This window comes from Haematobia irritans, chromosome 5, assembly GCF_050003625.1.
Source record: "Haematobia irritans isolate KBUSLIRL chromosome 5, ASM5000362v1, whole genome shotgun sequence".
NCBI classification, from domain to species: domain Eukaryota; kingdom Metazoa; phylum Arthropoda; class Insecta; order Diptera; family Muscidae; genus Haematobia; species Haematobia irritans.
The window spans coordinates 173,063,041-173,200,950 of record NC_134401.1 but is presented as its reverse complement, the minus strand read 5'-3'; the positions used below and the strand labels follow the sequence as shown (position 1 = coordinate 173,200,950).

General features: G+C 32.7%; 15 protein-coding genes and 5 long non-coding RNA genes across 23 annotated transcripts; 10 read left to right on the top strand and 10 right to left on the bottom strand.

The window, feature by feature from the left end:
- Positions 1-6,239: 6,239 nt before the first annotated feature.
- Positions 6,240-16,071, bottom strand: LOC142237892 (neuroligin-4, Y-linked). Its single transcript, XM_075309346.1, has 2 exons — positions 15,622-16,071; positions 6,240-7,753 (listed from the first exon to the last, which is right to left on the bottom strand). The coding sequence occupies exons 1-2, from the start codon at positions 16,022-16,024 to the stop codon at positions 6,321-6,323; spliced, it is 1,836 nt and encodes a 611-aa protein (XP_075165461.1). The 5' UTR covers positions 16,025-16,071; the 3' UTR covers positions 6,240-6,320.
- Positions 16,072-22,536: 6,465 nt separating this feature from the next.
- On the top strand, positions 22,537-23,782 carry LOC142240171 (uncharacterized). The gene is made up of 2 exons (XM_075311873.1): positions 22,537-22,569; positions 23,408-23,782. Exons 1-2 carry the CDS (start codon positions 22,537-22,539, stop codon positions 23,780-23,782), a joined length of 408 nt encoding a protein of 135 aa, XP_075167988.1.
- Positions 23,783-27,630: 3,848 nt separating this feature from the next.
- On the top strand, positions 27,631-30,397 carry LOC142237890 (uncharacterized). The gene is made up of 4 exons (XM_075309345.1): positions 27,631-27,721; positions 27,899-27,948; positions 28,019-28,272; positions 28,338-30,397. Exons 1-4 carry the CDS (start codon positions 27,685-27,687, stop codon positions 30,319-30,321), a joined length of 2,325 nt encoding a protein of 774 aa, XP_075165460.1. The 5' UTR covers positions 27,631-27,684; the 3' UTR covers positions 30,322-30,397.
- Positions 30,375-31,003, bottom strand: LOC142237893 (bolA-like protein 3). Its single transcript, XM_075309347.1, has 3 exons — positions 30,913-31,003; positions 30,790-30,855; positions 30,375-30,736 (listed from the first exon to the last, which is right to left on the bottom strand). Exons 1-3 carry the CDS (start codon positions 30,928-30,930, stop codon positions 30,470-30,472), a joined length of 351 nt encoding a protein of 116 aa, XP_075165462.1. The 5' UTR covers positions 30,931-31,003; the 3' UTR covers positions 30,375-30,469.
- Positions 31,004-35,584: 4,581 nt separating this feature from the next.
- gammaSnap1 (gamma Soluble NSF attachment protein 1) lies at positions 35,585-39,541 on the bottom strand. Its single transcript, XM_075310908.1, has 7 exons — positions 39,428-39,541; positions 36,871-36,938; positions 36,690-36,805; positions 36,421-36,615; positions 36,297-36,367; positions 35,848-36,235; positions 35,585-35,790 (listed from the first exon to the last, which is right to left on the bottom strand). Exons 1-7 carry the CDS (start codon positions 39,478-39,480, stop codon positions 35,710-35,712), a joined length of 972 nt encoding a protein of 323 aa, XP_075167023.1. The 5' UTR covers positions 39,481-39,541; the 3' UTR covers positions 35,585-35,709.
- LOC142239133 (uncharacterized) lies at positions 37,914-39,421 on the bottom strand. Its single transcript, XR_012722923.1, has 2 exons — positions 38,620-39,421; positions 37,914-38,094 (listed from the first exon to the last, which is right to left on the bottom strand). It is a non-coding gene; the product is annotated as an uncharacterized LOC142239133 (long non-coding RNA).
- A 703-nt stretch (positions 39,542-40,244) lies between the features above and the next one.
- LOC142240208 (uncharacterized) lies at positions 40,245-40,765 on the bottom strand. Its single transcript, XR_012723191.1, has 2 exons — positions 40,514-40,765; positions 40,245-40,447 (listed from the first exon to the last, which is right to left on the bottom strand). It is a non-coding gene; the product is annotated as an uncharacterized LOC142240208 (long non-coding RNA).
- Positions 40,766-41,026: 261 nt separating this feature from the next.
- Positions 41,027-41,634, top strand: RpL39 (ribosomal protein L39). The gene is made up of 3 exons (XM_075311906.1): positions 41,027-41,174; positions 41,286-41,389; positions 41,449-41,634. The coding sequence occupies exons 1-3, from the start codon at positions 41,172-41,174 to the stop codon at positions 41,495-41,497; spliced, it is 156 nt and encodes a 51-aa protein (XP_075168021.1). The 5' UTR covers positions 41,027-41,171; the 3' UTR covers positions 41,498-41,634.
- Positions 41,635-43,446: 1,812 nt separating this feature from the next.
- On the bottom strand, positions 43,447-45,853 carry Chi (LIM domain-binding protein 2 Chi). Its single transcript, XM_075310030.1, has 2 exons — positions 45,759-45,853; positions 43,447-45,405 (listed from the first exon to the last, which is right to left on the bottom strand). The coding sequence occupies exon 2, from the start codon at positions 45,381-45,383 to the stop codon at positions 43,650-43,652; it is 1,734 nt and encodes a 577-aa protein (XP_075166145.1). The 5' UTR covers positions 45,384-45,405; positions 45,759-45,853; the 3' UTR covers positions 43,447-43,649.
- A 5,879-nt stretch (positions 45,854-51,732) lies between these two features.
- LOC142240666 (mitochondrial inner membrane protease subunit 2) lies at positions 51,733-53,803 on the top strand. Its single transcript, XM_075312372.1, has 3 exons — positions 51,733-51,906; positions 52,193-52,435; positions 53,473-53,803. The coding sequence occupies exons 1-3, from the start codon at positions 51,819-51,821 to the stop codon at positions 53,646-53,648; spliced, it is 507 nt and encodes a 168-aa protein (XP_075168487.1). The 5' UTR covers positions 51,733-51,818; the 3' UTR covers positions 53,649-53,803.
- Tcs1 (Threonyl-carbamoyl synthesis 1) lies at positions 53,750-54,557 on the bottom strand. Its single transcript, XM_075312371.1, has one exon. The coding sequence runs from the start codon at positions 54,555-54,557 to the stop codon at positions 53,805-53,807; it is 753 nt and encodes a 250-aa protein (XP_075168486.1). The 3' UTR covers positions 53,750-53,804.
- A 41-nt stretch (positions 54,558-54,598) lies between these two features.
- Positions 54,599-55,048, bottom strand: Polr3K (RNA polymerase III subunit K). The gene is made up of 2 exons (XM_075312373.1): positions 54,840-55,048; positions 54,599-54,784 (listed from the first exon to the last, which is right to left on the bottom strand). The coding sequence occupies exons 1-2, from the start codon at positions 54,978-54,980 to the stop codon at positions 54,599-54,601; spliced, it is 327 nt and encodes a 108-aa protein (XP_075168488.1). The 5' UTR covers positions 54,981-55,048.
- Positions 55,049-55,889: 841 nt separating this feature from the next.
- Positions 55,890-56,747, top strand: LOC142240668 (uncharacterized). The gene is made up of 2 exons (XR_012723349.1): positions 55,890-56,487; positions 56,545-56,747. It is a non-coding gene; the product is annotated as an uncharacterized LOC142240668 (long non-coding RNA).
- A 1,912-nt stretch (positions 56,748-58,659) lies between these two features.
- Positions 58,660-60,940, top strand: Nap1 (Nucleosome assembly protein 1). Of its 2 annotated transcripts, none has more exons than XM_075312367.1 (4): positions 58,660-58,817; positions 59,363-59,524; positions 59,645-60,440; positions 60,504-60,940. In XM_075312367.1, the coding sequence occupies exons 2-4, from the start codon at positions 59,376-59,378 to the stop codon at positions 60,729-60,731; spliced, it is 1,173 nt and encodes a 390-aa protein (XP_075168482.1). In that variant the 5' UTR covers positions 58,660-58,817; positions 59,363-59,375; the 3' UTR covers positions 60,732-60,940. The 2 variants fall into 2 exon arrangements, with proteins under 2 accessions (XP_075168482.1, XP_075168483.1); XM_075312368.1 differs by having other exon boundaries at positions 58,772-58,839.
- Positions 60,941-62,482: 1,542 nt separating this feature from the next.
- Positions 62,483-64,146, bottom strand: LOC142240664 (uncharacterized). 2 transcript variants are annotated; one of them, XM_075312370.1, is made up of 2 exons: positions 63,845-63,978; positions 62,483-63,776 (listed from the first exon to the last, which is right to left on the bottom strand). In XM_075312370.1, the coding sequence occupies exons 1-2, from the start codon at positions 63,845-63,847 to the stop codon at positions 62,841-62,843; spliced, it is 939 nt and encodes a 312-aa protein (XP_075168485.1). In that variant the 5' UTR covers positions 63,848-63,978; the 3' UTR covers positions 62,483-62,840. The 2 variants fall into 2 exon arrangements, with proteins under 2 accessions (XP_075168485.1, XP_075168484.1); XM_075312369.1 differs by having other exon boundaries at positions 62,483-64,146.
- Positions 64,147-64,993: 847 nt separating this feature from the next.
- LOC142241453 (uncharacterized) lies at positions 64,994-66,966 on the top strand. Its single transcript, XM_075313221.1, has 4 exons — positions 64,994-65,957; positions 66,023-66,211; positions 66,268-66,462; positions 66,536-66,966. The coding sequence occupies exons 1-4, from the start codon at positions 65,934-65,936 to the stop codon at positions 66,797-66,799; spliced, it is 672 nt and encodes a 223-aa protein (XP_075169336.1). The 5' UTR covers positions 64,994-65,933; the 3' UTR covers positions 66,800-66,966.
- Positions 66,967-72,134: 5,168 nt separating this feature from the next.
- Positions 72,135-72,512, top strand: LOC142237663 (uncharacterized). Its single transcript, XR_012722540.1, has 2 exons — positions 72,135-72,241; positions 72,299-72,512. It is a non-coding gene; the product is annotated as an uncharacterized LOC142237663 (long non-coding RNA).
- A 2,480-nt stretch (positions 72,513-74,992) lies between these two features.
- On the bottom strand, positions 74,993-76,097 carry LOC142239125 (uncharacterized). Its single transcript, XR_012722921.1, has 4 exons — positions 76,047-76,097; positions 75,760-75,926; positions 75,590-75,695; positions 74,993-75,524 (listed from the first exon to the last, which is right to left on the bottom strand). It is a non-coding gene; the product is annotated as an uncharacterized LOC142239125 (long non-coding RNA).
- An 11-nt stretch (positions 76,098-76,108) lies between these two features.
- Stoml2 (stomatin like 2) lies at positions 76,109-78,748 on the top strand. The gene is made up of 7 exons (XM_075310902.1): positions 76,109-76,268; positions 76,349-76,453; positions 76,580-76,787; positions 77,353-77,552; positions 77,609-77,753; positions 77,809-77,924; positions 77,988-78,748. The coding sequence occupies exons 1-7, from the start codon at positions 76,230-76,232 to the stop codon at positions 78,288-78,290; spliced, it is 1,116 nt and encodes a 371-aa protein (XP_075167017.1). The 5' UTR covers positions 76,109-76,229; the 3' UTR covers positions 78,291-78,748.
- Positions 78,749-80,374: 1,626 nt separating this feature from the next.
- On the top strand, positions 80,375-115,298 carry sei (potassium voltage-gated channel seizure). Of its 2 annotated transcripts, XM_075308766.1 has the most exons (15): positions 80,375-80,632; positions 80,701-81,758; positions 84,494-84,737; positions 87,382-87,563; positions 95,924-95,944; positions 99,384-99,538; positions 102,055-102,175; positions 102,486-102,606; positions 102,689-102,807; positions 102,917-103,107; positions 103,195-103,337; positions 110,360-110,553; positions 110,661-110,755; positions 114,395-114,525; positions 114,726-115,298. In XM_075308766.1, exons 2-15 carry the CDS (start codon positions 80,739-80,741, stop codon positions 114,734-114,736), a joined length of 2,748 nt encoding a protein of 915 aa, XP_075164881.1. In that variant the 5' UTR covers positions 80,375-80,632; positions 80,701-80,738; the 3' UTR covers positions 114,737-115,298. The 2 variants fall into 2 exon arrangements, with proteins under 2 accessions (XP_075164881.1, XP_075164882.1); XM_075308767.1 differs by lacking the exon at positions 95,924-95,944 and having other exon boundaries at positions 80,376-80,632.
- Positions 115,299-137,910: the final 22,612 nt, after the last annotated feature.

Here is a 137,910-nt window from a genome sequence, read left to right as displayed (position 1 = left end):
AATACAAACATTGCACAGTGGGCCAAATGACAGGTTTTTGACGCATTAAATCAACGGAAACACCCAGAGCTCTGAAATTTTGTACATGTACCACTGGGGATGGGAATAAATTATGATAAAAAATTTGGACCGACCCGCCCATTGCCACGCCCACTTTAAAATGAAGGGCGTATTTCAACCCAAAGGAAGCGCTTAGAGCTCTAAATTTTTGTACATGTACCACTGGGGATGAGAATAAAGTATAATCAACATTTCGGACCGATCCGGCCACTGCCACGCCCACTTTCTAGTGTAGGATGTATCTCAACCACATTTATCATACACCAAATCAAATATTTCAATATGTAGTAACATTGGAAACTGAAAATCTAGATTAGAACTGATGCTCACTGTTACTCCATCTTGATCACTGCCTTAAAGTGTATATGATTTCAGCAATTTTAGTTTAATTCAATCGCTCATTTTAGCTAAAAGTTTCAAATACCATCATTTCTGCAACACTATGTTGAAATGGGAACATATTCGTTAAAAAATAACATTTTGTTCTTGAAACATGTTTGCAGTGATCATATTACTTCTGTACGTGTCACTACCTTGACACTCTGCTATATGTAAGTCTATATGTAAATATTAGCTTTATGATTAAGCATATTTTGTAACTGAACTTGTATCGACGAATCAGTTGCAGTAAGACACCCAGGACGACATTTTATTTTATATACCTATTATTAATGATATGGTAGATATTGCAGATTTACCTAAATTTCTCATTCGTTACCATTGGTTTGTCCAGATGTTTCTACTAAACAAAGTAACGCTACTTCATTCTATTTCCCTGCACAATTATTTTACTTTTTTCTTGATGGTAGACTTATCACTTTTTAATGTTTTTGCATTATTATTACAGCACTGGGAGTTGTTTTCTATCCAATATTTAACAATTTCTGCGTTTTGATTGTAACACCATAATTATAACAGGGTAGCTTTATTAGCACTTATAAGCAGACAAATTTATGTTTGCAAGAAAGACAACATCTCAACCTTTCTAACGCAGTATAAAACTCAACCAATACGTTCCAATATAGTAAGTTCTACTCCAGAAAACATGGGACATACATTATATTTAGCAAAGAAAAAATATGCTTTTTGTCACACATTTTTCTTAAACAACCAAACAATATTTACCATCGCTGTTAATTTTTACTAAAAGTACATACTTTGACTTAAATTTTACATTTTAAATTAAGTTTATAACTTTAAACACTTTTTTTACCAGCAAAATCTCTAAAGCACCTTGCTAAACTATGAATTCAAGAAAAAAATCAATGGCAAAGAGTTGCCACTTCGTCGGCCTGAGACGGCCAAACGGGTTGCCATATTGTTTTACCATTTTGGATTTGTTTTTCGTAATGTGTTGTCAACTTTTTCGTACCACCAAATATTTAATTTTCACAAGTTCAATAATTGATTTTATGCGTGAGAGTACGGTCATTTGGCCCAATGTGCATTGTAGAAGAAATTATTCAATTGTATGATTTTTTTTATTTTAATTTTACCTTTTGCCGGACGGGGATTCGAACAGCGGACCACACAGTTTGTAAGGATCAAAGAAGTAGCTGATCAATTGCCCAAGGAAAAATAAAATGTTAATTTTGTAATAACAAGCAACAACCACCAACTTAATTCAATATCGCTCCCTGTTAAATAGCGCTCCAAGCTACTAAACACATATATGTTTATAGGCTATTTCTAAATTAATATATGTTTGCATCCAAGCATATTATATTTACAAACATTTTATGTCCCAAACATAATATGTTCTAACATATTAACATATATGTCCCAAACATGTTATGCTAGTTTATGAACATTATATGCTTGCACTCAAAAATATTGTGTTTAAAAATTTGTGTTCCAAACATATAATGTTTATAGCCAAACATATGAAAAACAGTCTTTTTCATCCGTGTATATGCAATGTAGAATCATTAAATCGTAGCTCAAATCCAAAGAAAAATAAAAAATAGTTAAAAACCGCTAAATCGTATGAAAGAAAATTACTTAATCTAAAAATAAAATAATTATTAGTAAAAATATATTGATGATCTCATTTAAAAATTTATTGATTTTGTGGTAAAAAACATTAAAATTTTAATTACACCATTTAAAAACTAATTGAATTTGTCGAAAAAATCAATTAATTTTTTGTATGTATAGCTCAGTCCTCAACCACTTACATCTCCAAACCGAATGTAAATGATCAAGAGACAGTCGCTAATTGTCAACCCCAACCTACCTATCACGGCCTCAACTCCCACTGTGATATATAATCACATGACCCAAATAATGGGAGGCCCTATATCCAGTCATTGTACATGTCCAGTAGTAAATAATAGATAGATAAATAAATAAATACGATATAAATAAAATTGTAAATATATAAATAATGCCCTATGACCCTATCCAACACTCCCACCCTACCCAGCAAAAAATTTTAAGAAATCTAGAAGCAGTAAAAAATTTCCTTAAATACTGTATGCGCTAATATTAAGCGCATACTTTTTTGCTTACAAAAGAAGGAAGAAAAAATCGTCGATATTTAATTCATGCTGATTCGGAAACAAGAAAGTAAAGGACATACGATTTAATGCATACTATGTCGTTTACAAAAGTATGTACCATTGGAAAGTCAAAAATTGTTCACCAATATACCTTCCACAATTTTAAGCGAAATAACTATGTTTTCAGCACTTCATTTTTATTTAAATAAATTATTTAAATAAATTATAAGAATTAAATTTCATTACTTAAATAAATTATAAGAAGCTAGTTGCGCTTAGTGTTTCACAAAATATAAAATGGCTCTTGTAACAATAGTGATTGCAAAATACTATCACAGTTGGCGATTGTTGCAGTGTCACTTACGAGTCTGTGGTAGCGATGAGGATGAAATGGAACTTTGAAATGCTGACAGGGATTTTATGCCTTTTTTTTACTGATTTAGTTTTCACTTTAGCGATTTTAGAGGCTAAACTCGAACTTAATACCCACCTTTACTTTTTAAATCAATTAATTAAGAAATATAACGGGTGCCGCAATTAGGGCTGTCATTTAGGATTCATTTTTAAAAATCCCGGGATTTGGGATTTCAAAATATTGGGTCACGGTATTCTACGGGATTTTTTCGGAAGCTTTCTTAAACTCTTAATATCCACTAAAACTGTGAATGAATTCAAGTCCTAAGATTTTTATATTCGTGAGCGTATTTTTCCGAAATTCGATACTCACGCACATTCACGAAACTATTATTTCCGTGACTCACGCTCACGTACGACATTTTTTGGTTAATCACGTACACTCAAGCCGTACAAAGGATTTTGGGTTCAATTCCAGTTTCGACCAAACACCAACATTTTTTCAGAGGTGGATCATCGCTTCTCAGTAATGCTGATGACATTTCTGAGTGTTCCAAAGCTTCTCTAAGTAATTTCACCACAATGTGGAACGCGTTCGGGCTCGACTATAAAAATTAGGTCCCTTGTCAATGAGCTAAACATAGAAACGGGCAGCACCCATTGATACACAGAAAAAATATCACCAAACTATTTCCAATTAAAAAGTTGATTTAAGTTGATTGCCTTACCCCCATTTTCATGTAGCTCCGTTAGGCTTTAACTGGCAGTTAACAGAAAGAAAAATGGAAATATCTTTTCTCCGGTTAACTTTAACTGAAAATTTTTCAGCAGTTAAGTTTATAACTGGCATATGGAATATATACGCAAGATGACAAATATGTAGATATCACGGTTTAAAAGTTCGTTAGCTAACGTAGCACTAACGGAGCTTCATGAAAATGGGGGTAAATCAATTAAAAAATAGAATTGTATGTAATTGAAAATTTTGTTTTTTTGTAATTTGCTTCTATATGCAATGTAGAATCATTAAATCTTAGCTCAAATCCAAAGAAAAATAAAAAATATTTAAAAACCGCTAAATCGTATGAAAATCACAAGAAAATTACTTAATCTAAAAATAAAATAATTATTAGTAAATATATATTGATGATCTCATTTAAAAATTTATTGATTTTGTGGTAAAAAGCATTAAAATTTTAATTACACCATTTAAAAACTAATTGAATTTGTCGAAAAAATCAATTAATTTTTTAATCAAAAATATATTATTTTCGTGACTGAATATTTGTTTTAACGTTTTTTTTATACCAACCACCATAGAATGGTGACGGGGGTATAATAAGTTTGTCATTCCGTTTGTAACACATCGAAATATCGATTTCCGACTATATAAAGTATATATATTCTTGATCAGGGAGAAATTCTAAGACGATATAACGATGTCCGTCTGTCTGTCTGTCTGTTGTAATCAAGCTACAGTCTTCAATAATGAAGCAATCGTGCTGAAATTTTACACAAACTCGTCTTTTGTCTGCAGGCAGGTCAAGTTCGAACATGGGCTATATCGGTCCAGGTTTTGATATAGTCCCCATATAAACCAACCTCCCGATTTGGGGTCTTGGGATTATAGAAATCGTAGTTTTTATCAAATTTGCCTGAAATTTGAAATCTAGAGGTATTTTATGACCATAAAGAGGTGTGCCAAAAATGGTGAGTATCGCTCCATGTTTTGGTATAGCCCCCATATAGACCGAGGTATAGAGGTATTTTATGACCATAAAGAGGTGTGCCAAAAATGGTGAGTATCGCTCCATGTTTTGGTATAGCCCCCATATAGACCGATCTCCCGATTTTACTTCTTGGGCTTATAGCAACCGCAGCTTTTATTCAATTTACCTGAAATTGGAAATCTAGAGGTATTGTAGGACCACAAATACGTGAGCCAAAAATTGTGAGTATCGGTCCATATTTTGGTATAGCCCCCATATAAACCGATCTCCCGATTTTATTTCTTGGGCTTATAGAAACCGCAGTTTTTATTCAATTTACCTGAAACTGGAAATCTAGAGGTATTGTAGGACAACAAATATGTGTGCCAAAAATTGTGAGTATCGGTCCATGTTTTGGTATGGACCCCATATAAAACGACCTCCCGATTTGGGGTCTTGGGCTTATAGAAACCGTAGTTTTTATCCAATTTGTCTGAAATTGGAAATCTAGAGGTATTTTAGGACCATCAAAAAGTGTACCGCAAATGGTGCCAATCTGTCCATGTTTTGTTATAGCCCCCATATGGACCGATTTTGCTTCTTGGTCGTCTAGAAAGTGTATTTTCTATCCGATTTACCTAAAATTGGAAATCTAGAGGTATTCTAGGACCATAAAGAGGTGTGCCGAAAATGGTGAGTATCGGTCCATATTTTGGTATAGCCCCCATATAGACCGATTTCCTGATTTTACTTCTTGGGCTTCTAGAATCCGAAGTTTTTATGCTATTTGCCCGAAATTGGAAATCTAGAGGTATTTTCGGGTCATAAAGAGGTGTGCCGAAAACTGTGAGTATCGGTCCATATTTTAGTATAGCCCCCATAAGAACGATCTCCCGATTTAACTCCTTGGGTTTCTAGAAACCGTAGTTTTTATCTGATTTGCCTGAAATTGTAAATATTCTGGCATTTTAGGCTCACAAAAACGTGTATCGGATTAAGTTTTTATCGGTCCATTTGGTAATGCCTCCATATAGACCGACTTCACTTCTTGAGGGTGTAGAAGGCGCACTGATTATGAAAATTGCTTGAATCTCAATGTAAAATTTCCAGATTTTACTTCTACAGATTTAAGATTTCAAATCAAGACGTTATTTTATAATTTTCTTGCACACTTACAAGAGATGTTAATGATTCCTCTAAAACTCAAACAAAAACGGTTCTTATAAATCCAGAATCTCATATAGACTTCAATTTATCTTCGGGAAGTGTCCTCAAACCCTCCTGAAATTTCAAAGGAAACCCTAATATTTGGTTCATGGTGGTGGGTATTTAAGATTCGGCCCGGCCGAACTTAGTGCTGTGTATGCTTGTTTTTAATTAAGAAACTATTTGCTCCCTAAAAAATGTCTTTATTGTAAAGAAGCAGCATCTTTGGTTCGGAATTAATGCCAATTTCCAGTGTCAAAATCTTTGAATTCAAATAAAATGTTTTATTGCAGGCTACCTCCTCAACACTTAAATCCTATAATTTCCACCCAACCAGGTAATATATTACTAATTTGAAGTAACAACATTCGACTACGGACTCCAAATATGTAAACTATTATTAAAAATGTATAGTTAATTTATTTTATTTCTCAATTATATATAAATATATACATATATATTTGTTGTATATAAATATGTAACAACAACATTACAATAAAACCGTTTCTAAAATAAGTATTATCATTATAAAGAGTGTATTGAAACCTGTGGAAGAAAGAATTGATTTACTTGTATTTCTGGAAGCACAACATTCTATAGCAAAATCAATTAACTTTGGATAATAGTCATTCCAAAAATTAATTTTATGATTTTCGGCCACAGCTCTCACATTGAAGTCCTCATTGATAACTAAATATGACTGATTGTTAACATTGTAAGAGTTCCATTTTATGTATACGTTTGAAGTGGTTGGGTTTGATGACTTAGCGAAGTTAGCCCACAATGTCATAACTATTTCAGAAATTTTCTTATCTGTCCCGTTCCAGCGGTTTATAAACATGTTATTATTCATAGAATACGGAACACCCCATATGAAAATTTGATCAAAATATTTTGGGACGCTAATCCAACTTGGTATTGTATAGAATTCGGTTTTTGGCCTAACATTAAAATAATACACATAGACATCTTCCTCAGCGCTTAGTAAATTTGCCAAAAGAAATAGTGGAGCCAAATGCATTCTATCAGTATGGAAGCCAATAAAATTGTTTAAAACAGTTTCTTGATTAAAGTTTTCTTCATTTTTATACATCAAATTGATCGAGTCCAAAACTATGGGATAATCGGTACACCATAACTCGCTTTGATTCGCCTTTTGTATGTCATTCATGGCCACCTTGGAAGCAAATGTTTCGAAATCCTCACTTGACATTTGAGTACCATCGCGCTCTTCATCGTCCAAAATTTGCAAGACATCTTCCATATCGGTCATTCCCATCATGACAGGCACTTTATTATAATTTCCACTTTTCAGAAGTATCATTGGAAAGTCCTCTATAAATCCTTTGGATGTATTGCTAAATCCTTTGTCAATTATTGGACCGAATTCAACATCTGGTAAATTATCCATTAGTCTTTTTGCATCTACTCTTTTCAAACATTGTATAAGGTTTGCAGTAGGCTTACGGTTACATCCAAAAATGTTTGCTATTAAATCTAATTCCGGGCTGAAAGCTTCGAATGTTCGCACGGTATCTTCTGTCAACGGATTTCCTGACATTAAAATTGCTTTGTGAAATCCATTTCTTGACCATTCCCCGGATGTTAAATGAAGCCCAGCACTTATAGCCCCAGAGGATATACCGATTATAGTAACTTTTTTCGCATCACCCCCAAAATGAGCAATATTCTTGCGAATCCATAGCAAAGCAGCCGATTGGTCCATAAGGCCAAAATTTCCAGGAGCCTCAGCATCACCAGTTGATAAGAATCCCATTATGCTTAATCTGTAGGCTACAGTTACTACAATGACTTTTTGTTTGAAAACCATTTGAAATGGATCGATGTCAGTGGGACTGCCAGTTGAAAAATCGCCTCCATGAAACCATACCATAACCGCATAGCCGGATAAACCCGGAGAACCTGATGAGAAAAAAAAAACACTTAATTTATTATTACTAAATGAAAAATATAAAATAATGGTGGAAATTAGGCATACACAGAAATAAAGGAAACTGGCGAAAATGAACTACCTCGTGTAAAAATTTAACTAAATCATACACCTGTTTTTGAGATTACTCCTCATCATAAAAAATGAACTAAAAATAAAGAAAAAATCATTGGAGTTAAGGCATGATCAGTTTTACACCTGCTAGAATTCCAAAGTTCGATTTTATCGATACTATGGGCTCTTAAGTGGCACTATAACAATCGCCAACTGTCATAGGAAAATGGACAAAAAAAGTAAAGTATTTTGCCATCAATAGTAAATAGCTCATAAATTTTTGGAATAAAACCAAGAAATTAGTTCTGAAAACATTGGTATATTGGTGAAAAATTGTCGACATTCCAAATGGGCTAACGTGCTATTTTTCAAATATGCTCCTCGATCAAGTTTAAACACACTGACTGATAGACGCTGGCACATCAACAGGATTGCAACTATTAACTCAACATCATTCCCTTATTAAGCTGAGTACTATGTTCAGCTTTCAAGCTGAAAACCAGCTTGTTTACACGGCTACTTTTTTTTTAATTAATTAATTTAGAAATATAAAATAATTTGCAATGAATTCCTTGGATCTTTTCCATCCATTATTTGGGAAGACTTGATCAAAATATAATCGTCTTCATAAATATATTTGTATTTTTAAGTTAGTGTTTTGGTGAAAAAAAACATTGTTAGAAAAATATGTTTTTCATATGTTCCTATATAAACAAAATGTGTTTCGGGCACAATATAATTAAGTGCAAAAATGTAATGTTCCTTAATTAGCATTAAATGTTTGGGGCACATATGTTAATATGTTAGAATATATTATGTTTAGGGCAAGAATGTTTGATAAAAATAATATGTGCGAATGTAAACATATATAAATTTAACATACAAATTTCGAGTAAACATATATATGTTGTGATACTTATTATTTTTCATTTTAGCAGCAAAACTCGATCCAAAGCAACAATTGAAAAAGTTTATTTGCTTTAAAATGAATTATTAAAGAAAAGGACACGTGAAAACATGGCCATTTTAGAGCGATAATGCCAACTTAAAACCGGCACTAAAGGTAAAAATGAAATTAAGTACAAAATTATTCGTTAATAACTACTCATATTTATTTGTATTTCAAAATACGAGAAATTTTAAATGCATTTAAAATGGTGTTAAATGCTAATAAAAAATATTTCACGCCTAAATAAATTTATGTGTATATTGTAAAATTATTTGTTTTTATACACGACTTCACGTTGTTCTTTTGGTAGAGTTTTTGAATTTCTTCGAAAATTTCAAACTTTTATACCAAAACCATTTTTTGTTACAAAATTTTTATTTTTGCAATTAAAAAAACTATATTTTATCCAAGCTCAGTCCATTTCGTTTATATCAAGCACTGTTCTTTTCTGACTGTAAATCTTTAATAACACACATTTCGAAGATTCCTTGTAAAAATTTAATTCAATAATATATAAATATAAATATAACAAAAATGAAAAAAAAATTGGTGTTCGGGCGTAGTAGGGATTGAACCCAGGACCCTTTGCACGCAAGACGGACATGCTAACCACTGCTCCACGTGGCCAACAAATATATGTTTCTGTTGAATAATGTTTTGTTTACATCGGCTCGTTGGCGCTGCAAACTATGCTATATAAATGTAACTTATAACGATAATTGGTGACTATAACAGCTACGTAGCGCAGTGGTAGTGTACAAATTGCATGGTTCCCGGTCTCCGTCCAGGCGAAAGGTGCAATTAAAAAAAAAAAATATATATATATATATATATATATATATATGTATATATATATATATATATATATATATATATATATATATATATATATATATATATATATATATATATATATATATATATATATATATATATATATATATATATATATATATATATATATATATATATATATATATATATATATATATATATATATATATATATATATATGTGTGTGTGTATTTTGGGCTCAAAATGCTTCCAAACATATAATATGTTCACATAAAACAAACATAATTATGTTTCGGCAATATCCAATAATATATGTACTTCCTGCAAAATATGTTTGGAACATATGTTAGAGAAGCGATTTTAGGCCGGAACATGAAAACAAACATATCCCTTTAAATCTTAACGAAATCTCGACGACAAAGAAAGTGTTTATCAATGGAGTTAAATTTTCTACTTTGAATTAAGCTATTTTAATAAAGTAACCGCCAAAATTTCAACGCGAAAAGGGAACATAGTACCGGCCTTTTAATGTTAAAAATTATGTTCAATGCGATTTTATTCGTATAAATGTTATACATGGGACAATTTATATATTTTTATTCAAATTCAAATAAATAATCAATATAGTAACATGGCGTGGTACAACTTCTCAAATATTACCAAATATTTTTTAATACAAATATGTTAAATTTGGGCATTTTTCTGCGTAGTTAAAGTAATAGCATTAAATTACACCACCATGATTTGATGTACTAATTTGTAAATCCAAATTGTTTACGAGTGACACGCGAGAAATTCAAACTAAATCTCGTGAATGTGCGTGAATGGGACTATACAAAAATATCAATTTTTGTTCGTGGGTACACGGATGAAAAAGACTGTTTTTCATATGTTTGGCTATAAACATTATATGTTTGGAACACAAATTTTTAAATACAATTTTTTTGAGTGCAAGCACATAATGTTCATAAACTAGCATAACGTGTTTGGGACATATATGTTAATATGTTAGAACATATTATGTTTGGGACATAAAATGTTTGTAAATATAATATGCTTGGATGCAAACATATATTAATTTAGAAATAGCCTATAAACATATATGTGTTTAGTAGCATGGAGCGCTATTTAACAGGGAGCGATATTGAATTAAGTTGGTGGTTGTTGCTTGTTATTACAAAATTAACATTTTATTTTTCCTTGGGCAATTGATCAGCTACTTCTTTGATCCTTACAAACTGTGTGGTCCGCTGTTCGAATCCCCGTCCGGCAAAAGGTAAAATTAAAATAAAAAAAATCATAAAATTGAATAATTTCTTCTACAATGTTTGTATTACAGAAAAAGGTGCTAAGAACTAAAAAATCTCGTGGAAGTGAGAAAGATGTCGGGGAATATACACACGCTCACAAAAAATCGCTTCTGTAACATATACTCCCAAACATATTTTGCTTCAAGCATATATATTTTTGGGTATTGCCCAAACATTTATATGTTTGATCTCTTCCAATATATAATATGTTTGAAAGCATATTGGTCTAAACAATATATGTTTGGGTAGTTTAAGTTCCAAACATTTTGTATTTTTGCATCCAAATTCAATAATGTTGTCTTCCAAAAAACAATATGTTATTATGTGAACATATAATATGTTTGGAAGCATTTTGCACCCAAAAATATTATATGCTTAAAAAAAATTCTCCCAAACAATATTGTGCTCAAAATTTTATTTATTTATTTATATATTTACAATCACAATGAATTATGAAAATAAACAGGTAATATAGATGCTAACAACATAGGTTTTCGACCTGAATGCTCAAAATTTTGTTTCTGCCCAATTGCACGGATGAAAAAGACTGTTTTTCATATTTTAGCCAAAACCGATTAATTTATCTTCATTTGTTCTCATAAATTGCAAGTGAAGTTCATAATAACATAACTACACCCTCACAAAAAATCGCTTCTGTAACATATACTCCCAAACATATTTTGCTTCAAGCATATACATTTTTGGGTATTGCCCAAACATTTATATGTTTGATCTCTACCAATATATAATATGTTTGAAAGCATATTGGTCTAAACAATATATGTTTGGGTAGTCTAAGTTCCAAACATTTTGTATTTTTGCATCCAAATTCAATAATGTTGTCTTCCAAAAAGCAATATGTTATTATGTGACCATATAATATGTTTGGAAGCATTTTGCACCCAAAAATATTATATGCTTAAAAAAATTCTCCCAAGCAATATTGTGCTCAAAATTTTATTTATTTATTTATATATTTACAATCATAATGAATTATAAAAATAAACATGTAATATGGGTGCTAACAACATAGGTTTTCGACCTGAATGCTCAAAATTTTGTTTCTGCCCAATTGTATATTCCCCGACATCTTTCTCACTTCCACGAGATTTTTTAGTTCTTAGCACCTTTTTCTGTAATACAAACATTGTAGAAGAAATTATTCAATTTTATGATTTTTTTTTATTTTAATTTTACCTTTTGCCGGACGGGGATTCGAACAGCGGACCACACAGTTTGTAAGGATCAAAGAAGTAGCTGATCAATTGCCCAAGGAAAAATAAAATGTTAATTTTGTAATAACAAGCAACAACCACCAACTTAATTCAATATCGCTCCCTGTTAAATAGCGCTCCAAGCTACTAAACACATATATGTTTATAGGCTATTTCAAAATTAATACATGTTTGCATCCAAGCATATTATATTTACAAACATTTTATGTCCCAAACATAATATGTTCTAACATATTAACATATATGTTCCAAACATGTTATGCTAGTTTATGAACATTATATGCTTGCACTCAAAAATATTGTTTAAAAATTTGTGTTCCAAACATATAATGTTTATAGCCAAACATATGAAAAACAGTCTTTTTCATCCGTGTAAGCTGCGAAAATGTAGGTTTATTTTAGTAAATTTTAACTATTTTACTAATTGCAATATGACACAAAACATTTAATACATTTTCCTCTTATTTAAGAAAATTTCATAATTTGGAGCAAAAAATTGTTAAATTAATTGTCTATAATGCTATACAAAGTTACAGACTAAGTAAAATTTACCCATTTTAGAAAAAAAACTCTTTTGTGAGAATTTCGAATTTATAAAATTGTGTATAAAACAATTAAAAGAAGGTATGAAAAATAATAATAATGTAAACAACTGTAAACAAAAAATAGGAATAATAATGACATCCATAATTTCCTTGGACATAGACACATGTGATTTATACATCTGGTCCAATAACCCAGAATAATCCCAATCTTAAAATTTGACTTTTTATGCGTTTTTGAAATCTCCGTTGAAATTTCCAATAATTTTGATATATGAGCCTAAATATAAACTGGAATACGGATTTTATATCTTCAGGTGTGTTCCTTTACTTTACTCGTAGTAAAAAGTAGTAGTACAAGAGAGAAATGTTGAAACTCCTCTCAGATTTCTATATTTGTTACATGTACAGGAACGAAAATATAGTAAAAATTGTAAAAATGTCAAATAAAAAACAAAAGAAGCATTGTGATTTGAATAAATATTTTCAAAACATGTAGGTAAATTAAATACTTTTATATATAGTTTTTTTTTTTTTTGCATATGGCAGATTTTTTGCAGGAAACTTTGAAATCCTTATTACGATAGAAAGAAGCTATGGTTTTTACTTTGTTATAAAAAGTACTCCTTTTGCAAAAATTTTAATCAAAGTAAAACTCTGGCTTCTGGGCCATAAAGTAGAGTAATAGCGCATATTATCAGTATCTTATAAGGTGGGGTTTTTCATTCCGTTTGTAACACATACAAATAACGAATTCTGACTATAGAAAGTATATATAGTCTTGATCAGGGAGAAATTATAAGTCGATGTCTCTCTGTCTGGCTATCTGTTGTAATCAGGCTACTTCCTTCAATAATGAACCTATAGTGCTGAAATTTTAACAGACACGTTTTTCTTCTACATGCAGGTCAATTTTGAAGATGGGACTACTTCGGCCTAAGTTTCGATTTTGCTTACATATGAACCGACCCCCGAATTGGGGTCTTCATGACATAGACATTAAAACTTTTATCCGATTTGCATGAAATTCAAAACGTAGAGGTACTTTTGGTCCATTAAAGGGTGTGCCGAATTTGGTGTGAGTCGGTCAATGTTTTGGTACTTTTTTTGAAACAAGTGGTATTGGTTCGGCATTGTTTTGAAATTCCAAATTGTGGACTCTACACGTTAAATCTAAAGCACAAACGTGCACAAAATTTTCCTCCAGAATACGTAGAATTTTATAAGGAATGTAGTCCTTCTAGACTCAAAATACAGACCCCACTTTGTTCAAATTTTGCAAAAAAATAAATTGTAAGGCCCTATCTCGCAAATATTAGATATATTCGCACACATACACAATCTTTTTATGGTAGTTTATAAGTTCTATTTAGCAAAGCAAAAATCATGAAAATCGGTGCATAATTGCGCGTTTGCCAAGTAACACTAAATTGCATACATCCGAGGTGTCCAACTTCCAACGTCTATAGACCAGCCCGTGAATCCACTAGGGACCTACAAATCTCTAAATATAGAGAAAAACATTTCAGCTTTGGCACAAAGAAAAAATTATGATGATATCTTAATCCATTAAAAAGTTACAGATTTATTTCCAAAAAAAAGCGATTTGGAACTACTTTAGTTTGGAAAATTTGAAAACAAATAATTATTTTTGTCATGACATATCTACAACTTTTACTCGAAAGAATTTGTCGAGTAAGAAGGGTTTTAGACGATGCAATAATTGCATGCAATAATTGCACGCAATTCTTGTTTGTAGGCAAACGGGGTAGAGAAGCAAAGGGGGTAGAAAAAATTTCATGTTTTCCGTTCCTCTTGCAATTTTTTGACATTTCTGAAACTTGAAATTTCAAGCGATTGCATGAAAAATTTCAACGTATAAATGCTGAAGTTTTTAAGAAGCAACTTTAAAAGAGAATACAAAAAATTGCACGCAACCAATTGCATCGTCTAAAACCCCTCTAACTTGTAGTAAAAAAATTTTAAAAGAGACATGCATTTTGACATTGTTCTCTTAAAATTGTTTACTACTTTTACTATTTTTTGGGGTTGAGGAACGGTTTCTAGTAAAAACTAGTAAAAGTAGTAACTAGTAGTACGTAAAGGAACACAACTTTCATATCCCATTAACATCAGGCTCACAATTTACTACGTGGATTTGAAATCCCTCTTTTATAAGGAAAATGACAGCTGAAATCCAGTTGAAGTGAATGAGGTATAAGCGTCTATAGATCAAAGTTTTCCTTAAGCTTTGCACCGCGGTGATTCCGAAGCATCTATTGCAAAATCCCCTTGCGAATTCCTTTAACATATTAAGTTTATATGTGATCTACAATTGTCAGCAAACTGCAGGTTCAGCAATCTTAATTGCTGAATGATTATATATAAATATTCAACTATTTTTGAACTTTGCAATTTTTTTTAGAAAAATATATCGTTCTAACCAAATATTTTTATCGAAACAATAAATTGGACATTTAATTTGTTAACACATTTTTAACAACTAAATGTGCGATATCATCGGATAAGCCTTAATTATACTTCAGATGATAAATAACCTTTAAAATTCCGAGCAAACTAAGATAAAACATGACTTATTTTGTTAACACTCGCCAAAAGTTTGAATGAATTTTGTTAAGTTATTAAATCAGCATATATTTTGCTTTCAAACTATTTCGTTAACAAAAAATTCGAATAAAGGTAAATGTTCATATTTCACCATTCATTTTCATTAAATTAATGTCTTTTTATCAGTTTTTTTGTGCCAACCAAGTTTTAGTGTATATTTTAATTTGAAAGATTGAACAATTCTATCATTTTGTCCCTCAATTAACATATTTTATAAATGCTGTCACTCTATTATACGAAAAGTTTAAACGGCACAGTGCTTTTCAAAAGCATTTAAAGCACTAAGAAAAATTTAGTTAGTTTAGGCCAATACATAATTTTACTGACCGTCAGGTATGAATATATTCAAATATAAACACTCTTCATCGTATCCTTCGCGAAAACTGCTGCCGCCAGCATTGGAAGTCATCAGCAATTCTTGTATTATCGCTGTTTGTTTGTCCATTTGTTTATTGTCTTTCAACCTTTGCCAGCATTTTGGTCCATACGAAGTTGCGTTGTATATCATATTCCACTTGTTCACTTTTATTTCGACAGGAGGAGCAAATCTAGGAGCTCTCGCATATTTTATTCCAAGATAGGCTTTAATATTTTGCGTTCGAAACATTTTCATATACATTCCCACTATTACACCCTGATTTGGCAAATGTACTGTGGGGGCTTCCAAGCAACATATCACATCTATATGTTGAGCCACTAAGTGGACGAACAATAAAAGAAAATATTTCATTGAGATGATTTTTCGATTGTGACAAAGTTTCGAATCTGATGTTGACATGTTCGGACTTAAATAATAACTAAAGGAATTCCATATTGGCAAAAGTAGTTTGGTAAAGAAAGCATTGTTCTCGATTCATACGAGGGTGAATATAAAATTACTACTATTTCGTTGTCATGGCGTTAATTGTCGTCGTTGCCAGGATATTCATTTCGTGACACAAAACCGATGATTATTTTTGGGTATGGGGGTGAATTTATTACTGGTTTCTCAATTGCGAATTATTATATTTCGATGTCCTTGATTTGCTGTGAATTTGGAGTAAACATGAACTGAAATCATGATGACTAAGACTGACGCTCTCAAGGCATACTTTTTATGAATTGAGGCTGTGTACACTCAAAAAAAAAAACGTATTCTAAGAATACAATTGACATTGTCCATTTACAAAAAAAAATAATACATTTTGCCTTTACGGGTTTAAATCGAAATTTCTGATGGTTATCATTCTTTTATGACCATTTGGATAATTTCTTTCTATTTATAATTTTCATTTACAAAAAAAATTATAACCACAGACAATGTTTTTGTAATGTTTGGTCTAGCAAAGTTTGTAAAATGTTTATGTTTCAAAATATTTTCACTTACAAAATTTTGTTATTCATAACAGGAAAAAGGTTTGCAAAAACATCAGTTTTTGTCCACTGAAAAAGGGAAAGCTATCAATGCAAAAGCAAACATTTTTCTCTGCAGAAATAGCAAATAAATACTGCCGAATTAGGAAATGTGTTTGCTAAGGGTTTTTCACAAACATCAGTGCTGAAAATTACTTCATTGTGCATTGGTACAGGAAGACGTTTCTGATTCAATGACAAATGACAGAGGAAGCTTCTGCTAGCCAAATTTTCACGCAGATCAATGTTATTGTACATGATCACATAGAAGTTTAGTGTATAAGAAACCCATGTCCGTTTAATTAAAAAAAAAATATGTTAACTAACGCTACATTGAGGATTTTTAATCAATTTAAATCCGTTTTTACTAACCAAAAATTGCTACCTGTCTAATTCAGATAGTTCACCGTCGTTTTCCATATGATATTCTCATGTAAATCGGAGTAAAATTTGGCCTCTGTGGTCATATGTGTATAAACCGGACTAAAGATATACATGGGAGCTATATCTAAATCTGAACCGAAATTTGGCATGCATAGTAAGAATGATAGGTCTACACCCTGTGCAAAATTTCACGTAAATCGGAGTAAAATTTAAGCTTCTGTGGCCATATCTGTGTAAATCGGGCGAAAGATATATATGTGGGAGCTATATCTAAATCTGAACCGATTTCATGCATAGACCGATTGGCATGCATAGAAAGAATATTCACCCTTATTCCTGAAGTCGCCCTCGCCGTCGATTTTCGTCAGTCGCCACCAATTGGTATTCCGTTCGTCGATATGTTCTGCTATCGAAGAAACTTAGGTAACAATTCTGTCGAACTTTGAATGATCCTTGGACACATAATGTCAACGTCGTTTCAATTGTATATGCCGGATGTTGTTATTGTCCTAATGTAGTTATCTAAATCATTTCCCGAGTCAAATTTATCATTTATTTTGATTTTCCAAGTCAACATTGGATTACAAACAAACAGCATTTTAAACGCAAATAATTAAAATTCAGTTTTGCACATCAGCTGATTGTTTTCTTTCACGATGATCCTTGTGCTATTGATCTCAGCGTCGTCGCCATTTTTGTAGTTTTGGAAGCTTTAATTGTCCTCTAATATATATCCACATTTTTTCCACGTCAAATTAAATATTTTTTCTTGATTTTCCGACTTAGAATTGCGTCAGAAATAAAAATATTTTAAACCGAATCTGAATCAATAATGTCGAACAGATAATGTTCTAAAACAACAATATTTTTTCTGTAGCGAATATCAGAATGCAAAACAAACATAAAAAAGCGGTTATGAAGTTAAAAATAACAAAGGAAACAAAATATTTACATATGTAAATAGTGCCAGATAATGTAGAATCACATTGGTGCCTAAGCTAGGGTAATAGTTATATTGTTGTTCAGGGAATCGATTCTAAAAAATAGCATCAAAACATTGGATGTAGGGAGCCACCGTGTTGCACTGGTTAGCATTCCCGCCTTGCATACACAAGGTCGTGGGTTCGATTCCTGCTTCGACCAAACACCAAAAAGTTTTTCAGCGGTGGATTATCCCACCTCAGTAATGCTGGTGACATTTCTGAGGGTTTCAAAGCTTCTCTAAGTGGTTTCACTGTAATGTGGAATGTCGTTCGGGCTCGGCTATAAAAAGGAGGTCCCTTGTCATTGAGCTTAACATGGAATCGGGCAGCACTCAGTGATAAGAGAAAAGTTCACCAATGTGGTATCATAATGGACTGAATGAGCCTGATACATCGGACTAAGAGAGCCTGATACATCGGGCTGCCACCTAACCTAACCTTGGCTGTTTTGTATCATAAATATTCAAGAAAATTTATTCAATCAGTCCAAAATTGCAAAAATGTCTTTAGTGACATACGAAGTTCAAGATGGGCGCACTATTGGTAAAATTTACTAATTTTAAGGAATTCTTAACTAATTTGTGGGAGACAAGAATTTAGTAAATCTATATGCTTCATTTGTGTATAACGGTACGGTCACACTAGGCAAATATTTGACAGAAATCAAAAAAGAATTCGTCGCCATAGTAAAACCGTCAAATATTTTTAGCTCATATTGGGTATATAACATCATGATAGAAGTCTTTTCCAAAAACGGCATCCGGATATTTCGAAAATTGTCCTGGAAAAAAGTTTGACACTCATTTTCGTCAAATATTTGCCTAATGTGACCATACCCTAAGTCTTATACTTTATTAGTTAAGCGTAGCCAAAAAATTCTTAAAGTCTCAAAACAAAATAATTCCATGAACTAAAATAGAATTAAGTGGGCTTTAGTGACATATATGGTTAACTTTTTTTGAGTGCAGTGATTCACTTTAAGACGAAAAATAATAAACACACGAATTCAAAGCAAGAACTCTCAATGTTTTTACTTGAGTGTATTGAAATGTGTAATTTCGATTTTTATGCATTTGCACACGTACACTTGTTTACATATCCGTCACTTGAAAAAGCTAAACACATTTTAATTCAACATACGGGGAAAATTGTTTTTATCGATTTTGTTGTCAAATTCAAGGATTCTTAGACTTTGAAGTAATAATCCTTTGGGCCTATTCTTTGAGAATAAGCTCTTATTTCTCTGGTAGATTACCATAATACATTGGAATTATTTCCACAGAAGAACGTACACTCAAAAAAGTGAACTCCTAGGGCACTAAAGTCAATTTAACTCGTTTATTAGTTTATGGAAATTATTATGTTTTAGTTGAAATTTCTTCAACATGAGAAAGTTTCCTTGACACTAATAATTGTTGGTGAACGTTAGTTAAACGGCATAAAGTTATGTTAACATTTTCTAGAATTAACCTACCTTTTCCTTTCTGGTGGGTTCTCTTTGTGCATTGCAGTAATTACAGAGACGGCTAAAAGATCACAAAACCTGAGAGAGGTGTTATAGGATGCACTTAATTTTTCCCTAAGAAAAAAGTCAACGGAAATTTCTGTAGCCGATCTAATTTTATTTCATGACAGTTAGTAAAATTATGCCAAATCCGAGAAAATTGCCCTTATTTTAATTATTTTAGTTTATTTTAATTTTAACTATAAATGATAAATAACACCTTGTACAAATGAAGAACACAATATATTTAAATACTTAAATCCATTATTTTTTTCGTTCAAAATACGATTTTTTGTAACCAACAGAAAGAAATTATTATTTTTAATAAATAATGTTGCAATTAGTAAAATATTTTAGTTAAAATATAGTAGTACTTTATCTATATTCGCTTGGACGTGTCACGGACTATGTCCGATGCTTCTTCCTTCAGAAGATTTATTATTTTACAATATTTTTAAAACACAAAATCCTCTTTTTCTCGACAACTTGTTTGCTTTTGGACGCTCTCGTCCCAATCAATTAATTATTCCAATTGCTAGTCGATACATGAATAAATCATTTAATGTGAGAATTGGTAGTCTGTCGAATAACTTACATTGAAGCATGTTGATATATTCTTCAACAGCTACCTTCTTCAATATTTTACATCAGCTGGATGATTAAAGATAAAGATAATTGATTCAAAGATAATAAAAACATTGTTTAATGAGTAGTCTCTTGACTCACTCAATGGGATCCAAGAATATGATCAAATTTCGAACCTGCGAACATATCATATCTTACAATTTGCTAGTTTTCATACAAGATAGTCATTTTTAATTTAATTTAATTTATTTATTTTCATATGTAACTAAGCCTTACAAAGGCTTTCTACAGTTACTTAAAACAACATTTTAAATACTACTCAAAACAATTCTCTTATTTCTAACATTAATATACTAACAATAATACAACAACAGGATACTACTTTATATTTTTATATAAAATTGTAATATCCGGGGCTGAGCTCAGGCTACCATTGGCGACAGCAGGTGGTGGATAGCTGAACGACATATAGGTCAGCTGTGAAAAATAAGCAGCCCCCAACCAAGAGCGGCAAAGTGGCTGGGAGTGACATCCAGTGAAATGGCAGCTGCCTCCGTCCCGTTAAACCCCTAGCAAGACTTGGAGAACGCTCTGCGCCGGGTCACCATTAAGTTGGCTATGTAGGTTCTGTTGATACGATATCCAGATCAATTCCCGACCTGGTTCTGAACGCAAGTACTAATAAGGTCTTGTGTCGAACGTCGCAAAGGGACGAATTAGCTACTACATCTACAGGTACAGATAAAGGTTTCTGTGGCAAACCAGAGAAACACAGCGGATGAACATTTCTTCACCCCTGGAGATAACTGAGCTGAATCGCTTCACAAAGGAAGTAAATACAAGGGAAGCTCTCCCCGTCAAGAGTTCATAATAATGATACGACAATCAGAAAAAGCGATTGGAAAATATGGAGACGTCCTCAAAAAGATGCGAAATGGCATCAGCAGAATATAAGCAAGGAAGTCCAAAATAGAGTTTCCGAACTGGATGAACTCTTAGATGTTATGAGCAAATATCGCAGAAACTGGCAGATGGTCACAAAAGATAGAGACGAATCAAAGACTAAACAAGTGAATTCAGATGACAGCTCAAAACCACGACCAGCGACGGAAAGGAAACGAGTCACGTCAAACCGAACAGATGAAAATCCTGGTAAGAAGGTAAAGGGCAAAATGCCAGCAGGAAAACTAGGCAGCTTCTAATGAAACCTATAGTGGCGAGAAATACTGAATCTAAAACGTCAGTAGCACCGCACTCCAATAGGAAACAAAAAGAGGCTTACACTGCCTAGGAAACTGTCCAAGGCGGTAATAATCAAGCCGAGAGAGTGACACAGCTACGGAAAAGGGCGGAGAAAAAGATGGATTTTGTGAATCCATCAGAAGCACTCGTAAAGACGCCACCGTGGTAGATGACCTAAGACCAAAAACCATAATAAAATGTAAAACCTGATGAAATAGAAGTGGCAATTCACTCCATCAGCAAGACAAAGTCAGGTGTGCAACTCTACTACTAATGGGAAAAGGGCGGAGAAAAAGATGGATTTTGTGAATCCATCAGAAGCACTCGTAAAGACGCCACCGTGGTAGATGACCTAAGACCAAAAACCACAATAATGGTATAGGACGTGGACGTGGACTCCCTGTCCACATCCGAAGAAGTTGCAGCTGCAGTAAAAAAGCTAGCAATACTTCGGCATTAAACAAACGATTTCAGAAGAGAGCGTTTCTCTCCTTACCCGTCCAGGGAGCAGAAAAGATAATGGATACGATCCGAATCAAGATCGGCATGACGAACTGCAGGTTGAGGTACTGTCAGGAGTCCAAACAGTGCTACCAATATGACTGCAAAAGCCCTGGGAAAGGCACGGGTCTTTGTATATGATGCGGCGAAAAAGGCCACAAGTAGAAGCAATGTATAAACGCGCCCTGGTGCTGTGTCTGTTCCGAAGCTGGTAAAACGCGTATGCTATTTTGCCACAAATAGTTCTTGAACAAAAAGCAGACATTGCGATTATCAGCGAACAGTATACCCGGAAGTCAAGCGGATTATGGTTCGAAATCATCACTGCTATCTCGCGCGAAGTCACTGCATGGACGACTTCAAGTCAAAACATGAAAGAATTGAGGACGAGATCAGAGGAATGAAAGATTAGAGAAGCTTTGAAACACTCAGAAATGTCGCCAGCATTACTGAGGGGGGATAATCCACCGCTTAAAAACTTGTTGATGTTCGATCGAAGCAGGAACCGACCCCCCGACCCTTTGTATGCAAGGCGGACATGCACCATAGTGGCTCCCTGATATGGAAGGGTACATTGTGCTCACAGGAGAGGCTTGCCCCTTTGAATGGTGAAAGGGTTACACTGACACAAGAGGGTGGCGAATAATGAAGATGGTTGCAAGGACAAGACTAATCGTAGCGAATGTAAGCAACATCCCAAATTTTAGACGATCCGGTTGCGAAGGGATGATCCCAGACGTAACGTTGGTTTCGGAAAGATACGCAAACAGAATTATGAACTAGAAATATACACAGCGAGCTACCTCCAACACATAAGTTTTTTTTCATACGAACCGACGTAGACAGCCACGAGTAGACAAAAGTGGAACGTGAAGAAAATAGACAAACGGCTCTGATAACGGAGATTGACCGACGACTCTGCCCGGAAATACAAGGCGACGCGCGTCAAATTGTGAGACAAAAAATGGACACCACAATCGAAGGAAGCAACAAGGAACAGTGAAAAAGTAGCGGTCCACTGGTGAAACGATGTAGTCGCAGAACTGAGACGAAACTGCTAAGGGCGAAGACGAATATACACAAGAGCACGACGCAGAGGCTTGGCTGAACAAGAACGGGACAAATATAAGGAAGCCAAAATAGCGCTCAAATTCTATAAATGACAGCAAAAGGTATCATTGGGAGGACCTCCGAAACGACATTAACCTAGACCCCTGGGGTATGGATCATAAAATCGTAATGAAGAAGTTAGGTGCAAGGAACTCGATACAAGATATGGATGACGAGACCATATACAACATAGTCAACTTCCTCTTTTCGCAACACACAGTGTTAGAGTCAATGACCATACAGAAGAAAATACTACAACCTTCAACTTATTGACGAAGGAAGGGCTTAAGCTAGCTGCTTTCCAGCTAAAGAAATACAAGGCTCCTTAGTCTGATGGGATATCGTCAGAAATACTAAAGAACATCGCAGATGTTATAAATAGCAAAATTAGTACTTATAAATAAAGTAAAAGGAGACCCATGAGAACCATCCTCATACAGCCCTCTATGGTAAACAGCTGGAAAGTCTTATCAAGCCAAAGCTAAGACAAGCGATCTATATAAGAGGAGAACCCTCTGACAGACGACACGGGTTCCGCTCAGGAAAATCCATGATGGGAGCACCTAGAGATGTAATGGACGTGGCTCTAGATACCCGTAGGGTCAGCCATCATAGCAGACCTGTCGTTCTACTTACAGCCCTAGACGTGAAAAATTATTTTAATAGTCTCAAATGGATGGACGTCTTACAAGCATTGGCGCATAATCTTGAAAACCCGGTGTACTTCATGCGGATAATAAGAAGTTATCTGAAAGGCAGAATTTTGATATATAACACCGACGGCTGAACTAGTAGGGTTGAAATCACATTAGACGCTGCCCAGGAATGAATACTGGGCCCAATCTATGGAATATTAGCTACAACGAGATCCTAAGAATTGATGCCAGTGGATACTTTTTTGGTCGGATACACTTTGGAGTGACCACGGAAAGTGGTGGAACATAGGAAACCTACGGTCTGGACGCAGAAACGGTAGATGAAAAGGTCAAGCACCTACGTGGAAGTAAAGTGGAAACGGTACCGAGGTAGTGCAAAACTCCAAGAGCGAGAAGGTTCGGGTTTTGTAGCCGGCATTATGGATATATATCCGGCATACGACGGGATCCGGAATACGACGGGAAACGTTCTTGTCCGATGCGTATAGGAATTTTTTACCCACCCTCCCCCTCCTCAAAAAAAAAATTGTAATATCCGTTAGATTAGTACATTGCTAAATCTTCGAATTGGTCAAATAAATGGAAATAGAAATAAATAAAATTTTCTATAATAAACCTACATTTAAATACAACAGCATTTTTATACCAACCACCATAGAATGGTGACGGGGGTATAATAAGTTTGTCATTCCGTTTGTAACACATCGAAATATCGATTTCCGACTATATAAAGTATATATATTCTTGATCAGGGAGAAATTCTAAGACGATATAAGCATGTCCGTATGTCTGTCTGTTGTAATCACGCTACAGCCTTCAATAATGGCACTATCGTCCTGAAATTTGGCACAGATTCGTCTTTTGTTTGCAGGCAGGTCAAGTTCGAAGATGGGCTATATCGGTCCAAGTTTTGATATAGTCCCCATATAAACCGACCTCCCGATTTTATTTCTTGGGCTTATAGAAACCGCAGTTTTTATTCAATTTACCTGAAACTGGAAATCTAGAGGTATTGTAGGACCATCAAAAAGTGTACTGCAAATGGTGCCAATCGGTCCATGTTTTGATATAGCCCCCATATGGACCGATTTTGCTTCTTGGTCGTCTAGAAAGTGTATTTTCTATCCGATTTACCTAAAATTGGAAATCTAGGGGTATTCTAGGACCATAAAGAGGTGTGCCGAAAATGGGGTGTATCGGTCCATGTTTTGATATAGCCCCCATATAGACCGATCTCCCGATTTTACTTCTTGGGCTTCTAGAATCCGTAGTTTTTATCCAATTTGCCTGAAATTGGAAATCTAGAGGTATTCTAGGAAAATAAAGAGATGTGCCGAAAATAGTAAGTACCGGTCCATGTTTTGTATAGCCCCCACCCCCGATTTTATTTCTTGGGCTTCTAGAATACGTAGTTTTTACCCAATTTGCCTGAAATTGGAAATCTAGAGGTATTCTAGAAAAATATAGATATGTGCCGAAAATGGTGATTATCGGTCCATGTTTTGATATAGCTCCCACCCCCGATTTTATTTCTTGGGCTTCTAGAATACGTAGTTTTTACCCAATTTGCATGAAATTGGAAATCTAGAGGTATTCTAGAAAAATGTAGATATGTGCCGAAAATCGGTCCATGTTTTGATATAGCCCCCATATAGACCGATCTCCCGATTTAACTTCTTGGGCTTCTAGAATCCGTAGTTTTTACCCAATTTGCCTGAAATTGTAAATCTAGAGGTATTCTAGGACCATAAAGGGGTGTGCCGAATATATTGAGTATCGGTACAGTTTTTGATATAGCCCCCTTATAAACCGGCCCTCCGATTTGGGGTCTAGATTCTAGAACTTCAATTAAATGTGCTGAATACTGTGTGTATCCTTCCATGTTTTGGTATAGCCCCCATTACACCGAACTCCCGATTTAACTCCTGGGGTTTGTAGAAATTGTAGTTTTTATCAGATTTGCCACAAATTGAAAATATACTGACATTTTACACCCATAACAAAGTGTATATGATTTAGTTTTATCGATCCATTTGGTAAGGCCTCCATATAGGCCGATTTCACTTATTGAGGGTATAGAAGGCGCACTGATCATGAAAATTGCTTGAAACTGAATGCAAAATTTCCAGATTTTACTTCTCGTAGTCATTTAAATATTTGGGATGAAAATGCACAGATTTTAGATTTCAAATCAAGGCGTTATTTCATCATTTTCTTGCACTTACAAGAGATGTTTATGATTCCTCTAAAACTCAAACAAAAAATGGTTCTTATAAATTCAGAATCTGATCTAGTCTTCATAGGTAAAATCTTTACATTTATCTGTGGGAAGCGAACTGGTTGAACTGATCTGCTTGGGAAAATATCTGTCATCAAACCCCCCTGAAATTTTCAAAGGAAACTATTATATTTGATTCATGGTGGTGGGTATTCAAGATTCGGCCCGGCCGAACTACTACTGTATATACTTGTTTCTTATAGGACAGGCTCTTCGTATAGTATTCCTTATTACGTTTGTTCAACAATCTTTCATTTGGACGTTAAAACTGCTTGGTGATATAAGGCAAACATAAATAATAGAACTTTATAATATAAATATATTATATTTATAGATAAAAGGAATCCTTCGATAATATTTGATTAATCTATGCATGGTTAGCATGTCCGCCTTGCATCCAAAGGGAATGAGTTCAATCGCAGTATCGTCCTGTTTTCACGGTGGAATACCCCCTTAGATAATGCGATTGTCGTTTCTGAGAGTGTCGAAGCTTCTCTAAGTAGTTTCACAGGAATGTGGAACGCCGGACTCTGTTATAAAAAAGGTCCCGTTTCTTCGAGCTTAACGTGGAATCGGGCAGTACTCCATTGATAAGAGAGAGGTTCACCAGTGTGGTATTACAATGGATTGAATAGTCCAAAGTGAGCCTGAAATATCAGGTTGTCACTATACCTAACCTTACCTACACCCACAGATTTGCTGAGACAGCAAAAAGTCTTCTGAAAAGTCTCTGTTTACTGAAATACCAAACATCTGTCATTTTTAAAACATAAAAATTTAACAATTTGTTGTTCGCTAGACGCTGGAGTACACTTTTGAATTTTCATATCCAGCTACTTAGATTTAATATTTACATGTCTATTAGAGTTTAAAAAACTCATATTTCCAATGCATACGTATCTAATATATATTTCTCAATGTGAATCACTCTCACTTTCTTTTGAAAACACCTATCGCGTTTTTTGAGTGAATCATTTTTTTTAATATATGTTTTAGCAGTACACTAATCAACAAGGCCAATGTTGTATAAATGGAATAACTTTTTTTTAAACTAAACAAATCAATCAAGAAAAAAATTCTTGAAATTTTTAATATCAATGGAAAATGCGTATAATTATAAATACACCCAAAGAAATTTGTTAGTAAACACCACAGAAAAATCTGCTAAAACAGCAGACTTTCTGCTGATAAAGGGAAAACAGTCACTGATTGCTGAAATAGCAAACATTGTATGCTATTTTTCTTTTTGACTCGCTACATTTCATAAAATGTATGTTGCGAAAACCACGAGATTAAATCGACGAAGGTCGACTTCATGGGATTAAACCTATGACCTTTATTATGGACCTATCTTCATTTTGCCCAAAAATTCTTTACAAGAGAATATTCTGATTTTTACGGAATATTTACATAGTCACAAATCGTAAATTAAATTTACAAAGTTTAAAATCTTTCTTGGGTAATATGTTGTTATATTGTGTAGTTCAACTAAACCATGAATGAACCTTAATAATGAGTCTCAACGAAAATCTAAATAGTAACGATGTTATAGATACTAATATTTTCTATGTGGGGAAAATTTATGCTTGCTTCACGCTTCAAAAGTATCGAGCCTTTCTGTGTGCATTCGAACACATGACTTATTCTTTTAATCAGTTTAGTCTTAACGTTGCATTCAACATAGGCAAGTTGAAACGAGAAACATCATAACATCACAAATTAACTGGAGAAAACAAGAAAGTACTTTCATAAAAGATGTTCGGTCTTGCATTGTTGTTGTTAATAAGTTGTGGTAAATATTTTTTTCTAGGGATGTTGTACAATTGCCTTTTTAGATCTATATTCAAATTATTCGTTATTGTCTGTTTTAGTATTGCAAATGTTAATCTCTCAAAGAAAGATACAACATAATTTTTGTAAAAAAAAAACGACAAGACACATTGAATAATTATAATTTTACCCGTTTCAGAGTCCCTTTTACTACCCGGAATAAAAGGCATTCATTTTAAACAGGAAAAGGTTTGTATACTAATTTTTATGCTACAAAGAGATAAACAAGTAAATATATACCTATATAAATATACAATAGCAATGGCGCCCAAACAGCCGCCAAGACCTATATACAACTCCTCGGTTTTATGTATGGAAATCATTATTCCCTCAACAAATGTACATAGGTCAAAAAACTCCAATAATACCAGCGCAATTTCCAATGAATTTTTACCGCTATGGATTTCCCCATATATCTCAGTCAATGCATAAACCTAACTATATCTTACCATTGCCTGCGAACATACAAAGGAATTATCCATATGGGATTGTTAAGGATAGTATGGACAAAAGGTTTGTAGTTTCTTTGTCTATATGAGAACTGCTTGTACTAAAAAGGTCACATTTATTCCAAACAGAAAACCTGCCGGTTATCACCATATTACTATCATAAACGCACTTATACCAAAGCCACACATACCACCGCCCCCAACTCATCAAACCCCACAGCATTTGTCAACTTTTCAAAACTACAGAAGTAACCGCCAACTTTATAATCCATATCCAAATATAGAATCGACCGCTACTGCATGGTCGAATATAACAAGAATCCCTATTATTTATCGATCCCCGCAGATAACTCTACAAACGCAACAGAACAGATTTTGGAACCGGAATGAATCATATGGGCAACAACAGGACAATGAATTGCCATGCGGTAGAAAATCTATGAATGAAGATTTAATTCCTTTAGGTGCTACTTATTGCAACGTATATCCAAAGATTGAAAATATATCCTTTCCACTCGAAAATACTAAGAATGCTCCAACATCGAGCATAACTGAAAAATCTGAAATAATTACAACTGGATCCATACAAATACCACTCTTACCCAAACCTTTATATCGAATTAGTACAACCCTTCCACCGACAACGGCTCATACAACTACAAATTATTCAACTTTCTTTCCGATAAAACAAAGTGGAGAGAGTATATTCAGTATAAAACCTACACTTTCTCATATACGTAATGGAGCACAACATAGTTTTTTTACCATCGAAGATGCCATAACGAAAATGGCACCTCTAAATAAAGTTTTTAATAGTCCTATGGATGCCTATGAACATGCGAAACAGCAAAAATTCCGCTCCGAAAAAATACAACAGTTCAAAAGGATTAACTTAAAATCAACAGCTAAAAGCTTTTTTCACAACTTTTTTGATGATAACAACAGCTTCGAATCCATTGAGGCTATGGACGAATATTCTCCAGTTGGTAGTGAGAAAAAAGAAGCAATTAAACCCAATTTTTCATACAAGAATGAAAATATTGAAGATGAAATATTTTATGAAGGCCAGCCCAATTTAAAAAGCAAGTTTTTTGAAAATTGGAATGTAGAAGAGTCAACAGAAAGTGAACAATACAAACATTATAGTACAACTCCAAGTACTTTTGCAGGAAAAGGAATAAATGGAACAACTTCTAACTCTTTAGAAAATGGGGAAACATTCCCAACTCTTTCAACGATGTTAATAGCAACTACTACTGATTTTCCCAATCGCAGTGATGAGATGCCAATCGAATCCACAACCACAATAGCACCGCCAAAATTGCTGTCATCTACATTGTCATCAAAAATTAAATTTAACAAAGTGAACTTGAAACGACCATTCTTTCAGGTTCTGGCATCGGCTCAAAAATATCCCAAGACTCTGAGAAGTCAAACCAATGCATTTAAAACTATAAACGTAACATCTACATCACAACCATCTTCTGCAATTACAAAAAAACCGAACAAGTATCGTCGATATAAATCGAAAAAGAATAAACACCTTAAATATGCAATGTCTTTTACTACCTCGACCACACAAACTCCTTCCGCAGATGCAAACAATATTCCAACAACTACACCATCGTCAATAGTTTCTTCCACATCCCCGAATCCAAAGAAGGAAAAGCCACAAAGAACACAAAGCACAAATCGCAGAAATTCTAAACGTGTGCAAAGCACAAGTTCGACGGAAAAACCACTTGAAACTGCTTTAAATAAAAGAAGGGGAACTAAAAGTCGAAAACGGCAGATAATAACAGCCAAAACTACTCCCCTCTCTGTTCAAAACCTTAAAACGTCTTCTACGACCACAACATCCCAAAGACCAGCTTTAGTATCTTCTCAGATTTCAACGAACAACTCCAAGTCTACCATAAGACCACATCATCAGTTAGAACCTAGGACGAAATATAGCAATACTATTCGGAATGAGACACATGATATCGAAAACAACCAAACAGATAATTCAAACGTGTCCCAACATAAAGACAGTAGCAACAATGTACCACCTTTGCCAATAGAAATATATTTTAAGAAAAGTCAATATGGGAAAAATGTGAACGGATTGTAAAATCTCTGTAGGATAAATGCACTATATCAAAACAAGCTTTTAATAAAACCCCATTTTTATATAGATTTTCTACATATATTACAGGGTTACTTACTATAATTTACAAGTGGATTATCTCGACTACAAGTTTTATATTAAGTAGATACGTCTACTTTGATGTCGGAGGAACAGCGGTATGAATCCGTACTCCATGCATTTCCCTGATTTGATCCTTGAGAGTGTTTGTTACAAGTTTATGCTGTTTTAACGTGTTTAGTCCTTTGAATTCATCTGCTTCCACAAAAACCTCAAACATTGCTCCACATCCTCCCGATACATCCCTTACTTCGATGGTAGCGGCTTTAGGGAATCGAGAGGCTAGTGCCTGCTGAATGATTTGCTCTGCATTTGTATTTGTACTGCTACTCCGCCTTATCTACAATTATTTTCATATTAATATTATTTCGTACTTTCAATTCAATATCTTACCGTTTGCAAAATACTCGACTGTATGGTACGATTTCCGGAAATGTAGCTACTAAATCCTTTTGCCAACTGCACGAAAAATATCCTTGAATAAACAATAAATTGTATCTCAACAAATAAACTTACAAAATTTCTTCCTGACATGTTGTTACTTAACACCAACCACTGTAGGTATGTGATTGGTAAACAAAACTGTCAGCTGATTATTGAATTTTTCGTGATAGAACAAGTGTTGCCAACTACTGAGAAACAAAAATGTATAGCTAGGTTTTTTAAAAACTTTCCAAAAAAAAAAAAAAAATAGCTAAAAAAGTAACTTTCGTATTAAAACTGATTAACATTTTCTAGTTTAAAGTCAAGAAGTCAAATCTGGAAACCCGATATGTATCAATTTTTGCATGATAGCTAGAGAAAGCACCACATGTGGAATTTTTAATCGGGTGAAAATGCGGCACAGGAAGCTCAATTAATTAAATATAAGAGAATATACCTAAATTTGGCTCGATGCACGCTTGCAATGTCATCAATAACAACTTGTGCAAAGCTCAAACCCACATCTCGTTTCGTTAATGCGCTTTACAGACTATCGGACGGAATGTCGGTGTTTGTAAAGAATCTTATAGTAGTATCGATTATGACTTCGGACTTAACTTATAATGTGCACAATATACGACACGAGCACTGTCATCCGGAATAACTGATAGTCTGTAATAAAGCGCATAAGATGAGTATTAAGTTAGAGTTTAAGGTGAGTACTAAGTTCGAGTTCAGCCGCTAAAGTGAAAACTAAATCAGTAAAAAGGCATAAAATTATACATATTTGTTGCAAATTTTATTATAACCTGATGGGGAGAAGCCCAAAGCAAATTTTTACAAATTTGCGGCTAAACTCGAACTTAATACCCACCTTTAACCTATAAATTAATATTTCGCAATAGCTGTAGATGTTCATTCCAAAGAAAAACTTACCTGCCCATAGGCATTCAGAAAATCTGCTTGTAGTGAGTGTAGCCGCTAAAATAAATCTGTAAAAGCAGAGTAAAATTATGATTGTTTTGACAAGTTTTATCATAACCGGGAATTTATTTAAAAATAGTAACAGTGAAAAAAGGTTATTTTAGAGAGATAATGAGAACTTAATACCAGTCTTAAGGTGGGTATTAAGTTCGAGTTTAGCCGCCAAAAGCAAACATAAATCTCTATTTTTATTATTATTAGTTCTTGTATTATTTTATTATTAGTTCTTGTGGATTCATATCTAGAAATTGTAGGTGCTGTTACTTGTTTGTTGTTGTTATTTTATATTACTTTGGTATATAGTTGCTTTCTAATACGTTATTGGCCAATAGGCTTTTGTATTATAATGAATAAATAAATAAATAAGCAGAATAATATTTATTTATTTATTCATTTAATCAACTAACGCCTCTATGGACTAAATGTTGATATTTAATATAATTCAAAGCAAATTGCTTAACACTAACTCTTAACCTAACCTAGCGCACAATCTTTTAATAATATGTAAATTTGAATTAAAATTAGTAAAAAGCAGTAGGAGATAAATTGTCAGTATCGGAGCCCAACAAAGTACTACATCAAACGTTCGAGAAATGTAATAAGAGTTTACGCTTAAATGAAGAAGGGCTAGCTGAGAATTTTTTTAGATTGTGAGGCAGCGAATTCCATAACCTTGCCGCACGCACTGAGAAAGAACGTTCAAGCACTACATGGGAGAAATGTTCAATAAGAACCTGACTGTTTCTACTAGAATTCAAGAAAGTAATAGAATTAAAAAGATACAAATAAAGACCATACTTGACCACACAGAAGAAAAAATAAATACACCTAAATCGCAAGAAGTTGTTAAACGAACAACCTAAAAGACGAGAAGCATACATTTCATAATTATCACGAGCATTCCTGCCATATACAAATCTCAAGATGCTATGAAAGCAAATATCAAGTTTACGTAAATTAATACAGTTAGTGCCTGTGTATACTTCAAGACCATAAAGTAAGATTGACATAAGCAGTGCATGAGCCAGTCTAAATCTGACTGTTTCAGGCATAACAACGTTGAGACTGTAAAGACGCCTGAGAGTAAAGTTCACTTTAGAACACACATGAAATTGTTCGAAATTTTATTATAACTTGAAGGAGAATGATACAAATTAACAATTGATACAAAAATAACCGTAAAATTTGCAATTTTAGCGCAATAATGAGAACTTAATAACGGCTTTTATTATAAAAATTGTCCACACTAAGAGCATAATATCAAAACAAATCCCGCAAACTTTTGTTTTGTTTCAGTTTTACTAAATAAACAAGTAAGTAAAGTAGAAAGTCGGGCGGGGCCAACTATATCATACCCTAAACCACCCCTACTGAATTAGTAAACATAAGCATTTGTGGGGTAACATTGGTATTGGTTTGAGCGATAAACCGCATTTCCATATTTAAGAACATTAAGGGGCAATTTTTATGGGAGTTTTGGCACAATCTGAGCAGAAATGTCTGATATTATATATAGTTGTAGCTGTAGTTGATTTTGCACCTACAGAGTTAGTATATAAATAATATTGAGTCCATTATTAAAAAAGAGGAAATCTCTCAATTAATGTGGGTAATGAATCAAAATTGGGAAAATCGGGCAATTTTGTTATGTAAGAGTTACATGTAAGTGTAAATACGATCGGATAGTACATAAAAATTTGAAACTTGAGTAGCATTGGTTAATAAATAAGAGATTTATGGCCAAATTTGGGAAAAATCGAGCGATGTATGATATGGGAGCTCTGAACTAAATCTGAACCGATTTAGATGATATTTTCCAGGTTTAATTGAGATCACAGAAGGTAACCTTGTGCTAAATTTGAGTAAGATCAGTAAAGAAATGGGGCCAATTTTTCAAAATCTACATCTGAACCGATTTCGATGAAATTTTGCACATACAGTTAGTACTATAGAGGACTGGATCTAGCCAACTTTGAGTAAGGTTAGCTAATAAATAAGGATTCTATGGCCAAATTTGGGAAAAATCGGGCTATACATATATATGGGGGCTATATCTAAACCTGAACCGATTTTGATTAAATTTTCCACATATATTTAGTGCTACAGAAGATTACATTTAGTCATCTTTGTTGATAAATAAGGGTTATATAGCCAAATTTAGAAAAAAATGTATATGGGAGCTATAGCCAAATCTGAACCGATCTCGATGATTGTTTGCACATATTGTTAGTGCTATAGAAGATTATAGTAAGCCAAATTTGAGTAAGATCGGTTGATAAACAAGGCCCAATTTGGTAAAATCGGGCGATACATATATATGAGAGCTATATCTAAATTTGAACCGAAATTTTTGAATGAAATTTTGCAGACTTGAAGGGTCAAATTTGGTGATGATCCGTTTGTAAAAAAGCGCAATGTGACCCCATTTGTCGAAATCGGGCGATACATATATATGGGAGCTATATCTAAATTTGATCCGATTTCTTCCAAATTCAATAGCTTTTGTCCTTGTGCCCAAAAAACACCCTGTACCAAAATCGGTTAATAATTTCGACCGGAATCCTGTGAACAACAAATACATGGACAGACGGACCGACGAACAACAAGCGCTAGATTGACTCAGGAGGTGATTCTGAGTCGATCAGTATAAAATTTATGGGGTCTAAAATCAATATTTCTGGTAGGTACATTTTTTGGCAGGTCAAAGATATTATACCACTATTGTGGTTTAGGGTATAAGAACAAGTAATGATGAATTTATGTGCAGTATTTAGCATTCTGCTAAATGAGGAACTAATTTTTTTTAATATGGACATACAAATTTATTCTGGCACTGATCGCAAAAACAAAATGGTATTTGGTTATAATATTTATTTTATTTTTTATTTCAAACATCAATACATAGGAAGCCTAATAAGGCCTATAATACATGTATTGTAAGATTAACTACTACGACTAAGTTGTAGTATAACTAATTTAATGGTAAATTTCTTATCAATGATAAATACATTACAATTAAAACTTGGTCCCCCAACCAAAATTAAATAATATAAAACCCAATAACCAGCACATTTATTAAGAAAATGGTAACTCATTAAGAATGTGTGTCATTTACATGATCCAAAATATTACTCTTGTATGATTGGTAAGAAAAGGAAAAATTTCTTAGTGAATTAGGCAAATGATTCCAAAAGCGAAGAACTCGAATCAAAAAAGACTTTTCATATATTGAGGAATGTATCATAGGGACATCAATTTGAACATTACGCGTTGAATTTATAAATGAAAATTTATTTACAAGAACTTCTGGTTTTCTTGATTGCATAATCTTAAAAAAATGAAGAACAGTACGCAGATTCAAGTAACCAAGTGCAACCAAGAAAATCAGAAGTACATGCATGAATACGATCATGATCATACCATTTAACATCATGTATATAGCGGACAATTCTGTGGACAATTCTCTCTAACCTATCTAAATTGTAAGACCATGTTCCAGAAAATATTTCAATGCCATAGTTTACAAGAGACATAAGACATTCTAATCCAAACATTTTTGTAATATATTGGCAATCGTCGTATATAGGAAATATTGCCATTAATTTCCCTTGATTGAGATTCTCACACTATTAGTCTGCTGAGAAGGAATCATTACAACACATACGTTAACTGCTCAACTCACCTCTATATGATACTAAATATTTAGTATAAAATCTTTATTACAGCACTAAAATTTGGATAACCCTCTTTCTCTCATCTAATAAAAAGATATTGTAGGGAATACTTGTAACGGTATTGGACTATATTTGGAATGAAGTAGTTTAATAGCAATATTATTAATTATACATCAATATTATGTAATAAATAGCATTTAACATTCAAGCTTATCTTAAACAAATAGTGAGATTAACAGAGACCTCCTTCTTCGTCGTCTTCGTCATTTTGTACTCCAGCATAAGCTCCTGCATCACCACCTGATTTTGATGCCTGTATGTGATATTATAATTTATATTTTGTAGCTCTAAAAAACATGTTGTTACAAACCTCCATATTAGCAGGAGTGTATGAAGCAGTAGCATTTTTAATAACAGCAGGTTTGGAAGCATTCGGTAGTCCATGAGGTAATGGTACAATTAGCGCTAGTTTCGAGTACTCGACGTCCATATGTCTTATGAAAGGTGAGGCTAATGCACGCTTAGCCGTATCGGGATCTTCATCATCATAGGCTTGTAAGAGCATTTCCAATGTTTGTACTTCCTGGGGATCACAACAATTTCCCCATTCTTTGAATGCTTTCTCGGCAGCCACTTGATCTCCCCTGGCTAATTGAACAAGAACCAAAGCAACTGCTAATCTTCCAATTTGACCATAGGATTCTGTTTGTTGGTTGATTCCTATTTCACGTCTTAGTGCATCTGTCGCTTGATCATACCTTCATAATTTCCCATTACAAGTAATATCAAATGCTAAAATATTGTAAACAAAATACTTACATTTGCAATTTCACTAATATGCGAGAAACTTTGCCGGCGTATTCAGCTGCAGTACGTGACGAGTCTTCAATCTGTTAAAGAAATGTTAGGAACAACTCAAAAATTGGAAATGCATTTTTATCACCATGCTAATTTCCAGTGCCTTCTGATAAAAACGGAGAGCTATTTCTGGATGTTTCTGCTCTACAACTTTCGATGCTTTGTCTAATGCGGAGGCGGCAGATTCTGGCGATCCGTGTTGTTGATACAAGTGACAAGCTCTACCCGCATATTCTTCCACACTAAGCAAGTTGTTGGTTTCTTTGCATAACAAAATGATCTGTATGATAGTATAAATATGAAATCGCAACAAATAGTCAACAGAACAATTGTTAAATAGTTGCATAAATTCACCTGCTCATAGCATTTGGCAGCATGGAACCAAGAATTGTTGTTCTTATGACAATCAGCAGCTTTCAGAAAACAGTCTTTACTTTGATCGTAAGACTTGGCTATTCGAAATGCAGTTGCTAAATCATGCAATGCAAATTTTGGGTAAAATATTTTATTTAAACAGTTTTATAAATAAAGCTACCTGCTTTAGTGTAACAATCGGCAGCAGTATCGTATTCAGGACGCCACTTTAATAGCCCTGTCTTGAGGCTGGAAATTATGAGGTAATCATTAGTATGCAAATATTTTCCCAATATGTAGCCACAAGTCATGTCATTTTATATATAATTTACAGACACACAAAATAAAAAAAAAAGGTAAAGTTAAAATAAAATGATGACACATCTTGTCTATTTTGTCAATTATGATACAAGTGGCAAAATTCTTAATTCACGTACTTAACAATAGAAACATAAGTCCTTAGATTGTTTTTACTCTTTCTCAACTGTTTAATCCTAATTAGGATAATTTTGTTCATTGCACAAAGTACTACACAATGAATTTGGCCAATTTTTCATATTTGCTTGGAAACAACACCATCAGAAAGTATGATGGTATGATAAGTATTTCTTTGCGCAACATTGTTTATTACAATTAACATTGTTTATATTTATTTTAATGCTATAGGTCACGATGGATTCAATTTACGTTTTTTGGGCATTGTTTTTCCCCTAGTTGGTAAACACATTCTACACCTTGTTAACACATTACTGACAACGTCGAAGTATCCCCGGGAATGGAAGATAGGCAAGGTAATTCCTATACCAAAGGGCAAATATGTGAATGAATTTAGGCCGATCTCTATTATGCCGATTTTATCAAAAATGGTTGAGCATGTAATGAAAGTGCAAATTCTTGAACATGTGGAGAAATTGTCTTTGTTACATGACAGCCAATGTGGGTTCCGCCGTGGTCGTAGCACAACAGCTCTCCTTGTCGGGTTGACTGATAATGTAAAAGAGAGGGTTAGCAATGGGGGCTGTTGTGTTCTACTATCACTTGATTTGGAAAAGGCATTTGATAAAATCAATTATGGTATAATGATCGAGAAGCTACACGGTGAGTTTGGCTTTTCTACGCCTGCTTGTAGACTGATGCTTTCTTATTTAAGTGATCGGACACAGTATGTAAGTTGTAGTGGTTCTGTGTCTAGCGTTTGTCCCGTCTATAGTGGTGTGCCGCAAGTTTCTGTTCTGGGGCCTTTATTGTTCATAATGTACATAAATGATTTGTTTAGTTGTATTAGTTCCAGGAATTGCTTAACCTTTGCGTTTGCTGATGATGTCCAGATTTTGTTCAAGGGTGACCCAGTCTTTGTGGATGTTTTACAAAGCATCATTGACTTTGCAGTAAATGTTTTAGTTACCTGGTTGGGGAAAAATAAGCTTTCTATTAATGTCAACAAGACAAAGGCAATGTTCTTTGGTAAGATACCGTCCGATGCTATTGTTTCCATTTATAGTGTACCTATAGATGTTGTAAGCAAAATTAAGTGTCTTGGGGTTTTACTTGATGGTGAACTGAGTTTTGAGGCGCATGTAAACTCGTTAATTTCAAGTGTCAACTTTACTTTGAGGAAGTTGTACAATTTGGATTTTTGTTTGCCACGCAGTATAAAGACCTGTGTGGTACATGCCATTGTAATGCCTAGATTTTTGTATGGTCTTGAAGTGTTTTCCGGAAGTCGTGGTTATGTTATTCGTAAGTTACGTCTTCTATTTCATCGTGTTTTGCGTTATGTGTTTGATGTTAAGTGGTATCAGCATATATCGCATTATGTTCTTGATTTTCTGGGTTGTACTTTTGAAGAGTATATTTGTATGAGAAGTTTGTTGTTGTTTTATAAGGTCACTAAATCTGGTTCACCAAGATTTTTAGCAGATTTATTTACCTTCTCCAAATCGTCGAGGAATCCGCAGATTATGATTCCGAAACTAACATCTGTATTAGAAAGATCATTCCAAGTGAGAATCGCCCGTACATACAACCGCCTACCCCTCTTTTTGAAACTATTTAATTGCAACTCGAAAACATATAAAAGTAAACTCCAAGAATACCTTATTCTTAATGATTTGTAATTGATATCTCATGTTTTTTTTTAGTAGTTGTTATCTGGGATTAATAATAAATAAAATCAATTCATTTCATTACATCGGTAAAAGTATTAGTACAAATATAATTAAATTCATTATCTTCAAAAGTAATTGCCATAATTCTTTAATTAATGTACACAATTGTTATTTATGCCCAATAATTTTTTAAATAAATTTTTAAATTTTTAGTTTTAGTTTATTAATGATTTGTTTTTTTTTCAATTTTTTATTAGTTTAATAATTTAGTGTCATGTAATCAAAATGTTTGTTTGTATTTTTATTATCATTGTTATTATTTTTACTTTTAGAAACTTAGTAGTTTACATTAACGGTCTCATTAAATTTTTTTTTGAACTTAAAATTGATTTGTCAGTAGGATATAGAGATACGTTATAGATATCATATTTATTTAATTTTTAATTATTATTATTATTAGTGTTTAAGAAATATTTGAAGTTAACTAACAACACTTTTCTTGTTTTCTCTTTCTCTGGGCGTTAGATCCTATATAATATGGAATATGGATTCATTTTTCGTTGACTTATACAAAATATCTTAATTTTACATAGTAAAACAGTTTTTGGAAAAACCGAAGACATAGTTTACCTTTTCTCTGCCTGCCTGATCAATTCTTGGCCTTCTTCAATTTTACTACTCATTTTATTATTTTTAATTCCTTCCTGCAAAAATCAATAACAAAAAGTATTTGAAGTAGTGTTGGGAGAGTAACGAGTATTTGATTACAAGTACTCGTTACTGAGTACTCAATATCTTCTATACCATCCCAATAAACACAAACGTTAGAAATGGGACGACAATTTTTCTTGCGAGAAATTTTCTTCCCATAATGCGCTTTACAGACTACATTCCGTCCGGAATAACTGATAGTCTGTAAAGCGCATAAGAAATGCATTGCCATTTATGCTAACGAAATTTTAGGTAGCGTTCAATTTCGTAAGCTGGCATGCACCTCTTATGAAAATTTATGTTCATAACAGGGTTGTCAAAAGCATATTTTGGAAAGCAAATATTTAATTTATTACAATTATTGTGTGTGTAAAAGCTTTAAAAGGTCTGTTAAGAATCTACAATTTATTTAAGGAATATTTGGAAGGAATATTAACAATTTTTAAGAGCGATTAGCTCGTTTAATATTTTTGTGTGCATTCCCTGCCAACATTTTTTGAATTTGGGGGCGCTTCTGAGAATCCCCAGTACGTCGAAAACAATCATATACGATATCAAAAACTCGTCGGAAAAGCGCCGTCACTATTGAGAAGTTGTACCACGCCAAGTTACTACAAAAAGGTTTCGCATGAGTGCAATTATTAGGTGCCTTTATAGATCAATTTAGAACGACGCCAATAAGAGACCCTCCAAACAATCAGAAAAAGCACATTTTAAGATAGTGGTAAAAGAATCATTGTGGTCGAGTAAAACACGTTTGCTTAGATATTTATTAATTTGATTAATCATTTACAAATTCTTAAAAATATAACATTTATACCACTATCACGTCACATTTAACATAATTTTTTGCATTAATTATGATGTAGAGTTACAAGTAGCGAGTTACATGTTGCAGCGTCTATCAGCCAGTGTTTTTATTCGATGGAGGCAGCGTGTCTGTAAAATATTTGAAAAACAATCACTTTATTCCATTCGGAAATCAAAAATTGTTCACCAATATACCTTTCACAATTTTAAGCGTAAAATCTATGTTTTCAGAACTTTATTTTCGTTTTTATTTAAATAAAATATAACAAGCTGGTTGCGCTTGGCGTTTCACAAAAAATAAAATGGCTTTTGTAAAAGTAGTGATGGCAAACAACATGTATGAAGAACATTTTGTACTTTATGATATGCTGCCCCCTATCACAGTAGGATGGTTGTAGTGACATTTACGAGTCTGTGGTAGCGATGAAGATGAAATGGAACTTTGAAATGCTGGCAGGGTACTTACCTTTAGAATTGATTTTCAGCAGAAGGAATTCACAAAATATCCATTTTAAACTGATAATAGCATATGAATTAAACTGACGATGTGATGCACATTTTCATCCAGAAGTTGTTGATTTCAACAATTTGTTTTTTTAACAAGTACGCATAATTGTTTCAATAATGGGGGCGCTTTTTAGAATACATTTGAAACATCGTGGTGAGACCCATAAGTGTACCCAAATCAAACAAATGCTGCCAAGCTAGTTCTTCTGATGCCATGTTGTCATCAGTCTCATACTTGTTAATACAGTAATCGGCATTATTTGACGTTTGTTTTATTGTTATCGATTATTATTTGTAATTTGACAACACTTCTTTTCCCTCTTTTGTCTCAAACAAGGAAGACGAGATGGTGCGTATTTCAGAATTAATCCATAAATATAAATGCAATCTCTACATAAAACAAATTTGTGATATTGACAATGTTTACTGATCTTTGTTATCTACATGTTCCAAATTACAGGCGGCCCATAAAACTTTCAGAATCAAGCAGAAGCTTGCCAAAAAGTTGAAGCAAAATCGTTCTGTGCCACAATGGATTCGTTTGCGTACAGGCAACACCATTAGGTATAAATAAATACTCCAATTTTATTATGAGAACTATAATAATGTCTTCCGTTATCTAGGTATAACGCCAAGAGGCGCCACTGGAGACGTACCAAGTTGAAGTTGTAAGCTCTCTCCATTTCTTTCCCGCCAGTGGAATGATTCCGGTAGTTCTACATCTTCAATAATTTAGTACATTCATTGGGATGATGTGTGTCACGACCAAAACAAAAATAAAAGAAATCGCCTTGATTTACAAAAAATAAGATTGTGAGATTCTTATTTATTGGTTACGAGAAACAGTTTGAGAAAAAAATTGCCTTATTTTTATTGGGAATATACTATGAAGAAACGAAGTAAATTGATTAATACTGGGCCGACTAGCACCCATAAAGATATCACCGTATAGTATGTGCGGCATAATATAACATTAAGGGCATATAAAACCGCTAATACATGGTCACTATGTGAGCTAAATTCAAGGTTAGTATCGAGTTCAAACCCGAGGGAAGTAATAAAACTAGGGGGATTCCGCAGTACAATATAATTATTAGCACGCAAATTGTGGGATACACCACATACCCTTCACATAGTTTTATATTAGTATCATAGATACAATCATCATCAAGATTTGTAACACGTATCGAAAACCTTTGTATCGCATGTACTGAGCCACTCAACATTGCAAGCATATATAGCTGAATTAGCATGCTGAAACTGAAAATGGGTTTATATACATCGTAAATAGAATCTGCACCACCTTGGAGTTACACCGCCAAGTACCGGATTAATACCTGAACCTAGATCTCGATTAGGAACAAACAAATTGAATTCATGATTATGTACGTCTCTTCGTTTCTTTAAATTTTAGGTGATTTCAAAAAAAAAAAAATCAGTATTATATATTATTCAATTAAAAATTATTATATGAAAAACAAGAGCGTAATCATTTTATTTTTTTTTTTAATTATGCCTTCAACCTTACGCTTTAATCAAAACCCGAATAAAATTGGTTAATTTCATAGAAAATTGTAACGTTATATTCGAAATTTCCTATTTAAAAAAGTGAAAATTTGGCCATTTTGAATATATTCGAAATTTTTTATTTAAAGTTTTAGTTTCAGTAGTTTCGGGAGCCACCGTGGTGCAATGGCAAACAGTTTTTCAGCGGTGGATTATCCCACCTCAGTCATGCTGGTGACATTTCTGAGGGTTTCAAAGCTTATCTAAGTGGTTTCACTGCAATGTGGAACGCCGTTCGGACTCGGCTATAAAAAGGAGGTCCATTGTCATTGAGCTTAAGATGAAATCGGGCAGCACTCAGTGATAAGAGAGAAGTTCACCAATGTGGTATCACAATGGACTGAATAGTCTAAGTGGGCCTGATACATCGGGCTGCCACCTAACCTAGTTTCAGTAAAAGGAAATTATATTGCACACAAAGTGCAATAAATGGATGAAAAGAGCCCAGTTGTATTTCTTTAAAAATATACTTAACCCATTACCGCCCGTACCCACATGAGGACGCCTGTTTAAAGTCAAACAACTTTAACTAGTTGGTTGACTTTATTTTTGTAATTTTAAATAAATTACAAAATAAACGTATGACAGCTTTATACTGCATCTGATCTATAAAGAAAGTGTCCGTTTTTATGTATATATTTCTATTTAGTCGTTACTGAACTAATAAATCAATTTTTGTCCGGCAGTTTCATTTTGGGTGTTAGTGGGCTAAAAACATTACTGTAGTCTTTGCAAACATTTACCTAGTAATTTATAGTTTCAGAAAATATTTCCAATGAGAACCATATTACTCGTGTGGCAAGTGTTGGATTTTAAATATTCTCAGAGGAAAACCACCTCTGTTTGACCAAAATTACATTGAACACTTAAGGCGGACATATATAAAATAAATTAATAAAATAAATAAAAAAATATTATGTCCTATAACATGTTATGTTAAAAATCGATAAAATTTAAAAATAGCACATAAATAAAACCAATTATGCACTAATCTGATATTCAATAATACCAGTTAAACTAATTCAAATTTATATATGAAAGGAAATTTTCGATACTATTTTTCATTGGTCTTTTATTATATACGATTATGTTTCTGCCTTACATACATACATTAGGTAGGGTATATGGGGCGGCAGTTAATGAGAAATACTTTATCCATTTTACTTATTACTTTGCTCTAATCAATAATTATGTCAAATTAAAACGTTTAACTTATTATAATGTACACTATGATAGATTTTCAAAAAGGTTGGATATTTTACTGCGACACTATCGGACTCTTTTTGTCTATATCGGCCATATTTGCATTATTCTGTACTGACCCACTCCCGGGACTAGCTGGTATTGCACCTGATCTATCCATATTCCAAGGATTTGCACCAGAGATAGGGGAATCCGAATGACCAAATCCGGTGTGATTTTCGTGGTCCATGGCATTGGAACCATCATATTGGGTATTTTCCAAACGAGTAATTAGACGCTCATCTTCTTCACCAAACTCCCCACCCATTAATGTTGGTTCACCTACAACCATAACGTCTTGTGACGACAGTGAAAAGTTATGGCCGGACGGGGAACGCTTTTGATTACTCACGGGCGGCGTGTTTGCGTTTGCGCCCCCGCCCGAGTTTGACCCCTTTCTTTTGCGTCTTTTGTTGGCCGGCCTCTGCGGGTCTTTTTTCCCAGGGGGTGCGACCATCCTTTGCCACTTCTGAAAAAGGGTCGTCTTTAAACAATCGCGTGGACTTAAAGCATATGCCTTGTGGCGAGACATTAATTCCTGCATAGGTTCCAGTATAACGCAGAGCCGCAAGTAATTCAAGGTAGAGTTTGTGATTCCAGCCCGGGTAATATTTTTGGTAATTTGTTCCAGTATCATGGGGTCAGATGGTAAAGATGTTCCAATAACAGATCTGGGAATAAGTTCTCTATGTCCTTTAATGGTCATATGCCATGATTTAATACGCATGTAATCGTCATACATAAATTCCAAAATCAAACGAGCATCAGCACATACTTTGGTAAAGAATGGTTTTCCGTGCTGCGTAATAACTGTGCACTGATCACAATCCAATGTAATAGATGTGTTATGAAATGACTCTTTAGCATGTTTCAATTGGAAATATAAATCCGAAACACCTCCTTCGTAGATGCTTCGGAAAAATCTTGGTATTAATGTGCGTCCAATCGTATAACGTTTGGGTCCATCTTCTAAACAGAATAGAACAGTTAACTTAGCATCGTCCTCAAAGAATTCTGTGGTAAATGAGTCCCACCAGCAGTTATCACTTTCTTCTGTTCTTTGTTGTAGACGTTTATTCATTTCGAATACACGGTGTTCCGTATGGCTAAAGTAAGAATTGTGTCGTCTATAGCCGGGGTCAATACGGTCCATCTGTGGTCCACCCATCATAGGGTGGCCTCCACCATGACCAAAACCTGAAGCAGGAGGCATAGAATTAAATTGGCCACCAACATTAAATACTGCCTGTCCAGGAAAATGTCCACCTTGGTTGTTAAAAGGCGTGCCAGAACTAGCAGGACGACTAAATTGACCCATCCCCGAAGAAGGTGAGCCAAATGGACCCCCTACAGGTCCATTAAAATTTCCCGAATTTGAGGGCTGTGGATATGGGCCAGACATATTTTGTTGCGATACGGGACCTGGTGTTGAAGAACCTGATGGTGCTGGTGATGATGTATACTGTGGCGTATTAGAACCTGTAGGATTAGCATTTGGAAACACCAGTCCCTGGTTACCCGCTGGGGAGTTCTGTCCTCCTTGCGAATATTGCGCATTTGAGCCTCCATAAGGCATATTACCTTGAGCAAAGCCTCCTTGATTTGATCCATCTGGATTTAACGATGGATTGTTGCCGCCGCCGCCCATCATTGAAGGGTTTTCGGGCACATTAACGTTTTTCCAACTTGCATCATCCATTACTGATTGTGAATTTAAATTTGTATTTGTGTTGATACCTCTACGATTCATAACTCAATAGTGCATTTCTTGCCTAAAAAACAAGAAGAAATTTATGTTAACCATTAAGAGAAATCATATATATTTTGAGGGTTCGTTTCCGTGGAGCTCAGGATAGCTAATATTCGATATAGGTAAACATCTCTTGATTGTACTACTATGCCTATCTATTTCACAAATAAAATTTTAAAGGATATGGGGACACTGCTAGCAAACTTGCACTACAATTAACCATTACTACAGATCGTATCACATCTAGCCCTTGCTTAAATATGCCAAAACGCTGGACAACAACGATATATTGATATTTTGTGAACACAGGGGCAAAAAAACAGCAGGATATATTTTCAAAAATATATGTAAAGGATAAATTTAAAAATTAATCACCTTTATTTTTATTGCTCAAGCAAAATTTTCCAATATAGACGCGTATATAAGTATAGACAATTTGTCAAATACATCTAACCAGTGAAGGACGTACCTGAATACACACTTAAAACGTATGGCGCTTTAGAACAGACCTTCAGTGCCAACTCCTATTTGCAAATCAGGCATTAAGAATAATTGTACAATACTTGAATAAAACAGAAACAGCTGTCAACAGTATTCCATTTTCTGCCAAAAAAAATTAATATTTCACTAAACTAATTCAATACCACAATTCTATAATAATTTTGCAAAAATAATGCTGTTGTGCATATGAATAAAATGTATATTTGATTCTAAATTTTTCTGTACGATTTATCTCATAGTGGATCCGTTACTTTTATTTTGATATTTTAAGGCCGGTACTCTGTTCGGTTTTCACGTTGAAACTCCATACAAAACCAAAAAATGCGAAAAATTTGCGAAATTTTTTCCATTTGTGATACTTTGTTTTTTTCGTGTTGAAAAACTGACGTTTATAGCACGGCGCCATTTGCAATGTGAATTAAGAAATAATTTATTTATTAAAAACTATTTGTGCGGGTTTATAAATCAAACACGGACCATATTTTTGTTCCGAAACTATACAAAGGATCAAAGGAATAGCAGATCAATTGCCCAAGGAAAAATAAAATGTTATTTTGTAAAAACAATCAACAACCACCAACTTAATCCAATATCGCTCCCTGTAAAATAGCGCTCCAAGCTACCTAAAAAACGCCGCTTTCTATGTGCGAAATAATGGTTTCCATACAAATTTTTCGCAAGAATGAACATAGTACCGGCCTTTACTGGATAATTGACCCAAGCGGAGTTGCGTCGGTTCAGCCGCTAAGTAGAGACGCAGCCGACGCCGCCAATCAATATTCAAAAATATTTACTTAAAGGCGAGTACTAAGTTCTAGTTAATGCGTAGTACTAAGTTCGTTTTTGCGAAAAACGAATATCTTCATTTATCTCCGTAATTAGGGTCTCAGCCCCAGGGATATTAACTTATTTATGCGAAATAATATACCTGCCTATTTTTTCGTGCGAAAAATCCAGGGTTGTATAAATATGTGTTTGAAAATGCTCGAAACAAAGATTTCGCACTTATTCCGCGCTAACGTTTTTTATATGGAGTATAACAGTTTTTCGTGCGAAAACGTTATTAGTACTAGGCTTAAGCCGGTAAAATAAACAATAAATCAGTAAAATAAATATAAAATTATACATCTTTGATGCAACTTGATGAGGAATAGCCCAAAGCAACTTTTTATAAAGTTTTTACTCTTTAAAATGGATTACTAAAGAAAAGTTATCGTAAAAATGGACGATTTTAGCGGCTAAACTTGAACTTAATACCCACCTTAAATAAGAAAGAGTTATTTATATTTGTAGTATTTTCTGTAAAATTTTTTAACCTTCCACCCACAACCTTTCACTCTCAAGTTGTAATATTATTTTTCCAAAAATCCAACTCAGAAGCATTCTCTGGTCAGAATTCCTCGATTGTTTACACAGTGTTACCGTGTTTTGTGTATGTCAATTTGCCGTACATATCACCCGTACCTATCTGTTTTTGCCAGGGATTTTTTCACAGTAACATAGACCAAGGAAGATATAGACATCTCAAGTGAATTCACAGCGCTGTAGTTTGTCTGCATACCGTAGATGGCTCTTTTTCGTCTGCAATTGAGTGATTTTTTAATTTGACTTTAATTTGTTTTCTTTCCTTTGTTCTCTCGTTGAAACACCAAATATTGTGAAAGTTTATAAAATACTATTCATCCACACCTTTTTTGTAATGCAAATTGACTAATTTATACGGTTATTCTCGTTTTCCAAAAATAAATTGAGTCACTTGACTGCGCAATTGAGTGGAATGACTGCGCACTGCAAATAAACAAAACCATGGTGAATTATAAAGGTATGTCTCTATATTTTCTTGGTCTATGACAGTAAAAACTTGCAAGAGTTAGCACATAAATACCAGCTGTTGCAATATATTTCACAATGTCATTGTAGCATAGACCAAGGAAGGTATAGTCATCTCAAGTGAATTCACAGCGCTGTAGTTTGTTTGCACACCGTAGAGGGCTCTTTTTCGTATGAAATTGAGTGATTTTTTAATTTGGCTTTAATTTGTTTTCTTTCCTTTGTTTTCTTGATGAAACACCAAATATTGTAAAAGCATATAAAATTCTATACATCCACACCTATTTTGTAATGCAAATTGACTGATTTGTACAGTAATTCTCGTTTTGAAAAAAAGAAATTGAGTCACTTGACTGCGCAATCGAGCATAGACCAAGGAAGGTATAGACATCTCAAGTGAATTCACAGCGCTGTAGTTTGTCTGCACACCGTAGATGGCTCTTTTTCGTCTGCAATTGAGTGATTCTTTAATTTGGCTTTAATTTGTTTTCTTTCCTTTGTTCTCTCGTTGAAACACCAAATATTGTGAAAGTTTATAAAATACTATTCATCCACACCTTTTTTGTAATGCAAATTTACTAATTTATACGGTTATTCTCGTTTTCCAAAAAGAAATTGAGTCACTTGACTGCGCAATTGAGTGGAATGACTGCGCACTGCAAATAAACAAAACCATGGAGAATTATCAAGGTATGTCTCTATATTTTCTTGGTCTATGAATTGAGTGGAATGATTGCGCACTGCAAATAAACAAAACCATGGTGAATTGTCATGGTATGTCTCTATTTTAATTGGTCTATGGTGGAATGACTGCGCACTGCAAATAAACAAAACCATGGTGAATTGTCAAGGTATGTCTCTATTTTAATTGGTCTATGATTGTAGTAGCAAATAAACATATTTTTATTGTTGTAATAGGTTCATGGTAAATTCTGCTTATTTCAGCAAGGAGAATAAAATCCATTTTTAATCTCTTGCAAATTTTTACTGGAAAAACAAAATTGGCCAAATATGCTTAGAATTACTGAATGAATAAATAAATATATATCACCATAGACCAATTAAAATAGACATACCTTGACAATTCACCATGGTTTTGTTTATTTGCAGTGCGCGGTCATTCCACTCAATTGCGCAGTCAAATGACTTCATTTCTCAGTCAATTTTTCATAAAAAAAAAGTTGTGAATGTATAGAATTTTATATGCTTTTACAATATTTGGTATTTCATCAAAAAAACAAAGGAAAGAAAACAAATTAAAGCCAAATTAAAAAATCACTCAATTGCAGACGAAAAAGAGCCCTCTACGGTGTGCAGACAAACTACAGCGCTGTGAATTCACTGGAGATGTCTATACATAGACCAAGGAAGGTATAGACATCTCAAGTGAATTCACAGCGCTGTAGTTTGTCTGCACACCGTAGATGGCTCTTTTTCGTCTGCAAATGAGTGATTTTTTAATTTGGCTTTATTTGTGTTTTCTTTCCTTTGTTCTCTCGTTGAAACACCAAATATTGTGAAAATTTATAAAATACTATTCATCCACACCTTTTTTGTAATGCAAATTGACTAATTTATACGGTTATTCTCGTTTTCCAAAAAGATATTGAGTCACTTGACTGCGCAATTGAGTGGAGTGACTGCGCACTGCAAATAAACAAAACCATGGTGAATTATCAAGATATGTCTCTATATTTTCTTGGTCTATGGTCTATACCTTCCTTGGTCTATGTCATCATGATAATATCCCAATAAACACAGGATGAGCGTTTTTCAAACGCAACAACTTTTCAGTTTGAGGGTAAATATAATTTTCAACATAAATTCAACTTGACTTGAAATAGCTCATCTTCAATACATCTTCAAATTGTTTGCGAATTACTTCCAATTTGCCAAAATGTTGACGAAATCTTTGAAAAGGTGTTGAAGATAATATGAGAAAACTTTGACAAAACACTACCCTAAAATGCAACGAAAAAACCATGTGGGTTTCAATACTTATTTGTGCAACGAAGTTCGTGGTCAATTGCAAGAAATAAAAAAAATGGAAAATTTTAGACAAATAACCAAATAGTTTATAAAAATAGGTAAGTGAAAATAAAAAATGAAATAAAACTTTAAGGAAGTCAATAAATGTATATCTCTTTGCAGAAAACTAAAATTATGGATTCTACGTTCTTGAAAACATTAAAAAGCTGACCAATGAAAAAATGATGGACAATTAACTGGAACTGCTTCAACCCTGCCAACATTTTTTGAATTTGGGGACTCTTTTGAGAATCCCCACTACGTCGAAAACAATCATATACGACATCAAAAACTCGTCGGAAAAGCGCCGTCACTATTGAGAAGTTGTACCACGCCAAGTTACTACAAAAAGGTTTCGCATGAGTGCAATTATTAGGTGCCTTTATAGATCAATTTAGAACGACGCCAATAAGAAACCCTCCAAACAATCAGAAAAAGTACATTTTAAGATAGTGGTAAAAGAATCATTGTGGTCGAGTAAAACACGTTTGTTTAGATATTTATTAATTTGATTAATCATTTACAAATTCTTAAAAATATAACATTTATACCACTATCACATCACATTTAACATAATTTTTTGCATTAATGATGATGTAGAGTTACAAGTAGCAAGTTACATGTTGCAGCGTCTATCAGCCAGTGTTTTTATTCGATGGAGGCATTTGAAAAACAATCACTTTATTCCATTTGGAAAATCAAAAATTGTTCACCAATATACCTTTCACAATTTTAAGCGTAAAAACTATGTTTTCAGAACTTTATTTTCGTTTTTATTTAAATAATATATAACAAGCTGGTTGCGCTTGGCGTTTCACAAAAAATAAAATGGCTTTTGTAAAAGTAGTGATGGCAAAATACATGTATGAAGTACATTTTGTACTTTATGATATGCTGCCCCCCATCACAGTAGGATGGTTGTAGTGACATTTACGAGTCTGTGGTAGCGATGAAGATGAAATGGAACTTTGAAATGCTGGCAGGGAAATAGTTTATAACAATTGGTACGTCAATATGAAAAATTAAATCAACACTTTAGAGAATTCACTAAATTTAAATCTCTTTGCCATAAACTAAAATCTTTGGATGCTACATTCTTGCAAACAATAAGAAGCTGACCAATGAAAAATGAGTGGCTTATCGACAAGAAAAAGTTTCCAGAAACATTACAAGTGCAACCAATTAAAATTGTTAAAAACAACAAATTGTTGAAATCAACAACTTCTGGATGAAAATGTGCATCACATCGTCAGTTTAATTCATATGCTATTAACAGTTTAAAATTGATATTTTGTGAATTCCTTCTGCTGGAAATCAATTCTAACACGCGGTCCAGTACTTTCCTAATTTCAAATTGCCCGCATGTTAATAAATTTTAATGCTGTTTTATGACACCAAAAGGAAGGAAATCGAATTATCAATGTAGAAGTGTTTACTAATAATGTTTAAGATATTTAAAGTTTTGTTGTTTGTTTTGTTTTTGTTCTTATTTGTTGAAATGTTTAATAAGATTATTATTTATCGATGGCTATTGTAGTGTATTATGTAGTGTAGTTTATTATTATATATTTTATTTTGATGAAAATGAATAAATTATAAAATTCATTGAATTTTGGCTTTGACTTTCAATTTGAAGTGGCGATATCATTCATACAAAACTAGGTTGAAAAGTATTTGCAACGATGTTAATTTTGAATTTGACTCGCATCGAAAATTGTTTAACAAGTTATTGAGTAGCGATGCATTTCAATTTGATGATAACACTTGAGATATTATTGCCAATGTGTTGAATTTCACTGTTGAGGGTAATGTCTGTTTTTTGTTGAGAACGCGATTTTCTCAACAATTTCTCAACTTGAATATTACCTTAATCCTTTGAAAAAATGTTTGAAAAATTGTTGAAATTTAGCATTTTTCAAACGTTTGTGTTTATTGGGATATCTTTAATTTTTGGTTGTTAATTTAGCAACTTTTTCGGAAAATTACAGGCAACACTGGCTGATTTCAATAATATTGTGTTTACATGTTTCGAAAAAAAGTTTAGCAAATTTTATATAATTAGTATATTTTCATCTCATGTATCGCTTCTTGAAGTCCGTACTTTTTGGAATACCGATAGGCGTTACGTTTTTGGACTGTGTTGGTTATGTTGCCCGTGTCGATGGTACGTAGAACTGAATGAAATATGAATTGAACTTTAGGATTCTGATGACAAAAATCTCAACAAGTTCATTCAGAAATATGTACATCACATGTACCTTCTTATTCGATAAGTTCGTTTCCTTTTTACTCTTTGAGAATCTATACGCAAATCAATTTTTTCATGTTGATGTATGGGACTGTTGACATACAACTATTAAGCTGAAACACAGTTTGTTTTTGTTATTCAACATGTATTTTTATTGCTTCTTTATACAATATTTGTGCTTAAACCATTTCCAATTTTCCAGGTATATCAATGCAGCCAGCATTGAATCCCGATTCATCTAACCAAACAGATTACGTTTTCCTATCCAAATGGGCTGTTCGAAGCAACAACGTCCAACGGGGAGATATTGTTTCGCTGATTTCACCGAAAGATCCCACCCAAAAAATTATTAAGCGAATAGTTGGCTTACAAGGGGATGTCGTCGCTACCTTAGGATACAAACAGGAAATTGTTCGAGTTCCAGAAGGTCACGCATGGGTTGAAGGTATTTTCTAGTTATATAATATTTATCATACGTGAAAGCTTTGCAAGCGTCAGAGGGTCAAAGCCAGAAGCCGAAGGGATGTCTTTCGAGACTTTACCTTTTCTTTCATTTCCAATTTTTTTATAGATTGAAATTGTCAGAAGTGAATAGAAAATAATGCCAGCATGTAACATTTACCCGTTAATTTCATAGTTCAGCTTTCAGATTTCTTATCTCGTGTCATTTTATTTAGGTACCATGTCCCTACTATCTTTTTTTCTGAACATTGCTTTAGAATGCATGTTAATACTAAAATTGAAACAATAAAATTAATAAAAAAATAATAATTATTCACCGTAAAAACGCTTTCAAATTCAATAGAAAATGTTCGTTTCCGATTTAAAATTATATGTACACTACATATTCAAACATTCATGAAAAAATTTATATTTATTAACATCGGAAATCTTTAGAGGACGCTTATCCATTCTATTCATTATTATGTATATATATATATATATATATATATATATATATATATATATATATATATATATATATATATATATATATATATATATATATATATATATATATATATATATATATATATATATATATATATATATATATATATATATATATATATATATATATATATATATATATATATATATATATATATATATGTATATATATATATATATATATATATATATATATATATATATATATATATATATATATATATATATATATATATATATATCATCTATTGTGTTTTGTTCATTTTTTTTCAATATTGCTAGTTCTTGTGCATTGCAATGTAATTTCACCACCTAATGTCCCAGTCATTTTCCTCTGGTTATTATTTAACGTTTCGCATCCACTATCGGCGGTTGGACAAGAGTTCAATGCGTGTTTTTTGTAACAGTCAAAAATCTTATCTGAACGAATCGTCAATGGCGTTGTACCGCTTAATATAAATCCATTATTTAGAGCTTGAGCTAATTCAAGAATTGCCACTAATTATATACAACGTTTTTTTATCCTTTAAGGTGATCACACGGGGCATTCACTCGATTCTAATACATTTGGTCCCATCGCTCTGGGCCTAATGACAGCTAGGGCAACATTCATTGTGTGGCCTCCTGAGAGGTGGCGTGAGCTATCAAGTGAGCTACCAAAAAAAAGAAATCCAATACAGATAGCAAAATCGTCTAATTACAATTAGGAGAAGTAGCATTTAATTGGATGTTGGTGAAGAAAATCTGGACATTTGAACTTAGACTTATGTTATATATTCAATTTGTTAATAAGACCGAGACATTGAACTGTCTTATAAATATAGTTTTTTATTTCTAATAATAATATTTAAAATTTACAATATCTATGGTGATTTAATTGAGATGAGTCCATGTTGGTTTAAAATTTCAATCGTGTGTTTTAGGGCAACTCCTTCCCGAACTATTTTATACTTTCCTGGAGTTGACAAATCGACAACTGTTGAAGCGGATCTTCTTTCTTCAGACTGACCAATTTGGCCAGCATCGAAAATACCCCCCAGTAATGGCCACAAGCTTTGGAATTCATTAATGTTGAGACTACTTGGTTCGGAAGATCTGTTTGCACTTGTCAAAGCTAAAGGTTGTTCGTGAAAAATTTCACAAAGATTTTGTATAAATTGAAAATCCGGAATGCGTATGCCAATTTTAGATGTACTTGGATTAAGAAACGGGTTACTAAGATATTCAGATCTTTCTATTACAATCGTTATGGGTCCTGGTAATAACTTTTGTAATAGCGATTCGCTTAAATGATCCGCTCTTCCATATTTTCTTAAGTCATTTAAATTTCGTACACATATTGCTACTGGTTTGTGAAATTCACGCCCCTTTATGCTATACAAATTTTGAATTGCTGCTTCGTTGTTAGCATCACACGCCAGTCCATAAACAGTATCTGTAGGTAGTGCAATGACTGACCCATTTCTTAGACAACAAGCGGCTAATTCCACGCTATCCTTTTCATTTACAAAAGTGGGGACAACCGGTGACTTTTGGGACTTCATAGTAAATGTCGATGGATGTATTTTTAGACAACTTTGTTTTGAAAAACTGGTCAAGATCTTTCTTACCAACATTAAAGCTTTGTCACACTGAATTGTATATGTAATATCGTGTATTAATCTCGCCAATTGTGCCCACACAATTGATTAGCGCATTTATAAAATGTTGTCATAGGTTCATCAGCGGACCTGGTCTGCATTTGCATAAAGTAAGCTTTTTTATGTGAACAAGATGGGCACTCAGCATCAGTGGAATCGACGTTTTCCCATGCAGCAGCACCACCCATTACATGGTCAACCTCCTGTAAATATTAAGATTTGTACACGAAGCATAAGTTAAACAAATGTACTCCGTACCTTCAATCGTGGGTATGTCTTTGTCGACGATTTTTTTCTGATGTTGAAAATATATGGGCAAGTATTGCAAGAAAAACGGTGTCCCGAAGTTCCCTGTTCTACCATTAAAATATTGCTGCACTGTGGACAGAACAACAGCATAGTTCACCTTACATGAAGTCAAAAATCACTTAATGCACGTTTTTGTAACCAGCTGTTTACCAAACTAAACATAGAGTTGCCAGGTCGCCATTTAAGTGTTATATGAATAGTAAGGTGGTATCTTTTGAACACCAAACGAAACTTTCCAAACCGTGTCCGTTGAGGTAAGAAATTACAATTTTAGCACCAAAATATCATCTCAAATTTCTAGTGTCCATAGTTGTAAAAAACTTCAGATTGTGATAATTTCCGCTGCCAACATTTTTTGAATTTGCGCAAAAGCACGAAGTTACTACAAAAAAGTATCACACGGTGCAATTATTAGGTGCCTTTTTGGATAAATTTAAAAATACCCCAATGAGAGCCCCTTCAAACAATAAGAAAAAGTGCATTTTAAGTGAATCATTGACCACAATGATTCATTAAAAGAATCATTGTGTTCAAGAGCCATTTTATATTTTGTGAAGCACCAAGCGCAACTAGCTTCTTATAATTTATTTAAATAAAATCGATAATGAAGTGCTGGAAACGTGGTTATTTCGCTTAAATTTGTAAAAAGTATATTGGTGAACAATTTTTGACTTTCCAAATGGAATAAAGTGATTGTTTTTCAGATATTTTACAGACACGCTGCTTCCATCGAGAATAAAAAAAACTGGCTGATAGACGCTGCAACATGTAACTTGCCACTTGTAAATCAACATCATTCTGTTAATGAAAAAATTTTGTTAAATTTATAGATGGTTAATCAAATTAATAAACATCTATACAATCGTGTTTTACTTGACCACAATGATTCTTTTACAACTATAGGGCTGTTTTCTTTTTGCACTGGATACAACATTTGTATGGGCTATCCAGAACATCGTTGCACTGGTGTTCTATCCAGAACATCCCATCAGTGCAAGTCGCGCCGATCTTGCCAGATTGTGTTTTGATAAAGTGACGCTTCATCGATTCACAATAGCACTTTATTGTGTCTAATTTATCGAAAAACATGAAATTCAAAGTGATGTAGTGTCATAAATAATCGCAGCAGTAAATACTTCCCTGCCAGCATTTCAAAGTTCCATTTCAACCTCATCGTTACCACAGACTCGTAAATGTCACTTCAACCATCATGAAAAGGTACATCAAAAAGTACATGCAAGTAATTTGCCATCCCTACTGTTAAAAAAGCCATTTTTTTTGTGAAACGCCAAGCGCAACCAGCTTGTTATATTTTAATTAAATAAAAACGAAAATAAAGTTCTGAAAACATAGATTATACCCTGCCAGCATTTCAAAGTTCCATTTCAACCTCATCGTTACCACAGACTCGTAAATGTCACTTCAACCATCATGAAAAGGTACATCAAAAAGTACATGCAAGTAATTTGCCATCCCTACTGTTAAAAAAGCCATTTTTTTGTGAAACGCCAAGCGCAACCAGCTTGTTATATTTTAATTAAATAAAAACGAAAATAAAGTTCTGAAAACATAGATTATACGCTTAAAATTGTGAAAGGTATATTGGTGAACAATTTGGTGATTTTCCAAATGGAATAAAGTGATTGTTTTTCAGATATTTTACAGACACGCTGCCTCCATGGAATAAAAACACTGGTTGATAGACGCAGCAACATGTAACTCGCTACTTGTAACTCAACATCATCATTAATGCCAAAAATTATGTTAAATGTAATGTGATAGTGGTATAAATGTTATATTTTTAAGAATTTGTAAATGTTTAATCAAATTAATAAATATCTAAACAAGCGTGTTTTACTCGACCACAATGATTCTTTTACAACTATCTTAAAATGCACTTTTTCTGATTGTTTGGAGGGTCCCTTATTGGCGTCGTTCTAAATTGATCTATAAAGGCACCTAATAATTGCACTCATGCGAAACATTTTTGTAGTAACTTGGCGTGGTACAACTTCTCAATAGTGACGGCGCTTTTCCGACGAGTTTTTGATGTCGTATATGATTGTTTTCGACGTAGTGGGGATTCTCAAAAGAGTCCCCAAATTCAAAAAATGTTGGCAGGGTTATTACTAATTGGAGCATTTCATATATTAAAAATGCAAGATTTCACTTCTTTTCTGTGATTGTTTTTGAACAGCTGATGACAGTATTGCATATTTTTGGAGATGTCCTGGATAAACGAGTACTCTGTTTTATTTTAGTCCGTGACTGCTTAGGGTATCCAGTGCTAAAAGAAAACACCCCTTATCTTAAAATGCACTTTTTCTGATTGTTTGAAGGGGCTCTTATTGGCGTCGTTAAATAAATTTATTAAAAAAGGTACCTAAAATTGCACTCATGCGATACTTTTTTGTAGTAACTTGGCGTGGTACAACTTCTCAATAGTGACGGCGCTTTTACGACAGGTTGCGGATGGGGATTCTCAGAAGCGCCGTAAAATTCAAAAAATAGGCAGGCAAATTATTTCGCATAAAGAAGGTAACATCCCTGGGTTTGACACCCTATAGGGTACTACAAACAACTGTATTGTTATATTTTGAAGTTGAAGTGTCTTATTTAATTTTTATATGAATAAATGTTTGTTTTTAAAATATACATTTTTAGAACCCTTTTATTGCAGTAAGCTGAAAAATAGAGATTTTAGGGACAACTTTTAATTAACTAACTTTTATACAACGTTCGCACTAGACACGAAATCTTGCTATATATAAACAAAATCTTTTTACAAATCTCAAGTGTTCGGATGGTAAAATAACGAGATTTCGTAGATTTGAGGATTTAACAGCCGTTTGTAATTATATCAATACAAACTCAAACCCGTATGTGTACACGCACACATACATTCATCTACAAGGTTGCAAAAAGCGCATTTTTAGTACTAAAACCACAGTTGTACAAGGCTGTATTGTGATGGACTAGTTTTGTGGAATTAGCGGTGGCACTCTCGGCTTTTTGTTGCGGCTATAGCTCGCCGGAAACTGGGGGTTCTTTCCGCTATAATCCATACATTTGAATTTGAAGTGCCTGGTGTTATAAGATTTTTAAATGATTTGATTTGGAACATAACAATGGACAGTTACATTTTTGAATTTGAATATATAAAGGAAACGGACGGACGGACATCCTTCAGCTGACTAAACCAATGTTCCAACAAAAGTATGTATTTCGATTGTTTCTCGGACCAGGTGTAAGTGGTCCGATGGGCTACCCCGAAAAATGCGCACTTTTTTGCATTTTGCCCGCAAAATTTACTTTTTAGGTTCTTTTCTAAAAAAAGCATGCGAAAGTGCGAAAAGGCTTCGCATTCTGTTGTGAAAATAGCGCCACGCATAGAGGCAAATTACGGGCATTTTCAGCACTGCCTATAAACGAGAGTGCTGCGATTGCCCTGTTTCCTTCTTTGAATTCTTTTCTGCCCGCTGAAATTATAGCATTTTTTTAGGTTGCTGGTAACATTTTAAAAATGCGCATTCTGTACAGACAAAATGAAGGCAAAGCCCTTTTTTCAGAAAAGAAAACACCATAAGTTCAATATCGCTGCCTGTTAAATAGTGCTCTCTGTTACCTAAATAAACACCGCTTTCCATGTGCGAAATAATGGTTTCTATACAATTTTTTCGCAAGAATGAACATAGTACCGGCCTTTACAGAAAAACGCACCAAAGGGGAAATCGGCATACGTATAAATATAATCATTTAACCTAGGTCTCAATAATCGACGCCTGGGCAGACGTATTCGAGAATGCGGTGAGGTGGACGACGGAACGCTTTTATATTTGTATTTGCGACTTAATTTTCCATTTCATTTCACAGTCAAATTTGTTCGCTCGTGGGGAGTCGTGCTTCGAGAAATTATTGGATTTATTGGTAAGCAATTATTGAATTTTTGGTAAGCAATTATTGAATTATTACTAAGAAATTGTTAAATTAATTGTGAGCAATGTTTAGTATTTAACATTCTTACGGTTCGCCTTATTTTTTATTTATGAAGTAAAAGAGGTTCTGACTTCACAAATGTAGAACACGTGTTTGCAATTTTGTGCACTTACAGATATTTCATTTAAAAATAATTAAGAAAATGTAAGATGAACAAATTTAGTAAATTTGCAATAATATGGAGGTGGCTACTGGTATTTTTTAATTGAAGATATATGAAATACGCAATTTTAATTTTGTGTATTTCGCACATACACATATGTATTTATGTACTTCGACGAGCGGCAATGTTCTAAGGGTGACGTCCGTATCGCATTTGAAAATAATGTGACGCAGCTATAATTGAAATTTCTATGTTTAAATTAGTTTCTAAATGCCATTATAATTTCAAATTATGGCGTGCTGAAATCGTTTAGTATTAGGCATATATTTGTTATAATAACACAATATAAATGGAAATATTTTACAATTTTCAGCTACTGAACAAATATGGATGCCAAAAAAGCTAAAGATGTTGCATCGAAGGGAAAAGATGAGGCTTCAATGAGCGAAGACGATGCTCACCAGGATAATGAAGATGTCGGCTCATCCATGAGCGAAAACGAGGAGGAGAAGGAATTTTCCACGAATCAAATGGTGTAAGTTTGAATCCGCTCAGGCAAATTGTGTTAATAGTTGTTATACGGTAAAATGCCGGTGTTAAACCGGTTTTGCTTTATCCAATGATTTTAATGTATACATTTACATTTTTGTTAAAGGCCTGCTTATATGAATGCTATACTTCGTCGTCAATTTTTGCAAGAAATGGTGAAAAGTCTTCCCCCCAAATTGCAAGATCGCATAACAGTTTTGAAAAATATCCAGTTGGACCATTTAAAGTTAGAAGCTCAATTTTTCGAAGAAGTCTACCAATTGGAAAAAAAATATCAAGAGAAATATCAGGTATTATTTGAAAAACGTAGAGCTATTGTCACTGGAGAAGTTGATCCACCCAAAGAGGAACCAAAGTGGAAGGTTGAACCAGAGGAAGAAAACATGGAAGATATGCCAGATTTTAGTAAGCTCTTGAAAAAGGTGAAAGATATTCCACAGGACACGAAGGGAATTCCAAATTTTTGGTTAACAATTTTCCGCAACACTGACATTCTTTCTGAGATGGTGCAGGAACACGATGAACCTGTACTGCAAAAACTAACCGATATAACTATCAAGTACGATGATGAACATTCGTATACTCTAGAATTCCATTTCGATAAAAATGAATACTTCACCAACGAGGTGCTGACCAAGCAATACTTTTTGAAATCTGCTCTAGATGAAGATTATCCGTTTGGCTTCGAAGGTCCAGAGATTTATAAATGCAAAGGATGTACCATTAATTGGGAGAAGAAAATGAATCTTACAGTGCGAACAATTAGAAAGAAGCAAAAGCATAAGCAACGGGCAGCTGTCCGTACTATTGTCAAATTGGTACCTAACGATTCTTTCTTTAATTTCTTCAATCCTCCTGAGGTGTCAGATGACAAGGAAGAACTTGACGAAGATTCCCAAAGCGTAAGTAAAGTTGCACATTGTAGAGTTTGAAACAACATCACATTCCTTCATTACTATTTTTAGATTCTAGCAACAGATTTCGAAATCGGACACTTCTTGCGAGCAAGAATCATTCCTAAAGCCGTTTTGTATTATACTGGGGACGTTATCGACGACGAAGATGACGATGATGATTCCTTCGACGGTGAAGAGGAGGAGGACGAAGAATCTGGCGATGAAAAAGAAAATCCGCGTGGTGGTGGACACAAAAACAAGAAGCTTGCACAACCCAATGAATGTCAAAATCAGTAATTCAAATTCTCCGTCTCGCATAAGCATGAATAAACCCACAAACACACAATCACACCGGATATAAAATGAAATTAAATTTCATTTTAACAATACTGTAGTTTTCTAAAAACAGTGATCAAATTACCCAAATTTGATTCCCGAAGGACATTTTTTTAATTATGAATTTATTACATACTTGAAAAAATAAAAACACCAATTGAAAGAGTCAATGTTTTGTCTTCATCCACATAAGCTCGTTTTATATTTGCATCGATGTAGTTAAGGATTTAATTATCCAAAATTATCCATCAGAAAGGAATAATCTGCGATCTATGGTACCAGTATAAATAGCAACGGAAATTACCAAACTTTTTAGCAGTAGCCTAACGGCTTGTATTTAATTGAAACATGAATTACTTTTTTGTTTTTGAATGTTATTTTTCAAATTCTTACCACATTCCAACTGCTTAAACGGCGACATTCTATAGAGGATGATAATAAGCTCGGTGCAATGTGTATATATAGTCGAAAGTCTACATACAGCGGATTATTAATAATTGAAATCGTGCTATACTAGGGAAATCTATTAAGATAAATTATATTTTCTAAAGCAAAACATTGAAACAAGTGCGTGTTCCAACTTTGGAATTACGTCTTTACATAAAACTAGATTTGAAGAAAGAAATAATAATGCTAAATTTTAATCTATAAAGATTAACAAAACTGGTCGCAACTTTCAAAATTATAGATTCATAAGAAAATACGTAGGATATTATTATTTATCTCCGGATGTGAAGATTTAATTTACTTCAAATATAGTTTAATTAAGTGGATAACAAAACTTCAAAGCGAACAATTTTTTCTTAACATGATCCAAAAAACAGTCGTGAAGCGAACCGTTTTTTAAAAAGGTGATTTAAAAAATAGTCGTCTTGAAAAAGGACCGTTTTTTTGACACATGGTCTGAAAGCTAACTTTTTGTTTTTGACTCATAAGTCTGCACAATTTTAAAGACGTATACTACGCCAAAATCGTGAATTGTGGTTTATATCGTAATAGGTGGGAATTAAGTTCGAGTTTAGCCGCTAAAATCGCAATTTTTTCACGATTACTTTTCTTAATTAATCCACTTTAAGGACTACAAACTTAAATACAAATAGCTGGAATGTATCACATCAAAGAAATATAATAGCAAAATTGGAAAAAGAGTTGGTAATGCATACTCGGCACACTAAAGAAACTGAACACTTTAAGTTAGTAATCAAATATCGACCGGCACTGTAATTTATCAAATTTATTTAGTTGTGCTAGGTATAACATATAAACCAATAAATCAAACATCTATGTAAAGCATGAAAGTTTATACTGTCGATTTTCATACCGAATAAAAATTATTCTGTAGTATTCTGTAAGAAGTTTATGTGGAATTCTTTATAGACTTGTATGTCTAGATGTGACCGAAACCAGTGATGTTGCCATCTATTCTGGATAAGTAGTAATCTGCCGTAGGAAGTCATGTTTCTTCGGGGCTTTCATATGTCCCATTAAGATCTGCCCTAATTATGTGATACAACCAGAGATGAATTATCTCTTTATCGATTATTGCTTCCCGAATGCCAAAGAACCTACTTATTATATCCAAGTCCAAACGGATTGCCGCAGGCTCGGAAATGTCAGCAGCATTTCTGTGAGAAGTAAAACCACCTCCTGTACGTTTTGAGCTGAATTGCGAGTTGGACCTCTCGAACTCGGTAATTAATTTACAGAAAGCGTTGTTTATCATGCGAGAAGTAGGTATTTATTGTATATTTAGTCCCCTCAGAGCAGAGCTAGGATGAATCAAACCAATGTACCTATCCCAACGTTAAAGAGTCTTACAACCTCAAAAGACATTATATAAATATTACAAAATTTTAATTGTATAGAATATTCTATATATGTATGTATATTGTGAAATTTGAACATTTCTTTTTAAAAAGATTTTCGCCTAAAAACAAATTTTTTGAATTTGTCATTCTTACGATATTGTGACTTAATATAACCTATCGATTACAATTATTACAGAAATGTTTGTTATATGAGAGTTTTCTTTCTAATTACTTTTTGAAACTTCATCTACTATAATTATGTTCATTTTTCCTGTGTCTGTAATCTTTCTAAATTTGAGCAACGTTGAATTGCTGCAGGCGATAAATACTTCATATGGCCTTGATATAAAATATCCGAAATGATTTTTTCAGCGTAAAGGGCCTGTGTCGCATCCATTGTACGTAATTTGTACGCTACTATCTCTCCAAAACTTGTATGATGGTCAACAGTGTTTTTTTGAAAGGTTTTACATGCCAAAGACAAAAGATTCTCAATGTCAAATGTAACATCACTTTTAGATGTTTTCACAGGAGTAGGAGTGGTGTCGGTTGTTTCATTAGAATGTTGTGAGGAGAACGAAGAAGAACGCTTTCGAGATTTGCTTGTATTTTGTAGCTGCTGGTTTTGTTGTTTCTGTGGAGATATGCTGGAAGAGTTATTGTTGCTAGAGACAGCACTCGGTGGTGGTGGAGCAGTGGTGGCGGTGTTCTCAATTACAAAAACTTGATCCTTTCTTATAGGTGTTACGGTAACCATTTCCTCGATATCAACTTTGTCAGAAATGACAGAGACGCTTACTGGTGTTACCTCTTCGATGTTTGTGTCTTCGTCGGGTTCATTATCATTATTTTCCTTATTTATTTCTTTGCATATTTCTGAAAAAAGATTATTTGGCACCTGCAGAGAGTCATCAACATTAGCACTCGCGCCGCTATTCGATGATTTGTCTACTTCTATTATCTCAACAACAGATCCTGAATCCGTCGTTTCAGTCATGAGTCGTATAGATTCACTATTTTTACCGCTGTTTCTGCCAGCGGCATTAGTCGATGGGGGTTCGCTGAAATTCTCTTGCTTACTCCTCTTATCCTGCGTTTCTTCGTCTTTCAAAAACATTAAAGACTCAAAATACTTTCTTTTTGGACAATACGGCTCCTCCTTTTCACCTTTACTCATCTTTTCATTGTATTTTTTTAGCTGATGGCGAAAGGCACATCTCAGATTATTTATTTTTTGCTTTGTTCTTTCCACATTATAGTGCTCACCATGCTTTGCGGCTACATCAATTAATTTGAGATATGCCTCTTGGCGTTTTGAACGATTCTTATAATTCACTGAATCTGCTTTCCATAGACATGGATTATTTCGGTATTCTTGTATAAAATCATCGATGAAATCCATTATACTGTTTTTGTTTTGCTCCGACTCCTTATATTTTTTTGTTGTCCAGTTACTCCGTTATTGGAATTCTATAGAAAGAATTATTTGGTCACTGAATTAGTGGACAGTGGACAGCCTAGTGGACAGATTCCGATTCCGACTCCTTGATAGTGTTGGGAGAGTAACGAGTATTTGATTACAAGTACTCGTTACTGACTAATTTTTTGAGTACTCGTTACAATTAAATGAGTACTCAATATCTTCAGTACAATCCAATTAAAAAATTGATTGAAACTGAAAATATAATCAGTAAACAAGTATATACGGTCGTAAGTTCGGCCAGGCCGACTCTTATGTAGCAACTTCTACAAAAGACTGTCATCCACAATCGTACTACTTGGGTTGTGGTTATACCCTGCCAGCATTTCAAAGTTCCATTTCATCCTCATCGCCACCACAGACTCGTAAATGACACTACAACAATCGCCAACTGTGATGAAAAAGTATGAAATGTACATGAAAGTATTTTGCCATCACTATTGTTACAAGAGCCATTTTATATTTTGTGAAACACCAAGCGCAACTAGCTTCTTATAACCCTGCCAACATTTTTTTAATTTGGGGGCGCTTCTGAGAATCCCCACTACGTCGAAAACAATCATATACGACATCAAAAATTCGTCGGAAAAGCGCCGTCACTATTGAGAAGTTGTACCACGCCAAGTTAAGGTGGGTATTAAGTTCGAGTTTAGCCTCTAATTTTCACTAAAGTGAGTAGAAAACGTCATAAAATTATACATATTTGTCGCAGATTTCATTATAACTTGATGCGGAATATCCCAAAGCAAATTTTCATAAAGTTTATATTCCTTAAAATGGATTATTAAAGAAAAGTAATCGTGAAAAAATGACGATTTTAGCGACTAAACTCGAACTTAATACCCACCTTTAGGCCGGTACTCTGTTTGTTGGTGCGAAAAAAGTTCCACTCTATCATTGTTTCGCGTTGAAAAATGATAGTGTTGACAATATATTTTGAAGGAAAAAACATCCATTTTGGAACTTTTTCGCGTTTATTTCATCGAAATGTATTGACAACATCGCAAAATGTCACGAAATTATTACATATACACAGGCAACTAGTGGCTCGATTTACACACACACGCATACAAAATAAATAATTTGAAAAAGAAGAAGCAGGCGAAGTTATTTTACAAATATCTTTGGAATTATAAAAATAAATTTTACAGTGCTCCATTTTATTTTTTGGAACATAGCAATTAATTCTTGTGATTCCATTCATTGCTACCTCGGTACTATACATGTTGGTTGAAGTGCTAATGCTTGTTTTGGAACATCAATTGCTGTGCCTCCTTTTGTTTAAATTATGTTTTGTGTTTATTATCCCGATGCCCAGTACAAATGAAACGATTATAAAATATAATTCACCAAATAAAGCTTTTATTTTGTTAACATTTGTGTTTAAATTTCATGTTATATATGTACATTATTTATATTCTACCATATAGTAGGGAGCGGCTAGATATTGTTGCTAGTTTATTATGGAAATACAACTCCATGTTATACTTTGTTTTATCAATCATCTAAACACGGACTTTAGCACACCGTTTACCCTTTCGATGCAGTTTCGAGCCTTTGCATGGATTGTGTTAAATTTCTTTTCTCCGTCACATTAATAATTTACTCACATGGTATATCAAAAATGAAACAGAAACAAGAGGAATTTAAACAAAATTTTGTTTCTCCCATTGAACTGTTTCTACAACTTTGTGATGCGAGAAAAAGCTGTCATGTGTCAAAAATTTGTCGTTTCATTGGAAAATTTGTTTGAAAAGTGTTTCTGTAACCCTACAAATCGAATAATATTTCTATTTATTCTGTCATTATTATTCGCAACAAGAAGCTTTGTGAGACAGGCAACATTTTGTTTTTTATAAATATTTTTCATTCAAAATGGATAAAAATCCTGAAGTAAAGGTAAGATAATTCAAAATTAATCGTTTTTTTATAAATTGTAAAACATTTTTTCCACTTATTTGTAGAAAAACCAACGCATTTCAAAACAACAAAAGCAAACTCTCGTGGAATACATGGCAAACCATTTGGAATTTGCTCGAGGTCAATTCGGGAGTATGCATGCAAATTCGAGCAATAGGGAGCAGTGGGAAACTTTGAGGAATACCCTAAATTCTCTTGGCGGTAGTCACAAAACAATTGAGCAGTGGAAAAAAGTAAATTAAGATGTTTAAATTATGAATACTCCATTAATAATGTTTATACTCTTTAGTGTTGGATAGATCTTAAATCGGGAGTAAAGTCAATTATGAGCAAAAGACGAATGTTTATGAACCAAACTGGTGGAGCCAGCTTCCATGATGCTCCTCGGGATTTAAACCATTTGGAAGAGAAAATACTTTCTATTATTACTATAGATGCTGTAGACGGAGATGGACGTACGCCTGAATCGGGATTATATACCGATGTAAGATAAAGCTTACTTGTCTTGCTTCTACGTAAGCATTTAAATACACATATGTGCTTCTATTATTGTGCAGGAATCCATGTTATCAATTGAAGTTATAGAGGGAGATGAAATAAGTTTGCCTAAAGACAAAATAGAAGAGCCAATGGAGAAGGTAGAGGAAATCAAACCACCGAGGAATACATCAGGAGCATCAAAGTACAATGAGGCGCTCCATGAAGCAAGAGAAATGCATTCCGAGTTGCTTTCTAAAATAAATGCGATTGAGCGTCAAAACCAATTGATGCTACAAAGCATATCAAAGCTTGACGAGAAGCTTAATACTTTTTTAGTTTAGTTGTTGTTATTTTATGTTATTTTTGTATACATAGTTAGTGAAATATTACTTCCGCCTGTATTTGAAGTATTGCCATCATTTGATTCAATCATTTTCTTATCCGTTTTCTTTACAACTATAGAGACTGAAACACCTTGTGTGAAAATAAACACTAATTTTCGTTTTTATGTATGTGTATTTGCATTTACATTATTTGATGGTGGGAAAATCTAAATTTCAAATGCTCTCGCAGGCGTGCACCTTCTCGATGAGGTTCTACCTCTATTGCCTCATTGCCTTCTTCAATTTCAAATGAACTATTTTCTTCAGATACAAAGTCAATGTTCTCCGCTAGTAAACCGTGTGCTAATCTAAAATTGTGAAGTACGGTGCAAGCATTTATTATTTTCCCAGCCGTGTTTGGGGTAGTGTGCAGTCCCACATGTAAACATCTAAACACGGACTTTAGCACACCGTTTACCCTTTCGATGCAGTTTCGAGCCTTTGCATGGATTGTGTTAAATTTCTTTTCTCCGTCATTTCTAGATATTTTAAAGGGAACTATTATCCATGGTCGAAGAGGATAGCCAGAATCGCCTAAAAAAAATTATATGAATGAATGATAACTTCTATATGGTATTATTTTGGTATTCAAAGAAATATGTTATTTTTTGATATGATCGGTGATCCGATAAATTTTCGATGGAATTACGGCTATCATTTTTGTAGTGAAATTAAACATATATACAAACCTAGTAACCAAGAATGATTAGATCTGTCAGCCATATAACGCTGTGTTTATAGCTGAATTTTCCCATATGTAGGCATCATGCGTTGCCCCTCCGAATCTAGCATATCCTCCAAGTATTTTTAAGTTGAAGTCTGAAATCTATTAAAAATCGCCTGGAATTAAAAAAATTACTAAAAGGTACTCACGTCTGTAGATGTACATACCAGTTGTACATTCTTGGAGTGGTATCCTTTTCGGTTAAGGTAGCAAGTCTCAACTTCAACCGGGGGCTTTTTAATGCGAACATGCGTACAATCGATTGCTCCAATTACTCCTGGAAATCCCGTTTCTTGATAAAATCTTCAAAAATACATTATTGATTATTTTAATCAGCGTCATTGTTCTTGGAAACTGTAGAAAACATTGTAAAATTATATTTACTTTTCTTTAATAATGTGATACTCATCTACAGTTGGAAATGTGATATATTTAGGCATACGCCTTTTCTCCAAGACGTCAGTCACCTCTAAGACACATCGGCATACCACTGACCGACTTATAGAGGCCATAAAATCTTGACCAATATCTCTGTGAAACGATCCAGTGGCGAAAAAATGTAGAGCAGCACACATACGGATCGGGTGAGGGATGAATGTTTTCCTCAATCCTTTTTTCATATATGGACTTATTTCCTCCAGCAAACAATTTGCAGCTGCTTTATTTAATCGATAAAGTTCACGGAAGCGTTCGTCAGGAATTTCGAAGGGATTTGTAGTATCTCGTAAATTTCTACGATGTAGGCGCAGCATATTTCGACGATCGTATTCTTGCGCTCTAATTAACGCGACGTTGTACATTTTTCCCATATATTTTTTCTCAAAAAATTTCACTTCACTAAACTTTGTTATTAAAATATTTTTGTTTACGTTTTTTGACAGCTGGCTGGAAAATTCCAAAAACTCGTTTGTATGTTTCCGAATATTCTTAGAGATACAGTTTTTACTCACAAATCGAGAAACAATGGAATTTTTTGTTTCATGCTTTCTCGATGTGAGAAGTTCTCACTAAAAATACAGAAAATGTATTTATGATTTATCGAGCGATATATGTATTAGAAGTATAGGAAAGTTTAAGTCAGTTTTACACGTCTTCGATTTTAAAAGAAAAATGTGGATATTTTGGCCATATTTGAAATCAAAAAAACATATTTATCTGAATTGATTTCAATTCGGCACACTTTACGAAACTATAAATTGCACTCCTTATGAAAATTCAAAGCAAAACTGGCTGATATTCTGGCTTCTGGGGCCGTATTAGTAGATATCGGGCGAAAGATATAGTATATATGGGAGCTATATCTAGAACTGAACCGATTTCTTCCAAAATCAATAGGGTTTTATTCTGACAAAAACACATACCTACCTATGCCAAATTTGATGTCGATTGAACTAAAATTGTGACCTAAACGATTTCAAAAATGTGTTCACAGACTTCACAGTTTGTAAAGAATCTTACAGTGTGTCGGATCGATACGACTTGTCGGGGATGACTAAATAATCGGTAAATGTGTTATCGATCCCATAAACTTGCAGCAGTATCGATTGTGCCTTCGGACTTAACTTATAATGTGCACAATATATGGGATATGTTCGACACGAGCACTGTCGTCCGGAATAACTGATAGCCTGTAAAGCGCACTACTTTGAATTTGAAATGAAATACTCATACATATGAAATGATACCCATAGAAAGTAAAACAAATACTATCAAATACATTTTTGCAATTTAGAAAAGCCGGTCAAAAAACTGTCGCCTTTCAAAGTTGTTACGCCGTTTATCAGTGATGTCAACTCCCGTTACTACTCGTTATTAATGTAACGAATAGTAACGAGTACTCAATTCAAAAGTATAGAGTAGTAACGAGTAGTCAAAAGTAATCAAAATTCCCTTGATTAGTTCATGGCTGAATAAGGAGGTTGAATCACGATAACAAAAACAACAAATTTCAATATATTTTTTACAATTTTAAGAAGTCAAAATCAGCTGATAAAACAATCGTATGCCATTGGTAAAAGTGGCAATTATTTATTCTTTCAATTGTCCTGAAAAAATAATTTAAATCCAGAGAAAAATAAAGGTTCAAATTTAATTGCGTCACCTATGAGTTATTGTGAAGTGGATAATTCATCCGAGGAACGCCGATATGAGACAAATAAGACTATAATACCCACCAAAGTTAAGAATGGAAGTCAGTCTAATGGATCTTCGCCATCTATTAACAAAAACAGTTTATGATGCAGTTTAAAAACTGATGTGCGTGGTATGTTGGGTCTGGAATATGTTATCAAGATACTCAAGTCATCTTCGAACAATTCTCCAGTTATGAATGCGCGAGTTTGTTTGAGATGCATTTGCTATGCAGTGTCATTTGGAGAGCTGAAATCACCATAAACATATGATTTTGACATCTTAAGCTGAGTACTATGTTCAGTTTTCAAGCTGAAAATCAGCTTTTTTTCACGGTTACTTTTCTTAATTAATTAATTTAGAAATATAAAATGATTATCAATCAATTCATTGGATCTTTTCCATCCATTATTTGATAAGACTTGATAAAAATATAATAGTCTTCATAAACATTTTTGTACTTTTAATTTAGTGTTTTGGTGAAAATACCGAACATAGTACTCACCTTTAAAATGTCGAAATAAAAAAATTGTATGATTTAAAGGGCACCTAATACGGTTGGAAAAACCCTGCGACAAAACACGTTGCGGCGACAAATCCGATAGTATAAGGTCGTGTTCGGTTGTCGCGGGGACGTGTTGGCATAAAATCAAAACAACTTTGATTTTTTCTGGTTGGGTGGTACAAATCATTGAGTGTAAGGGGATGTTCGACAAACATTATCAAAGACAAATTTATTTTTACATTAAAAACAGGCATTTCTGCAATGAAATTAGTGATGGATCGCCAATTCTGGTTGAAAATTAAATAAATATATAAATCTAAACCAGTATTGTGGCAAAAACGTGGAAAAATTCCACTTCCAATCAATGGAAAACCAGGCGACAAATATGTTTTGTGATATAATTTGTGATATATTAAATGTGGATTACTTCATGAATCATTGTTTTGATACAAATATCAAGATTTTTTTATTATTTTCTTCCATTTTTTCAGTAAAAAATGGTTTCACCCATAAATCTTCATACAACTTCATTGTTTGTTTATGCTTCTTCTTATTTTTTTGATGTTGTCATCACATTTGTTCCTGCAGTGTAAGGGCAAAACTTGAACGAACACACAACAAATAGACGAACCTCTGTCGCAGTGTTTATCCGAACGTCTAAGGTCCGCTTAACCTTCTTGTTCATCCATGGATTAGTTTAGATTAGAGCCGGTGAAAAAATAATGACGGTTTCAAATAGTAGAAAAACGCCGGAGCAAAATAAGTGACGGCGTTAACTTGTGATGGCAAACTACTTTCATGTAGATTTCGTACTTTTTGGAAAATTCCCATTACAGTTGTTGTTTGTGGCAATGGGGATGAAATCGAACAAATGCTGTCGATACGATATCCAAGACTCGTCGTAAAAGCGCCGTCACTATTGAGAGATTGTACCACACCAAGTTACTACAAAAAAGCATTGCATGAGTGCAATTATTAGGTGCCTTTTTATATACATTTAGAAGGACGCCAATAAGAGCCCTTTCAAATAATCAGAGAAAGTGCATTTTAAGATATTTGTAAAAGATTCATTGTGGTCAAGTAAAACACGATTGTTTAGATGTTTATTAAACATTTATAAATTCTCATAAATATAAAATTTATACGACCATCACATCACATATAACATATTTTAATGCATTAATAACAAGTTGGCTGATAAGTCCCTGGTCTGACACATAGATGGCGTCGCTAGTATTAAATGCATATTATTTTTATATAGTACCAACCTTCAAATGATTCGTATCAAAATTTGACGTCTGTAAGTCAATTAGTTTGTGAGATAGAGCGTCTTTTGTGAAGCAACTTTTGTTATTGTGAAAAAAAAAAAATGGAAAAAAAGGAATTTTGTGTTTTGATAAAATACTGTTTTCTGAAGGGAAAAAATACGGTGGAAGCAAAAACTTGGCTTGATAATGGGTTTCCTGGCTCTGCTCCAGGGAAATCAACAATAATTGATTGGTATGCAAAATTCAAGCGTGGTGAAATGAGCACGGAGGACGGTGAACGCAGTGGACGCCCGAAAGAGGTGGTTACCGACGAAAACATCAAAAAATCCACAAAATGATTTTGAATGACCGTAAAATGAAGTTGATCGAGATAGCAGAGGCTTTAAAGATATCAAAGGAACGTGTTGGTCATATCATTCATCAATATTTGGATATGCGGAAGCTCTGTGCAAAATGGATGCCGCGCGAGCTCACATTTGACCAAAAACAAAGTGTTGATGATTCTGAGCGGTGTTTGCAGTTGTTAACTCGTAACCCTGCCAGCATTTCGAAGTTCGATTTCAACCTCATCGTTACCACAGACTCGTAAATGTCAATTCAACCATCATGAAAAGGTACATCAAAAAGTACATGCAAGTAATTTGCCATCCCTACTGTTAAAAAAGCCATTTTTTTTGTGAAACGCCAAGCGCAACCAGCTTGTTATATTTTAATTAAATAAAAACGAAAATAAAGTTCTGAAAACATAGATTATACGCTTAAAATTGTGAAAGGTATATTGGTGAACAATTTGGTGATTTTCCAAATGGAATAAAGTGATTGTTTTTCAGATATTTTACAGACACGCTGCCTCCATGGAATAAAAACACTGGTTGATAGACGCAGCAACATGTAACTCGCTACTTGTAACTCAACATCATCATTAATGCCAAAAATTATGTTAAATGTAATGTGATAGTGGTAAAAATGTTATATTTTTACGAATTTGTAAATAATTAATCAAATTAATAAATATCTAAACAAACGTGTTTTACTCGACCACAATGATTCTTTTACAACTATCTTAAAATGCACTTTTTCTGATTGTTTGGAGGGTCCCTTATTGGCGTCGTTCTAAATTGATCTATAAAGGCACCTAATAATTGCACTCATGCGAAACATTTTTGTAGTAACTTGGCGTGGTACAACTTCTCAATAGTGACGGCGCTTTTCCGACGAGTTTTTGATGTCGTATATGATTGTTTTCGACGTAGTGGGGATTCTCAAAAGAGTCCCCAAATTCAAAAAATGTTGGCAGGGAATACACCCGAGTTTTTCCGTCGATATGTGACAATGGATGAAACATGGCTCCATCACAACACTCCTGAGTCCAATCGACAGTTGGCTGAGTGGACGGCGACCGGTGAACCGTCTCCAAAGCGTGGAAAGACTCAAAAGTCCGCTGGCAAAGTAATGGCCTCTGTTTTTTGGGATGCGCATGGAATAATTTTTATCGATTATCTTGAGAAGGGAAAAACCATTAACAGTGACTATTATATGGCGTTATTGGAGCATTTGAAGGTCGGAATCGCGGCAATTTTAAGCGAAATAACTATGTTTTCAGCACTTTATTATCGTTTTTATTTAAATAAATTATAAGAAGCTAGTTATGCTTGGTGTTTCACAAAATATAAAATGGCTCTTGTAACAATAGTAATGGCAAAATACTTTCATGCGAATAGTGATGCCAAAATACTTTCACAGTTGGCGATTGTTGCAGTGTCACTTACGATTCTATGGTTGCGATGAGGATGAAATGGAACTTCCCTGCCAACATTTTTTGAATTTGGGGGCGCTTCTGAGAATCCCCACTACGTGGAAAACAGTCGTATACGATATCCAAAACTCCTCGGAAAAGCGCCGTCACTATTGAGAAGTTGTACCACGCCAAGCTACTACAATAAAGTATCGATAAAGGACGACAGTGCTCGTGTCGAACATATCCCATATATTGTGCACATTATAAGTTAAGTCCGAAGGCATAATCGATACTGCTGTATGTTTATGGGATCGATAACACATTTACCGATTATTTAGTCATCGTCGACGAATCGATCCGACACACTGTAAGATTCTTTACAAACACGGACATTCCGTCCGTAATAACTGTAAAGAGCATTACCTGACCACAACGACTCTTTTACATTATATTAAAATGAACTCATCCAATACCTTTTGTAGTAACTTGTCGTGGTGCAACTCCAAGAATACTTTATTCTTAATGATTTGCAATTGATATCACATGTTTTTTAGTAGTTGTTATCTGGGATTAATAATAAATAAAATCAATTCATTTCATTAAATCGGTAAAGTATTAGTACAAATATAATTAAATTCATTATCTTCAAAAGTAATTGCCATAATTCTTTAATGTACACAATTTTTATTTATGCCCAATAATTTGTATTTTTATTATCATTGTTATTATTTTTACTTTTAGAAACTTAGTAGTTTACACTAACGGTCTCATTACATTTTTTAAGGTAAAATTGATTTGTCAGTAGGATATAGAGATACGTTATAGATATCATATTTAATTTTTAATTATTATTATTAGTGTTTAAGAAATATTTGAAGTTTAACCAATAATATATTTTGTAACGAATAGGGCCTCTATGAGGCTATGTTACTAATAAAGTTGAAATAAATAAAAAAAAAAAAAAAATAAAAATAAATAACTCATATCTATTTGTACAAAACTAAAATCTTTGAATGACACATACTCGAATCGAATTCTAGGTGTAAACATTTTTAAAAATAATGTTTAATATATTCAAAGTTTTATTGAAATTATGAATAAATTATACAAATTTCCTAGAATTTTGTTATTGACTTGACTTGACTGGTTGAAAAAAATCCAAACAAAATTAGTTTTTAATTTGTCGCACTTGGAAAACTGTTTGAGTAATTATTGATAGACAATGAATATTAGTTTGAAGTTTACAATTGAGTAATTAGTGCGAATATGTTGATTTGTACTGTTGAGAGTTATGTATTGTTTTTGTTGAGAATGCGATTTGCTCAACAATTACAATTTCACAACTTTCATATTAACCTATTCGTTTGAAAAATTGCTGAATTTAAGTCTTTTTCAAATGTTCGCTTCTATTGGAATGGTATTAAATGTGAATTTAGTATTTCAAGAAAACATAACTATTCCCAATAAACACAAACATTTGAAAAATGCTAAATTTCAAAAATTTTTCAAACATTTTTTCAAAGGATTAGGGTAATATTCAAGTTGAGAAATTGTTGAGAAAATCGCGTTCTCAACAAAAAACAGACATTACCCTCAACAGTGAAATTCAACACATTAGCAATAATATCTCAAGTGTTATCCTCAAATTGAAATGCATCGCTACTCAATAATTTGTCAAACAATTTTCGATGCGAGTCAAATTCAAAATTAACATCGTTGCAAATACTTTTCAACCTAAATTTGTATGAATTATATCCCCACTTCAAATTGAAAGTCAAAGCCAAAATTCTATGAATTTTGTATAATTTATTCATTTTCATCAAAATAAAATATATAATAATACACTACACTACATAATACACTACAATACCAATTGATAAATAATGATCTTATTAAACATATCAACAAATAAGAACAAAAAAAAAAAAAAAAACAAACAACAAAACTTTAAATATCTTAAACATTATTAGTAAACACTTTTGCATTTATAATTCGATTTCCTTCCTTTTGGTGTCATAAAACAGCATTAAAATGTATTAACCTGCGGTCAATTTGAAATTAGGAACGTACTGGACCGCGTGCTAGAATTGATTTTCAGCAGAAGGAATTCACAAAATATCCATTTTAAACAGATGATAGGATAGGTAGGATAGGTAGTTCCAGAAGTTGTTGATTTCAACAATTTGTTGTTTTTAACAATTTTAGTTGGTTGCACTTGTAATGTTTCTGGAAACTTTTTCTTGTCGATAAGCCACTCATTTTTCATTGGTCAGCTTCTTAATGTTTGCAAGAATGTAGCATCCAAAGATTTTAGTTTTCTGCAAAGAGATTTAAATTTAGTGACTTCTCTGAAGTGTTGATTTAATTTTTCATATTGACGTACCAATTATTATAAACTATTTGAAGCAGTTCCAGTTAATTGTCCACCATTTTTTCATCGGTCAGCTTTTTAATGTTTTCAAGAACGTAGAATCCATAATTTTAGTTTTCTGCAAAGAGATATACATTTAGTGACTTCCTTAAAGTTTTATTTCATTTTTTATTTTCACTTACCTATTTTTATAAACTATTTGGTTATTTGTCTAAAATTTTCCATTTTTTTAATTTCTTGCAATTGACCACGAACTTCGTTGCACAAATAAGTATTGAAAACCACATGGTTTTTTCGTTGCATTTTAGGGTAGTGTTTTGTCAAAGTTTTCTCATATTATCTTCAACACCTTTTCAAAGATTTCGTCAACATTTTGGCAAATTGGAAGTAATTCGCAAAACAATTTGAAGATGTATTGAAGATGAGCTATTTCAAGTCAAGTTGAATTTATGTTGAAAATTATATTTACCCTCAAACTGAAAAGTTGTTGCATTTGAAAAACGCTCATCCTGTGTTTATTGGGTTGTACAATTCCACAAGAACAAGTAATGCCACATTTTTCTTCAAAAGAAGTTATCGTACATAATCAAAAGACGTTCCTAATAGCTGTCCAAGATTTTTAATAGCAATCCAGACATTAATAAATTATAAAATGTCGATTTATGTTAATACTGGGAGGCTTTTAGCAAAGGTAAGAAAACCTGGTATTCTACCTGGTGCTCTACTTTCCGGTGCAGCATAAAACCATTAATTCAAATATATTTGTTCCAGCAAGCAATCACGCGTCGTCGCGGCACAAGTGTTCTACTAAATCAATTTAGAATGAAAACTTCAACTCCAATGAACACAATAATCATGTTCGTTCCACAACAGGAGGTAGGTCCACAGTACAAATTCGGTATTTATAATAGAAAATATAGCTTTCCATCCCTGTTACTCCTTTCGTTGGAGATGCGTGGAAATCATCTTATTAGATAACTTCCTAACAACAAGTTTTTCTAGGCATGGATTGTGGAACGTATGGGCCGGTTTCATCGAATTCTTGAGCCAGGCCTTAATGTTTTATTACCTATCATGGATAAAATAAAGTATGTTCAAAGTCTCAAGGAAATTGCTATTGATGTTCCAAAACAGAGTGCCATTACCTCAGACAATGTTACACTGAGTATAGATGGTGTTTTGTATTTACGGATAATAGATCCATATCGAGGTAAGTTCATTCCTTTCAAATAGTATATATGATGGGATCTGTAACCATATTTATGTGAAGTTTAGTCTTCTACATAACCATAAAGGTATAATTTTTATCTCATTTCTTTAAGATGAGTTCATTAAATTCATATATAACCTTCTGAGATAGAATAGTTCGTTAAGTAAAATAGTCTCAATAAAATTCAATCCAAACGTAATATTATAAAGCGGAATGAGTTTGAAAATCAAGACTCTATTTCTATATGTGACCTACAATAATGACTGTAAAACTGTATTCTATGGTCCTTCTCATCGTCCTAACTTTAATGTTGCTCTAACGAATAACTATTTTGTTCTGCTGATGAAGAAAATATTTTTTTTTGTAAAAAAGGAAATAAACTTACTGGAAATTACTTAGAAGGGAGTAATATTCAACAAGAATAATAAATATTATCCATTTTAGAAGCAAATTTGATTTCTTTTTGTCCATAGCTTTTAATTTAATTTAATTAATTTTTATAAAATCCCTCAAACTTTTTTATAATTAATTAGAATATATAACCATAACTTTTTATTGCTTTCAGCTTCGTATGGTGTAGAAGATCCTGAGTTTGCAATTACACAATTGGCCCAAACTACTATGCGTTCGGAGTTGGGAAAAATGTCTTTGGATAAAGTTTTTCGAGAAAGAGAATCACTTAACGTTAGCATTGTGGATTCAATTAATAAGGCTAGTGAAGCTTGGGGTATCGCTTGCCTTCGATATGAAATCAGAGATATAAGGGTAAGTTATTGTTATAAATAAATGAATAGTGTAGTAATGTAAAATGTTTCCTATAGCTACCTTCAAGAGTACACGAAGCTATGCAAATGCAAGTTGAAGCCGAGAGAAGGAAACGTGCTGCAATTTTGGAGTCCGAGGGTAGACGAGAAGCTGATATAAATATAGCAGAAGGTAAACGGCAATCAAGAATATTGGCTTCAGGTAATTTATTCGTATAATTTTGAAAAGCAGTATTTAATTTTTTTCTCTCGAGCAGAAGCCGACCGTCAGGAGCAGATTAATAAGGCTAGTGGCGAAGCAGCTGCTATGCTGGCCGTAGCTGATGCTAGAGCGCGTGGTCTTCAAACGCTTTCGAAGGCGTTACAGGATTTGGTAATCCCATATTATTATATTGACATATATAGAAAAGACTTCATTTAAAATTCTATTTTTCAGAATGGTAAAAATGCCGCATCTTTAACTTTAGCTGAACAGTACATTTCCGCCTTTAAGCATTTAGCGAAAACCAATAACACTCTTATTCTGCCAGCGAATACAGGAGATATATCATCATTGGTTGCACAAGCTTTAAGTGTCTATCAAACAGTTTCCTCGCAAAATATGAATATGGAGCCACAATCAATTAATGTTAATGAGTTCGGTTTGAAATCAAACACACTGCCCCAAAGTGATGGTCCTGATTCTAAAGAACGAAAGAAACTACATGCAGCACATGTATCGAAAATGGATATTGAATAATAGAAAAGTATATTAAACTGTTATAAAAAAATGTTATCGTTATATTTGTTAACGGAGCACTGGCAATAGATTTGTATTAGTTTCGATATCACTTTAAGTGCGTGTTACATAGTGCTTGTTAAAGTGTTCAAGAGAGTTTCATTGTGGCTTTTTTAATAACACTGTGATATTTCACCTACATTAAACTTCCTGAGTTAAGGTTGTTTCTCCACGAGTTTTGGGATATTTACCCGTAAGTTAGCCGGGAAATGTTTCAAACCATTTGATACGTAAAAAAATTAACGAGGAGCCCATCAAGATTGAACATTTTTATCGCTTCACAGACCTTAAACAAAAAGCTTTCTTTCATATTTGTGAATACTTATCTTGCTTTTATAAAAAGAATACATAACTTTAATATGATATGATTGCCCTTGTCCCTAATTCCGAATAAACAAGATGTAGAGTAATTCCCGAAAGTGAAACTTTTTTACATTTTTTCTACCATTTTCAAATTAATTTTTTTTTGGGATATTTGATAGGTTTGAAAAAATTTGGAATTTAATTTTCTTGTGCTGAAAACGTTTCATATAGAACGTTTTCCTTATTCTAATACCTTATTCACATACACTTCCACAATCCACTTATCTAGATTTCAACTGTCATTTGCTTTTTAAATAAGGGATTTCTAATCGACTTTTAATAGATTTGGAGCCTAATGTGTATGAGGTATAAGAAAGGTTCTTGTGTTTTGCCAGAGTCTGAAATTGAACCAACGGTTAACTAAAACATAACAATTTTGGTGAACTAAAACAAAGTTAAATTGTCGTTAGTGCACCATATGTTTGAGTGTATATTCAAGTGAATTTAAATGAATTAAACTCGAGAAAACTGTCCCATGTTCTAAAAAAAAAAATAATAAATAACACTAGTTTACACTGAAAATGTAATTTGAAAAAAAATGTAATTTTTTGTTTGAGATATCCCGTTATTTTTAGTTTTTGCTCTTTTTCGCTAAACAAATTATGTGTGGCATTTTTGTCTTGGGTTATAGACACCGTAATCTTTATTCGATTTGCCTCAAATTGAGTATCTAGAGATATTTTAGAACCACACACAGCCATGCCGAATAAGGTGTGTATCGATCCATGTGATTTGACTTCTTGGGTTTCAGAAAGAAATCCCGATATCGCTTCTTGAGGTAATGTAAGTTCCACTGGTCATCTAAATTGCCCGAAACTAAATATTCGAATAATTGGGGTGAAATTGCGTGGCTGAACTTAGAGCTGCATATACTTGTTAAGTTTTTTCTGTTCTAAGCTGTAGCGCTGTAGCATAATTGTAAACAACATAAACGAATTTCATCAAACCGTTAGCGTATCAGAAGGAAAAGTTGTGGAACGAAACCCCTAATTTGGTATTTTTGATATTTCAACACAAATGGTTTTCGGGTGGGGTATACCAAATTTTAGTTTGAGTAGTAAATAGTATAGTAAATAAAAAAATGTAAATAGATAAATTCCGTTAAAGTTTTAGTTGATATGAGCTAATATAGTCGGTGGCGACGACGTCTTGCGAAAAACAGTTGATTTAGCGCTGGAAATCAAATGCATTTTAAAGAAAGAAGACTCATGGAATTGGAGCTGTATGTTAGACAATTTTCTTCAATTTGTTTAGAAAAAGCATTATTTCATTCTTATTTCGCAATTCGTAATTCTGACTTTCAGCAGCTAAAGGTACTATGTTCGGTTTTCGAGTTTAAAATCACTTTATTTTCGCGATTACTTTTCCTGAAATAAATAAAATTATAAATGAAAACAAACATATTCCGAAATCTAGAGGAACACGAAACTGCGCATCAATTGAGTTATCTGCTTTAAATTGAACTGTTTTAATAAAGTAACCGCGAAATTTTCAACGAAAAGCGAACATAGTACAGACCATAAATACGAATTTATTATGAACACCGACTAAAACCATCCCCAAAATTTACGCGAATAACATTTGTGGTGAATACACACCATTACACACGAGTGCTACGTTGCCAACATGATGTTTGTACAATATACAATGGCAACGCTGAAAGGATGAAAAGTCACCAGTGAAGAAAAAATATGTTCTTGCAGTCAGTAGCAGAAACTTGTGCAGATACAAATGAGATATTAAAAAAGGAGAACAAAATGATAAAAACCAGTTCTTAATAAGTGATACATTTTGAAATGATAAGGAGTTCAAAAGGATATTGCAGAAATGAGTCTAGTGTAAAAAAAAATAAATTTTTCACACGCCAATATTCATAGTATACCTTAAGGCTGATGTAATTTCATATAATATATAGTATACATTGAGGCTGATGTAATATTGTGAGTTCAATTGTGAAAAGTACCTTTTGAATTGGCCTAATTTGTCATTGCATTGCTTTTTCCCCAAGATGTTAAATTTGCAATTTCGGATTACCACTACTGCATTATGTCACAGAAATCCTGCATTGAACTAAATGAGATACGTAAATTAGACGAAATTCTACGCCAATGTGAAATTTACGTATCCAAGAATAAAACCCCTCCCCTAGTGGAAACCCGTAAAACGAAATTTCAAATCTTAAGCAAGCAAAAACTGAAATTCGTCGAGCGTGAACTCTTCTCCATGATGTGCACGGCCAACAGAATGAATAAAAAGAGTGTTTTTGTATCCGATATATTGATGAACTCAAATCTATTTTCACACAAAGATGAAAATGGCAAATACTTTTTACGTAACACTTGCCAAAAGAATCCCAATAATTTTCGAATGTACCATAAAATATTGCGGACGAATATCGATGATGGCGAGGAGGAGTTTATGTATCGAAAGTGTGCTAAAAATGAATTATCCCAAAATTGTTTGGAAAATATCAAAAATTGTCTGCACGAAAATCTAAAACAGGGCAAAAAGTATGGCTCTAATGCCTACGAGGCCATACAACATAAACGGAAGCAACAACAACAACAACTATATAAGCAACAGCAACAACAGTCGACCAAAGCAGTCGGTTCACATCATCACCAACTCCAGCAAACACCGCAGCCACTTCATGCCACTTTGGAGAATTGCACACTGAAGACGGGAGCATACAAAACCGATATGGGCATTTTAACATGTGATAAATGTGAAAAACAACGCCACAAAGCAGTTCTAATTCAAACGAGTTTGGGTGGTATGGATAACATTAGCGAAAAGAGTAAGAAGATACCCAAGTCCGAGGGCTATAGCTATGACCAAGGATATTCTAAATCAACAATGCAAAGTTGTCAGACAACTCCAGACGAGAAAAGGAAAAATGTGAACAACAATAATAGTAGCAGTAATAACAAGTACAAATTTTCCTCTCAAATCTTCGGCAGGAAGTTGTCTTCGAAACATGTTAGCGAACATGGTGAAGATACATTGGATAAAGAGGCTTTGTTAAGTCCAAAAATGGAAATTAAATTTCCGGATCCTGTAGAAACGGTATGTAGAAATAGAATGAAAGTAGACTGTCGTATATTTTCAAACATTTTTTGGCTGAATAGTTTCCAACAAATCTTAACATTGCGATTTTGCAGTCGTTTACTTTTCATATGCGCAAGTTTTCGAAGAAATTGAAATGGGAGGGAAATAGTAGTTTTGACTTTATTGCCGCAAAATGTAAAAATTGTAATACAAAGGTAGTCCGATAAGAACATAGACTTTGTAGCTCGCCTGGAAAATACGTTCTCTTGAGGTCTGCAATCGATACACTTTTTTCACTTTATCCTTTGTGATAATTATTTTCGAGGTACCTGCTCTGTTCACCACTGTGGTATCAAAATGGACTGAATAGTCTAAGTGATCCCGATACATCGGGTTGCCACCTCACCTAACCTACCTTTACTTGGGTCATCAAAAACCGACATGCGACGACGTTGAAAAATGTTTTATGTATGAGAATGTTGTAACCGATATTATGTCGTGATACCTCCTTAGGCGGTGGGTCCAAGAACTTTCGGACCGACAATAATGTCGATATGTTATATTTTTGTAATATATTGTCTAGCGAAAAACAATTAGGATTTCAGGTATTAAAATTTTGCCTACACTAAAAAAGTGATCCCTCTATTTATTTATTTATTTTCTTATTTATTTATATATCCAACATATATAATACAAAGTCACTAAAGCCAATTTAATTTTATTTTAGTTCAAGGAATTATTATGTTTGGAGAAAGTTTCATTTACTCTAATAATTTTTTTTGTACGTTAAATGAACTAAACAACGGGGGAAAATATGTCTAAAGATTTACTAAATTCGTACTTTTTTCAAAATAGTTCATTATTTCTTTAAATTTGGAAATTGTACACTCATAGAAAAAAGTCTGCTAAAAACAGCAGTCGATGTCTGCTGTTATATTTTTGTACTTCAGGGCCAAATGAACAACAATTTATAAAATTTTTAGGTTATAAATTTTTCCCCAAAGCATATTTAAAAACCAAAAGTAGTTTTTGGTATATTTTTGCACCGTAATATACTTACAAGCTCCTAAATACGATCAGCAAACATTTTGTTTGCTGTTATGCCTCAATTCGATAAATATTCAGATTTTTGGTCACATACTATAGATATTCATAAAATATTGTTTCAATTATGTTAGGATAGCTCCTAAGTTGACATTTTTATTTGTTTTAGCCAAAATAAAACATGTTTTAGAGTAATCGAGCTTCAAAAATAGCAGGAAATGTTTGCTATTTCAGCAAACAGTGACTGCTGTCCCTTTTTCAGCAGACTTTCTGCTGTTTTAGCAGACTTTTCTGCTGTCCCTACTAACAAATTTCTTTGGGTGTACTATAAATGAGCCCATCTTGAACTTCGTATGGCACTAAAGACATTTTTGCAATTTTGAACTCCAATTTTTTCCTTCAAACTACAAACTTTTCTTTAACAAGTGAAAACAATTAATTATGTCTAGTAAATTTTAGCGAATTTGTCGAAAAATATTCACTTATTTTTATAATATCGGTGTGATGTCAGCGTTTGTAATACTGTTTAGTTAAAAATTTCTAAAAATCATTTAAATTTTGTAAAATTAACCAAAAATTTTTCTTCCTGGTGGGTTCACACTTTTTTCAGTGTAATATTCAAAAATAGATCTTTTATATATTTCAACCCTCTAACTTAAAAAGTAACTAAATGCGATCAGCAAACATTTTGTTTGCGGTTATGCCTTAATTTGAGAAAAAATCAGACGTTTGTGCAAATGCAAGATATATTCTTAATATATTATTTTTATTGTCCCCACGGGAAATGGATGACCCCCAAACTGGTACCAGCAGGTACTAATCCTGGTGTGATCCATACACACCATGGGATGGTCAAAACGAACCGGTAACTTTAAACCTGAGTTGTCGTTGACGCCTAAAATTACACTTTAAGATGCGCCTTGGACTTATTCCAAAGGGCATACAGATCCCCATGAATCAGTCCTGGACAACCTATAATGAGCATCCGAATCGCACCGGAAAGAAAAGAACTTTTCGAATATGTTGATAATAATTTTATTTCAGTAAATGTGTAGATCGTACAATATTTTAATATCAAGAGGTTAAAAAATAATAAATTATATGAAAATTTAAAAATTGCGAGAAACTGGGAAATCGGTAGTACCTGCGGATGATAACTTAATTAAAGTTGATTAATTATAAAATTAATAGCATAAATTGACGTTTTGATTGAAACATTTAACAGTAACAGTTTTTGGACTTGGTTACACACTAAATATTTCTAAATGTTGATTGAAGTCGAAAAAGTAAACAATTGAAAACTTAACTGATGATTTAAATTAAATATTGAAATATCAATTTTAATTAATTAAATCGTATGAACTCTTATAAAATGTCAACAAAATTATTTCATGTAATGGTGAAATAATTATAAATAAATAAATAAATATTATGTAATGAATAACTGATTGTCTCAATTAAAAAATTCATTGAATTTGCTAATCAATCAATTAAATTGAATGAAAAATGTTATTGCAAGTTTAGAAGAAATCAATTAGTTTTTAAATTCGAAATTGTCAATCGCCACAAGTTAAAATGTTCATTTTATCTTTACATAAACGATATTTATCATCATGACATCTAATTTACAAAAACCTTCAGGGTTTTCAGTGTATTATGTTATTATATTACATATATAAATTGCAATTAATTTTGTTTTCCAATTGCAGGTATTGTCTTTGGGTGCTAATGTTCTCCCCGAGCAAAAAAATATGGGCGCTAAAACACATCGTTGGACAATACTTCACTATTCTCCGTTCAAGGCTGTTTGGGATTGGGTCATATTGATATTGGTTATGTACACGGCTATATTTACCCCATATGTTGCTGCATTTTTATTGGGTGAACAAGATTATCAGAGACGTACCAATAAGTATATAAACAGTGATCCTATAGTTATTGTGGATCTTATAGGTAATTAGAAGAAATCAACATGGCATACACAACATGGCAAAACATGAATATGATTCTTAACTGCGATCAGGAAAAACGATCTCCTTTCATATTTTCTACATACTATATATTGTTTCCTATTCGAGCTAATAATGACACTTTAGAAATTCTCATTCTACGAAAGTTACAATAATTTTTAAGGGAATATCCCTTTGGGACAGAAATTGCCAAATTTATTTCAAGTTCTAAAATTGAAGTGAAAAAGTTCGTGGGGATTTCTATTTCAATGTTGACTTTTGATCTTAACTTTGGTTTTGTCATTACAGAATATATAAGTCTTAAAAAATAGTCACAAATGCGACATTTCTTCAAAGTTAAGGTTTGTTTTGTAATCATTCACATCAATGTTGCATCTGCGAATTTTTAATTTTAATTATCTAATCTTCAATTTCACATAATATTTCATATTCGTTAGGCCAAAATTACAAACATGTACTCATAGAAAAAAACTCTGCTAAATATAGCATGCGCAGGTTGCTGCTATTTTATTTTGTTTGCTGTAACAGCAACATATATGCCAGTTTGTAATCTCAGACTAGTTGCTAAGAGGTCTGTAGTTTGCCGAAAATTAGTGCTGTTACAATCTGTCTCTCAGAGCGCAAACAGTGAAGTGAAGAGAGCACTTTCTTATCAAATACCACATATTTCATACATGTATAAATGTCACACACTTACCTATCGTTAGCCTTTCTGTTTAACAAACCGAACACATATAGAATGGAGAGAATAACTGTGATGTGACCTTTTTGAGTACACTTGCGGGTGAAAGAGGAATTTGTATTCTTTGGTAGCAAAGACAAGAGAGTAACAACAGGAAGATATTCGTAGATTTTGTTGTTCCTAAAAATATGTACCAATTGTTTTTCGAAACTTCGAACAAGTGTACTCATCTAGCAAGTACACGTGTACTCTGCATATACAAATGGAATTGTGCAGACCTCAAGTAGACATTTCATTTGTTTCCATTTTGATTTTAAAGAAAAGTTTTTGACGGTTGTTAGCAACATAAAATGTTTTCATTCATGGTTTTATATATTATTTCGAGTGTCTTCTCTTGGTCCAAACATTGGAAGATCGTTATCATCATCTCAAAGTAGTCATATCGACAACTTTTTTCTAAAAAAAATCGTAAAACATATATTTGATTATTCGGTTGCAATATTTTAATTCAGCAATTAAATATGTTGAAATTGAGTTGTAACAGCATACATTGACTGATGTTATTTTTAATTCATAACATAAGAAAGAGATGAAGTCAGAAAGAGCGGAATATATGAATGATATCAGGCCTGAATTTGTCACTGGTACAGTGTTGCCAGATACTTTTGGGGAAAACTCGTCAAAAATGGGCTCATTAAATCATGCATCATTTTGGACAATTAATGTGATAACTTTTTTCCACTGCCTACACCCAAAGAAAGTACATTCCTACGGACTTTAGTGTAGCCCTTTCTTACAAATCTTAAAATATGGCTTATTATAGATCTAGAAAATAGAACAGTGCTCGATATAAACGAAATTGATTGTGATTTTGGAATAACAAGTATTTTTTTGGATTTATTGTAAAGATAAAAATTGTGTAACAATATATATTTTGGGTATTAAAGTCCGAAGAAATTCAAAAACCTGTAACAAAATAACAATGTTTGCTTTACCTGTTTTCCATACTTTTTTTCTCCGCATGCAGTATAGTATATAAAAAATTTTATTGTGGAATTTTATGAGGTGTCAGTTATGCAAATTATTTGAGGAACTCACTTAACGATATAAGCTATAAAGCTCTTTAATTTATGACAGAGTAGATCAATCTTTTCTGATCCTTAAAAATCCATACATATACTTTATGGGGTCTCTGATACCTATTTCTAATGACATTTTAATGATCCAAGACCTTTTAATTGTCAAAATAAAATTAGAAACTCATTAGATCACTCGATATTAATGGGTTGGAATTTCTTTTGGCAATTAGAAGGCTACATATGTACACATGTGTGAAATGAAAGCCGATTCAGGTAAGAAGGACTATTTCAATGATGTACCAGCACTTGCCTGATCCTTGGTTACATAATATATATTTTTTTATGTACACTCAATATAGATATAGATGACTGATTGCATTAGTTATTATTATGAGTTACTCGTTTAATTGTACATGGAAATATAATATATGAGAAATAGTTTTTTTTTATAAGATTCCATATCTCATTTTCCTTTGGCACATATTTAGAATTTGTTGTAAAGAAAGCTCAGCAAACGAGAAACGAAATGAATTCTGATACAATTTTTCTTTATTAGTCTGGAGAGTATATCAACACTTTAGTTTATATTCCGATAATAGAAACATTTGAGAACTATTTCAATTCGCCACTATCTCACCGAGTACTTTCTCGAGATCTATTGAATTTAAATAATTTTCAAATGTATATGTATTATTTTGGTAGAATTTTAGTTTTTCCCCATTTAGAATTGAAACGTTAATTCAAAGATTTCAATTTCAGAGTCTTATACATGGACGTTGATTCGAAAGACGAAGACATGCAACTGTGTCCTTCATTAACATTCTTTGTCATACCCATTCACTTTAGAACAAATTTCATTCTTTCAGTTGATGTCACTTTTATCGTTGATATCTTAATCAATTTTCGCACTACATTCGTCAATGGACAAGATGAGGTTGTTTCCCATCCGGGCCGCATAGCGGTCCATTACTTGAGTGGCTGGTTTCTCATAGATTTGGTGGCGGCTATACCCTTTGACTTGTTGTTGGTGGGCAGCGATACTGACGAGGTAAGTCCATATCGATATGATCCATAGATTTTAATTATTATATATAAATGTTATCTATATTATTTTGTTTACTCAGTACAACAGAAACGCATAGTAATTTTTATTTATTCTATATATATTTGATTGTATATGGATTGTATTTATTTTCTACTCGTTTGAATATATCTTAGTTCGTCTTTATTTAGAAAGCTTTAACAAGATAAATCTCATTTAGATTCGCATTTTTTGGTTTGATAAAACTGTAGCTAAAAGAGAGATAATTTTATCAAAAAAAAAAATCATTTAGTTAACTTCCTTATTCGCTGCGTCTTAGAGAATAAGTAGGTTAGTTGGTACGTCAAATCACAATTGAAGATTGATATGAATTTGATATTTTATACATACAATTTTGTAAAATCTAAACTAAAGTCAAGAAGAAGAAGCAAATATGGGAGAGAATTTTGTTAGACTGCAGATTCATTGCATAAATGTCTAAACTAGGGCTGTCACCCAGGATTTTTTATATTGAATCCCGGGATCCCGAAAAAATAATTCCAATTTGGTAAAATTGTGGCTTTTTATGACTGTTTATTAATGAATTGAAGTCTTCATTCAGTGTAAACGGCCCTTAGATTTCATACCCGAAAAATTGAGTTAGTAAACATTTATGGTACACCTTGAGTAAGAATTTATCGATTTTTATCACGATCGATTTTTATCAAAAATTGAAGTATACGATAATGTCCTCCTTTGAACAATGAGTTCATGTGCAATGGAATTCGTGCCACATAAAATAAAAAAGCAATAAAAAAAGAACCGTCGACAATATGACAAGATCGCGTTTATCTGATAAAAATGTGGATGCCTTGATAATTTTAAGAAGTTACTTAAAACGATGATGTACAAAAAATCAAAATCAAAATTCTTATTTTTTTGCTGAGTAAGTTAAGTATAATAGCAATTTTAAATTGCTTTTTAATTTACTCTTATGTTCTTTTGTTAATAATAATTTATAAAAATCGATCCCGAATAATTAAAATCAATTCTAATTCCTTGGTGGAAGATGGGATAGTGTTGCCATCGATTATCAAAAATTTCATCTCACCACTAGGGATTGTTGTTGGTTTGTTTGAGTTCTCCTAGAAATTTTGGTCTTTCAAAAAGCTCGAAATTTCAGTCTTCTCAATGCTTTGGTCTACATTCTAAATAGACATTAGGTTTGGGAGTATAGTAATTACCCAAATCCAAAATCGCAGTCTTCTGCGACAAATCAACACTAGTTTTTGGAGGTGAATAAAATATACGCTATGTACACTAAACCTCTTTTTTAGACTTTAATACTAAACGTCGCCACTGAGACTACTTTTTCAAAAAGTACAAAATTTTCATGTCTAAAATAATTTTTTTTTATTAAAAAACACAAGAATTTACAATATTTTTCAAATATTTCATAGAAAAATATACAATATTTTTTTTTCAATGGAGTCGCCTTATAGGTCGGCTATAGTGTTCTAAGATTAAGCACGCCATAGATACAAGAAACTAAAGAGTCCGAAATGCATACAAAAAATGAAAATAAATAAATTACATTTAAGGACCGTTAATATTGTAATTGAAAACTTTTTTTGGCGAAAGGTTTGTGAGTTTAATATGATGCTAAAATGTCTTCCTGTCAATGTCATGCACTTCAATTGTGATTGTACCAGCCATCACAATATTTGAAACATATAATGGGCAATTTTTGTATTCGTTTATTATTTTGGTTTTGTTTTTATTCTAAAAAAGTCTTAAGATCATTTCAAGTTCCTTGGTCCGACTGTATACAAAAAAAAAAAACTATTGTGAGTTTGACGTAAGATGAAAGAAAAAAAAATAGTGAAAATACGAAAAACAAGGAAAATCGGACACTGTCAAGCCTACGTAAGTTAAAACTGTTGTTTATTATTAACGACTTATCTGTTCATAATCTATATATTGGCTTTAAGCGACTTTAAACCTTTTCATGACGTTTTAAGTAATGAGTAATAAATTCCAAGAATGAAGTCAACTTTAAAACAGACTTACTATTGTAAAACCTTTCTCAAACACTGTTCACTGTATTCTCCACAAAAGTTTATTAATTTTATTCTGAGTTACGTTTTTCTTTCCTAATTTTTATTTTGGTTATGTTATGTGAGGAAACTGGCACTAAACGAAACCGAAAACAGCAAAGACTATCCATTATGATTATTACAATCAACAATAATTCTTTTTATATTTTAAAAATAATTATATTGTTATATACTAACCTATTTCAACACACATTATACATATATACAAATACTAAAAATAAAAACAAAGGCGAAATAAAAACAAAATGGGTTTAAAGCCAAGCATTACATTTCAATAATTAAACTTTTGTTGTTACATGTGTAATTTGTTTAATAAATGTTGTTGTTGTTTATAATTTTCATTTTTTTCTTTGTAGTTTTTCTTTACTTTATTCCTTCGTTTTAAAATTAGTTTTACAATAGTTTGTAAAATTTTAATACATTTCGAGACGGGAGGGGAGATTAATAGAAGACATACATTTCGATTACTTTTATACTTCATACGAAAATAATCACTGAAGCTAAACAAAAACCAATTTAATATTAATTATAAAAGCATTGGAAAATTATTTGGTTCAACAAGACACAAAATTGAAAGAATTGAAAAGCAGGTGACTCAAGTATTTCCCTAGCCCAAGAAACAATTATTGTAAAGAATAAAGAGTTGTGGAAGAAGCTCCTCGATTTTTTTAAGGTTTCCTATACATGCAAAATTTTTGCTTTAATTTTGAAAATGTTTACTTTCAACTTTTGAAATTTTTCACGTTGTGAACTTTTACCTTTTTGCCAGCAAAAATATCCCACCTCACATTCACCTGTCAATTCAAAGTTGATTTTTGATTTTATCATTAAAAATCGAATGATGATCGAACAGACTCGATATCATCGCTACAAAACACTATGTATCACAATATCGCTACTGCTAATTTTCACGTTTTAAAATTTGTGTCGAAAAAAAGATACACAGAAAAAAATTTGAGTCTTAAAAATATTCAATTAAAAATTTAATTGATTCAATAAATTTTTAATTGAAACAAAAATCAATCACAACAATTAATAGTATAAAATAATTTTTTAATTGGATCAATTAATTTTTTAATTAATTTTTTAATTATCTTTCAATTAACTTTTTAATTGATACGATCATTTCTGTGATTGAAGACATTTCAATTCAAAAATTAATAGGATCAATTAATTTCGTGATTGAATCAGAAAAATTTTTTTGTGTGTACATACCCAGAGAATAAATCACCATTTAGAATTCGGCACAATATATAACAATAAGATATTGGGAAACCGTAAAAACAGAAATCACCTCAACTAAGCTAATGCACGCAGAGAAGGAACATGATCACCTCAAACATCTTTCAAGAGCAAAATGTTATTTTTGGACGGTGAACAAGGAACATTTTTGTCGCAATCATGTTCTTTACTCGGAAAACATATACTTGATTGCCGATATCATGTACATAATTTTCGAGAACATAACATGTTACATGTTCCCCGTCCAAAAATAACATTTTTCTCTTAAAACAGGTTTGAGGTGATCATATTCCTCCTCTGGGTGTGGACACTTAGATCTTCAAAAGAAAGCCTAACATAGTTTTGAAGCATTTTAATTTATAATTGAAACCCTCAGTTAATTTAAAGATTATTTCATTAAACCACGAAGGTTTATTTATTTATAAATACAATAAATAATTTTGTCATTAATATTGTGATACAGTGTTTTGTATTTAGTTAATATTTTTATTAGATTTTTTTTTTATATTTTGTTATCGCGAAAATATGAAAGCAATATAGAATAATGAATGTTGAACCATTTGTTTTTTTGGAAAGATCTCTACTTTTTAGATCACTCTCCTTCACTTTAGTCTATATATAAAAATTAGATAGCAACTGCACGGTTTCAGTGATTATGTTTCAATATTGAACGATAAATAACAACAACATATAACGTTTGTTTTTTGCAAAATTTTCAATTGTTTTCCAAAAATAAATTTCAATTTCAACTGTTAAAAGGTAAATAAACAATAAATATGCTTCTTAATTAATAGTTTAATGAAAAACGAAACTAAAACATACACAGAGTAGACATGATCTCGTAATTTATAACAAGTTATCAGCTGCAGTTTAGTTCATAAAACTTAGATAAAGAAATTAATTTCCAGAAATTATTGAAAATTTCGTTATTAAATTTTGCTATTTTGAAATTCATGCTACATAGACATTTTCTAGGGCTTAGTATAATTATTAATTAGGTGTATGTATAAAACATTTATTTATTTCTAAAAAAATAAATAAGGCCGGAAGTCAGGCGGGAACGGCTATATACTACCGCTATACGTGGTTTATGTTAATTTATAAACGAAATATTAAAGTTTTGATTAGATCGGTTAATTATAATCGAGAAACTGAGATATGTATATACGAGATATAGTAACAAGATCAAAATCTTAATCGTTTATTATTTCGCAGGAGTATTACCGCAGAAGTAACAAGTAAGGAAAGTCTAAAATCGGGCGCGGCCGACTATATTATACCCTGCACCACTATGTAGATCCACATTTTCGATGCCATATCAAATCCGTCGAATGGGTGGGTGCTACATATAAAGGTTTGTCTCAAATACTTGCATTTAAATCTGACTCAATCTGAACACAATTCGTAAGACTTCTACAAAATCTATAGACTTAAAATTTAAGTCGGCTAATGCCCTGAGGTGGAACACAATGTGAGTAGAAAAATATGGGAAACATTTAAATCTGAACCATTTTTGAGCCAACTTCGAAAAAGTGTATTTATTTATCGGTCGCTTTAGAAATATAGGAAAAAAACACTCATTTTTACATGTTTTCGACTTAAAGGGTGATACGGTCAAAATGTGGTCAAGGGAAAACGCGTGTAAATCGGTGAAATCGTTTATTTAAAAAATCAAATTATATTTCTTTTTCAAGTTCAATTAGTATAAAATTCAGGAAAAATATTCAGTTAGGCCTTCGCTTTTCCAAATCCGAATTGCCGGGCCTCACGCCATCAGATTTTGTACAGCCACCTTGTCCACCTTCTTCGCCGCAGAAAGCAAGTTTGCCTTGAACTGCTGCTCGTCCTTAGCAGTTTTTTTGGTCTTCTTTGTTGGGAGGGTTCTTGTCCTTGGGAACCACCTGCACATTGTTGGCGGCGTACCACTCCATGGCCTTTTTACCGTAATGCCAAATCCGGCCAAAACAGTACGGAACAACCGTGTTTCTTTAGGAAAGGCAGCAGACGTTTATTCAAACACTCTTTCACGTAAATTTCTTGGTTGACAGTCCCGGAAGCTATGAAAATGCTGCTTTTCAAGCCACAGGTACAGATGGCTTGCCAAACCAGATATTTCTTTGCGAACTTTGACAGTTTTATGTGCTTGAAAATATCTGCTACCTTTCCTCTTCCTTTTGCCGTATAAAACTCCTGTCCCAGAAGCTGCTTGTAGTCGGCTTTGACGTAGGTTTCGTCGTCCATTACCACGCAGTCAAACTTCGTCAGCCTCCGGTATCGCGCTTTGGCCGTCGTATTTTGTTTATCATCGCGATTTGGAGTCACTACCTTCTTGTAAGTCGATAGTCCGGCTCGTTTTTTGGCTCGATGCACGGTTGCAGACGATACACCCAGCTTATTTGCGGCATCTCGGAGAGAGAGGTTAGGGTTTCGCTTGAAACTGCCGGCAACTCTCTTTGTCGTCTCAGCGGCTTCCGGTTTTCGATTTCCCCCCGATCCAGACTTCCTGGCTGTCGACAAACGTTCCCCAAACACTTTAATTACATTTGTAACGGTTGATTTGGCAACTTTTAGCGATTTTGCCAGTTTGCGTGGGAGTAGCTCGGATTTTCGGGATGCGCGAGCAAAATTTTGATACGCTACTCTTCTTGCTTGGACGGCATTTTGACAACTGAAGAGTGAATTCCAAAATCAAAATAGTAGCAACATTATACACACACACACACCTTCAATGTTCAGGTTTTTTAAATGCAAAATTGAAAGAAATACGTCAAGATTATATTGACCAAGATTATATTGACCCTTTAGCAGTGGCGATTTTTCAAGGAAAATGTGGCTATTTAGGTCATTTTTGACCAAATCGGAAAGATATATATGTATATGGAAGCTATATCTAAATCTGAACCGATTTACACCAAATTTGACATACATAGTTGCTATGCTAATTCTACCCCCTGTGTTCATATTAGTGTAAATCGGGCGAATGATATGTTATATATGGTAGCTATATCTAAATCTGAACCGATTTCAAAAAAATTTAGCACACTTGACTATACTATTAATTGTACTCCTTGTGCGAATACTATTAATTGTACTCCTGGCTTCTGGGGCCATATAAATGCATATGGGCGAAAAATATATATGGGAGCTATATCCAAATCCGAACCGATTTCAATCAAATTTAGCATACTTGACTATACTACTAATTGTACTTGTTGTGCAAAATTTCAAACAAATCAGGGTAAAACTCAGACATTTGTGACGATATAAATTCATATTGGGCGAAAGATATATGGTAGCTATATCTAAATCTGAACCGATTTCAAAAAAATTTAGCACACTTGACTAAATATACTATTAATTGTTCTACTTGTGCGAAATTTCAGGGTAAAACTCTGGCTTCTGGGACCATATAAGCCCATATCGGGTGAAAAATATATACGGGAGCTATATCTAAACCTGAACCGATTTCTTCCAAAATCAATAGGGTTCTATTCTGATCCAAACAGAAACTTGTTCCTCATTTTGAAGTCGATTGGACTAAAACTGCGACGTGGACTTTTATTACAAAAATGTGTTCACAGACAGACAGACGGACGGAGCAATATTGCCAAAGACCCTTGTGGGGTCTTTGGCCTCCTTGTGGGTGTTGCAAACATATGCACTAACTTATAATACCCTGTTTCACAGTGTGGCGCAGGGTATAATTAGGGTAATATCGTCATATTTGTAGAAGACGGCTGACAAAAAACTGTGGACAGATCGGTGATAAATATGTATATAGGACAAGTTTATCACAATCTGAATTGAAAATCAATAGCGATTATTTTTGAGGCAAACCAATATTATATTAGCTTTATTTAATTTCATTATGAAGGAAGCTCGTATTCATTGTCGGTAAACTTAAAGGTTCGAGAAATGTTTGAAATCAAACAAGAAACCTAATTCAACGATATTTTACCTGAATTATATACAGATAGTCTCAAAAAGGTACGAAAGACCGTTTAAATCGAACTGGTTTGCTTTAAAAACTGTAAATGTTTTTTATTTAATTCTGGGAACGCACTTTTTTTGCGTACAAAGTATGTATTTTATGTTAATAATTTAAGAAGTTGGACAATATATTAAAGAACTATTGATAATAAAATTTCATTCACAATAATTTCATACCAGTTAAGAATTTACTATCGTTTAATTTCGCTTACCCCTAAATACATTGTGGGGCGTTTTTAGAAGCATATCTATTGTTTTAGTACCTTAGTAATAAATCGAAATTGATTCAATGATGTTTTGTGTCCAAAGAAAATCATTATCAGAATTGTTTTACAGGCAAATGGCAAATGGTCTCTTGCATGTTTGTTTTTTTTTTAATGGTTTTGTTCACAATTCCCAAATCAATCAACTCTCTAATCTAAGTACTATTTACGTTAGGCCTGGTAGTAAAATTCCGATTTTACTCGTTTTTGATTGTCACACACCCGTTACCACCACCACGGTAGCTTCTATTTCAACTAGTGTTAGTTTTTCATTTGATGTTACATTTTTCTTAATGTTTCCAAATAATTTCAAAAATATATATATTATATATCCAAACTCCCAAACTAGCAGCCACATCCTACAGCACTTCATGGAATTTCTTCTAAACATCTCTCTTGCTCTCATATGCTGTTCCAAACAAAATTATACAAACTATTTCAACAAACCAAAAAAAAGGACATTTCTCGATAATAACAAAAATATTATCTACACGAAACCATACATACACACGAAAACGAAACAACAATCGAACATTTCTGTATAGTGAAATTGGCTACTTCATTTTGAGACATTTTGGTTTTCCAAAGAAATCGAATCCTATAAAGAAAACATTAAGCTTTTTTACTTTCTTCTACTTCTCTGTCTCTCTCTATAATCCACCTTCTTTCTCATTCTCATACTCGTACAAATTTCTTAATTAAAACAAAAAAAAAAAAAATAAAAATGTTATATTTCCGAATTTAATGTTGTTTTTATTAACAAACATATTTACAGCTTGGCTTGGATAATGAAGAGGTATTAAAAGCCAGTTTCTACTTTTTTTAAACCTGAACTAAAAAAAACAAAAACAAAAACTAAACAAAACTTTAATATTCCACTTACATACACAATTTTCTTTTAGTTTTTTTTTTCAATATTTTCTACTACTTTGCATAAAGAATTTTGTGAATATATATATGGTATTGTTTAATTTTCTTTGGATTTGTCAGTCAGGGCACTAGGTGTGGTAGTTTTGAAATTATCACAAACAGAAAACATATATCCCTTACAAATATTTTTGTATATTTAGTATAACTGTTAAATGGCAAATTAGAAACAAAAACCCAAATAAAACTTGTAAGTATCTTTTAGATATCTGGCCAAATTTGTATTGCCTGTAAATACAAAAGAAAAACAACTCCGTCTATAAAGAGCACTTATTTAAAAGCTAATTTAAATCCGTAAAAAAAGTTTAAAAAGCACCTCCAAGAAAAAAAATATAAAAAACGAACGCCTTTTTTGTTTCTTATGAATACACATGCTTTATTAGCCGATATCAAGATTGAACAAAATACTATTATGAACAAAAAATGAATCTCGTGTAGGAAAAATTCGATACGATTGGATATTTCAAAAATACTGATTACCTACCACTACATACTTCCAAATTTATATTTGTTGTTTCCATTTTTTGATTTTCAATGTGTTGGGACATTCTTTGGGATTCCAGATTGTTGGCATAAACTCAAGCAGACTTGTAATATTTTTTCAGGGTAATATTGCATTTATCTTAACTTCCAAATGAAGTAATATAACTATTTAATGAACAGTAATTAAGTAATTAATGAATTTTCAATGAATGGGCTTATTTATATTCGTTTCTCTAGGAATATTTGAAATTCAAGTAGATTAGAACTAAATTCTAAAGAAATCAAAATTAAGAAATTGATACGATTAATAACACAAGGGAACAATGGTTCTGTTGATTATGAACTGAATATTGTTTTTAAGGTTATTTGGGACACTGAAACCAAATCTTGTCCCATTTTTATTTTTTAGGAATTTTTAAAGACCAAAAAAATTTTTTTAAATTATTTTTTTTTTTTCAAAACATGAACTCTAAAACTACTTGGAAAATTGAAAAACAATTTAAGCACGGCTTAAAGAGAATATTGTTTGGAAGTTTCGGATTTTTTTTTAATTTAATATGGTGAACCATTTTCAAGTTATTCCAATATATGTAGCGGAAGTGCCTTAATTTTGATCATAACGGTATATCTCGAAAAGTCGAGCTGATAGAATAACCTTAAAAACAATATTCAATTCTTAATCAACAGAACCATTGTTTCCTTGTGTAGTTTAAGGACTCATTGTTAAGAGTATTAAGTTGGTACTACCCACCTGAAACGTACTGCAAATTATTTTTCATCAACTATTTATCTATGTGCATTACTTTATTTTGTTTATAATTTTTGACATTTAAAACTTGTGTCTATAAATCTAGATATTTCGTGAAATATTGAATATAGAAAAAAATTAAGGTACGTTTGTTTTTTTTTATTTTATTTCATCAATCAAGCATGTTTTCTCTTTATACTTGTCCTCCCCTATCAATCCAATAGTAGTGTAATTTTTTTTAATAATTACTATAAGCGAATATAGACCAGTCGGATATACCCACGTTATAGCCACTGCAGATTTTTGAAAAGCCAATCTCTAGATCGAATGTCCAGTCCCCGAGAACAAATATTACAGAGTATGGGCAAATGCAATTTATAGGATTTTTGGGGTTAATTGATTTAATGATTTCTTTTAATACACTTCAAGCACTCTTCATCTCTTCATTCCATATAGGCGATTAGGAAAGTTCCTGCACTGAAAAAAAATCATACCCGGTTCCAAAGATTTTGTCTTTACACTAATGATTTTGGTATTGGTATTCCGAGCCGGAAGCATAGAATTGCAGTAAGAATAGATTTAAGACACAATTCTTTTTTAAATTTGAGTTATGCGTTCGCGATTTTAAGAAACAATTTTTAATTTATTAGTTTTTTCAGTTTTTTTCTTCATATGCTATAATAGTCCTTTAACAAGGTGTTAATAAAAACTTTAATTTCCAAATTCAGACTGGACTTCAAGAAGAAATTATGCTATGATTGAAGTAAAAATCGTCGTTAAAATAAAGTGTTCTTCGACTTTATTGAAAAGGTCTAGGAAAAACAAAAACGTTATATCTGAGAAATGTGTCTTCTATGCTAAGCAAAAAACGTATTCGTATTCTAAGGACACGAAATCTTTTGGGCCTCGCGACAATATTTTGTTCAGTGTGTTGTTATGTTGTACCAAAATAAAAACAAAGCAACAAAGCCAAAGGTTGTAAAAGGCGAAACTTTGTCATCTTTCATTGATATAAGGTCCATATTATATTCGCTATTTCATTAATATGAATTGAGTACTACTTGGGTATTTTCTTTATCTTATAACTTAATTTCAAATCTTTTCAGACCTTGTATCTCACCTAAAAATCCTAACCAAAAATGTCTTTAAGTATAAGCAAAATACTATCATTCTATTACAAACGAGTATGTAGTTGTGACAACGTGGTAATCGGTTCGTATGATCATCCATTCATCAATTCCGAGAAATAATGTAATTTAAAAACACTTGAAACATTTGAATGCCATGAAAGGCTAATCAAGCTTTTCCAGCTTTCAAAGTTCTTATTGATATGTCATGAAAAGATTTAGTGTCGTCCTGTTTTACAATAAACACTTTTTTTGTTTTTCTTCAAATAATTCCTTATGTTTTTTTGTTTACATTTACGTATGTTTATATTCTTATATTTCGGTGGACACTATATGTAATAAATATGTGTGTGTGTATGTGTGATAATATTAAATATTATTGTTACGAATTAAATTTAAAATTGTCAGTTTATTCTTTTAATTGTTTATAATTTCATTGAATAGTATCACTCTTGATTATTGATTTATTTTGGAATTAGATTTTGTTCTCCAGTGTTTAGATGCTTTTTAAAAATGATTTCTGTTGGATATTTTATTTGAACACAATTTTATAGACATGGATCAAATTAAGCCCCATTAACAAATGTTTAAACATAAACATTAGGTAATAACATTATTTGAAAAATAGAAAAAAAACCAAACAAAGAAAAAACACCACAAAAAACAAGAAAAACAAATAGAATTAGAAAATCTAGAAACTGATCATACCTATGTGCGAGTAAGTACATATGTATGAATCCTTATATTTTTATACTTCATAGATAATTAATTAGAGATTTTGTTTTTGTGACACCTTGTCATGAAGGTGAAGATCCTAGAATGATTAGGAGCTTTAATTGAAAAAAACATAGCAAAAAAGAGTCATAGTTTAGTTGATGCTGCATGCCTTGTGTGAATTTGCAAAAAATTGTAACCGTATGTCACTTTGTCTTATCTTCTCTATCACCCAGACAACAACTTTAATTGGTCTTTTGAAAACAGCCCGTTTGCTGAGGCTGGTGAGGGTAGCACGGAAAATTGATCGTTATTCGGAATATGGAGCTGCTGTCTTGGTACTGCTTATGGCCACATTTGTTCTCATTGCACACTGGCTGGCTTGTATATGGTAATGTGTTTTTGTTACACTTGACGAGATGACAAAATCAATCGATCTATCAATCGATCATTTGGTCGTACGATATATTGATAGATAATTCGAAAAGTGAAACCATTTGAGTTCTTTTATCCTTTTATCTCATATATACTTAAATGTATACATATACGAATTTTGAGTGGCACTAGATCCACAAAAAATTCAATTCTTTACAATGCAATGTTTTGTTATGTTTATATGAAATTAATTATACCATCCCAATATCATATTAATTAGTTTTTGGTTTAGAGTATAAATTTTGAAAACAATCATGAGAAAACCTTAAACAAATTCTCCAATTTGCAAAATAATTCTTCTATTGGTAAAATATAAATCATTATGATCTGGGGTGGTATGGATGATTATTTTATTCGGTATAACCGATTACAGTATATGTTATTAAGCCTATATGCATATATGCAGTGCAACGATATTTGATGATAGATTTGTACCAAGATATTCTAGTCAAATAATTTTAAAACAATGAATATAAAATCTAAGTTGTTGTAACTCGATTTGTTTACATCTCTTTCCTATTTTTTTAAGGAATTTTAAGATTAATGTCCCACTTTACGTATAAGTGATAATAATATGCATGTCAAAAACGTGTCGGGTGTCGTATGATAAATGTTTTTTCGGTCTTAAATATAATTATCATACAACTCCAGAACCTCATAACTTAGCTTGAAAAAAAAAATAATATACAGATTTTGGGAAAATTAGCTTTGCTTTATATTCAAAAGTTCGCTTACGCATTTGCGTGTTTTCTTACAATAATTTTAAATTTTTATGTTGTTGCTTTTTAAATGCTTGAAAAAGTATGTATATAAATAAAAGCTTCATATTATTTCGATTGTTAGTTTTGCTTATGCAAAAATCATATTTTATATTTAAAATAATTTATCATAAAATTTCCGATCTACTGTTAAAAAAAAAAATGATTTAGGAAAATGTGAAAATTAATTCTAACATCAATCTATATTTAAAATATTGAAAGAAAAAGAAACGTTTTAAATGCAGTGTAATTTAATTGCGGTCTCTAAATATCGTTTGCACTGTATCCTTATACTTATTTAACTTTTACCTTTAACTATTTTTCTTAACTTCTCTAGTTTGTTAGACAAATGAATTTCTTATTTTTTTTTTAATTGTGTTGTAATCTTCCTATCTACAGTTCATATATTCGACTTGTGTTTTCTAGAATAGACTTTTCAAAAATTTATTTTTTTTTGTATGTACAGTGTGGACTCTCTACTATGACTTTTCCCATCGGAATGATATATTAATAGATTTCTTAGAATTTATACACGTCTTTTGTCTTATTGTACCCATGTTTTTTCACTAGTTAAAAGCTTCATTTACATCTGATTCGATGTTGCTAATATTTTTCAGATTTTAGGGGAATCGAAAAATAAAAGAGCAGAAATTTTTTATATAGCAAGCCAACACCACCAGTCTGATTGATTCATGTAGGCAATCGAGTTTATACGTCATGTTATAACAAAATGCCTTTCTGTCTTTCTTTTTATTGATAAAAACATACTCCCGCTATAGCCAATAGATTTAAAAGTAATTTATATTGTACATAAATTAGTGTAATTTTCATTAACAGCAGATCATTTTTCATAAACGTGCATTGTACTCACATGTCTATGTGCATTCTATTTGCCACAGATGGCGTATGATTAATATTTTTACATATATAAATTATACTCCTGGGCGCTTTTCCCTCCTATTGTGTTTTACGAATTTGCATTTTCACATCTCCTTCTAATTCAAACAATAAAAAGTAATAATTCGAAATTTCAAGACGTTATTGTGACTGGCAAAAATTAAATGGATTTAAACAAAAATCTGATTTCGAGTTTGTGCTAAACCAGTAAAGGAAGATGTGTCAGTATGCTAAACCAAATTTGGGATGATTAATTAAGAAGTGTAAAAATATTTGTTGGCTCATAAAATTGAGATATTCATAATTCCATACATCTATTTTTTTTTTAATTGTTCAGAATTACGAAACTATGGTAAGAAAAATCCAGAATTCCATTTGAAAAGCGTCTTTATAATAATAATTTATCCTCTTTGTTTCAATGTTCAAAATTATCTATCAATCCGAATTGGGAATTGTTCTATTTTCATCGTAGTAGCGGATGCACACTGTATTTCAATTGGTTTTTATGTTTGAAGATGAGTTTTGTTGCTGGACAAAATTTGTGATGCATTGTAGCAAGTCGAATGAACTGAATAAAATGATGTTCACCAACATCATAATAATGAATATGATGATGATGATGATGACAATGATGATTGTTGTGATGATATGAGTTGATGTGAATGTTTGTCCGTAGTTGATACTTGATGTGTTGTTGTTGTTATTGTTAATAAATAGAGTAATGTGGAGCAGCGGTTGAGTGATGTTGATGATGAGATGAGATGAAAATGATGATTTGAGTGAAATTTGAATATGGACTCTTTTGTGTGTTCCCTAGGTATGCCATTGGCAATGCTGAACGCATTATGCTCACAAAGAATATAGGGTGGTTACATACGTTGGGCAATGATATTGATGAACCTTACTTTGAAAACAAAACAGGAGGTCCATCTATCAAGGTAAAGTCAACTTTCTACATAATACACAGCTCCCATACCCTACCCCCCTACCAGTACTCTACACATGAAAATCCTCATTCTAAATGTAAAAGCAAACAACTGAAAAGCTAGAGAGAAACACAAAATCACACATACATATGTAAACAAACACTTAGAGATACACATAGGCAAACACACATAAATACGCACACAACACAATTGCATTCACCACACAACAGTAACCAAGAAAACTAATTTGAGGCTAACAATGGCCATCGTTCTCTCTTCCTATCTCTCTGTCTCTCCCTCTGTCTGCATGCTCTGTTTACAGTCCCGTTATATAACCGCTTTATATTTTACATTCACCTCGTTGACCTCGGTGGGTTTCGGCAATGTGGCTCCCAATACTGATGCAGAAAAGATTTTCACCATTTGTGTGATGTTGGTGGGCTGTAAGTTTACTTCCTGTTTCACGTTTGTGATCAATAATCCATCATGCAACACTACTGTATTCATGTTCGAATATAATTTCAGCCTTAATGTATGCTAGTATATTCGGTAACGTCTCTGCTATTATACAAAGATTGTATTCGGGTACAGCTCGTTATCATACACAAATGTTAAGAGTTAGAGAGTTTATAAGATTCCATCAGGTAAATCACACAAAAAGATCCTATTTTGCCGCTTACAGTAAAATAACAATGGGTGATACTTTTTGTGCGCTCTTTCTTTTTTGGTTTTTTGTTCTCTCCTACCCGAAAGATACCGAATCCCTTGCGTCAACGCTTAGAAGAGTATTTCCAACATGCCTGGACTTATACGAATGGCATCGATATGAATTCGGTGCTAAAAGGATTTCCCGAATGCCTACAGGCCGATATATGTTTACATTTGAATCGTAAACTTTTGCAAAATTGTCCAGCCTTTACGGGAGCTAGTCCGGGTTGTTTGAGGTCTGATCATCAATTTTTTTTATTCAATTTTGTGTTCAATATATATTTTCTAGAGCAATATTTATCTATGTGTGTGTTCATTTTTAGAGCCCTCTCGTTGAAATTTAAAACTACACATGCACCGCCCGGAGATGTCTTGGTACACAAGGGCGATGTTTTGACATCATTATTTTTTATAGCTCGAGGATCAATTGAGATTCAACGAGATAATACAACCATAGTTATATTGGGTAAGTAATTTCAGTAAACAGAGCCCTCCAGCAGCTAGTATATTTAGAATGTCATTAAAAAAAAGAGAGGCACTACTGAAGGGCGCTAGTACTAGTGTAGTATTTATAATTTTCAATACAATATCTAAAGTATGACTGCAAGAAATTATCTCTCGAAATTTTGCATACAATTGTAGATCCAAGACTACATTGATAACATTGGTTCCAATGTAAAACAAATTAATTTCAAATCTACAATTTTCATGGCTTTGTCGTCGATAACTTGAACATTCTAAGATAATAAAGCATAGACGAATTCAACGTAAATTTTTCGCCAAAATTCCTTAAGAATTACGGTTTTTATTTAGAACATAAAAGCCTTCTTGGAAATAGATTATCATAATCCACTATTTTTGTACATGAGTTATGTATTTTGATCCCTTTCAAGTACATGGTCATATTTTAAAGTTGCCATCATGCATCCAGAAAATATTTTGTTTAATATTAAATCCCAACATAAATAATAATTCAAATCTACGAATTGTTTGTATTATAAAAAAAAAATCACAATTTATCTTGAGGTTCTGTCTATTGACAACATCCCGTGTCACATATGTTGTTGGCCGATCTATATGTTGGAGTCCGTTCGTAAAGTCAAAACTGTTGGGGTTTTTCATAGAAAAACTTTAAGTTTTCAATAATCTCTTTTATTTGTGAAGGCTGTGGCGTTTTCAAAGCCATTTCTATTTCATTGGTGTCCTGCACAAAAAATTTTCTAAATTGCTACAAAATTTTATAAAATTCCATTTTCAAACATTTTTTCCACTGACAAAAAATGTACATCGATTTCTGATATTTTATTAAAACATAAATTAGCGATATAGGCTACTTATAGTTACTTTATACTTATTATTGTGATTGAAAGGCCAATTCTGTTGGGCCGTGCTTAAAATAAAATCAAACTATTACATAAAAAGCAAAATTCTCTAAAAAGTGCTTATTTAATTGCTTTTATAATTACAAATTTTAATAGATTATTTGCTGTATTTATTTTGCCTTATATTCGTTGCTGATTGAAAATTGTTACTTTTTCCATTCAATCAATTGTGTGTAACCAAAAGGATTTATAATGCTAACGTGCTAATTCGATAGACAATTTTATGTTCAGGGATTACGCAGAACGCAAACTGGCTACACATAGCAAATGTGATTCTTTTTTTGGAAAGAGAGGACATTTGTATGTAATTAATTTTGCGCTCTAATACTTTACCATTGTATTTTAGGAATTCAATAATTGTCTTAGTGGTGAATAAAGTTGTAGTGATTAAAAATTTCGATATGCATATACATGTAAAGTTTTATTTTACAACAACAAATTCGTGCTTTATATGCAGATTTGTCGATGTCGAAAAGAAAACTTTCAATTGACTGAACTATTATAAACAGAGTACACTGTGCTAAATTCGTATTTTTGGAAATGTTCCCTATATCAAGAACATTTTCCCAAATTTAATCAATTAAACATAAATTGAATTTAATCGTAAGAAAAATATCGTACATTGTCTGGAATTGTTTTATTGTTATATAGATGTGCCATTGTGACGAACTTAGTTTGATGTTTTCTCGAGTCGAGTATGGAACCTGTCCGTCCGTATAATAATGTAACAGAGTACAGACATACATAGATAAAGTTCCAAACGATTACATTCGACTTATCCGTTCTAAACGTATTAGTGCTGCAATCACTCAAATATTAAACTCCTACGAAACCTCACCCTATTACAACATTTTATGATAGTAAATAGTTGAAATATTTAGGACAATAATTCATAATTATGTTTTCACAATAATGCTGCAAGTAGAAACGATAACGTTTTTTCCCCAGCAAACAAAAGGACGTTCTTTCACATCCATGAATGATTTATATAATTTTTCCCCACTTCTTATGAAGAGTGAAAAACATGTTACAGTTCCAAAATATTATTCACTTGAAACATGTTTGCAGTGATCCAATTGAGAAACCACATCAAATTTTAAGAACTTTTTTAATAGGCTTCTTAAGCTCTATACAATTCAAAAAAAAATTTTTAAATATTTAGTAAAATTTGAATTTAGAAAAATGAGCAATGTTATATTTTGCAAATAAAAATATATAAATTTTAATTAATTATGTTTTTTTTTTCAAAACAATGGCAAAAGCAGAAACATTTCCTTTAAAAAAAACATGTCCAACTTTCCTCATAGGCATTCAACTTTAGCTTTCACTGTGCCGTATTAGTATTTCAGTCAAAATACAGCTTTTGTTTTGATATCGATAAATTTGTGACCTACAACTTCCACCACCAAAAATTTTGTATTGCCATAGCGGGAATATAAGCAGCTAATTTAGGATAATTTAGGTATGGATAAAGAAAAAAAAAACTGAAATTACGGAATTTGTTTTTTAATTTATTGCTTTAATTAAAATTTATAATTTTGGTCTTAATATTTTTTTGTTATTTTAATTTCCTTGATATTTGAAACGAAATCAATTTTTTATATAAAAAAACTTGTACTATATCATCAAAACTATTTTACATTTAGAAATATTACTCAATAATATATATATTTTTTATAGCAATTATTTTTTATGCACCCTAAATCACCATCACTAATGTCGGAATGTCAGCACAATTTAATAATCAAATATATATTTAATATTTTTTTTAGCTACCGACTACTTAATAATGGGAAACGTGCTTTTAATTAATTATAAATTTCAATTAATAATATTATCTTAATAGCCTACTTGATAGTAGAGCTTGTTGGAACAAAAGCAACCAAACAAATGGGTGGTACTTGTTTCATAATTATCAATTATTATTGCATTAATTATTATCACAAAACCTAAGTACGAGTGTTTGCTGCCGCTGCTGCTTCTGCTGATTATGCCGCTAAGAGGTCGCATGCTTTTTGGAAGCTTTCTTTCAAAAAGCTAAACATTGTAAATTATCCATATCTAAAATCATTAGATTAGCTACCTCTTATCGTTAGCAAGTATTTGTTATTTTTAAGACGTTGACAGAACCTAGACCCTATTGATGATAAATTGAAAAGGTTCCTTTTTCCCACCAAGCCACTTTGTTTACTATCGGTGAGAAACAATTTGAACAAAATACTGCAATTAATTGGTTATTCAGGTCAATGATTTGGCACAGAGTTTTGCTCTTTCTTACTCGAATATTCTTTGAGTGAAATTATGAAAAACAAAAAAATAAATGCCAAAGATAATTTGATGTAAAATTGAGCGAGTGAATTATGTGCATATGTGTTTTTATAAAGCTATACACAGGAATAAAACATAGCATGTTAAAAATCCAATCCAACATAAAATCATTGATATCAAAAATTTCCATTATTCATTTCCCTAGAACCAAATGATAAACCTAATCAAAATTTGTCTAGTTCTTAAAATGATTAAATTATAATAGCGTTCGACCTTTGAATTATTCAACCAACAAGAATTTGTGTCCAGTTTCAATTGAAAAGTATTCTAGTTTTGAAACAATTCTTCAACAAGTTTATGGTTAACTTTATAAAGAAGCTTTAGATAAACCATTTAAAGTTATCCCCTTAGGGGTTGAAAAAACGATGTCAGATGATCTCTAATTAATAATATATAATTTCTAAAACTAAATTTACTTTTTTCTAACTAAATTCGTATGACTGGTACTAAGTTCACATTTACCGTTGAAAATCAAATTGGTCAATTTACAAGTTCTCTTTCTTCTCTTGAATTTATTTAAAGTAAACTAAACTGAGAATTATAAAGCAAAGTCATACAAGCAAGAGTAACGACTACGAGGAATGAGCGTTACTCAATTTGAATTCAATTCGTTGTTATATAGTTCACTTTGACACTTTTTCCTCCATAATGGTAAAAAAAATTCGAAGTACACAATTTACCTTTTTACCTTTGTAATTACAAAAAAAAAAAAAAAAAATAACAAAAATATTTTACAAATGTGAAGAAAAAACACGTGTATATTGCGCTATATAATTTCAAGGTGGATACATTTTGGGTAAAATGTACTATGTGTAGAAAACTTTGAACTATGACAGGACTCGGACTGTTGCATGTATTATGAAGTGTGTATGAGTGTGTGTAAATGGAGAAAAGTCTTCGTAAATCAACGAAATTTTTTACAACAACATAAGAAATGTATCGTGGATTCTTTTCGCTATGTTCATGTCTGAGCGAAGGCCAGTGATTGAGAATAAAAGTAGGGTGACAAGCGACATGTACAAAAACCCATAGAAATAAATAGAAATATCGTCACATAAAATGCAAAAAGCAAAACCAAAGGCAACTCATTTGATAGCAAACTTTTGAAGATATTGAGAGTTCCAGATTGTAGGTTGAAGAGTTTTACGTACCCCCACAGAAATGTGAATACAAAAAGAATTTTAGAACAATAAAATCTTCTTTTGTCATAAAGTATTTTTGTTTTCAGGAAAATGCAAGATAGGTGGCCCTGAAAAGCAATGTTTGCTCTTAAATATTATCCCTTTAATTTGCAATAAAAATGAGAACAAAAATACGAACTATCAAAAATATGAAAAACCAAATACGTTGAATAGTTTTTTTCTTCAATGCAGTTCCCATGATTAGTTTATTACATTAGTGGCATAACAAATTTATACAATTATTACTAGTGAAAAATTATTAATATTTTGTTACCAACATTTTCATGATATTGAATTTATTTAGTATTAGCAGACCCTACTTAAAACAGATTCTTAGACTACGCCCTCCTCCATAGGAAGGGGGTATACTAACTTTGTCATTCCGTTTGTAACATATCGAAATATTAGTATCAGACCCACGTTTGCCACTCGAGTCATATGAAATCTACCAACATATGGAGAAAATTTTACTAAACAATTTCCAAACAAAAAATTCTTATTTTGAAAAATTGTATTCCTACAGAAAATTTTGTCACAATTTTATTTCTATAGAAAATTTTGTAAAAAATTTATTTCTAATTTGTCAAAAGTTTACTTCCATAAAAAATTTTGTCAAAATTTTATTTCTATACAAAATTTTGTCAACATTTTATTTCTATAGAAAATTTTTTCAAAATTTTATTTCAATGGAAAATTTTGTCAAAATTTTATTTCTATAGAAAATTTTGTCAAAATTTTATTTCTATAGAAAATTTTGTCAAAATTTTATTTCTATAAAAAACTACCTATCTATTTTTGGTAGAATTCTAACAGCTGTGGCAACCGTGCTCATACCCCATAAATCGATGATCGTCCGCACATCTGTGAAAACTACGATTCCGAATGAAACAAACTTAAAACTTGGAACCAGTAGTTGATATGCATAAAAGTCGGACGGTATTGCAAATGGGTCATGTCGAACCACTTTTAGATATAGCCCCCATTAAACCGATCCCCAGATTTGCCTAACGGAGCCTCTTAGAAGAACAACTTTGGTACGTGATGCTAGTATATGTCTTCTAATAACTATGCAAAAATTGGTCCATATTTATATAGAGTCTTCATAAAAACCGATTCCAAGATTTGCTTTATGGAGCTTCTTGGATGAGCAAATCTCATCCGATCCGGTTGAAATTTAATCATTATGTAAAAATGTATAATTTTGTACGCAATTCATGGTGGGTGGTACATAAGATTCGGCCTAACCGAATTTTCATCCGTATTTACTGGTTTCAGTTCAGTTAATTTTTAAATAATATCAATGTAAATATTGGGCTATTGCCGTATTAACAGATTAGAGGATTTCGAAATAGCCATAAAATTATGATTGTATGCCATTTTGCATTTTGGGTGACGATGTAATTCCATTCATATTACGAATATTCACAAAGAATGGGAATTGATTAATATACAAAAATAAGTATATGTTCAGAAGTCCCCCCGCTGCGTCTTCTAAATATTCAAGCTTTAATAGAATTATTGAGAATATCTATGTATGATATTCCAAGACTTCACTGATTCAAAATAATAGTTTTCCTCATGGTTGTATGGAATTGTAAATTATTAAAATCCGCTGGCGAGTAATTGCGATTTCCATCCATGACTATAATGATGGTTAGGTTAAAGTGGCAGCCCGATTTATTGTCAGGCTCACTTAGACTATTTAGTCCTTTGTGATGACCATAATGATGAAATCAGAGTTTTAGTTTCTAGATTAAAAAAAAAAACTATGAAAACACTATGGAATACAAAATCATATTATTTTATAAAATCTAAAATATTTTAGATATGTATATATAAAATTGAAATAATTACTAAAGATATATTTATTTTTCAAGCGATAATTCCATAAATATCCATGTGGAATCTCCTGTAGTTGTTGATATTTTTTTCTCTAGAATCATATATATGTGGTATAAGTAAATATATGTTGTGCTTTATCAAGTAACTAGTCTAGATATGATTGAAATTTATTTATAATATTACTAGATACATATATGTACAAATAAAAAATTATCTGTCTAAATCGAATAAGGAAAATATGGTGGTATATTTGATGCAAAATAGTTTTAGTAAAATTTTTAATTAAAAACAAAAATCTAATGTGGAAATTTTTTATAATCTCAATTATTTTGATTTAACAAAAATGTTCCAATTTTTATTTTTCAGATCTACATATTTTGAATTAATATGTTTTTAATATATTTTTCTAGCTTTTGAAAAAAACTTTCTGTTTGATATATTCTTTTTTTTTATTAAATTTTATGTACCTATTTATTTTTTCTTTCTTAAGCTCAAGAGGAATATTAATTTCCAAAATAATAAAAACAATTAGAGCTGCATTGAATTATGATATAGCAAACAAAAAAAAAAATGCTTATAACAGACAGCTTAAACATGAAAAAGCTGCAGTGCTTTATCCGTACCTAAATTGTCTCTGGTAACAATGGCATGTACATAAATTGGCAATTTGCAAAGTCTTTGTTTTCCATTCAGACTATCGTCTTAATTAAACTCGAGTCCAAGCAACTTTTGTACAAAGAATTTTACAATTTTAGGAAAGGATGATATATTTGGAGAAAATCCTTGTATATACCCCAACATTGGCAAATCAAATGCCAACGTTCGTGCCTTAACGTACTGTGATCTACATAAAATCCATAGGGATGATCTGCTCGATATATTGCATCTGTATCCGGAATTCTTCGACAGTTTTGTTAATAATTTAGAAATAACCTATGTTATGAGGGATGTAAGTATTTGAACAATAAAATCTATACAATTTTGGATCCAGTGCTGTTCTATAGATGGAACACATACCGTATATATTTTGAATGTCAATTTCATTTTATTTCGCAGGAATATACCTCTGGTGTGGATGTGAAACACAAATACCTACGTGTCAAATCTATGGACAAGGAACGCAGTACCAGTGACATGAATTCAATACGAATGTAAGTCAATTATATACATAGGGGATCTGAAAAAATAAGCTATATGGAGCAAACGGGCATGAAATGGACCATGACTGGTTAAAAAGGAGTCCATCGTAAGAAACGTTATGGTCTCAAAGAATATATATTTTTCTGCGAATTTAGAAACGTGTATTAATGACTAAATTCTTATCTTGGAGGAAAAACGGGAATTTTTCGGTCGATTAAAGGAACCTAGACATCGTCCTAATGTTATGATCATAAGAGGCTTTCACTCTTTAAAAGAACATGGTCACCTTCACAAAATGTATGATCTAAAAAAGGAAAGATATTCCGAATTTGGGGTGTCTTAACCTTGAAAGATCGTTGTGGTGTCCCTTGTTCCCCATAGTGATGTTCCATGTTCCCCATCAAAATATAACATTTTGCTCTAGAAGGTGATGATATTCCTTTTCTGCGTGAGTGGTCTGATTTGGTCAAAAAACGGGTTGTCCATACCTTGCTCTCTAAAACGGCCTAAATCCTTATTTCAATTCTTTACTTTTTCTGAGCGGAATCAATACCAAAATCTTTAGTGTAAAAACAAAATGTTTTAAACCCAACGGCAACGTGGGAGCCACCGTGGTGCAATGGTTAGCATGCCCGCCTTGCATACACAAGGTCGTGGGTTCGATTCCTGCTTCGACCGAACACCAAAAAGATTTTCAGCGGTTTATTATCCCATATCAGTAATGCTGGTGACATTTCTGAAGGTTTCAAAACTTCTCTAAGTGGTTTCACTGCAATGTGGAACGCCGTTCGGACTCGGCTATAAAAAGGAGGTCCCTTGTCATTGAGCTTAACATGGAATCGGGCTGCACTCAGTGATAAGAGAGAAGTTCACCAATGTGGTATCACAATGGACTGAATAGTCTAAGACGTTTTTTTTTTCAATGCCTAATTATTTTGTGAGTTTACGAAATTTTTCTCATCAGAAAATACACATTCGAAATTTCCCTCCTTTGCCCTTTCGTGTCTATCTTAGGTTTGCTTCATGATTGTGTAGACCAGAGATGGTCTGTATACAACTTTTTAAGGTTTGCGACTGTCGCAAAGTTGTAAACGTCGTAAATGTAGAAAAAGTAGCAAACGTCGCAAACTCCAAATACTTCAGACCCTTCAGATAGGCAGCGAATGATAATCCAAGATGATGATACGTGCGAAGAAGTTTCAATTCCCAGGAATGTTTGTAAAATTATTAACGAGCTTAAAAAACTTGAGAATATAGTTATTTCAATTGGAAACTCGAAGCCAAAACTACTATAAACTACTCGATGGTGCAGTAAACGTGACGGTCGGTACTCGCTCATGGTTAATCTTTCACAAATTACTGCAGAAACTGGAAGGAAGGAAAACATAAATACATTACATAAATGAATTGCTGTTAAGAGAGAATTTTATAATATCACTTTTTGGCTTATTAGCTTAGATAGACATTATGGACCACGAAAACCAAGAATAGTTTGAAGTTGTGAATGGGAGACGTAAATCTAGTAGAGTTTTGAATATATATTGTATTTATAAAGCATTTTTTGCATACCTTTTATCGGGGAGCTTAACTAAATTAAATTAAAAAATATTCACAATTTCTTTAATTTCAAATTAGGTTTTCTACACTAGGTTTACGACTTTTGCGACATACGTATTATACCGTCGTAAACGTATGTCGCAAAAGTCACTGTTTGCGACAGGCCAACCCTGGTGTAGACTTTATAACTTGTTGGGCTTTTCAATTAAATCGTTGTTCAGTGTATGGAGCAATCTTTCACGGGGTATTTGAAGATCTTTAGCCGAAATATAGCAGGAGTTCTTGCAGTTTTTTTTTCGATCATAGTAAACCCTACCAGTATCAATATAAAGATTTTCGTTGCTATTCACAATGTCTTAAAAAAAATACACGTCAATATTATGCAGCTGACGTTTCAAATTTTATGCAAGAATTGGGGGAGATCTGATATCTAAAGATTGTTGAACGTAATTTATTTCAATTCTCTACTCCATACCTTAAGCCCATACATACTCATATTAGGCTTAAAATCTACTATAAGTAGATTTGAAATTCTTTTTTTTTAAGCAAATGACATCTGAAATCTGGGTAAAATGGATTTTGGAAGTGTAATGTGAATGAAGTATTAATGTATAAAATTACATTAATAATTTTTGGAATAAACATTGCTTATTAAAAATCTTTTTTTAGCTGTCATAAAAATGGAGTGTATATTATTTGCCTGCACTAAATTCTCTATATAGTCACACATATATTTACTATGGAAGAACAATCTTATCGCGATTGTTGCCCTTGATTTTTACTCTTTCACAAACTAATAGATTTTAAATGGCAAAAGACTACTATAAATCGTTTCGGTATTATAGTAGAAAAACAAATTTTTAATGACAAACAAAAAACAAACTATGCAGAAAATGTAATAGATACGATAAGGTAGTTTATGATAAAAATCAAAAAAAAAAATGTGTACATAAATTGAACAAATCGGTCAGTATTATTGTCTATTATCAAACTATATTTATGCAAAAATTAATGACAGTCAAAGTGAGCTTTGGCGAAGACTCGTATTCCGCTTCCGCATTCATCTATAAATTTGCAATCGTTAACCAACTATCTAATAAGAAGCTTTTATTCTTATACCCTTATAACTTCTCTGAAATTTTTGGTCAGAACTTAGATTTTAGCAGAGAACTTAGAACAAGTTCTTGTGTTTAAGTCGATTTCCGGCGAATGCACAACTACCCAGCAAAAAAATTTGGAAGTTCTTCCAAATTCACAAATTTAAAAGCACTTCCAGAGGATGCACTCCCAATGATGTTCTTTATTTTAACTACCCAGGAAGTTCTTTTCATTAAATTTTTTATAAGGTGCTTTTTTCATACTTTTAATGGGTAATTTTAATATTTTTTGTTTCAAATAGATTAAAAACAGAGTAAGAATTCATAAAATGGTAAAAATCATGTAAATTTTGTTGAAAAAAATTCTAAATCCAATCTGAAAAAATTGTGCATTTTTGAAAATATTTGAGGTCAAACGTTTCAGAGAAGCGTTAGAATCCATTAAAAATTATAAAAAATTATAAAAATTATTTATTTTACAAAATATCACAGAATTTTTTAATTTACATCCAAAACATTGAATTCGGATCACACCTAAAGAAGTGATGCAAATTCAGTGCAACGGCTGTTGAAATGGAGGACTTCCGTCCTATGACAAGCCCATGTTAAATTCATCGCTTCTGCGTCAATTTTGCACCACTTCCGGATCCAAAAAGAACATTTTCATTATATTTTTGGCGACGCTTTTTTGCTGGGTATGGTATTAGAAATATGGTAAAATTTTGACAACAAACCCCACCAAAATTGCATCTGCTTCATTTCCTTAAGCCTACAAAATAAATACGATTTATAATTTTTTAATATATTTCAAGCTAAAAAACAAATTTTCTATGTAAATTTAATAAATAGGAGTTTTGTATTGCTTCAATTATATGTTTTCATTTGGGGTTTCCTCATCTTGACCTTTATACAAGGTTTCTTTAAACCTTTAATTTCATAATAGTAACAGTTACGTATTGATTTTTGTTTTTGGTAATTTGTTACCGTTTTTTGCAGTGTTGGTATGCAGTATAACAAGTTAAACAATAAGGCTTTCGTGCGTGACGGTGCACTCAAAGATACGCCCGATGTGAACATTTATGTGGGCAAAGATAGTAACAATTATAAGTATGGAGCACCCAAAAGTGGTTAGTGGACTTCATTATATACATAAGATATGACTATACGATATTAGTTTTTAAATTTTTCAAAAAAGTAGTCTAACATTGTAATGTGTTAAATTAAAATAAACTTAAAATTAAACTTCAAAACAAAATGGAAACGAATGTATAGTAGTATGTGTAGAGAAAAAAATCATTAATGTTTAATATTTAAAATGTATTTTTAGATTATTTTTAAGATGATATTCAAATGTTGAGATACCATGCCATTAACATTACTACGGGCCATGAGAGATAATCGTATCATCGATGGGACAATATCATCACCTCGATAGACGGACATCATCCATATCCCCATACTACTGCATCAAAGCATAAGGACATAGATTGAAGTTGAAGCATTAGATTTTATTTATTATTTATTCTTTAATTTTATTATATATAGTCGCATTGGAAAATCACTTTTTACGATAATAATCACATTTTTTATTCTTACCCAACACCAAATGCAATTCATTTATTTTTCTCAAAATATGGCAGAACAAAATAAAGTTATATGCAACATTTTTTTTTTTGAAATTTTATTTGGCTGAGATTGAGAATAAACATTTTTGTCTTATTTTATAAGAGAATTTTAGTAAATGCTATTTAAGCGAAATTTTTGATGGACATTGCTTATTTCCGAAAAAAAACATATTTTATTTTATATTTTTAGAAAATTAAGAAATATTTCAATAGTGTTACAAAATTATTTTGATTGAAATTATAAATAAATGAAAAAATTGTAACAAGAGTTCATGGTTCTCAATATTTTATTATATTTGTATGTTAATATTTGCATCACAAAGGTAAGAATTTTAATTATATTGCTTTATGAATGAAAAATCTGAGAAGCCGGCTAATGCAATATCTTGTATCGTCATGAACACAGATTGTAAAACAGGAAAGTAAAATCTAAAAATTGAACACATTTTAAACGATCGAAAGGCATTTAAGAAGGATGTTTCCAGACAGAATTTAGTGCCAGGTTCAATTATATTTGAGAACACTCCTTTTATCACCAACGCTTGGCGGTTTTATAGCAAGTACAATATATAGAGCACAAAGATTTCTTGTCCTAAAAATAAGAATGCTAATTTTGCTTAATATAAACTGAAATAATATTGTTCTAAGTTTATAACACTTAAACTTCAGGACACGCAATTTATAAAATATTAAGGACAAATAGAGAATTACCCGAATATATAATTGGTTGACAGTTTTGCTGCAAGTAGAGGATGCTAATGAGGTATGTGGTAATTCTGAAGCGGCTGTCCATCCAACCATCTTGCAGTCTATAGGGCTATGCCCAAATAAATTTGACAAATACACTTTTCCTCTGGTGGTTAAGCTACTCTTGTAGTTTAGTCAACGCAATGGTTTTAAGTTCAAATCAAAACATATTTCTTCAAATTATTAAAGGTGGGTATTAAGATCGAGTTTAGCCGCTAAAAACGTCATTTTTTCACGATTACTTTTCTTTAATAATCCATTTTAAGGAATACAAACTTTGTGAAAATTTGCTTTGGGCTTTTCCTCATCAAGTTATAATAAAATTTGCAACAAATATGTATAATTTAATGCATTTTTCTTACTGATTTAGTTTTCACTTTAGCGATTTTAGCGGCTAAACTCGAACTTAATACTCACCTTAAAACTTAAAAGTTTATAATATTTGCTTCAAATTTTTTTATTAAATCTAGGACACTATTTTTTTGTCCGTCGCAAAATTCGGAATCAGTTCTAAAATTATAAGTATAAAGACAAAATTTTTGGGACTGGGCAAGTTTTTTTTCATAATAAAAAGGAATTCCTTTCATAACTTAAAGGGTGATACGGTCAAAATTTGGTCAATATAAACTTGACGTATTTCTTTCAATTTTGCATTTAAAAAACCTGAACAACCCTCATTTTGAAGGTGTGTGTGTGTAGAATGTTGCTCCTATTTTGATTTTGGAATTCACTCTTCAGTTGTCAAAATGCCGTCCAAGCAAGAAGAGTAGCATATCAAAATTTTGTCCGCGCATCGCGAAAATCCGAGCTATTCGCACGCAAAGCTTTGCAAAATCGCTAAAAGTTGCCAAATCAACCGTTACAAATGTAATGCAATTAAAGTGTTTGGGGAACGTTTGTCGACAGCCAGGAAGTCTGGATCGGGGGGAAATCGAAAACCGGAAGCCGCTGAGACGACAAAGAGAGTTACCGGTAGTTTCAAGCGAAACCTCTCTCTCCGAGATGCCGCAAATAAGCTGGGTGTATCGTCTACAACCGTGCATGGAGCCAAAAAACGAGCAGGACTATCGACTTACAAGAAGGTAGTGACTCCAAATCGCGATGATAAACAAAATACGACGGCCAAAGCGCGATCCCGGAGGCTGTACACGACGATGCTGACGAAGTTTGACTTCGTGGTAATGGACGACGAAACCTACGTCAAAGCCGACTACAAGCAGCTTCCGGGACAGGAGTTTAATACGGCAACAGGAATGGGAAAGGTAGCAGATATTTTCAAGCACATAAAACTGTCAAAGTTCGCAAAGAAATATCTGGTTTGGCAAGCCATCTGTACCTGTGGCTTGAAAAGCAGCATTTTCATAGCTTCCGGGACTGTCAACCAAGAAATTTACGTGAAAGAGTGTTTGAATAAATGTCTACTGCCTTTCCTGAAGAAACACGGTTGTTCCGTACTGTTTTGGCCGGATTTGGCATCTTGCCATTACGGTAAAAAGGCCATGGAGTGGTACGCCGCCAACAACGTGCAGGTGGTTCCCAAGGACAAGAACCCTCCCAACACGCCAGAGCTCCGCCCAATTGAGAAATACTGGGCTATTGTCCAGCGGAACCTAAAGAAGATCAAAAAAACTGCTAAGGACGAGCAGCAGTTCAAGGCAAACTGGCATTCTGCGGCGAAGAGGGTGGACAAGGTGGCTGTACAAAATCTGATGGCAGGTGTCAAGCGTGAGGCCCGGCAATTCGGAGTTGGAAAAGCGAAAGCCTAACTGAATATTTTTCCTCAATTTTATACTAATTGAACTTGAAAAAGAAATTTAATTTGATTTTTTAAATAAACGATTTCACCGATTTACACGCGTTTTCCCTTGACCAAATTTTGACCGTATCACCCTTTATTTTTAGATCAATGATCATTTTTATAGAGTTCAAAACCACTTAGGGATGCTTTGAAGCACTCAGAAATGTCAGCATTGCAGAGAGAGGATAAACCACCTCTAAGAAACACGTTAATTTTGGGTCGAAACTGGGATTGAACCTACGATCCTTTGTATGCAAGGCTGGCATGCATCATGCAACAAACCATGTTATGGCGTGTATCCTTGAAGTTTTTGTTTTGCGGATAAACAATTGGACTGCTACAGAATGTTCTGGATATATGTAACTTTAGTCTCGAATATTCTCGAAAAAAAACTTAATTATACCCTGCACCACACTGTGAAACAGGGTATTATAAGTTAGTGCATATGTTTGCAACACCCAGAAGGAGACGAGATAGACACATGGTGTCTTTGGCAAGAATGCTCAGGGTGGGCTCCTGAGTCGATATAGCCATGTCCGTCTGTCCGTGAACACATTTTTGTAATCAGGTCGCAGTTTTAGTCCAATCGACTTCAAATTTGGCACAAGTATGTTTTTTGGCTCAGAATAGAACCCTATTGATTTTGGATGAAATCGGTTCAGATTTAGATATAGATATATATGGGAGATATATTTCGCTCGATATGGACTTATATGGCCCCAGAAGCCAGAGTTTTACCCTAATTTGCTTAAAATTTTGCACAAGAAGAACAATTAGTACTATAGTCAAGTGTGCCAAATTTTATTGAAATCGGTTCAGATTTAGATATAGCTCCCATATATATCTTTCGCCCGATGTGGACTAATACGGTCCCAGAAGCCAGAGTTTTACCCCAATTTGGTTGAAATTTTGCACTAGGAGTACAATTAGTAGTGTAGTCAAGTGTACCAAATTTTATTGAAATCGGTTCAGATTTTGATATAGCTCCCATATATATCGTTCGCCCGATTTACACTCATATGACCACTGTGGCCAATCTTTTACTCCGATTTAATTGAAATTTTGCACAGGGAGTAGAATTAGCATTGTAGCTATTCGTGCCAAATTTGGTTGAAATTGGTTCAGATTTAGATATAGCTCCCATATATAGCTTTAGCCCGATTTACACTCATATGACCAAAGAGGCCAATTTTTTGCTCCGATTTAGTTGAAATTTTGCACAGGGAGTAGAATTATTATTGTAGCTATGCGTGCCAAATTTGGTTGAAATCGGTTCAGATTTAGATATAGCTCCCATATATAGCTTACGCCCTATTTACACTCATATGATCACAGAGGCCAATTTTTAACTCCGATTTAGTTGAAATTTTGCACAGGGAGTAGAATTAGCATTGTGGCTATGCGTGCTAAATTTGGCTGAAATCGGTTCAGATTTAGATATAGCTCCCATATATATGTTTTTCTGATTTCTGCAAAAATGGTCAAAATACCAACATTTTCCTTGTAAAATCGCCACTGCTTAGTCGAAAAGTTATAAAAATGACTATAATTTTCCTAAACTTCTAATACATATATATCGAGCGTTAAATCATAAATAAACTTTTGCGAAGTTTTCTTAAAATTGCTTCAGATTTAAATTTTCCCATATTTTTTTACTAACATTGTGCTCCACCCTAGTACATTAGCCGACTTAAATTGTGAGTCTATAGATTTTGTAGAAGTCTATCAAATTCTGTCCAGATCGAGTGATATTTAAATGTATGTATTTGGGACAAACCTTTATATATAGCCCCCACCACATTTGACGGATGTGATAAGGTACCGAAAATTTAGATCTACAAAGTGGTGCAGGGTATAATATAGTCGGCTCCGCCCGACTTTAGGCTTTCCTTACTTGTTTTAAATAGCAACGTAGATAATAATGAAATACCAAATGTTGTAGGTTCTCACTGTTATTTTTTTACTCACAATTGAAGTGAACAATCTTTAGCTTTCTTGTAGATATATCTCGAAATTCTTTATGCTTCTGTGTCTTTTCATTGTTTGTTTGTACAATATTTATGTATTAATATTTAATTTAACTAATTATGTTGTTATGGTAGGGAGATTTTTTGTTTACTCAATTTCTGTTTGGGTTAGCTGTGGGCTCAGATAAAACTGGCAAGTGCTTGCCCTCTTGTTAATTCTTTTAAGAAATATGCAGTCGGGTTCATTCGAATAATGTTAGCTAAAATTAAAAATGCAAATTATTTATTAAAATAATAAGTGAGTACAATTTAATGCCCCATTCCTGGATGTTGTTGTAACGAGATTCAATAACTCGAATTTTACACATTGATATAGAGGATAAGACATAGCGGATAGTCGAGGGACTAAGGCCATCGGCTAAAATTTGAATGTGCAGCCATAACATTTGAAACAATGAAACGGGTATAGTGTTCATTCAAATTCATACTACGTATGGATTCAAATTTGGCGATCCAAACCTTTCTTCTAAGTATAGAATAATGCTGCTGATTGACTTCGACTGAAAACTTTATTTTTTAGTTTATAACATGGTTTCATGTTTAGAGACATTTAGTCTGATCAATCGATAAATATGTTTTAATTTGGATTTATAATTGCATCCGGCTATTAATCTCAATCATTACATTTCAATGTTGAACTGTACACAGAAATAATAAAGAAACTGTTTATTTGGAAGAATGTACTACATACACACAAAAAAATCACGAAATTAATTGATCCCATTAATTTTTAATCGAAATACCTTCAATCACAGAAATGATAGTATCAATTAAAAAAAAAAGGGAGCCACCGTGGTGCAATGGTTAGCATGCCCGCCTTGCATACACAAGGTCGTGGGTTCGATTCCTGCTTCGACCGAACACCAAAAAGTTTTTCAGCGGTGGATTATCCCACCTCAGTAATGCTGGTGACATTTCTGAGGGTTTCAAAACTTCTCTAAGTGGTTTCACTGCAATGTGGAACGCCGTTCGGACTCGGCTATAAAAAGGAGGTCCCTTGTCATTGAGCTTAACATGCACCCAGAGAAGGAATATGATCACCTCAAACATGTTTTAAGAGCAAAATGTTATTTTTGGGTGGTGACCATGTAGCATGGTTTTCGCAACCATGTTATTTTCTCGGAAATCATGTATTTGATTTCGGCAAGCAGGTTATATTTGACGAGAAAATAACATTTTAGTGACAAACGTGTTACATGGTCACCATACAAAAATAACATTTTGCTCTTGAAACATGTTTGAGGTGATCATATTCCTTCTCTGCGTGTGGAATCGGGCAGCACTCAGTGATAAGAGAGAAGTTCACCAATGTGGTATCACAATGGACTGAATAGTCTAAGTGAGCCTAATACATCGGGCTGCCACCTAACCTAACCTAACCTAACCTAAATTAAAAAATTAATTAAAAGTCAATAAAAAATTAATTGATCTAATTTAAAAATTAATTGATACTATTTATTTTTGTGATTGATTGTTGTTTCAATTAAAAAATTTGTTGAATCAATTAAATTTTTAATTGAAAAATTTTCGTGAATTTTTTTTCTGTGTTGAACAAAATAGCATTAAATTTTTTTGAGATTTCCATAATGCGCTGTTAATGAAAAATTTATATATGATGATTTACTTACTGCCATTATGATTTTTAAGTGCCTTTCACGAAATTCATCCTACTCATAAAGTCAAATATAAACTAAAAATCGATGACGCCAAATCATTCCATGTTAACCATACAATAGTTCATTTGTACTATTTTTAGAATTGTTAGAAAAAATTTCTTATGCTTTAGTTTCCATTGAACTTATTATAGTTTACAAACAAAATTTGAAACATACTTAGAATAAGGGTTAGTTTTAAATCAGTTTTTGCTGTGTACTTATTCAAATTACACAAAGTGTCGAGAAATTTATGAGCGAATAAATTACTTCACACATTTTTAAGTTTAATTTATGAAGTTTTAATGAAAGTTAATTAGTTTCATTAATGAGTAATTTATTCTGATAAGATCTATGGTGGAATAGAATTACTGTATGCTTTTCCACTAAAATAGGACAGACCAAAACACATGTGTCATTGACGAAATAAATGCGATTTATTGAAAATATCATAGACCTCAGCATATTTTTTCATTTACTGATCATTTAATTCTAAATAATGTAATGGGAGATATATTACATCATAATGATTATTTTATGGCTGGTATTTGATCACCCACCCAGAAAAAAGTGACCCCTTCTTTAAGTTAAAATGAACTCATTGTGAAGAAAGTTGAACTTCGTATAGCGCCAAAGACATTTTTATTTGTTTGAACGATGTGATTTTCGTAGAAATTAGGAATAATTCATTCCGTATATTAGTTAACATTTTCCTATATTTATATACCACTATACTACAGAATGAAAAAATTTAACTAATTTGAATTCATATATGGAATGATTTTATTGAAATTTTTTCATTCATTTCGACAAATCTTACACATTTGTGGTAAAACTTTTACTTCATAATTAGAACTGCTTACCTTTGTTTTTAAATACAATTTTATTTATTTCTAAAGGGTGATTTGTTAAGAGCTTGATAACTTTTTTTTAAAAAAAAACGCATAAAATTTGCAAAATCTCATCGGTTCTTTATTTGAAACGTTAGATTGGTCCATGACATTTACTTTTTGAAGATAATTTCATTTAAATGTTGACCGCGGCTGTGTCTTAGGTGGTCCATTCGGAAAGTCCAATTTTGGGCAACTTTTTCGAGCATTTCGGCCGGAATAGCCCGAATTTCTTCGGAAATGTTGTCTTCCAAAGCTGGAATAGTTGCTGGCTTATTTCTGTAGACTTTAGACTTGACGTAGCCCCACAAAAAATAGTCTAAAGGCGTCAAATCGCATGATCTTGGTGGCCAACTTACCGGTCCATTTCTTGAGATGAATTGTTCTCCGAAGTTTTCCCTCAAAATGGCCATAGAATCGCGAGCTGTGTGGCATGTAGCGCCATCTTGTTGAAACCACATGTCAACCAAGTTCAGTTCTTCCATTTTTGGCAACAAAAAGTTTGTTAGCATCGAACGATAGCGATCGCCATTCACCGTAACGTTGCGTCCAACAGCATCTTTGAAAAAATACGGTCCAATGATTCCACCAGCGTACAAACCACACCAAACAGTGCATTTTTCGGGATGCATGGGCAATTCTTGAACGGCTTCTGGTTGCTCTTCACTCCAAATGCGGCAATTTTGCTTATTTACGTAGCCATTCAACCAGAAATGAGCCTCATCGCTGAACAAAATTTGTCGATAAAAAAGCGGATTTTCTGCCAACTTTTCTAGGGCCCATTCACTGAAAATTCGACGTTGTGGCTCGTTAGTAAGTCTATTCATGATGAAATGTCAAAGCATACTGAGCATCTTTCTCTTTGACACCATGTCTGAAATCCCACGTGATCTGTCAAATACTAATGCATGAAAATCCTAACCTCAAAAGAATCACCCTTTATAAGCAATTTTATCTTCAATAAAAGACATGTTTTATTAATATATTGAATATATTTATTAAGAATCAACAGCATCGAATCTCTTTGAAATATTAGTTTATTATTCCACTATTTCCAATTTCCGTGTGATATTATCAACTGTAAAACGCACTTTTTCTTCTTCTTGTACTTTTCACTTTTAATAAGTTGCTGCCTAACGATTTTGTCCTCCTTTTACAATTTCAATACCTACAAATATAAAAAATCATAAAACATTTTTGTTGCAAAAGGTTAGCGTCACTGAATATTACCTGATAATTGAAGATTCCAAAATGAAGACAAATGAAAGGGTTGTTATTCTGCTGGTGTTTTCTTTCTTTATACACTATCACGAACATTGATAGATTTATTTAAAAAAACGAAAAGTTTTCTCACTAATTTAAAATAACAAATATTTTATATATTTTATTTGTTATTTATTATATTATTTTACCATATTATTTTTTAACAATCTCTCCGTATACCAAAACAACGCGATTCCAACTAAAAAAACAACCGACGCGAAAATATATCGATTACACTACGAATGAACTAAAATATTTTTCTATGCCGAGTGTTGTTCGTATGTATGAAAAACTTTCTATTATAAAGGAAGTCGCAATTATCATTTTATAAGAAATTTTACTAATTTTGAGGAAACTTAGTTTTAGTTCGGTTTTTGTTTATTTTTACGAATGCTTTGTTATCGGTGAATAAAATTTTCTTTTTCAGTAGTAAATTCTTATACCCAGCGAAGAAAATAGTATGAGTAAAATTCCATGCCTTATTCTAGTTAATGAACTATTCTTAACTGCTTACTGTTTAGGATTTTTTTACTGAAACGAGTAAATTTTATTATTTTTCACAAAAATTTACCTTAATGGAAATAAAATGGATAAACTATATTGATGAAAATTTTTCCTTTAGTTTCGAAGGCACTTTTTTCTGGGTGCCGTTACCAATGTACTACGCTACAGTAAATTGTTCTTATGATAATCTTGCCCGAGGCGGTTAGGCGAAATACATTTCGTACCACCCTCGAAAATCCAAAATATTTTAATGTAAATAAATTAACTGGCCCATATCTTTTATATGTGATCACAAAATTTTCATTTGGATTCATTTTTATTTTCAATAACTACCACTACTATATTTAAATCATATACAAGATTATGACAAGATTTATTTTCCTAGAAAATGCCATGATACGTAAAAATGAAATTTCTCTTGACATGGGGCAAATCATTTTTGAAAGGCATAGATATAATATATAGGCAGCCTTGGCTGATTAAAATAGGTCACGTATTTTCCAGAGCCTTGACACTGAAAGTAAACTGAAAGGCGAAATGTTTTATTTTTAGATATATATTCCACACCTGTTTAACTGTTAAATATCATTGATCGCTCTTACATAAATTACATATATGCCTCTATTTTACAAATTTCAAAATGAAGTAGTCCAGAAGAGATATATTAAGGGGTTTATAAGAATAAGGCCTAGTTAAGATTTCTTCTAGGAATGTAAAAAATCTGCATTTTGAATAGAATTTTTATTTTAAGGTGGGTATTAAGTTCGAGTTTAGCCGCTAAAAACGTCATTTTTTCACGATTACTTAATCCATTTTAAGGAATACAAACTTTGTGAAAATTTGCTTTGGGCTTTTCCCCATCAAGTTATAATAAAATTTCCAACAAATATGTATAATTTCATGCATTTTTCTTACTGATTTAGATTTCACTTTAGCGATTTTAGCGGCTAAACTCGAACTTAATACTCACCTTTAATTTGCATATTTGAGATATTCAAGCGGGTTTGGACAAAGTCGGACATTACTATACCTAGAATCGAACAGCCATCAATGATAAATCACAAAGTTGAATTACTTTGTTTATGTGTGTGCGTAACAAAACCCATTATTAAATTGATGATTAAATTTAACTCATTTATTGGAAAAAATTATTTAAAAAAATAAATGGTACACGCAGAGAAGGAATATGATCACCCCAAATGTTACTTTTTCACGGAAAACATGTGGCATGTTTGTCATAACCATGTTCTTTTCTCGCAAATGATGTATCTTATTTCGGAAAGCATGTTATGTTTGGCGAGAAAAGAATATTTTTGCGACAAAAATGCTACATGGTCGCTGTGAAAAAGTAACATGGTGCTCTTGAAACATGTTTGATGTGATCATATTCCTTCTCTGGGTGTGTGTAGTTACAATATAGGGCATCTTTAGGAGAACATTTTTGAAAGTGCTTTTAAAATCGTGCCTTTAGAAGAACTTCCAATTTTTTTTGCTGGGTAGTTAGTACAATGACAAACTACAATACAAAAACAAAAAATGGTATTTGGTACAATTTTTAAGATATACTTAGGATAATGAAAATTTCATTGAAATCAATTTCATGAAAATACATGATTAATATCAGTTATGTTATGAATCTTTTATATTTCATTAATTTTGCCACATTTTGAATTCAAGTATTCTCTTAAATACTTCGCAAAATCATCTTTATGGAAGCCTATCGCAATAGGAGAAGCGAAAATATAGAGGCCTCAAAATCCTCATATTTTACCACTGGATTATGTGTAGTTTTTTTTGTCTGAGAATATTTTCTGAAGACTCTCATCTCTCTACCCTCTCTTATGAGCTCTCTAAACTATTTTCATTTCTCTGTTTACAAATGAAAACCCAAAAGAAACGTTTGCTATAAAACATGTCATCATTGTTCCCATTCGACTGATTGCACTTCCCACCAACCATATGATTTCCTTCCGAAAGCAAACAAAACGGGCTAAAAAAGATAAAAAGAAAGCACACAGCGCAAAAAATACCATAGAACAAAGGAACAAACAAACAGCTATCGGAAGGACAGACATGTAGAAGAATACGTTTATATTTTCATTTGTTTTGTTCACTTCTACATCCGTTCCTTGTTTTTATTTTCTATGGATACGTCGACGTCTGCGCTAAAGCGTGCGTGCATGAATGGCCTAGCCTTCTATCCAGCAGATATACACAATACATTCAACCATACACATTCACGATATATTTATCCACAAAATAAATATGTATGAATAGAACACTTCTGATGGTTGACATGCTAAAGACCATAACACCCTTTTGTATAAAATGCCCGATTTCAATTTGTAAGGGGTTGATAAATATGAAATAGTTTTGTGAAATAAGGCAAAAATTGCATTTCACCACACATAGCTCTAAGGAAAATCAGTATTATTCATAAAAAAATCATATTATCATGATAGACTATATGTTTATGTATGTATACCCTACAATATTTCTAGCACCATTCTTGCGATATCACAACTAATGCTTTCCAAACTTTTTGTCGTAAAACTTCCAGAGTACAGTCTCTGATAGATATCATTTCCAATACTCTTTTTCTTCTCCCTGAATAGTTGTTTTCTCTCTCACTCTCAAATTTCGTATCAGTGAATTTAAATTAATTGTTTATGTGTCTGTGTTAAATTTTAGCAAGTTGTGAACAATTTTATATTTTTGGCGGTTCTATTTACCATCACAAAAAGAGACGGTTATTGTGAAATTTTCAGAAATATAATTTTTGTTTTCTAAATATAAACGTTATTAACTTTTGGTTATACTGGAAGTATTCGAAATTTTTTTTATCATTAAGTTCAAATGTATTACAAAATGTGCAGAACTTTGTTTAGCCTGTACAATATTTTTAGTCATATTTATTTTAAAAATAAAAGAACAAACGCTTCATAACATCAACAAAAGATCGATTTATTTAAAAATATGACAACCAATAAAAGTATGTAAATACAATAACGAATGACTTCCGATAGATTTTTATTTTTACAATATTTGGCAGACGCGTACTTGCAACTCTTCAATTTAGTAACATGGCGTAATGCAGCTCCTCACCAGTGAAAGCACTATTTAAATGAAAATTAGGTGTGTGTTTTGGATTTTATCACCATCTATGGCAATGACGCTTAATTATATCATGATTAACAGATACATTTTTATCGTAGCAGATTTTTGGTTATTTGAAATAAAAAATATTTCCCGGCTATATGACCATTATAGATATGGTGTTAGGTTATTTTGAATTTTATCCAAGAATACACTATATGGGGATGCATATACATACACACCACAGTACGCCCATATTGCGCACAATTCCAAAGTAAAGAAGAACACAATATACAATGCTGTAGTACCGGCGTATGGAGTTTGCTCACAGTTACTCTGTAGTACGTAGTGCTCGATATACGCGACATGTAAGTCTTTCTGTCGCTGCTGTTGAAGTATCTGTCGCCTGAGTCGTATTCCTTAATAAAGTTTCGTGTTGGCTGTGATGATATAGCAAGGCGTTCGTGTTGGTTCTTTTTATTATTGTTTTGTCAACAACATTGCCTGCTCCATAAAGAGAGGAGAGCTTGATTAGTTTTAATGAATGAAATGAATTCGATACAGATACAATTCAATTGAATTCAACTGAACTTAGCTCTACTGAAAGTGAAGTAAAGTGTGTGCTGGTGACGTGAAGATATAACAAACGAGGCAGAATAGATAGATTCAAAACAGTAGCGCCGATGCCTAAGGCAACAGTATAGCCATCCATCTAGTCAACAGTTATTCATCCCATACCATCCTATAATATGCCATTCCCCAATATCCAATGTCCACCACCAAACAGCTGAACCCCATTTGAACCAAATGTCAAATAATAGTCAAACAAATCGTAAATAAAAACAGCATCAAAGTCAACAAGAAATTAACAACAAACACAAACGCCGCCGCCGTCGCATCGCGCAAACTTTTGTATTTTAAAGAAGCAAAAAAAAAAATTGATCTCGATCTTTATCGTTCGCTCGTTTGCTCGTTCGTGCATTTATGACTTTAATTTGAAAATTCTTAATAATTAAGAACAAAAACCACAACAACAACAAAACAAAAGCAATAACAACGAATTACGTTCGATATGAAATTAACAGAAAATTTCACAATCCATACTGCCATTCATCGCCCCAGTAAATAAACGAATTGTAATAAAAACATAATTAAGATCTACTGTCAAACGGCCAAAGAAAAACACAAAGTCAGAGTACAAAAAAAAAAAAATATATATAAATTCTCAAAACAGTCTCACGAAAATAAGGAATAAAAAAAAGCAAATGATACTATGGTGTTTCAATTAATGTTTATTACTTTTTAATAATGATGATGATAATAATAATAATAGAACATTAGCCATTCTATATCTCAGTGTGTTTGTACAGTTTGTGACAAAATATCTATGAATGTTTGAATTATTAATCCAAATACTTGGAGTCCGCTCTTCTTTTTGTTCTACTTACCGATGGGATACATCTGGTGAAGTAAAACTGATGAGCCATCATTTTTCATCTACAGTTGCAAAATATATAAAATCAATTTTTATTCTTACAAAAGTAACTAAATTACTTGAGGAATTATATTCATCACCTGATGCTCCACTATTAAATGCGAATGAATCATTACGAGTTGCTCGGGACATTAGAAATTATTCGAAATGTAAGTACTGCTACAAACAACAATAACAAGGCGAATTGTGTTGGAAACACTAACTTGCTTGATAAATACCTCATTATGCAAATTAGACATTACAAACAAATTGTTTGTAATCGTTTTTGGTGGTCGCTGCAAAAACTGAAACAATGAGTGTGAATGCTCATTGTCTGTCAATATGATACTTAATTCGTCAACAATTTGCTGAAAGCAAATTTTGTAGGATTTTATTATGCTCTGTGATTTTACTATAAATTCTGGATTTGTTATTGAGAAGAGTATATTGAATTTATGGGGAGAGAGAAAGAGAGAGAGAGAGAGAGTGGGAGAGTGAAAAACAAAGAAAATATATCCGTTAGGGGGTTGATCTGAGATGTTTACGTTATTCTAGAAAACAATTTACACGTGTATGTAATGGATGAATGCTTTAAGCACACCCGAATACGATTTCCAAAAGTTTTTTCCTAAAAGGTTGTCCAATCGTGATGCGAAGTTTTTATTGGGGGTTTGAGCTTGTTTATGCATTTGACATTAGATCTCTCTGCATAAATAGGGCTCCTATTTTGGTTTTTGCCGTAGAGTAATTGCGGAAATTTGACAGACTACAGATTGAAGGAACTTTGGATAGCTGATGCATATCGAAGAAAATCGTTTGCATTGTGAGAATATTTCAGAGTAGAATTCGATTGTTTAAGGATAATCCGAGAGATTGTTTCGTAACATAGAATTGCTGGTACTCAACGGATATTAAACACGGTGGCTCCCGTGGTGCAATATGAAGGACTATTTTCTTTAAAATAATGATCTTTTAATTAAAAGAAATTTTTATGTCATTCAATTTAGGACACATATATGGGAAATTTCCGTCCTTCTGTTAAAGTCGTATGTCTTTGAACTAAGGAAATGTTCCTTAAAGTTAAGAAAAACATTTTTGATTTAATGAAATCGCCTTTAAATTAATTGATATATTGAATCTTTAGATTTAAGATAAAAATGCTTCAAATATAGGCTAAGACTTGTTTTAAGGACTTTGCACTTTTCGTTTAAAAATTATTTTTTGGGAAATAAAAAAACATTTTTCATTTTGAAGTATCTTTTATTATTTCAATTTTAAAACTCTATTAGTATATCACAAAAAGAGAATGAGAACTGTATCCTAATTTTATTATTGCTCCTAGATATAAAACTAATATAGGTCCTAAATAAAAATTACCAAAATCCTTAAGAGAAGGTAAAATTCTTTGGATCCAAGTAAACTTTTTTTGAGTGCAGATGATGATAATCCCAAACACATTTCAAGACCATAATGTTACTTGTTCACGGGGGTTATATCCGAATAAAATCTGATGTCGCAAGCATGTTATGTTTGGCGAGAAAACAATATTTTTGCGACAAAAATGTTCTATTTTCTCCGATGTAAGATTATACTCCTGAAATATGTTCCATATTCATATGAGCAAGTGAAAGAGAATAATTTTCTTCGACAAGTGGTACCGCTTTTTCTTCCATTCATTGTCGAATATGTTTGGGGTGACAATAATGCTCCATGTTCACCATCTAAAAATAATATTTTACTCTGGAAACATGTTTGGGGTGATCATATTCTTTCTCTGGGTGGGTCAAGTGTATTCCTACTTTTTCACACTGTTTACTCGTATTGTGGAGGCATTACTTGTCGGACACGGAAAAAAAGGCATGTCCGGTGCCAAAGAATTTTTCTTTACATTATGAATTTTGGTATTGTTTCCGAGCCAATGAAGCGGAGATACGTTTAAGTAAGGATACCTTTAAGACACCAATCTCTTTTAAATTTTAGTTTTGGGTACTTGATTCTGCTTTTTCTTCATGTGATATGTGACAACTTAAACTTTCAAATTAAGATTCGAAATCAAGTAGAAATTATGATGTTTCAAGTAAAAATACAATAAGATGTTGAAATACATCTGCTATTTTTGAACGCTTTTTTGCTTTGTGGTCAAGGTACAAAAAGACAACAAATTTAAAGACAATAATTTTGAAGAAGAAGTTGACTTTAGTCAAACAAAATTTTCGTTCATGTTAAATATAATAAAATACTAAATACAATACAAAAAAACGTCGACTTTTCAATAAACGCAACAGTAAAATACGTGTCTTTTATAAAGTTGAAAAATTCGCTTTTTTAAAGTTTAATGAAAATCATAAGCTGAGTACTCGTACTATGTTCAGTTTTCAAGCTGAACACCAGCTTGTTTTCACGGTTATTTTTTTAAATTAATTAAGTTAGAAATATAAAATTAGTTGCAATCAATTCCTTGGATGTTTTCCATCCATTATTTGGTAAGACTTGATCAAAATATAATCGTCTTCATAAATATATTTGTACTTTTATTTTAGTGTTTTGGTGAAAAAATCGAACATAGTACTCACCTATAGATTGAAAATGGGATTGCAATCAGAATCGACAAGGGTGTTTTAATGATTACAATCCCTTTTTCAGTCTATGATTATGAGTAGAGTGGTTTCGCCTAGACTTTCTAACCATAAACATTTGCCATTTAGTTTGGTAATACTTTTTTCTTAATTAAAATGAATTTTTATCATTTCGCCCACGCGCATAGTTTTTCCTGCATCTTTCTGTAAATGCACATGCATACACTCAAAAAATTATTATTAATTCCTAAACTTTATTCTATACAAACGAACATTTTTTGCAGTTTTATTTTAGTCATATGTAATGTAATAAAAATTCAATATTCCAACAGACTTCATCCTCACCTACGTTGTACCCAAAAATACACAATATCGGAAATAATGTAATTTTACGTGCATTGCACACTTTTCCCAAGATTTCAGAAAAGTACAGCGCTTGTCCTGCACGAAATCGTAAACAGTTTTTGAATAATAGATTTTTATTTACGAAATTATTGTAACAAATTTTTTTTTGAACATTTCTATGAAATTCGAAACAAAAAAGTCCCAAACGTTTTATTTCTTTGCGTGTACGTTTTATAGTATATTTTTAAATTATATTTAAAAAACCAAATTTCAATGTCTTTTTTTGGCACCAGTGTCAACGTTCAATATAAGAATAAGGTATATTGCATGGATTTTTGTATTTCGGAGAGAAATGTGTTTCTATTCCCATATATGTGAAATCACCTAACGTCTAAACATTTAATTTTACAGAATATTTTTGTGTTCTCTTTCAATGCACTGCACAGTTCAATGAAGAGTTACAAAATATTGCTGGGAATATTAGCTGTGTTTTTTTGATAAGACATCTCGAAATTTTTAATAAAAGTTCATTTTTACTTGAGGATGAATCGCATCTGTAAAGCTTTTATATTGCCACGAAAGAAATATAAGAAAAAATTCTAATTTTAAGGTATGTTATATATTAAAAGTTTTACCATCATAATTCAAGATCACTTAGCCTATACATGCCATTGCGGACCATAGTGGTGAACATCTCTCTTTTCACTGAGTGCGATTTAATGTTTAGCTCGATAGAGTGATATTATGCGGGAATAATTTTTGTTGTTTTTGATCTCAGCTTAACTAAACTACAAGTGTAGCTTAACCAACAGAGGAAAAGTATGCTTGTCAAATTTATTTGGGCAAAGACTATAGACTGCAAGATGGTTGGATGTACAGCTGTTTCGGAATTACCACATTCCTCATTAGCATCCTCTACTTGCAACAAAACTATCAACCAATTATCAGAATAAATTCGGGTAGTTCACTCATCCCAAAGTGAACTACACTTGAACCTTCCGAAAAAAGGTTTCATAGTCGGCTACTGCCTAAACAAATTTGCAAGCATATCTATTTTCCTTTGTGATCGATTTGAATGTAGTTGGCTGGGTTTGTTTTTGAGCGTGCTTCCTCTATCTTCATTCGTTTTGTTTGTATAGTTTTTCTAATATCCTAGAATGCGCAAATATTTCTGCTTCCGCCACATGGTAAAAATAGAAATATCTATCTGGTTAAAATAATAACTGTAGCCGAGTGTCTGGCCCCGCCAACAAAAATGGGTCGGCTTTATCCTCTGGTCCAAAATGCTATGGATTACATACATATGTATCATGTAAACATGAGTCAAATAAAAAACATTTGTTTGATTTGGTCTTTATTAAACTTTGAAATAAGTAAACAACCGTTTATCATAAACAGACTCTTTTGGCAAACGAACATGGCAAACCATGTTCGTTTGTCTAAACTTACATTAAAAACTACCATGTTTCCTTTCCTGATATTGATGGTCACTGTATGGAAGGTACAATTTCTGGCCGATGACATTATTACATCCTATTTTTGTACTAAATCACCTGGAATAATTTTAGTATTACGATTCGCAGATATTGTATGGATTAGATCTCGACCGAAGCTTTGGTTTCGGCCAAAAATTGATAATAGGGCTTTGGCGTCAAGAGGCCGATTAACCGAGCCGAAGCTTTTTGAATAATTTATTTCATATTGAATTCATCCAATGTTGAATTTGTCTCAGTCAAAACTCCCAGTATAAATAAAATAAAAAAAATTCAAAATGTCTGTTAGTTCTAAAAGAATATTGTAATACATGCACTGAATTACCTTATATTGTTGTTTTTTATGCATTTGTTGAATAATATATTCTAATATTGAACGAAAACACTCCAATTACTAATTTCTTTAATTACTATTTTCAGGAAAAAAATCGGCTTCGTCCGATTATTGCTTGTTTTGACGAACATCGGCTTGGGTTTCAGCCAAAAAAGAAACGCTTCGGTCGAGTTCTAGTATGGATACTATGCATTAATGGAATTTGTTCTCCATTAATGCTGTTAAGATACAAAACAATTCCATTATTTAGTTTGCCGCTCAATTGTACGTAATACAGGCTGCGAATGAACTTTTTAGCTCAACCTTCGGAATTTTTTGTATTTTGATATTTTTCGATTATTGATCGTAAAATTTGAGTTTTTGGCATTAAAAGTGTCAATGTCATTGGGTGTGAGCATTGCTCTCAACCAAAAATTTATGAAGAAAGTGGATAAAAATAGACCGACACTACTTTGCAGAAGAATGCAGTACATTATTTTCCGCAGAGCTATACATTTATAATTTTCAGATTATTTTATTAACAAATGAGAGGTGTAAACATAAATTAAAATTAGGCATTTTTGAAGTAGATAGATTCTATAGAAATTTATAGTACGTTGTTACAGTATTTAAAATATGTACATTGTTGAAATGACAAGATTATGTCTTAATTTTTGTTATTGAGAACCTCTTAACCCTCTTGTTTAATGTATTTCTTCTTCTCCCATCAGATTATTTAATTAAGCTTAATATAACAAATTGAATTGAATTAAAATAGATTAAATTGTATTCTCAAACTTTCTGTATTTGTATTTCTTTATCTCTGATTAAGTTCCCAATATCCGTTAAGATGTAATAGATTAAAGGAAAATAATGTAATAGGTTAAAGGAGAAAATATTCTAAGTGGCAACTCTGTTTCTTTTTGTCCTTTTATTCTTTCGATCAAGTAGCCTGCGAGCTCACTTTCTACTTCCTCTTTCTCTATCCAGCCGTCGCCTAGGACACATCACTCTCCATCGTCTAATAAAACCTAAAATTGAAACCTAATCTCTCGAATAATCCCTGTTTTATTGTTCCCATATTAGGACATGTAAGTATCTGTTCTGGTTTAAATCCTAAAACCGTCAAAGGAGCATGAGCTCCATGCCAAAGTGATTTCTCTTTGTGTGAATTAGAAGTGCCATATCGGAGCCTATGTTTCGTCTACCAGGTGAAAGGTGATCCTCCTCTTCTCTTTTCGTCCATAACTCATCGCTGAAGCTAAGTTCATTTAAGTAATCTATCATTATAATCATCACCTCTAATGCCCGCCTTTAGGCTCGTTTCATTAAATCAGCAATCTTTTAGTAAAACGCACCTTAAGACAACAAAAATGAATAAAATAAAAAGAAAACTTTGTTAATTCAAGAGGCTTTACAGCATATACTGAATTTTACCGAATATTTTTGTTGTTGTTTAGTTTTCTTCCTTTTTGTGTCGTTAACATAGAATATTTAATCCGCTGGCAAAAATCGGGCATTAGAGGGTTAAGTAAAAGCCCATGGCATAATGTAATGACGTTCTTAAACCGCTGTATAGAGAAGTGCTTACAATTCATTCTTCATAAGGATCAATTATGATTTTTCAGTCTTATATAGTCTACTTGGGGATAGTTTATACATATGCAACGTTCCGAACGTAGGGATCCCTGTATATTGCATAGACAATTTTTTTCTCATATATTGTGCTGACAACTCATCGATATTCGATATTTACTCAGGGTTTATACCACTCACGAGATATAATGGATAGGTCAGTGTATTAAGGAGCTTTCAAAAACAAACCACTAACCGTTCGCTTGCTTCAATAATGTTGGTTTCGTGTATTTAAGGTTCATCACATAGCTTTAGCAGGCATAAAAACATTTAGAAACCATGGGTTACTTGAGATAGTGGTGGTGTGAGCGCTTTATTTTTGTGACAGATATTCGCTCATTCGCCAAGGGACGAATACTTTAAAGCTTGCACAAAAAGCCAATAATGTCGAAAACAAATAAAAAATAGTTCTCACTCGGATACAAAAGACTATAATGGCACCTCTTGGAGTTCGAGGTATACTTGTTGGTGGTATGGGTGCACATGTATTACCAAACGATTTGTTCGTTATCAATAATATTCTAGTTTACTCTCTTGTATGTACACAACATGACCGATCACATATGTGATGACAAAATTCCGTATCTCTTCTGGGCCGACGACATACACATGTAAACGCCATACACTGATTGTCAAAGTAAATCGGTAAACAATTTCCCTCAGCGATTGACTTCGTATTATGCATAAAATCGTTATCTTACTTCGCAATTGCGAACGTTCTTCACTGTGGGCGATTTAAAGTAAAAGAAATTCTGTAAGACCAGAACAACAAACACTGTATAGGAAATTTTAACTAAAGGGTGATTCTTTTGAGGTTAGGATTTTCATGCATTAGTATTTGACAGATCACGTGGGATTTCAGACATGGTGTCAAAGAGAAAGATGCTCAGTATGCTTTGACATTTCATCATGAATAGACTTACTAACGAGCCACAACGTCGAATTTTCAGTGAATGGGCCCTAGAAAAGTTGGCAGAAAATCCGCTTTTTTATCGACAAATTTTGTTCAGCGATGAGGCTCATTTCTGGTTGAATGGCTACGTAAATAAGCAAAATTGCCGCATTTGGAGTGAAGAGCAACCAGAAGCCGTTCAAGAACTGCCCATGCATCCCGAAAAATGCACTGTTTGGTGTGGTTTGTACGCTGGTGGAATCATTGGACCGTATTTTTTCAAAGATGCTGTTGGACGCAACGTTACGGTGAATGGCGATCGCTATCGTTCGATGCTAACAAACTTTTTGTTGCCAAAAATGGAAGAACTGAACTTGGTTGACATGTGGTTTCAACAAGATGGCGCTACATGCCACACAGCTCGCGATTCTATGGCCATTTTGAGGGAAAACTTCGGAGAACAATTCATCTCAAGAAATGGACCGGTAAGTTGGCCACCAAGATCATGCGATTTGACGCCTTTAGACTATTTTTTGTGGGGCTACGTCAAGTCTAAAGTCTACAGAAATAAGCCAGCAACTATTCCAGCTTTGGAAGACAACATTTCCGAAGAAATTCGGGCTATTCCGGCCGAAATGCTCGAAAAAGTTGCCCAAAATTGGACTTTCCGAATGGACCACCTAAGACGCAGCCGCGGTCAACATTTAAATGAAATTATCTTCAAAAAGTAAATGTCATGGACCAATCTAACGTTTCAAATAAAGAACCGATGAGATTTTGCAAATTTTATGCGTTTTTTTTTAAAAAAAAGTTATCAAGCACTTAACAAATCACCCTTTATAACGAAATAAATAATAAATTAAAAAAATACTTGACTCCCAAGATTATGATCTACTCTAAAGTTTTTTTGTTTTTTAAAGAAGCTGGATCTTTGGCTCGGAATCAATACCAAAATCCTTAAGGGAAGGTCAAAATCTTTAGAACCAAGTAAACTTTTTTGAGAGTATTAATGAAAATTTCTATTACGTAAAATATGTTTTATTTTCAGTAAAAATACTATGAATCGGGCGGTTCAGATTTGAATTGGGAGTCACAGTGGCGGCTACCCGTTGTATATGGTCTCAAAAATTTGTAAAATTGTAAAAATTATCAACATGGAGTCTACGGTAGATAAGGCAATTGTCCAAGACTTTTTTGCAACTTTGAACTACGGCTACACAGTTGGTAGAAAATTTACTAAAAATTTTTTTACTGTTTGTTAGAATAGTAGAATTCTTGATGTTTTGGAATATTTTTCAAAATTTTTCTATTAAAATAAACTTTTGACAAAATTTTATATAGAAAAAACTTTGACAAAATTTGCTATACAAAAAATTTTGACAAAATTTTCTATAGAAATAAAACTTTGACAAAATGTTGTATAGAAATAAAATGTTGACAAAATTTTGTCAAAGTTTTTTTCTATAGAAAATTTTGTCAAAAGTTTATTTTAATATTTATATGAAATAAAATTTTGACAAAATTTTCTACAGAAATAAAATGTTGACAACATTTTCTATAGAAATAAAATTTTCTCTTCGTTTTGTTTTGTTATTGTTGGTTTTGCTCTTTAAGCATTGTTGTTGTTTTTTTATTTCAGCTTAAAACCATACATTGACTAAACTACAAGTGTAGCTTAACCAACAGAGGAAAAGGCATAGGAAAGAGATATGTTTGTTTCGAATTTATTTCGGCATAAGCCGGCTATCATACAAAACCTTTTTTCGGAAGGTTCAAGTGTGGTTCATTGTTGGGTTTAATGAACTGCTTGAATTTATTCTGATACTTGGTTGATAGTTTTGCTGCAAGTAGAGGATGCTGATGAGGAATGTGGTAATTCCGAAACCTGCGTCCATCCAACCATCTTGCAGTCTATAGGGCTTTGCCCAAATAAATTTGACAAACATTCTTTTCCTCTGTTGGTTAAGCTACACTTGTAGTTTTATGGTTTTAAGCTGAAATAAAAAAACAACAAAAATTTTGACAAAATTTTCTATAGAGATAAATATTTTCTATAGAAGTAAAATGTTGATAAAATTATGTTGACAAAGATTATTTTGTTTAGTAGTTTGTTGGTAAAATTTTCTCCGAAATTTAATAGATTATTTTTGGCTCGCAGCCGTGTTTTGAACTCTAAAAATCC

Excerpts from the sequence above, each read along its gene's own strand:
- gammaSnap1 (XM_075310908.1), bottom strand. The coding sequence starts at position 39,480 with ATGAGTAGTAAAATTGAAGAAGGCCAAGAATTGATCAGGCAGGCAGAG. Across the intron at positions 36,806-36,870 it reads CGATTGTTACACTAAAGCAG|CAACTGCATTTCGAATAGCC; the intron begins GTAGCTTTATTT and ends TGCATGATTTAG. Across the intron at positions 36,368-36,420 it reads AGGCACTGGAAATTAGCATG|ATTGAAGACTCGTCACGTAC; the intron begins GTGATAAAAATG and ends TTTCTTTAACAG.
- LOC142240171 (XM_075311873.1), top strand. The coding sequence starts at position 22,537 with ATGGTTGCAAGGACAAGACTAATCGTAGCGAAT. Across the intron at positions 22,570-23,407 it reads CAAGACTAATCGTAGCGAAT|GAGACCCATGAGAACCATCC; the intron begins GTAAGCAACATC and ends ATAAAGTAAAAG.
- LOC142241453 (XM_075313221.1), top strand. The coding sequence starts at position 65,934 with ATGGATAAAAATCCTGAAGTAAAG. Across the intron at positions 66,212-66,267 it reads CAATTGAGCAGTGGAAAAAA|TGTTGGATAGATCTTAAATC; the intron begins GTAAATTAAGAT and ends TATACTCTTTAG. Across the intron at positions 66,463-66,535 it reads AATCGGGATTATATACCGAT|GAATCCATGTTATCAATTGA; the intron begins GTAAGATAAAGC and ends ATTATTGTGCAG.
- RpL39 (XM_075311906.1), top strand. Across the intron at positions 41,390-41,448 it reads CGTACAGGCAACACCATTAG|GTATAACGCCAAGAGGCGCC; the intron begins GTATAAATAAAT and ends TCCGTTATCTAG.
- LOC142237893 (XM_075309347.1), bottom strand. Across the intron at positions 30,737-30,789 it reads AGTCGAGTATTTTGCAAACG|ATAAGGCGGAGTAGCAGTAC; the intron begins GTAAGATATTGA and ends AAATAATTGTAG.
- LOC142237892 (XM_075309346.1), bottom strand. The coding sequence starts at position 16,024 with ATGAAATATTTTCTTTTATTGTTCGTCCACTTAGTGGCTCAACATATA. Across the intron at positions 7,754-15,621 it reads GAATATATTCATACCTGACG|GTTCTCCGGGTTTATCCGGC; the intron begins GTCAGTAAAATT and ends TTTTCTCATCAG.
- LOC142240664 (XM_075312369.1), bottom strand. The coding sequence starts at position 63,980 with ATGGATTTCATCGATGATTTTATACAAGAATACCGAAATAATCCATGT.
- sei (XM_075308766.1), top strand. The coding sequence starts at position 80,739 with ATGTCACAGAAATCCTGCATTGAACTAAATGAGATACGTAAATTAGAC. Across the intron at positions 84,738-87,381 it reads AGTTATTGTGGATCTTATAG|TTGATGTCACTTTTATCGTT; the intron begins GTAATTAGAAGA and ends TCATTCTTTCAG. Across the intron at positions 103,338-110,359 it reads TACAACCATAGTTATATTGG|GAAAGGATGATATATTTGGA; the intron begins GTAAGTAATTTC and ends TTACAATTTTAG.
- Chi (XM_075310030.1), bottom strand. The coding sequence starts at position 45,383 with ATGAATCGTAGAGGTATCAACACAAATACAAATTTAAATTCACAATCA.
- Tcs1 (XM_075312371.1), bottom strand. The coding sequence starts at position 54,557 with ATGTTGGTAAGAAAGATCTTGACCAGTTTTTCAAAACAAAGTTGTCTA.
- Polr3K (XM_075312373.1), bottom strand. The coding sequence starts at position 54,980 with ATGCTGTTGTTCTGTCCACAGTGCAGCAATATTTTAATGGTAGAACAG. Across the intron at positions 54,785-54,839 it reads AGACATACCCACGATTGAAG|GAGGTTGACCATGTAATGGG; the intron begins GTACGGAGTACA and ends TAATATTTACAG.
- LOC142240666 (XM_075312372.1), top strand. The coding sequence starts at position 51,819 with ATGTATCGCTTCTTGAAGTCCGTACTTTTTGGAATACCGATAGGCGTT. Across the intron at positions 51,907-52,192 it reads TTATGTTGCCCGTGTCGATG|GTATATCAATGCAGCCAGCA; the intron begins GTACGTAGAACT and ends CCAATTTTCCAG. Across the intron at positions 52,436-53,472 it reads AGGTCACGCATGGGTTGAAG|GTGATCACACGGGGCATTCA; the intron begins GTATTTTCTAGT and ends TTATCCTTTAAG.
- Stoml2 (XM_075310902.1), top strand. The coding sequence starts at position 76,230 with ATGTCGATTTATGTTAATACTGGGAGGCTTTTAGCAAAG. Across the intron at positions 76,788-77,352 it reads GATAATAGATCCATATCGAG|CTTCGTATGGTGTAGAAGAT; the intron begins GTAAGTTCATTC and ends TATTGCTTTCAG. Across the intron at positions 77,754-77,808 it reads ATCAAGAATATTGGCTTCAG|AAGCCGACCGTCAGGAGCAG; the intron begins GTAATTTATTCG and ends TCTCTCGAGCAG.
- LOC142237890 (XM_075309345.1), top strand. The coding sequence starts at position 27,685 with ATGTTCGGTCTTGCATTGTTGTTGTTAATAAGTTGTG. Across the intron at positions 27,722-27,898 it reads GTTGTTGTTAATAAGTTGTG|AGTCCCTTTTACTACCCGGA; the intron begins GTAAATATTTTT and ends TACCCGTTTCAG. Across the intron at positions 28,273-28,337 it reads AAGGATAGTATGGACAAAAG|AAAACCTGCCGGTTATCACC; the intron begins GTTTGTAGTTTC and ends TATTCCAAACAG.
- Nap1 (XM_075312367.1), top strand. The coding sequence starts at position 59,376 with ATGGATGCCAAAAAAGCTAAAGATGTTGCATCGAAGGGAAAAGATGAG. Across the intron at positions 59,525-59,644 it reads TTTTCCACGAATCAAATGGT|GCCTGCTTATATGAATGCTA; the intron begins GTAAGTTTGAAT and ends TTTTTGTTAAAG. Across the intron at positions 60,441-60,503 it reads TTGACGAAGATTCCCAAAGC|ATTCTAGCAACAGATTTCGA; the intron begins GTAAGTAAAGTT and ends TACTATTTTTAG.